The sequence below is a fragment of the Engystomops pustulosus genome, chromosome 1, assembly GCF_040894005.1.
Source record: "Engystomops pustulosus chromosome 1, aEngPut4.maternal, whole genome shotgun sequence".
In the NCBI taxonomy this organism is placed as follows: Eukaryota; Metazoa; Chordata; class Amphibia; order Anura; family Leptodactylidae; genus Engystomops; species Engystomops pustulosus.
The window spans coordinates 4,895,200-5,039,378 of record NC_092411.1 but is presented as its reverse complement, the minus strand read 5'-3'; the positions used below and the strand labels follow the sequence as shown (position 1 = coordinate 5,039,378).

General features: G+C 44.9%; 3 protein-coding genes and 3 non-coding genes across 17 annotated transcripts in view; 1 reads left to right on the top strand and 5 right to left on the bottom strand.

Annotated features, from left to right (window-relative positions):
• The window catches only part of UBE2R2 (ubiquitin conjugating enzyme E2 R2), a 15,269-nt gene extending 9,699 nt beyond the window's left edge, over positions 1 to 5,570 (top strand). Inside the window, exons 2-5 of the mRNA XM_072132831.1 lie at positions 3,357 to 3,443; positions 3,942 to 4,039; positions 4,772 to 4,906; positions 4,990 to 5,570. Coding sequence (XP_071988932.1) covers positions 3,357 to 3,443; positions 3,942 to 4,039; positions 4,772 to 4,906; positions 4,990 to 5,209 — 540 coding nt within the window. The 3' untranslated portion in view covers positions 5,210 to 5,570. The remainder of the gene's footprint in view (positions 1 to 3,356; positions 3,444 to 3,941; positions 4,040 to 4,771; positions 4,907 to 4,989) is intronic.
• Positions 5,571 to 27,147: 21,577 nt separating this feature from the next.
• Positions 27,148 to 61,352, bottom strand: UBAP2 (ubiquitin associated protein 2). 12 transcript variants are annotated; one of them, XM_072132819.1, is made up of 28 exons: positions 61,250 to 61,352; positions 48,799 to 48,932; positions 48,359 to 48,436; positions 47,567 to 47,677; positions 47,264 to 47,417; positions 47,106 to 47,183; positions 46,945 to 47,002; positions 46,754 to 46,860; positions 46,474 to 46,526; positions 45,284 to 45,351; positions 45,014 to 45,200; positions 44,525 to 44,729; positions 42,538 to 42,866; positions 40,982 to 41,151; positions 39,683 to 39,899; positions 38,076 to 38,115; positions 36,124 to 36,316; positions 35,882 to 35,948; positions 34,534 to 34,729; positions 34,085 to 34,176; positions 33,801 to 33,851; positions 32,835 to 32,913; positions 32,211 to 32,425; positions 32,025 to 32,124; positions 31,828 to 31,950; positions 31,450 to 31,517; positions 30,866 to 31,057; positions 27,148 to 27,994 (listed from the first exon to the last, which is right to left on the bottom strand). In XM_072132819.1, the coding sequence occupies exons 2-28, from the start codon at positions 48,889 to 48,891 to the stop codon at positions 27,899 to 27,901; spliced, it is 3,420 nt and encodes a 1,139-aa protein (XP_071988920.1). In that variant the 5' UTR covers positions 48,892 to 48,932; positions 61,250 to 61,352; the 3' UTR covers positions 27,148 to 27,898. The 12 variants fall into 12 exon arrangements, with proteins under 12 accessions (XP_071988920.1, XP_071988926.1, XP_071988919.1 ...); XM_072132825.1 differs by having other exon boundaries at positions 48,805 to 48,932; XM_072132818.1 differs by lacking the exon at positions 61,250 to 61,352 and adding an exon at positions 61,086 to 61,213.
• Positions 42,361 to 42,444, bottom strand: LOC140088047 (small nucleolar RNA SNORD121A). Its single transcript, XR_011850055.1, has one exon. It is a non-coding gene; the product is annotated as a small nucleolar RNA SNORD121A (small nucleolar RNA).
• LOC140088036 (small nucleolar RNA SNORD121A) lies at positions 44,025 to 44,107 on the bottom strand. Its single transcript, XR_011850054.1, has one exon. It is a non-coding gene; the product is annotated as a small nucleolar RNA SNORD121A (small nucleolar RNA).
• Positions 45,951 to 46,033, bottom strand: LOC140088058 (small nucleolar RNA SNORD121A). Its single transcript, XR_011850056.1, has one exon. It is a non-coding gene; the product is annotated as a small nucleolar RNA SNORD121A (small nucleolar RNA).
• Positions 61,353 to 70,054: 8,702 nt separating the features above from the next.
• On the bottom strand, positions 70,055 to 87,961 carry DCAF12 (DDB1 and CUL4 associated factor 12). The gene is made up of 9 exons (XM_072132817.1): positions 87,743 to 87,961; positions 82,904 to 83,158; positions 81,425 to 81,631; positions 80,618 to 80,678; positions 78,556 to 78,734; positions 75,765 to 75,830; positions 73,626 to 73,788; positions 71,357 to 71,529; positions 70,055 to 71,147 (listed from the first exon to the last, which is right to left on the bottom strand). The coding sequence occupies exons 1-9, from the start codon at positions 87,797 to 87,799 to the stop codon at positions 70,989 to 70,991; spliced, it is 1,320 nt and encodes a 439-aa protein (XP_071988918.1). The 5' UTR covers positions 87,800 to 87,961; the 3' UTR covers positions 70,055 to 70,988.
• Between the last annotated feature and the right edge of the window lie 56,218 nt (positions 87,962 to 144,179).

Genomic DNA, 144,179 nt, shown 5'->3' with positions numbered 1-144,179 from the left:
ATATCTGTGCCTTCATCACTTCATCGCAAAGACAAGGAGGCAGTGATATCTGTGCCTATATCAACTACAGGCAGAGACAAGGAGGCAGTGATATCTGTGCCTTCATCACTTCATCGCAAAGACAAGGAGGCAGTGATATCTGTGCCTATATCAACTACAGGCAGAGGCAAGGAGGCAGTGATATCTGTGCCTTTCTCAATTACAGGCAGAGAGGAGGAGGCAGTGATATCTGTGACTTCATCGCAAAGACAAGGAGGCAGTGATATCTGTGCCTATATCAACTACAGGCAAAGACAAGGAGGCAGTGATATCTGTGCCTATATCAACTACAGGCAGAGGCAAGGAGGCAGTGATATCTGTGCCTTCATCACTTCATCGCAAAGACAAGGAGGCAGTGATATCTGTGCCTATATCAACTACAGGCAGAGACAAGGAGGCAGTGATATCTGTGCCTATATCAACTACAGGCAGAGACAAGGAGGCAGTGATATCTGTGCCTTCATCACTTCATCGCAAAGACAAGGAGGCAGTGATATCTGTGCCTATATCAACTACAGGCAGAGGCAAGGAGGCAGTGATATCTGTGCCTTTCTCAATTACAGGCAGAGGCAAGGAGGCAGTGATATCTGTGCCTATATCAACTACAGGCAGAGGCAAGGAGGCAGTGATATCTGTGCCTATATCAACTACAGGCAGAGGCAAGGAGGCAGTGATATCTGTGCCTATATCAACTACAGGCAGAGGCAAGGAGGCAGTGATATCTGTGCCTATATCAACTACAGGCAGAGGCAAGGAGGCAGTGATATCTGTGCCTATATCAACTACAGGCAGAGGCAAGGAGGCAGTGATATCTGTGCCTATATCAACTACAGGCAGAGACAAGGAGGCAGTGATATCTGTGCCTTCATCACTTCATCGCAAAGACAAGGAGGCAGTGATATCTGTGCCTATATCAACTACAGGCAGAGGCAAGGAGGCAGTGATATCTGTGCCTATATCAACTACAGGCAGAGGCAAGGAGGCAGTGATATCTGTGCCTATATCAACTACAGGCAGAGGCAAGGAGGCAGTGATATCTGTGCCTATATCAACTACAGGCAGAGACAAGGAGGCAGTGATATCTGTGCCTATATCAACTACAGGCAGAGACAAGGAGGCAGTGATATCTGTGCCTATATCAACTACAGGCAGAGACAAGGAGGCAGTGATATCTGTGCCTTCATCACTTCATCGCAAAGACAAGGAGGCAGTGATATCTGTGCCTTCATCACTTCATCGCAAAGACAAGGAGGCAGTGATATCTGTGCCTTTATCAATTACGGGCAGAGACGAGGAGGCTGTAATATCTGTGCCGTCGTCACTTACGGGCAGAGAGGTGGTACTATCTGTACCTATTTGTACAGGGGGAGACGGACGTACTATCTGTGTCTGTATTGTTTATGGGAAGCGAAGAGGAGGTAGTAATAACCTGGAGAAGGTAGTAATATCTGTAGCAGTGCTTGTACAGTGGAGCTAACGCCCCTAATGCTATGGTTTACAGGCAGTATCATATGTTTGTGCCATTTACATATAAACAAGGAGGCAGTAGTATCTGTGCCTAGATAAATCTCTCTGAAAGAGACACTACACCTGCATCATTTATAGGAAGAGATGAGGAGACGGCAATATCTGTTCTTAAATCTTTAACGTGGAGAGTTGGCATTAGACAAGGAGGCAGTAATATCTGTGCCAGCATTTACAGGGAGAAAGGAAGGGAAGGCAAGTCCTATCTGTGCCAACGTGATTATACAGTCATTTGTTTGCTTAAGAGCAAGTGATGCAGTACTATCTGTGCCCATGTAATGGTCTCCATCCTGTAGTTCTCCATCAGTGCGGACATGCTGAGAGTTGTAGTGTGCGGGTTCAGTCTCTGGGCTGTAAGAGGCGGAGTCATTGGAAGAAAAGTTTTTAGACTTTTGAAACGTATTGGTGGTTGTGATCCCTCTGTGCTGTAGCTTCAGGCTATTACACTGTGCAGGAGAGGGAAGTGCTGAGGAGAGACAGTGTAACGGCCTGTGGAGTTGCAGCACGGAGGAGTTCTCAATGTCCATGAGAGCCCTTCAGGCTCATTAGCATAATTATAAAAGTTGATTTTAGAAAGGCCACAGATAACAGATATAAGATGCCACAGTCCCGGTGCCTGGATCCTTGAGTAACGTCCCTGCTTTATCAGGATGGAGTCTGGATTTACTTTTAAGGATGTCTGAACACATTGCAGGGCACACCCCAGACACGGGTCGTGGCACACGTGGTGTGTGATTCCCCCCCATTACATGTGGCGCAGCCTATTGGTTGCACTATTTCCTGCATTGGGGGCTTCTATAGATGTGTATGGGGTCTCTACTGTACATACAGGGGTATTCTATGAAGGACATGGAGGATGTGCACCTATGGGTATCTGTGCACGTTGTGAGATGGCGGCTGCACTTACCACAGGGGCAGTTCCCCAGCTCTGACACGTGCACACCAGGCGGCAGTGTCCTATGATGATATATTCGCTGTATTACGTGTGCCGGCACCCTGAGGGGCTGCAGCGGAGCACCCTAATATAGGTGCACTATAGTACCCGCTGCCATATTGGCTTCTCCTTGCACCCTAGGGCTGTACAGTGAGTGAAGCTCGGCTCTGCAGGCCAGGTATGACACGCGGTGACCTGAGAGCTCCGGTGTACATTACTGAATGGGGAACTGGAGACGAGCACAGACGTCACCTGTCGTCCTGTGATAAACGCTCGGGGTCGTCCGCTTCTCCTGCTCCTCTGTGGCCGTGCAGCGCGTGGAGCTTTCTATGGCGCAGTTCACACCTGCTCCCGGGCTTCTCGTTACACCGGGTTGTATGTATGTAGCAGAATTGGTCTTCGCTCCGCTACATACTTTGCTCTCGATTTACAGGGTTTTGATTATCAGGGAAATGGGTCAATTTGTTCCATAAACTTTTGGATTGTTTTGTATTTCTCCCCTCTGTGTCCTGGAGTAATGTGGGAGCCCCCGGGGCCCCTGCCTGTTGTGTGGCCTCGGCTCCGGCCTCGGTCCTGAGTGGCCATGTGCTGACAGGGCTGCGAGCAATAAATAGCCTGGCAGGACGCCCGTCGCCATCAGCCGGTATCTGCCTGGAGTCCACTCGTGGCCCGACCCGCTCCGTCCCAGGATTAACCCCTCCGGTGCTCTGCATAGAAGGTCTTCCCTGAGTAAGAGGAGTATTAATACTCGGGCAGGAGGGGTCTGGATGGCGGGGATGGTGATGGGATTGTTAGTGGCTGATGATGTGACTGTGTCTTATTACTTGTGGTCTCACCCTCCTCGTATGTTCTCTTCCAGGCGCACATCAAATTCCCCATAGATTATCCGTATTCTCCGCCCACTTTCCGTTTCCTGACAAAGATGTGGCACCCCAATATATACGAGGTAAGAACATGACGGATAATACAGAACTTGTGTGGTCCCCTGGCCGGTACTGATACCGACAGCTTCAGGATAGATCAAGAATATCAGATTGTTGGGGGTCCGACACCTGGAAATGGCCCTGATCCGCTCCAGCAGGCGGCCTCGTATACCAGTCCCTTCTCTATATGTATAACCTATATATGGGCTACTGATTATTAGTCCGTATACGATCAGAGGGTCAAAGTGATGGATCTGTAAAAACAACCAGAAAGAGATCGAGAACCCTAAGAATCCGGCCTCTGAGTAGATCATGTCCGGCCCAGTTCTTGGTTCCCGCTGACAGATTTGGGTCAGATCAGCTGCTTCCAGGGAAATGTAGAATCACATGACGACCCTTCACATGGTGGGATGGGATGGTGGGATTCCCTGGTCGCTCTGTAACGACCCTTCGCATGGTGGGATGGGATGGTGGGATTCCCCGGTCGCTCTGTAACGACCCCCTTCCTTCTGTGTTCTTAGAATGGTGACGTCTGCATCTCGATCCTGCACCCGCCTGTAGACGACCCACAGAGCGGAGAGCTGCCTTCAGAGCGGTGGAACCCCACCCAGAACGTCAGGTAGGTGGGAAGGCGGAGTAATGGGTGTAAGCTGCCTCCATTGGCTTAATCCACTTTTATGCATTGGAGACCCGAGAGTTGAGTATTGGTCACCACAGGAGGTCTCCCGGCCTTGAGTCACTCCCAGTATTTTTTTATTTAGTGGGCTTTTTCATTGATGACCCTTTACCTTAAAGGTCATCTACCACCAGGATGAAGGACTGTATGCAAATTAGCCTGAGGGGCTCCAGGCTCCATTATCACCTATGGCTTATTTGCATACAGTCCTTCATCCTGGTGGTAGATGACCTTTGGGCTGGGGTTGCAACCCCAGCCCAAAGTGGCTTTTTTGAGATGGGTAGAACCCGAATGCCGAAACCTGCAGCATTGCGGGTCGGGTCCTTTCAACCCTACTTGTAATCGACGGTTTAATCCACCCCAAAATATGAGACGATTGTGCGTAGATTTTGGAGATTTTAGATCCGTACCATGTAGAGCGGAGATCTATGGCAAACGATCTGCAGATAATATCCGCTTCCATGTGGAATTGTTTGGGACAGTCGGAGCAGGAACTTCCTATAATTCCCAGAGATGCGGATGATCCGCTGCATTTCCTGATCCATTCTAGAGAATTTGATCTGCTGCGGCACAATCTGCTGCGGCACAATCTGCACCCTATCCGGTGGCTTTTTATTGCAGATCTCCATGTAGAACATCTAAGTGCTGCCATGTCACCTCTTGTCTCCTCCGTAGGACGATCCTGCTGAGTGTCATCTCCCTCCTCAACGAACCCAACACCTTCTCTCCGGCCAACGTAGACGCGTCCGTAATGTTCAGGAAATGGAGGGACAGTAAAGGAAAAGACAAGGAATACGCCGAAATCATCAGGTGAGCCCCCGCCCGTCCTGTAGGGAGGATGTCCCCTGTGTAATGAGGTGTCACCGGCCTCTTCTCATCCGTTGTCTCCTCAGGAAACAAGTGTCGGCGACCAAAGCCGAAGCGGAGAAAGACGGAGTGAAAGTTCCCACCACCCTGGCGGAATATTGCATCAAAACCAAAGTGCCTTCTAGTGACAACAGCTCAGACTTGCTATACGACGACTTGTACGACGACGACATAGATGACGACGAGGAGGAGGAGGAGGACGCCGACTGTTATGACGACGACGACTCCGGGAACGAGGAGTCGTGACGCTCGCCACCGCGCGTGCTCTTGGCTCTCTCTCTCTCCTTTCTCACGGCCTGACCCTATGACCTTCCTGCGCTCCGACCCTCGGCCTCTCCCCGACCTCCTCCCTTGCTGACTTCGGGCCACAAATGGAGAGGTGTTGCCCCGGCGGGCGTCCTGCCGGCCTCCACTGATATAAGGATATAAAGAGACCAGTCTTCTGGCGGATAGCGCGGTTGCACACTTGGAATTTTTTTTTGTTGTTGTTTTTCTTTCCTTGCTCCATTTCTACGGACCTTTTACAAGCAGAATACAAGGGATGTGGGGAAAACGTGGCACCTCACGGAATCTCTCAAGTTCTCGTTGCCGACCTGCAAACGTCTGGGGGGGGGGGGGGGGCGGAGGCAAAAAATAATTTTTTTTTTGTTTTACTTTTTAATCACTTCCTTTTCCTGTTTATATTTGAAACAAAAAAAAAATAGGCAAAAAAGAAAAAAAAATTTACAAAAAAAATGTCAAACTGACGGCTCAACTTTGGTTTGGTTCACGTTGCGACCTGCGTGGATGTTCTTCAGCCGGAGAAATGTCGCTGTTCTGCTAATTCCCCTTGTCCGGAGGGTCTCTGGTTTTTGTCTTTTTTTGGGGGGGGATTTTTTTTTTTTGTTTTCGGAAATATTTAGTAGCTTTTTACCCTCCTCCCACACAACAGACTGGAGTCACCGCTTCAGGTTCATGCCAAGGGTCTCGCTCCAGTGTTTTCCATGTTCTGTTTACCTCAGCCAGACCATCACCCCCCCCCCCCCCTCCAAAAACCTCAAGAAAAATCTGTGATAAGGCTGCATTTCCAACATGGCGTCTCTGCGGAGCCAGGGGCGCGCTCACTACTACTAGTACTGCTGCTGCTGCTGTTTGTGCTGATGGCTTTTGTGATGTCATTAAAGGTTTGAAAAAAAAAAAAATTCTATAGAAAAATCTATATAAACTGTATATATGAAGCTATAAGAGGAGCGGAGGAGAGAACGGAAGATGCGTTGGGGGTTTGCGGCACAGTTTCCGGCACCGTCTTGTTGCTCCATCCTTTAGGCCACCCAGGAGATGTCTGTGTCAGAGGTCACGGCTTTGCAAATTTTTGTTTTTATTTTATTTGACTTTTTTTTTTAGAATGATCTCTTTTTTTTCCCTCCAATATATCGGATTTGTTTTTTCCCCCCCTTTGTATCACGGACACTCATGTCATCCCAGCAGTGGCGGGGCTCTCGTGGTATGTCTGTATGTGGGTGTCTATCACTGTTGTTAAGCAGAAGAGGACAAATAAAGTCAAAAGAAAAAAAATGAAAAAAACAATCGGTGCCTGATGCTGTTTTGGGGGGGTTGGTTCTGCGCTGCAAGAGTCGGCAGACGTATGGACGCATTGTTATACGGTGATTTCTGCACGGGTGAACAATGGGTAAACTGGTCTATGGTCGGCTGTGGTTGGTCCTGGTGAATCCTGGATCATGTACTAGCCACATTCATGGCCCAACCATAGTGTAGGGGCTGGTACTCTGAACAACGTAGTGATATGATACACTGTCACAGGGCAGGGAAGCAGGGACTCCTTGTATCTTATCTCTGATGCTCGGAGTCCCCGGTGCTTTGGTTGGTCCTGGTGAATCCTGGATCATGTACTGGCCACATTCATGGCCCAACCATAGTGTAGGGTATGGTACTCTGAACTGCATAGTGATGTGATACACGCAGTCCCAACTCTCAGGGCAGGGGAGCAGGGACTCCTTGTATCTTCTCTGATGCTCGGATTTCCCAGCGCTATGGTTAGTCCATGAATCCTGGATCATGTACTGGCCACATTCATTTGCCAACCATAGTGTCGGGGCTGGTATCCTGAAGAACATAATGTGATACACTGTCACAGGGCAGGGAAGCAGGGACTCCTTGTATCTAATCTCTATGATGCTCAGAGTCCCGGGCTCTATGGTTAGTCTGTGAATCCTGGATCATGTACTGGCCAGATTCTTGGACCAACCATAGTGTCGGGGCTGGTATCCTGAAGAACATAATGATATGATACATGGAGTCCCAACTGTCATAGGGCAGGAAAGCAGGGACTCCTTGTATCTTATCTCTGATGCTCGGAGTCCTGTCCCCGGTGATATGGTTGGTCCGTGAAATCTGTCCGGTGTGTTCTTCTGGCCTAATTCTTATGGGGAGCCCCGACTCCCTCCCTCCTGTCTCATCAGAGGAAACCTGACGACTTCTCCCTCTGACTACTTCTGTCCATGTATAAATGGGTCGGGTGAAATGACTGGAATATGTGGGGCCACATTCGATGTTGTGGGGTTAAGGATGTACTGGATCTTCTGATATAGTATGTAAAACGTAACAGTCTTGGGCCCAGTTCTTGCTGCTGTTTTGAATTTTTTTTTTTGTTTGTTTTGTTTAAAAGGGGTTTTCCCATCTGGACAATCACATTAAATTCATTTGCCCTATGTAAACATTTCTTCAATTGGATGTTATTAAAAAAATGTTCCTGTGTGAAGATAATTTCTTATTAAATGTAGCCATTTGTCCCTTAGAAACGAGATAGCTTCCTTGGATACGACCACCTCACATTTTGGCAGCGGTGGCCAGACATGGTGTATTGAGTCCTGCCGGACCTCCTGGATTCTGCAATCATTATCACAGGACGGTCGTGGGTCCTGCAGTAATTCCTTGGACATTTCATATACAAAAACTTTTTTTTCACTCCAGCAGAGGTGGTCGTATCCAAGGACACAGCCTTGTTTCTAAGGGACCTTATGATTACATTTATGAGAAATTATCTTGTGTAGTGTGTGTGTGTGTGTATGTATGTATATATATATATATATATATATATATCAGATTAATTAAAGAGGACCTGTCACCCCATTTATCGGCACTAGGAGATGTTACTAAAGTGCGCAGCTCCTAGTGCTTGAACAAATGCTGCAGTGTTAGAGTGATAGCGTTAGCGGAAACCTCCGGTAACGCTATCTAACACTGCGGCGAGGTACAGTGTAATTGTTTGACAGCTTTGCATATTCGTGAGGGGGCGGGGTTGGGGCGTGGCTAGGGGCGGTGACTGTCGCCTAGCGTGCGGCAGTCACTGCCGGCCTATGGAGCGAGCGGGGCAGTCCGGGGAAGAGGCAGCGCCTCGGACCGCCCCCTCATGAATACGCCGGACAGCTTTGTGAGCGGTCTGATGATTACATTGTACCCCGCCGCAGTGTTTGTACCATCACTGTAACACTGCGGCGTTTGATCAAGCACTAAAGTAAGCAGCTCCTAGTGCCGAAAATTTTATGTGACAGGTCCTCTTTAAACTGAATGTGATTGTCCAGATGAGAGGAGAAGACCCCTTTAATGTATCCGTCAGAAGCTGCTCCATAAAGGTTGGATACATTGTTACAATGTTTACGTTGAAGTCAATGGGAGACGGAGAATTTAAATAATCCGTTATTACATCCGGTGTGTAAGACCGAGCGCCATACACCAGGGATTTCCAACCTTCTTTGAGCCGCGGCACACTTATTATACTCCGAAAATCCTGGGGCGCACCACCAACCAAAATAGCACAAAATGTCACGAAAACAGTCATATTATACATATAGCTAATAATATAAGGTGAAGTGCAACATGTCACAAAAAAAAAAAAAATCTGAAAATCCCCTCGGTACGTGATCGCGTTCCTGAAGGTGAAAATAAGCCTTAAGGGTTAAATGTAGTGTGAACGGAGCCCTGGATCTCGCCACGTGGCACCCGCAGCGCTGATCACCTACGTTGGGGGTTTATGTGGAATTAGAAAACTACGGAGGGTCCCACGTGTGCCTATTATTCCTTTACTTCCCCCTCTTGCGCTATTCTCCAGATCTTCTCCTTCGTGTGGCGGTCGCCTGCCGCGGTTTTCCGAGAGGGACTGGTATCTGGTGCATAAATACGAGAACATGGACTAACGCAGTTCCATAAAAAGTTTAGCCCTATTTTTTATAGTAAGTAAAAAAAAAAAGTTGATTTCTTTAAAGAGAACCCGTCAGCCGTATAAAAGGCGCTGGGGACACTGAAATAAGCGGCTCCTAGTGCTACAGCACGTGCCGCAGGGTTACACCGAAACCTCCGATAATGCCAGCAGACACTGCCGCGATGTACAATAGAAACGCCGGATCGTGCTGGAAGTGGTCCGATATATTCATTAGGGGTGGTGACCGCAGTATGAAGCTCGGCAGCCACTGCCGGACTATGGAGTGGGCGGGGCAGTCTGGGGAAGAGGCAGCGCCTCGGACCGCCCACTCATGAAAACGCCCCCCCCCCCCCCAAGGCCTCAAAACCAGCTCTACAGAGGAGACTGCAGGAAAGCCAGGCAGGACCTCCTGAGGCTCAATGATGGTTTCTACATGTGTCGTTAACTCGTAGAAGCTTAGAGGAGATGCAGGGGGAGGAGCATAAAACGTAAAGGGGTTGGACAACCTGTTACCCGAAAAGCCTTTACTGTCTGCTGGATATTTCCTGAATGTTCCTCAAGTGATTCCGCAGTCCTGATACTTCTGTGCTGTGTGCAGACTCTCTGTGATTCTTTGTGTCTGAGCTCTGCTGAATAGGAGGAGCTGTAGCAGGAGATTAAGACTCATCCTGATCCCACTTCCTGTCTCTGTCAGTGAGTACAGGCAGGAGAGAGACACAATGGGAGACGCCATGAGGAAACCCTGGGGGGGAAGCATGGCGACCCCTGCACTCTGCATGACCCCAGGAGAGGAATTGGCCCTTCCGGAAGCTTCTTTCTAGACTAGAAAATTGATCCGGGTGACGACCTCATGAAGCTAAAGGAGGCGACTGAAACCTCCAAAATAATTCTATTTTTTGTACTTTTTAGTTTTTGGGTCTTGAATATGAATGTACAATGTGGGGGGGGGGGGGGTTATGGGAGGAAAAGTCCGGACTTTTATGTTTCCTTCCATCTCAGACGTCGTGTTGGTCCAGATGTGACGTTAGTCCTGAGAGAATCGGATGCAGGACCCGTCACCCGCGTCGGGGCTTTGGTTAAGGTCTCCTGAGGCCGCGTTCACACGCTGCGTTATTAGGGGCGGTCCGAAGGTTTCCCCCGTGGTCACATGTTGGTGTCACATTGCATTTCCATGGCGTCCGTTATCATGTGATCAGGATTGGAGGCTCTGACTGCATCTCAGGACACAATGGGGCTCATTTACTTACCAGGTTCTGTCGCGATCCCGCGGCGCATTGTCCGATGCTGATTCGGGTCCAGCCGGGATTCACTAAGGTCGTGCGACCAATGTCCACCAGGTGTCGCTGCTGCGCTGAAGTCCGCTGGAGTTCACGGAAGTTCACCATCCGTTGCTCGGTGCAGGTAAGCGCGTGTCCAGCGACACTTTTTTTTTTATTATTTAATACCGCAGTTTTTCCAAATCCGTCAGGTTTTCATTCGGGCACACCGTCCGATTTCCGTCGCATGCATGCCGGCGCCGATGCGCCACAATCCGATCGTGTGCGCCAAAATCCTGGTGGTCTGGAGCAATGGAGGGGCTTAGTTACAGCATCCCTGGTGGTCTAGAGCAGTGGAGGGGCTTAGTTACAGCGCCCCTGGTGGTCTAGAGCAGTGGAGGGGCTTAGTTACAGCTCCCCTGATGGTCTAGAGCAGTGGAGGGGCTTAGTTACAGCGCCCCTGGTGGTCTAGAGCAGTGGAGGGGCTTAGTTACAGAGCCCCTGGTGGTCTGGAGCAGTGGAGGGGCTTAGTTACAGCTCCCCTGATGGTCTAGAGCAGTGGAGGGGCTTAGTTACAGCGCCCCTGGTGGTCTAGAGCAGTGGAGGGGCTTAGTTACAGCGCCCCTGGTGGTCTAGAGCAGTGGAGGGGCTTAGATACAGCGCCCCTGGTGGTCCAGGGCAGTGGAGGGGCTTAGTTACATTGCTCCTGGTGATCTGGAGCAGTGGAGGGGCTTAGTTACAACGCCCCTGGTGGTCTAGAGCAGTGGAGGGGCTTAGTTACAGCGCTCCTGGTGGTCTAGAGCAGTGGAGGGGCTTAGTTACAGCATCCCTGGTGGTCTGGAGCAGTGGAGGGGCGTAGATACAGTGCCCCTGGTGGTCTAGGGCAGTGGAGGGGCTTAGTTACAGTGCCCCTGGTGATCTAGGGCAGTGGAGGGGCTTAGTTACATTGCTCCTGGTGGTCTGGAGCAGTGGAGGGGCTTAGTTACAACGCCCCTGGTGGTCTGGAGCAGTGGAGGGGCTTAGTTACAGCGCCCCTGGTGATCTAGGGCAGTGGAGGGGCTTAGTTACATAGCTCCTGGTGGTCTGGAGCAGTGGAGGGGCTTAGATACAGTGCCCCTGGTGGTCTAGGGCAGTGGAGGGGCTTAGTTACAGCACTCCTGGTGGTCTGGAGCAGTGGAGGGGCTTAGATACAGCGCCCCTGGTGGTCTAGGGCAGTGGAGGGGCTTAGTTACAGCGCCCCTGGTGATCTAGGGCAGTAGAGGGGCTTAGTTACATTGCTCTTGGTGGTCTGGAGCGGTGGAGGGGCTTAGATACAGCGCCCCTGGTGGTCCAGGGCAGTGGAGGGGCTTAGTTACATAGCTCCTGGTGGTCTAGAGCAGTGGAGGGGCTTAGTTACAGCTCCCCTGGTGGTCCAGAGCAGTGGAGGGGCTTAGTTAAAGCACCCCTGGTGGTCCAGGGCAGTGGAGGGGCTTAGTTACAGCATCCCTGGTGGTCTGGAGCAGTGGAGGGGCTTAGTTACAGCGCTCCTGGTGGTCTGGAGCAGTGGAGGGGCTTAGATACAGTGCCCCTGGTGGTCTAGGGCAGTGGAGGGGCTTAGTTACAGCGCCCCTGGTGGTCTGGAGCAGTGGAGGGGCTTAGTTACAGCGCCCCTGGTGGTCTGGAGCAGTGGAGGGGCTTAGTTACAGCGCCCCTGGTGGTCTGGAGCAGTGGAGGGGCTCAGTTACAGCGCCCCTGGTGGTCTAGAGCAGTGGAGGGCTTAGTTACAGCACCCCTGGTGGTCTAGAGCAGTGGAGGGGCTTAGTTACAGCGCCCCTGGTGGTCTAGAGCAGTGGAGGGGCTTAGTTACAGCGCCCCTGGTGGTCCAGAGCAGTGGAGGGGCTTAGTTACAGCGCCCCTGGTGGTCTAGAGCTGTGGAGGGGCTTAGTTACAACGCCCCTGGTGGTCTGGAGCAGTGGAGGGGCTTAGTTACAGCGCCCCTGGTGGTCTAGAGCAGTGGAGGGGCATAGTTACAGCTCCCCTGGTGGTCTGGAGCAGTGGAGGGGCTTAGTTACAGCACCCCTGGTGGTCCAGAGCAGTGGAGGGGCTTAGTTACAACGCCCCTGGTGGTCTGGAGCAGTGGAGGGGCTTAGTTACAGCACCCCTGGTGATCTAGAGCAGTGGAGGGCTTAGATACAGCGCCCCTGGTGGTCTGGAGCAGTGGAGGGGCTTAGTTACAGCGCCCCTGGTGGTCTAGAGCAGTGGAGGGCTTAGTTACAGCGCCCCTGGTGGTCTAGAGCAGTGGAGGGGCTTAGTTACAGCACCCCTGGTGGTCTAGGGCAGTGGAGGGGCTTAGTTTCAGCACCCCTGGTGGTCTAGAGCAGTGGAGGGGCTTAGATACAGCATCCCTGGTGGTCTAGGGCAGTGGAGGGGCTTAGATACAGCATCCCTGGTGGTCTAGGGCAGTGGATTGGCTTAGATACAGCATCCCTGGTGGTCTGGAGCAGCGGAGGGGCTTAGTTACAGCATCCCTGGTGGTCTAGAGCAGTGGAGGGGCTTAGTTACAGCATCCCTGGTGGTCTAGAGCAGTGGAGGGGCTTAGTTACAGCACCCCTGGTGGTCTAGAGCAGTGGAGGGGCTTAGTTACAGCACCCCTGGTGGTCTAGGGCAGTGGAGGGGCTTAGTTACAGCATCCCTGGTGGTCTAGGGCAGTGGAGGGGCTTAGATACAGCATCCCTGGTGGTCTGGAGCAGTGGAGGGGCTTAGTTACAGCACTTCTGGTGGTCTGGAGCAGTGGAGGGGCTTAGATAAAGTGCCCCTGGTGGTCTAGGGCAGTGGAGGGGCTTAGTTACAGCGCCCCTGGTGGTCTGGAGCAGTGGAGGGGCTTAGTTACAGCACTCCTGGTGGTCTGGAGCAGTGGAGGGGCTTAGATAAAGTGCCCCTGGTGGTCTAGGGCAGTGGAGGGGCTTAGTTACAGCGCCCCTGGTGGTCTGGAGCAGTGGAGGGGCTTAGTTACAGCGCCCCTGGTGGTCCAGAGCAGTGGAGGGGCTTAGTTACAGCGCCCCTGGTGGTCCAGAGCAGTGGAGGGGCTTAGTTACAGCTCCCCTGATGGTCTGGAGCAGTGGAGGGGCTTAGTTACAGCGCCCCTGGTGGTCCAGAGCAGTGGAGGGGCTTAGTTACAGCTCCCCTGGTGGTCTAGAGCAGTGGAGGGGCTTAGTTACAACGCCCCTGGTGGTCTGGAGCAGTGGAGGGGCTTAGTTACAGCGCCCCTGGTGGTCTAGAGCAGTGGAGGGGCTTAGTTACAGCTCCCCTGGTGGTCTGGAGCAGTGGAGGGGCTTAGTTACAGCGCCCCTGGTGGTCTGGAGCAGTGGAGGGGCTCAGTTACAGCGCCCCTGGTGGTCTAGAGCAGTGGAGGGCTTAGTTACAGCACCCCTGGTGGTCTAGAGCAGTGGAGGGGCTTAGTTACAGCGCCCCTGGTGGTCTAGAGCAGTGGAGGGGCTTAGTTACAGCGCCCCTGGTGGTCCAGAGCAGTGGAGGGGCTTAGTTACAGCGCCCCTGGTGGTCTAGAGCTGTGGAGGGGCTTAGTTACAACGCCCCTGGTGGTCTGGAGCAGTGGAGGGGCTTAGTTACAGCGCCCCTGGTGGTCTAGAGCAGTGGAGGGGCATAGTTACAGCTCCCCTGGTGGTCTGGAGCAGTGGAGGGGCTTAGTTACAGCACCCCTGGTGGTCCAGAGCAGTGGAGGGGCTTAGTTACAACGCCCCTGGTGGTCTGGAGCAGTGGAGGGGCTTAGTTACAGCACCCCTGGTGATCTAGAGCAGTGGAGGGCTTAGATACAGCGCCCCTGGTGGTCTGGAGCAGTGGAGGGGCTTAGTTACAGCGCCCCTGGTGGTCTAGAGCAGTGGAGGGCTTAGTTACAGCGCCCCTGGTGGTCTAGAGCAGTGGAGGGGCTTAGTTACAGCACCCCTGGTGGTCTAGGGCAGTGGAGGGGCTTAGTTTCAGCACCCCTGGTGGTCTAGAGCAGTGGAGGGGCTTAGATACAGCATCCCTGGTGGTCTAGGGCAGTGGAGGGGCTTAGATACAGCATCCCTGGTGGTCTAGGGCAGTGGATTGGCTTAGATACAGCATCCCTGGTGGTCTGGAGCAGCGGAGGGGCTTAGTTACAGCATCCCTGGTGGTCTAGAGCAGTGGAGGGGCTTAGTTACAGCATCCCTGGTGGTCTAGAGCAGTGGAGGGGCTTAGTTACAGCACCCCTGGTGGTCTAGAGCAGTGGAGGGGCTTAGTTACAGCACCCCTGGTGGTCTAGGGCAGTGGAGGGGCTTAGTTACAGCATCCCTGGTGGTCTAGGGCAGTGGAGGGGCTTAGATACAGCATCCCTGGTGGTCTGGAGCAGTGGAGGGGCTTAGTTACAGCACTTCTGGTGGTCTGGAGCAGTGGAGGGGCTTAGATAAAGTGCCCCTGGTGGTCTAGGGCAGTGGAGGGGCTTAGTTACAGCGCCCCTGGTGGTCTGGAGCAGTGGAGGGGCTTAGTTACAGCACTTCTGGTGGTCTGGAGCAGTGGAGGGGCTTAGTTACAGCACTCCTGGTGGTCTGGAGCAGTGGAGGGGCTTAGATAAAGTGCCCCTGGTGGTCTAGGGCAGTGGAGGGGCTTAGTTACAGCGCCCCTGGTGGTCTGGAGCAGTGGAGGGGCTTAGTTACAGCGCCCCTGGTGGTCCAGAGCAGTGGAGGGGCTTAGTTACAGCGCCCCTGGTGGTCCAGAGCAGTGGAGGGGCTTAGTTACAGCTCCCCTGATGGTCTGGAGCAGTGGAGGGGCTTAGTTACAGCGCCCCTGGTGGTCCAGAGCAGTGGAGGGGCTTAGTTACAGCTCCCCTGGTGGTCTAGAGCAGTGGAGGGGCTTAGTTACAACGCCCCTGGTGGTCTGGAGCAGTGGAGGGGCTTAGTTACAGCGCCCCTGGTGGTCTAGAGCAGTGGAGGGGCTTAGTTACAGCTCCCCTGGTGGTCTGGAGCAGTGGAGGGGCTTAGTTACAGCGCCCCTGGTGGTCCGGAGCAGTGGAGGGGCTTAGTTATAGCACCCCTGGTGATCTAGAGCAGTGGAGGGCTTAGATACAGCGCCCCTGGTGGTCTGGAGCAGTGGAGGGGCTTAGTTACAGCGCCCCTGGTGGTCTAGAGCAGTGGAGGGCTTAGTTACAGCACCCCTGGTGGTCTAGAGCAGTGGAGGGGCTTAGTTACAGCACCCCTGGTGGTCTAGGGCAGTGGAGGGGCTTAGATACAGCATCCCTGGTGATCTAGAGCAGTGGAGGGGCTTAGATACAGCATCCCTGGTGGTCTGGAGCAGTGGAGGGGCTTAGTTACAGCATCCCTGGTGGTCTAGGGCAGTGGAGGGGCTTAGATACAGCATCCCTGGTGGTCTAGGGCAGTGGAGGGGCTTAGTTACAGCATCCCTGGTGGTCTAGGGCAGTGGAGGGGCTTAGATACAGCATCCCTGGTGATCTAGAGCAGTGGAGGGGCTTAGATACAGCATCCCTGGTGATCTAGAGCAGTGGAGGGGCTTAGATACAGCATCCCTGGTGGTCTGGAGCAGTGGAGGGCTTAGTTACAGCACCCCTGGTGGTCTAGGGCAGTGGAGGGGCTTAGATACAGCATCCCTGGTGGTCTAGGGCAGTGGAGGGGCTTAGTTACAGCACCCCTGGGGGTCTAGGGCAGTGGAGGGGCTTAGATACAGCATCCCTGGTGATCTAGAGCAGTGGAGGGGCTTAGATACAGCATCCCTGGTGGTCTAGGGCAGTGGAGGGGCTTAGTTACAGCGCCCCTGGTGGTCTGGAGCAGTGGAGGGGCTTAGTTACAGCACCCCTGGTGATCTAGAGCAATGGGGGGGCTTAGTTACAGCGCCCCTGGTGGTCTAGAGCGGTGGACAGGTTGAAGTGTGATTCCCTTAGTGGTTTTGGTGAAGAACCTGATGTCCCGGCCCGGTGGATGGGGTATAGGGTTGTAGGGTACAGGACTCCAGTGCTCGGCTGCTTCCATTTCCATTACATCCATTATTATTATTCTCTCTCTGCCCCACATTTACCATTAATCCCCTTTTCGTCACAAAGTCTTCCTCACTGTGACCCCGCTCCTATGTAATGTCCATGGAATCCTTGGGTTCTGATCCAGTTTCCTGGCACGAGGAGAACCTCATGGATTCCCTGACTGGATACTCGGTTTTGCCTCCTGCAGCCACCACTAGGTGTCACTCACACTCTCCCTATGTGTGATATACATCTGTTATTCTGAGCTCAAGTAACAGAAATGGAATGTAGTGATGGGAGGTCCGGCTCTTCCTAGTGAGCTGGATGATTAAGAGGAGCCGGCTCTTCCTAGTGAGCTGGATGATTAAGAGGAGCCGGCTCTTGCTAGTGAGCTGGAGCATTAAGAGGCGCCGGCTCTTCCTAGTGAGCTGGATGATTAAGAGGAGCCGGCTCTTCCTAGTGAGCTGGATCATTAAGAGGAGCCGGCTCTTCCTAGTGAGCTGGATGATTAAGAGGAGCCGGCTCTTGCTAGTAAGGTGGATCATGAAGAGGCGCCGGCTCTTCCTAGTGAGCTGGATGATTAAGAGGAGCCGGCTCTTCCTAGTGAGCTGGATCATTAAGAGGAGCCGGCTCTTCCTAGTGAGCTGGATCATTAAGAGGAGCCGGCTCTTCCTAGTGAGCTGGATGATTAAGAGGAGCCGGCTCTTCCTAGTGAGCTGGATGATTAAGAGGAGCCGGCTCTTCCTAGTGAGCTGAATGATTAAGAGGAGCCGGCTCTTCCTATTGAGCTGGATCATTAAGAGGCGCTGGCTCTTCCTAGTGAGCTGGATCATTAAGAGGAGCCGGCTCTTCCTAGTGAGCTGGATCATTAAGAGGAGCCGGCTCTTCCTAGTGAGCTGGATCATTAAGAGGAGCCGGCTCTTCCTAGTAAGCTCCCAGTGTCGCCCGTCACAGATCTGGACACATCGGAGATCAGAATACACAGAAATGTACAATGTGTCTGTAATATAAGTGTATAAAAGCCAATAATCAGATACCTACAGACATATATATATATACATATAGACACACACATATACAGTATATACCATATACATACACAGTATATAGCAACTAATCTACACTAAACCCGTTACCATGGAATCTATAGATGAAACATTCTGCTACATATAGAACATATACATGATATACAATCAGGGGGGTTGTCACCCCAGCAATATCAGCTCGTACCATCCCACCGCAGGGGTGTCCTAGGAAGCGACACGGTGCGGAGGTCCTGCCGGTTCTGTCCGGCTGATGTGGGAACTGGACCTTCATTGACCTTCCTGTAACATTTATACTGATTCACTTGAAGTGAAGAAATACATCAGCCATCGGAATTACGGGACGTGATTATATTCTCGTTACATCTGGCGTCTAACTCGGGTTCGGGCTCTCACATTGGCGCCGGCGCTCGGCTTCAGTGACGCATCTGTTGCGTTTTGTCTGCAAAAAAACCTGAAACTTTAAATTTGTTTTGAAAACATAAAATCGTTTTTTTCAGCCTCATCAGTGATAAAAAGCAGATGTGGCATCCGTTTTTTCAGTCGCCTTCTGTGATCCGTATCCGTGAAAAAAAAAAATTTCCCACGGAAAACAGATCATTTAAAATACAAGTCAATGTGAAATTATTGTAGCTGCATTTCCTTCAGGGCGGCTTCAAACGTGGGTGATTTCCCAGACTGCACTTCTTTCACAGGCTGGGAGTCCTAGCATCACATCGAAATATGATAGAAGGACTCCCCCTGCGGCACCTGTAACATTAATGATGACTAAGGCTCAAGACAACCTCAGCCCTTCTGGTCCCGTAGTCCATTGTTTAGTGTCTGTGACTGAGCCCTAAATTTGGAAGGAATAGGACCTGCTATGACTATTCTGGGAACGGGAAGTCGTCCTAAACACGGATCCTTGCGCATGAGCCAGCAGAAGAGATAAACGGCCACGTGAGGGTAGCCTTAAACGCAACCCACCCACCAAATCTTATACTCAGACGGACCTTCACCCATGAAATCCTTGAGCCATTTTAGGACCTTTGAAGGTCCTCCAAAGATCTTGAAACTGCAGACTGAAAGCAGCAGAAGCAACGCATGGTGTGGGGTACACCCTAGGAAGGTTCCCCTAGACTGGGGGCTGATGCTATTAGATGTGAAAGGGTTAATACTTTGGATGCTATTGCACTGTAATAGGGTTGGTGATCTGTGCCCCCTCCCTGTTACCTCCTGATGTCCTCCCCTCCTATATGGCTGATGACTTCATGTTCTCTTCCTCTTTTAGGCGACACTCAAGCGGTCCCTCCCTCCCTTTGTTATTGAGATGTTGTGTCATTTTGTAATGTTTTTCCTTTGTATTTTATAGTTACTTTCCAGTCCCAGCAGGCGGAATGCTGGGAGGTGGGAGATGGTGGGGGCTCGGATGGCCGACTTGCTAGCTGGGAGTCCAGGCCTTCAGCTTCCAGAGCTCGGATGTGTGATTCTATCCCAAATGACTGATTTTTGGATATTACGGGTCAATATATATAAAAAATAAAGCTGTGACCTAATTTTTCACCCAGCGAGAAGCTGGGTTATTACATGAGGTTATTACATGAGGTTATTACATGAGGTTATTACATGAGGTTATTACATGAGGTTGTTACATGAGGTTGTTACATGAGGTTATTACATGAGGTTGTTACATGAGGTTGTTACATGAGGTTATTACATGAGGTTGTTACATGAGGTTATTACATGAGGTTATTACATGAGGTTATTACATGAGGTTGTTACATGAGGTTGTTACATGAGGTTATTACATGAGGTTATTACATGAGGTTATTACATGAGGTTATTACATGAGGTTATTACATGAGGTTATTACATGAGGTTGTTACATGAGGTTATTACATGAGGTTATTACATGAGGTTGTTACATGAGGTTGTTACATGAGGTTGTTACATGATGTTATTACATGAGGTTGTTACATGAGGTTATTACATGAGGTTATTACATGAGGTTGTTACATGAGGTTGTTACATGAGGTTATTACATGAGGTTGTTACATGAGGTTGTTACATGAGGTTATTACATGAGGTTGTTACATGAGGTTATTACATGAGGTTGTTACATGATGTTATTACATGAGGTTGTTACATGAGGTTGTTACATGAGGTTGTTACATGAGGTTATTACATGAGGTTGTTACATGAGGTTATTACATGAGGTTATTACATGAGGTTGTTACATGAGGTTGTTACATGAGGTTATTACATGAGGTTGTTACATGAGGTTATTACATGAGGTTGTTACATGAGGTTGTTACATGAGGTTGTTACATGAGGTTGTTACATGAGGTTATTACATGAGGTTGTTACATGAGGTTGTTACATGAGGTTATTACATGAGGTTATTACATGAGGTTGTTACATGAGGTTATTACATGAGGTTATTACATGAGGTTGTTACATGAGGTTGTTACATGAGGTTGTTACATGAGGTTATTACATGAGGTTGTTACATGAGGCTATTACATGAGGTTGTTACATGAGGTTATTACATGAGGTTGTTACATGAGGTTGTTACATGAGGTTATTACATGAGGTTGTTACATGAGGTTATTACATGAGGTTGTTACATGAGGTTGTTACATGAGGTTGTTACATGAGGTTATTACATGAGGTTGTTACATGAGGTTGTTACATGAGGTTATTACATGAGGTTATTACATGAGGTTGTTACATGAGGTTGTTACATGAGGTTATTACATGAGGTTGTTACATGAGGTTGTTACATGAGGTTGTTACATGAGGTTGTTACATGAGGTTGTTACATGAGGTTGTTACATGAGGTTATTACATGAGGTTGTTACATGAGGTTGTTACATGAGGTTATTACATGAGGTTGTTACATGAGGTTGTTACATGAGGTTATTACATGAGGTTGTTACATGAGGTTGTTACATGAGGTTATTACATGAGGTTGTTACATGAGGTTGTTACATGAGGTTGTTACATGAGGTTGTTACATGAGGTTATTACATGAGGTTGTTACATGAGGTTGTTACATGAGGTTATTACATGAGGTTGTTACATGAGGTTGTTACATGAGGTTATTACATGAGGTTGTTACATGAGGTTGTTACATGAGGTTATTACATGAGGTTGTTACATGAGGTTGTTACATGAGGTTATTACATGAGGTTGTTACATGAGGTTGTTACATGAGGTTGTTACATGAGGTTGTTACATGAGGTTGTTACATGAGGTTGTTACATGAGGTTATTACATGAGGTTGTTACATGAGGTTGTTACATGAGGTTATTACATGAGGTTATTACATGAGGTTGTTACATGAGGTTATTACATGAGGTTATTACATGAGGTTATTACATGAGGTTATTACATGAGGCTATTACATGAGGTTATTACATGAGGTTATTACATGAGGTTATTACATGAGGTTGTTACATGAGGTTATTACATGAGGTTATTACATGAGGTGTTGTGTTGCCCTCCAGTCGCCAATCTCCCAAGAAGCTGCTTCCAGTACCAGATGTAGGAGATGATGAGTCCAGACTTGTAGGGGCCCTAATATTTCTATATCCCGGGGCCCAAGGAAGCCGTTCAGGAGCCAGAAGAGCCGGCTCTTCTTAGTGAGCGGACCCTAATGAGCCAGATCACTAAAAAGAGCCGGAATTACCATCACTAGAACACGCAACACCTGAATGGACCGGTACTGAATGAGCCAATAACATTGCTCCATCTAGTGGCAAAGTCACAGCCAATGCCACAAAGTCCACTCCTGTCCATGACATAGATGTCGCCAATGAGTAGAGCACAAAGTATCCGGTCCTTCCACCATTTGTATCCGCGTGTCCATGGAGGCGAAGCTCCCTCTCTATAGATACTAATGATGCGTTTATATACTTTTATGTAACTGATAGAATATTACATGTCAACCCACCCCCCCGGAGGTGACACTAGAGCGACCCCTGACCCCTGCTTCACACAGAAGAAGGAGACCGCCAACCCGACCGCTCTCCTGTCCACCATAGGCTCATCTCATACAACTCTCTGCCTTAGGCTGCGTTCACACACGGAGTTGACATTGCTTTCTGAAACCCAATACAACGGCTGAGCAGAGGAGGTTTGTGTTGATTTAACAATATGTTAACAAAATATAAATGTTAACAATGCCACGTGTGAACGCAGCCTTACACCACAACTTCTACGCAGCATTATCCTCCGTAGACCCAGTTCTTTCTCCCTTAGGAATCTCCGGAGGCAACTTCATTTCTTGCAGTAATAGGTAAGTTTTTTCTATCTGTGGACATCTTGTCCAAAAAATCCTCCTCCTCCGGAAAGGTCGCCTCTCCCCTGGTCACCGCGATGGAGGGGAGACGCCGTCTTCTGGACTTCTCATGTCCTGATTGTGTTGTCCAGATATATGATCCGGTCCCTTTACGTCACATCTCCCTCTCCGATAGAACCAGTGACCTCCAGGGGCGTAACTTCAGGGGTCGCACCCGGGCCCAAGACGTTTAGGGGGCCCTTATGGTGTCACTTTCCCATATGAGAAGACTAGTACTATAACCCATACATTATAGTCAGGGGCCCGGCACAGACTTTGCACTGGGGCCCCTCAGCTTCTAGTTGCGCCACTGGTGACCTCCCTCTTCCTTCCAGAGGCTTTTGCCCAAATTCATCCTCTTCTGGATCTCAAATCCCTGAAGTTTGGCTTCGCGTTCACATTCTCAGTTTGGTCTTTGCTTCCATGGAACAGGAAGAGTTTGTTACCTTGGTGGATATTAAAGGTGGTTGGACAAATCGGAATATATCCATTGGGGCAGATTTACTTACCCGGTCCGTTCGCGATCCAGCGGCGCGTTCTCTGCGCTGGATTCGGGTCCGGCCGGGATTCACTAAGGTAGTTCCCCCGCCGTCCACCAGGTGGCGCTGCTGCGCTGAAGTTCCCTGGAGGCCCGCTGGAATGCCCTGAAATTCACCGGCCTATACCTGGTGAAGGTAAGTGTAATTTTCGCGACACATTTTTTGTCTTAAATGCAGCGGTTTTTCCGAATCCGTTGTGTTTTCGTTCGGCCACGCCCCCCCGATTTCCGTCGCGTGCATGCCAGCGCCGATGCGCCACAATCCGATCGCGTGCGCCAAATTCCCGGGGCAATTCAGGTACAATCGGCGCAAATCAGAAATATTCGGGTAACACGTCGGGAAAACGCGAATCGGGCCCTTAGTAAATGACCCCCATTGTCTTCCATCAAGTGTGGACAACTGTACGGAAGATTGACCCAGTAGAGATGTCTACAGATTTCTACTGAAGCCCCAGCTCCAGCCATATCTCTCCAAATTTGTAGCTCTGACACTGCAGGCCCGGTAGCAATCGCTACGGCTGTTACCCCGGTACTTACGCCCCTTATTAGTACCATAATTTACCAAGGAACCTCGAAATCCATTTTTTATTTGTGTGAGGAACATAAATGTTCTCCTCTGCAATTCTTTCCTTTCTTCAGCGGCGCCTGGGGTTCTGGACTCGGCCTGAGGTCCCTCTTACACCTATTCCACAACCAGTTGGCCTCCAGGTCAGATGGATCTCTTCTTGTCTTTCCCCGTTTCTCATTCTTATTCCTTCATCCATCTTATCTCCTGGAAAGTTGTTTATCTGGTGCCGATGATGTTGGTGGCTCCTCATGACAAGGCAATGCTGGCCACATCTAGTCTCCTTCTACCTCAATGTGTAGATTTTTCTCTCCCTGTTGCCTCCTCCTCTGCTATTACAGAAGAATTTTGTAAAACGACAACAGCCCTTGGTATTCTGTGATGCATATATATATATATATATACCCTCCCCGTGCTGCTATCTGTATATACAAGGCTTCCTCTTTCTCAATGCTCTAGACTGTCCTTATGGTGTCTCCCACTGTGTCTCCATCCTCACTGACAGACACAGAAAGAGGGAAGGGAGCAGGATGAGTCATAATCTCCTGCTGCAGCTCCTTCTATTCCGCCGAGCTCCGACATGTAAACAAAGAATAGCAGAGATTCTGCACACAGCACAAATGTAAGTAACAGGACGCCTGAATCCCTTGATGAACATTCCGGGAATATACACAATATTTGCAACTTATGAAAAATGAGTGGCCAACCCACTTTATACACGGCTGAGCTTTTGTTCTTGAGGTTTATAAACTTTTCCCCCCTTTTTCTACGTCCATACAGGAGGTGGGCGAAGGTTTCCAAGTCAAGAAACAGCAGGAGTAAAATGAGAGACGAGACGCATGCGCCATTGATCCGGGGGAATGTCCTGGGATGTGACTTTTTCGGGGGGGGGGGGGGGGGGGCCTATTGCCAGAGAGTGAGTCCGGTTTCGAATGTTTGGCCCTCTCATGGGCCGTAGGTCTCAGGGCTTCGATCACACTGCTGTCTGATCCATTTCTTGTCTGTATGATCTCCATTATGCTTTCACTTAACACCCGTTAGCAGGATTTTTTTTTTTGCTTACCCATAATCCTCTATTGTCTTCCTGGATAAGGAGAAGCTGATGATCTACCAGCACCATCAACCAGGGACATTACTCATAGATCAGGCACCATGACTGTGGTATCTTCTTATATCATGATCTCTGTCGTTCTAATATCAACTTTTATAATTATGCTAATTAGTCTGAAGGGCTCTGAGGGGTATTACCAGAGCCTCTCTGTGCTGCAGCTTCACAGGAGGTTACATTGCTTCATCCTCAGCCTGCTGTAATCTCACACAGTGGGAAGTGCTACAGCACAGTGTAACAGTTGTTGCATGGAGGGGCTCTGGTAATACCCCGAAAGCCCTTCTGGCTCATTTGCATAATTTTTTTTTTTTAAGGATTGTTAACAAATATATAAGATCAACAGACTCGCTGCCAGGAGTAAGTATCTCTGGTTGATCTAGATTTTCTTCAACTCTTCATAATCATTGGAAAGTCTTAATTCTGAATTATCCTAGTAAAATATTCTCTAGGTATGTAGTTAAAAAAAAAAAAAAATAAATAAATCAACCTTTAGTCTCTTGTCTATTTGCTTTGAAATGACTTGAGACATGGGACACTGCTCACTGCAGGAGAAAGGAGCAGAGACATGGGACACTGCTCACTGCAGGAGAAAGGAGCAGAAACATGGGACACTGCTCACTGCAGGAGAAAGGAGCAGAAACATGGGACACTGCTCACTGCAGGAGAAAGGAGCAGAAACATGGGACACTGCTCACTGCAGGAGAAAGGAGCAGAAACATGGGACACTGCTCACTGCAGGAGAAAGGAGCAGAAACATGGGACACTGCTCACTGCAGGAGAAAGGAGCAGAAACATGGGACACTGCTCACTGCAGGAGAAAGGAGCAGAAACATGGGACACTGCTCACTGCAGGAGAAAGGAGCAGAAACATGGGACACTGCTCACTGCAGGAGAAAGGAGCAGAAACATGGGACACTGCTCACTGCAGGAGAAAGGAGCAGAAACATGGGACACTGCTCACTGCAGGAGAAAGGAGCAGAAACATGGGACACTGCTCACTGCAGGAGAAAGGAGCAGAAACATGGGACACTGCTCACTGCAGGAGAAAGGAGCAGAAACATGGGACACTGCTCACTGCAGGAGAAAGGAGCAGAAACATGGGACACTGCTCACTGCAGGAGAAAGGAGCAGAAACATGGGACACTGCTCACTGCAGGAGAAAGGAGCAGAAACATGGGACACTGCTCACTGCAGGAGAAAGGAGCAGAAACATGGGACACTGCTCACTGCAGGAGAAAGGAGCAGAAACATGGGACACTGCTCACTGCAGGAGAAAGGAGCAGAAACATGGGACACTGCTCACTGCAGGAGAAAGGAGCAGAAACATGGGACACTGCTCACTGCAGGAGAAAGGAGCAGAAACATGGGACACTGCTCACTGCAGGAGAAAGGAGCAGAAACATGGGACACTGCTCACTGCAGGAGAAAGGAGCAGAAACATGGGACACTGCTCACTGCAGGAGAAAGGAGCAGAAACATGGAACACTGCTCACTGCAGGAGAAAGGAGCAGAAACATGGGACACTGCTCACTGCAGGAGAAAGGAGCAGAAACATGGGACAGGAGTTTTTCCTTAGAGGGAAGGTCCGGTCAATCCCTGGTGCGGGGCCTGGAGGGAGGAGCAGGACTCATTTTGATTGTATTTCTAGCTCCCTGTGAGAACCTGGAGTCCAGAGGGATGGATTTACTCCCAGACTCCTCCATAGGGGTCATGGGGCTTCCTATAAAATTGACCCCCACCCATTGGGTGATCTCGAGGGGTCTCGCCCAATGCTGATATCTGTACAGAGCGGTGGCACCAGGTCACCGGACGTTGCGCTTTTCACCTACCCCCATCCGATCGGCCATTACCGTCCACCCGCCCAAGAACAGGAGGGCAGAGGTGCAAGACACAGCATAGACTTTATTTAAGAAACTGATGTACAGTCCAAATCTCTAATAACAAGTCGTCTAGACAGTAAACTGCGGCTCCGCTCTTAACAGAAGAAAAATGGTTTTTTAAAAAAAAAAAACTTTTACAAACGGTTTTTGTATTTTTGCCGCCATCTTGGCTCCTCCTCTTTGTTTCATCATGTAATTTTTTGGGAGACTTTGGGTATTCAGAATAAATAATTAAAATTCCTATCAGGACGAGGAACAGGGGGCTTGGGGGAGGGGACGATGGCGAGACACAGGGGGCTGGGGACGATGGCTAGACACAGGGGGCTGGGGGGGGAGGGGGCGATGGCGAGACACAGGGGGCTGGGGGGGGGGGGGGCTGGGGGCGATGGCGAGACACAGGGGGCTGGGGGGGGGGGGCTGGGGGCGATGGCGAGACACAGGGGGCTGGGGGGGGGCTGGGGGCGATGGCGAGACACAGGGGGCTGGGGGGGGGAGGGGGCTGGGGGCGATGGCGAGACACAGGGGGCTGGGGGGGTAGGGGGCTGGGGGCGATGGCGAGACACAGGGGGCTGGGGGGGGTAGGGGGCTGGGGGCGAGACACAGGGGGCTGGGGGTAGGGGGCGATGGCGAGACACAGGGGGCTGGGACGATGAGACACGGGGCTGGGGGGAGGGAGCGATGGCGAGACACAGGGGGCTGGGGGGAGGGAGCGATGGCGAGACACAGGGGGCTGGGGGGAGGGAGCGATGGCGAGACACAGGGGGCTGGGGGGAGGGAGCGATGGCGAGACACAGGGGGCTGGGGGGAGGGAGCGATGGCGAGACACAGGGGGCTGGGGTGGAGGAAGAAGGGGGCGTGACGAGACACAGGGGGCTGGGGGGGGAGGGGGCGATGGCGAGACACAGGGGGCTGGGGTGGAGGAAGAAGGGGGCGTGACGAGACACAGGGGGCTGGGGGGGGAGGGGGCGATGGCGAGACACAGGGGGCTGGGGGGAGGGGGCAATGCGAGACACAGGGGGCTGGGACGATGAGACACAGGGGGCTGGGGGGAGGGAGCGATGGCGAGACACAGGGGGCTGGAGAGAGGGGGCGATGGCGAGACACAGGGGGCTGGGGTGGAGGAAGAAGGGGGCGTGACGAGACACAGGGGGCTGGGGGGGGGCGATGACGAGACACTCGGGGCTGGGGGAGGGGACGTAAAGTTGGGGCGTCGCCTCTTTGATAAACAAAACAGAGTGCAAAGTTCATGCAGAGGTCAGCACTAAAACATTAAGAGACTTACAAGAAAGAACTGCAGACGATGCTCAGGTTTTATTAAAATAAAAAATAAACTGATGTCATGAGAGTGACGACGACGACGAACAGAACTGCATGGAATCCACCATTCTTTAATATAAACATTCGACTTCCAAATTATTATTATTATTATTATTATTTTTTTAGTTGATGAAAGATGAATAATAAAAAATAAAAACTTTTAGGGGGGGGGGGGGTGTGTGAAACGCAACCAAATGACGCAGAATCTTAGCGATTCATCCGTTTCCGTCAGTAACACTTTATCAGACTTAAATAGGGGGGGGGGGGGCTTATCAGCAATTATTTTTTTCCCTCTTTTAAAAATGGCACTTTTTTTTTTTTCTTACAAACCAATGAGCTTAAAACAAAAAAAAAAAAATATAGAATATATTATATATGTTTTGCACAGATGCAGGTGGTAATTTGAATGCCCCCTTAAAAAAAAAAAAAAAAAAAAGGGAAGAAACAAAAACAAACAAAAAAAAAAACGACTGCAAAATGCAGAAAACCACATTTAGGCTCTATTACATTTACAAATACATACATAAATATATTACATACACCAGCAAACCAAAAATAAAGCGGGTAAGTGGCGCACTACAGACGTGTTCGCGGAGCGCTCCCGCCGCACAGGTTCTTTTGGCTGATCACAGTTGTCTTTTTCTGTAAAGTTTTCCGATTCATGGTGGGTGGGGGGGTCCAGGAATGCGCAGCAGCTCCTCTTCCTCCGGGCTGCGGGGAGACGCGTCAGTTTGTCCAGTACGGGGAACTGGTGTAGGCCGTCTTGTTTGCCTGAGTCTTCTGCTGCATGGAGTTTGGTTGGCTGCGCTGACCGGATCCACCCTAACAAGAAAAAAAACCACAATATTTAAGCGACAGATCCGTGCACAACAACGAAATGAGAGAACCCGGATTTAAGACGATCAGACGACACTAAACGTCCGGGTCTCCAGGAGGAATCTGCAGCTGGTTTGATGCCTTTGCCCCTCGGAGAAACATTTCCCCTCCTGATCTCCATCTAAGCCGCTCCCCGAGCCAAACCTGTTCCAGGACTGTACAGACCCGGAGCACCGACACAGAACCAGAACAATGATGGACCTGCAGGTCCGCTCAGATTGACCTTAGTCCCAGTCACCAGCTATGTCCGATGCTTTGGATATATACAATTGCGGGCACCCTATAAAATGCAGTCACATTGCCAATGCATGCGCTCCCCGACTTCCAGAACGACCTTCTCTGCCCCTGTGACCTCTGGTGAAGCTCCCCGGATGCCCGACTTTAGGGCTCATGCACACGTCCAGGTTTTCCCCTTTCAGTATTGGACGGTCCTGTATTTACGGACCACAAGACACTGGTATACAGCCGTATGTGATCTGTATCCACAAATACGGCTCTGATGCTCTGCTAATCCCTGCAGACTATGAACCTCCTACCTGCAGGGAACCATCTACAAATACGGGTCACAAATGACTCACAACTTGTGTCCCATAATCTTTAAACGTTTCCATAGACTTCTAAGGGGCTGAACAGATACGGAAACGAATAGGACAGGCCTATATTTTGCACGGACAGTACTATACAGTCTATGGGGCTATATATGCGGCTTACACGCAGACCAGACACCAGGACCTGTGCATGAGGCCGGGCTGCAATCATCAGCTGTCAGACGTCTCTAATGAAGCACAAAATTTAAAAAAAAAAAATCCAATTGTCACAGGGACAATTTTTTATTTTTTTGTTCGGAGTTACAATGATAAAGTACTCCTGTTCCTACTTACATACAAATGTAAAGGGTTGTTCCCATTTCAGCAAATTAATGTTATTGTTTGTATTACAAAAAGTTATACAACTTTCCAATACACTTTCTGTATCCATTTCTAACGCTTTCTAGACCTCTGCTTGCTGTCATTCTTTAGAAAGCTTCTATATGTTTACTTTCAGTGGACATGGACCATGGTCACACAGGTGTACAACTCGTTATATCCCCCGTCATGTGATGTCACACAGGTGCACGACTCCGTATATCCCCCGTCATGTGATGTCACACAGGTGCACGACTCCGTATATCCCCCGTCATGTGATGTCACACAGGTGCACGACTCCGTATATCCCCCGTCACGTGATGTCACACAGGTGCACGGCTCGTTATATCCCTGGTCATGTGATGTCACACAGGTGCGCGACTCGTTATATCCCTGGTCATGTGATGTCACACAGGTGCGCGACTCGTTATATCCCCCGTCATGTGATGCCATACAGGTGCACGACTCGTTATATCCCCCGTCATGTGATGTCACACAGGTGCACGGCTCGTTATATCCCCCGTCATGTGATGTCACACAGGTGCACGACTCGTTATATCCCCCGTCATGTGATGTCACACAGGTGCACGGCTCGTTATATCCCCCGTCACGTGATGTCACACAGGTGCACGACTCGTTATATCCCCCGTCACGTGATGTCACACAGGTGCACGGCTCGTTATATCCCCCGTCATGTGATGTCACACAGGTGCACGACTCGTTATATCCCCCGTCATGTGATGTCACACAGGTGCACGACTCGTTATATCCCCGTCATGTGATGTCACACAGGTGCACGGCTCGTTATATCCCCCGTCACGTGATGTCACACAGGTGCACGACTCGTTATATCCCCCGTCACGTGATGTCACACAGGTGCACGACTCGTTATATCCCTGGTCATGTGATGTCACACAGGTGCACGACTCGTTAGATCCCTGGTCATGTGATGTCACACAGGTGCGCGACTCGTTATATCCCCCGTCATGTGATGTCACACAGGTGCACGGCTCGTTATATCCCCCGTCATGTGATGTCACACAGGTGCACGACTCGTTATATCCCCCGTCATGTGATGTCACACAGGTGCACGACTCGTTATATCCCCGTCATGTGATGTCACACAGGTGCACGGCTCGTTATATCCCCCGTCACGTGATGTCACACAGGTGCACGACTCGTTATATCCCCCGTCACGTGATGTCACACAGGTGCACGGCTCGTTATATCCCTGGTCATGTGATGTCACACAGGTGCACGACTCGTTGTATCCCCCGTCATGTGATGTCACACAGGTGCATGGCTCGTTATATCCCCCGTCATGTGATGTCACACAGGTGCACGGCTCGTTATATCCCCCGTCACGTGATGTCACACAGGTGCACGGCTCGTTATATCCCTGGTCATGTGATGTCACACAGGTGCATGGCTCATTATATCCCTGGTCATGTGATGTCACACAGGTGCACGGCTCATTATAAAACACAGCTCTGATTACCATCTGTGATACAACAAGCTGTGCGCCTGTGTGACATCACATGACGGGGGATAAAACGAGCCGTGCACCTGTGTGACCATGGTCAGATTTCTGTCTACTGATAGTAAACATAGAAGCTTTCTACAGAATGACAGCAAGCAGAGATCCAGAAACAAGCAAGGAATTGATACAGAAAGTATATTGGAAAATTGTAGAACTTTTGATCATAAAAACAATTAACATTAATTTACTGAAATGGGAAATCCCTTTAAGAACAAACCTAAAGAACCCACCCTGTACGTCACCAGGGGGCGGTGTGTAACCTAAATTGGTATATTCTTCAGCACATAGAGGTCAGCAGCGTGACAATGAGCGGCGCCGCTTTCTCATCGGGTTCTCGCAGGACGCTATAGGCCCTGGTGGGAGACGGCTCACCTGTCCATCCTGCTGCAGGTGGTGATGGAGCAGCTGGGAGTGAGGCTGTTGATGAGCAGGTAGGATATGCAGGAAAGGAGCTGGAGCATAACCTGCAGCCGCCCCCGGGTTCAGGGGCCCAGTTGATCCAAGAGCAGAAGGGAGACTGAATGGAGGTGGCGTGGCCGCGTGGAATCCTTGCTTGTCAAACGTCTGCTGGACACAACGGAGAATACGTTACACTTACTCAACAACAAACTTTACGGAAATCACTAGTCAAGTTATATATAAGGCGTAACACCGGGACTATGGGAGCTGCACTCCTCATTTTCCAGCATCTCTCACCTATGTAATGTGAGAACTAACTGCTGTGACTTACTGCTTCCCCCTCCCTCTCCATAGACTTCAGCTGACACCTCATTGAGCTTCTATCAGAGGGAATTCAGCAGCATATTAGAAGGGAATAAGAGAGGGGGGGATGACAAGAGCCGAAGCCGAAACTCTTTGCTCTCAATTCAATTATTCATGTGCAAAGTTTGCTGGGTCGCTACGGAGCGGTTCAGTTGTGACTAACCGGCAGTTGCAGTCAATTGGTCTTCACTCACCTGAGTCTTGTTATAGACGGAGCCGCTGATATCGGGCACCCCGGTGTTACTGGAGCTCACAGACACACCTGCAGAGGGTGGGTGCAAAAAAACTGTTTTAATGTCTCACAGTTTCAGGTATCCGGTACATGGTAAGGGGAGCTCTGCCGTATAACTGTACCCAATAATGTGATTGTTCATACCATACTATGTCATGGACTAGATGTGCAAATACCTGAGGCTGCAGGACTAGGTAGAGCAGAGGGCGTCATATTGAGCTTCAGCTAAAACTAAGCCCCACAACCAAACACTGCGCCCAGTGCTGCAGACTCAACCATTGCCGCTCACAGATCCTGCCCCTCTCCCAAAGCCTTAATATGTGTCTATAACATGACTAACCTTTGCCAGGACCGGTCCCCGCTGACTTGCTTTGTGCTTGCCCCGATCCACTGTAAGCTCCTTTGCTGTAATCTGCGGCCGTTGTTCCCTGGGCCAGGTCATCATAACCTGCAGGAAAATGGACTAATCACATACACATGATGTGGAGGGCTCAGTAAGAACCACAAGCCAAGGTCGGATGACCGATAGATGGTTACCTGCACTGTAGCTGTGCTGTCCGTACCCTCCGGCCTGTTGGAAAGGCGTAGACGCCGTGTTCAGATTCACCCCGTGCTGCTTGGCTGATGCAGGAGGTACCTAAAGGCAAAAATACACAAACCTATAACATTGGTTCCTTTACCCATAACGCACTGTCCTTGCCTGTTCACAAAACCCATACTTACAAACATGGTGGGTCCGTACTGGAAAGCGCTTGGCACTCCAGGTACTCCGGCATAATACGGTAATCCTGTGTAACTGTAGCCAGGCGGGAGCGCGGGGTTCAGGAATGGCTGCTGAGCCGTGTGGTGCGTCTGCGCCTGATTCTGCTGAGGTTGGGCTAACGTTGTGGCGGGAGCTGGAGAAGCCGAGTCGGCGCGGCCAAACTTTGCTACATCACCTGCGACGAAAAAACAGAACATAATGGCGTCAGGTGAAGCGGCGAATGATAAGTGTGTGAGGAGGGCTAATTATGTAGTAATTGAGGCTGTGCAGCATTGTGACCAGGAAGAAGGTTAATCCCTTATCTGCGAGGATGACTTAGGACGACCCAACATACAAACTGTGGCTAAAACTTACCACAGCCGTGCATTCCACGAGAGAACGCACAGGTGAGGGGGGTTTTAGGTCATGTAGATGCTGCACAGCGAACCAAAGAAGTGTAGAAAGCTAAATGATATCATATTACCTATGGGCAGGCATCAAGAGGGGGGTCTACCATGACCTAGATGGTACTAACACATAACCTACGTCTCTTCCCTACATCCCATACAGTGATAAATGACAGCATACCCGAGCATACAACTTACCTGAGTATGGGTTGCTTGCTAGTCCTCCGTCTCTACCAGTAAGGGTTGCTGGGGCAGGGAATGTGATTCCGTAGTAGTCCTATGGAAAGTAAAATACATATGTTAATATATATTAAGAATATTTAACCCCTTAACGCTGAAGCCACTTTTCACCTTCCTGACACGGCCCATTTTTTCAAATCTGCCCTGTGTCACTACAAGTGGCTATAACTTCGGAACGCTTTACCATATCCAAGGGATTTTAAAATTGTTTTCTCGTGACACATTGTACTTCAGGTTATTTGAAAAATTTTGGCGGTATGTTTTGCATTTATTTATGAGAAAATCAGATATTTGGGGGAGAAATCTCCGATCGCGGGTGTTAGAGGCAGGTGTCGGCTATAATATATAGCCGACACCCGCAGCTTCTGGCACCGGCTCCGTTCAGGAGCCGGCGCCAGAAGCATGACGCAATAGTACTGCATTTTGCGGGAACGCACCTCCCGCGATGCAGTACTATTACGTCAAATGTCGGGAAGGGGTTAAAGGCCTAGCGGAACCTTGTATGACGAGTCACTTGGTCTGCGAGAGCATCTTACGTGTTACAAGTTGTAACCTGGTTAACAACCAAAAAAAAAAATCAAGCATTACCTGACCCTCCCTCTATTTTACTGTATCCCCCGCTCCCATTTAAGAGGTAGAAGAAATGATCTAGATATGCCTAAATATTTATGAATCATCTGCGTTTCAATTATTTCCTATGGAAAAACCTGCTTTGATATATGAGAAATTTGGATTACAACCCAGGACACAATATGCCCAATATAACAATATAATTCCACTGTATATTCACTCTATATGTTCTGCTGGAGCAAACAGATAACATACTGCACGGTGGCATAAAACACGACACTCAGGACAAGTCTTAAGGATCAATATTATCCAACAGGAGACACGGACAACACTAGGGGGCAGCGCACCACTCACCATCGGCAATCTGGATTGGAGCATTTGGAGATCATCGTATCCATAGATCTGCTTAAAAGTAACAAGACAAGGATTATAACCAGGAGACATATTACGCAAGTAGCTTGAAACAAATTATCCATTTATGCTCATATTTACCCCAAATAATCAGGCCTAGTACTAATTCATTCAGACAGTTGTATAAAACACACACACACACACACACACAATATGCAAACCACAACCACAAGACACGACCCGACTACACAGATCACAAGGGTAAACTAATCCAAGTCTGGGCTTACTGGGTATGCAGGCAGGAGACCTCCGGGTCCTACTATGTACTGATTGTGTAATAACGGGGGGACACCCTGCGGCAGGTTGGGGGGCGCTTTTCCTGAAGAAAAAAAGAAAAAGGGAAAAAAATGTGACTTTATAATTCAATATCTGACCGATAATCTGTATTTAATGGAAACGTTACACAATCAGCCCCTGGATGAAATAAGCTCATTTACCACTACTGGTGACACGTGCACACTCAGCCAGCCGAGCCAAGGGTGCATGTGCTCTGATCAGGAAACAGGTCTGCAATCCACACAAGTATCTGGACTACTGTGAATAACTCAATCCTGAGACAATGAACAGGAAGACGCGGACCTTAGACAGGTCTGCGTTATTAATAAGCTACTCTAAGCAATATAACACGTATAACATGGGAACAGCGATCAGCGTGCTCCTGGCTATAACCCCTTACCTGAAGAGACGAGCGGAGCGGTTCTGGTGCTGGGGGCCGGCACGCTGACGCTGGGGACGCTCAGGCCCAGGCTGTTGGTAGTGTTCATGCTGCTGCTCAGGCTGACTACAGAAGAGGTGGTGCTGGTCGCCGATGTGGGGGCTGTAGAGAAGGTTGTGCTGGGCTGGAGGGACACCGTGTTCTCCACACTCGTGTGCTACACATGGAAAATATAATACAAATCATTCATATCACAACAATGGGGGGCGCTCCATGTGCTTAGGGGCTTCTACCAGTAGGATCCATGTGTGAACTCATGTTTGCCCCGGACTAGCAGAGGGGCCCAAGTGGCTGCACCCCGCAACCCTATATTTACCCTGTGGATGAATGCAGCTCATATGAGCCAAATATAACCCCTTCCTCCCAGGGCCCTTTTTTTTTTTGGCGTCATTATTTATTTGCTCTCCTTATTTATAATTGGTTTTATACCTTGATCGGTCTGGACTTTTGGGATGTGGCAATATCTAACATGTTTGATTTTTTGGGAGTCCATTTTTAAATTGGTTCTGGTGAAAGAGGGCGATTTGATTTGTTTTTACTATTTCAGCCCCTTGTTTTCAGGATATTTTAACCCTGTCTGATGACAAGCCCTGGAGTCTGCTATTAGCCTGAAGTCCATATAAGACGCCAGATAGTTGTCGTACGCATCACTCCACATCGGTATGTTGGGTGCACAAGTGAGTTACCAAACCGTTTCAATAGCCAATATCAAGAAACCTGGCGCTCATTAATGAAGTCAATTGTAGATTCCCTTTCATTAGGCAGAAATTATTGCAATACAAAACAACATTTACAACGTTTTGGCCTGTTAGATCAGACCAGTCATGTGCTTGTTCATCAACGGTGATAGACATGGCCTTACGCATACCTCCCTGCTCATCCTATCTACACGTGCATTTAGCAATCCATGCCTGATGCACGTTATTTGGATTGCAATACTTTCTGCCTAATAATAAAAAAAAAAAAAAAAAGAATCTACAATTCGCATCATTAACGAAAGGCAAGTGTCTTGATATCCGCTATTGAAACGGTTTGGTAACATCTTTGGACTGTCATGGGGACAGATCGCTGCTCCCCGATGAGGTCACGGGAGGCATTTAAAGGGTTAACAGCCACCACTGGAGCCAGTTACAACATGCAGCAAACACCCCTGCTATATGGAGAGGGTTCACCCCTTGCCGCCCATCCATGTACTGTTACAGAGGTTTGTGGCTCGGGTTAAATAATTTACCCCGTGGATGAGTGATAAACGCAGCTCACGAGACAAGACATTTAATACCAGACAGAACAAATAAGAATAAAAACTTACCGAGTGGGAAACCGCTGAGGACAATACAGACGCTGCAGGAAGGCTGTTCTGGTGCCCGGACAAAGTGCTAGGAGGGAGGACAAGTACAGACACCACATTAGACTGACAGATCCCCGCGGTGACAAGTCGCATTAGTGACCAGACAGACTCAGTAAGAACGATCTCCACGAAATATCAGATATGTGCTTGTTACCATCACGGTCTGCCGCTTGTGCTGTAGGACGCGCTTGGTGGTTGCATACCTGTTGAGTTGGGATAAGGAGCTGCTCGAGAGGTCGCTGGGCTGCGGTAAGCTGGAGAGCGACACAGCGGACGTGTGCTGCTGAGACGCTGCTGGAAGGAGAGACGAGGCGGTGGAGGCCGGACTGGACAGGGACCCCACCGAGGACAGGTTCTGAGAGGTCTCAGGCTTCACAGATGGTACAGAGGAAGTTGCTGTAACAAAACAAACATGAGGACAATGTAAATCACTGACTGTGTTACAGACACAAAAAGCCTCCCATACTGATAAAACTATATGATTCCCCTAATAAAATATACAAGAGAGGCCACAACGCAAAGCAGAGAGACAACCATATGTTTATGGATGGGTACATGAGAGTGACCCCTTCATTGGAATCATCGCTTCTTCAGAGGTTAATGAGATTTTTGATCTTTCTACATCATAGAAGACTGTAAGGAGGGATAGCTGCAGGCTAAAGTATATGACCATCCAACAGAGGATGGGGTACAAAGGAGATGCTAAGGGACTGCACATCCGGGCGTGATCCTATAGCTTTCCTCTTTGCGTTTTGCACAGGAGTTACTTTTGCTGATCAGAAAGTCTCAGAATTTCCACCAACAAAGGGAAGAAAAAAAAAAAATAGAAGGTCTTCGCAGCTGATCTTGTATAAACATGTTCTGAATACTCTTACATGGCCGGCGTCCCTGCATCCACCGCAATAGCAGATAAAGCGCTCACGTGACCGTGATATGGACTCGTGCCAGGCGTCTGCTATAGCAACCGCTCCGCGTGTGTAAACATGATACTGATATGACGACGGGGGAGAAGGGAGCAGAGACATAATGCAAAGCAGACGCTATATACTAAAGACATGCACTGGCTGGGGATGGGTTTCCTGCTCAGCCCATTTGACTTTCCTCTACATTTGTCTATGCAGATGTACAAGGGTCCATCATCTCCGGCCTGTAACAAGCCCTGATCATGGAGTAATCGCTAGCAGCCATTGGTGGTAATGTCTGAAGCGACTGATGAACAGTCACATGTTGTGTCCATAGTCTATTGCCCTTATTGATGTCCCTTGCAATCTTTAGAACGGAGTAGATCCAAATTTCTATAGCCAAGCACCTTTTTTTTTGTGTAGTGTAAGTTCAACCCTCTGCTATATCAATAGTGATTCTTGTGATCAGTGGGGGGTCCCAGCGGTCAGAGCCCACAGATCAGGTTGTATATAAGCACTTCGCTCACATACAGATCAGCCTGCAGCACCACCTCCCCTCAGCCATAGCTTGGAGAGTACAGAGTAACATCTAGTGCTTTCAGTCTGTAATACTATGAATTCTGAAACCGCTTCAACTACAGGATGATAAATCATCAGAACAAACAAAGCCAGAAAACAAATAAGCAAAAGATTTAGGACTTGTTCCATTGATGCCTGGGGCTGGTTCATGGTTTATGCATTAAGGGGACACTGCGTAACAAGGTCTCCAGATATAACAAACACTTGCTTATAGTCTCAGTTCTGGAACCAGGACAGAGTATCGGGGCGAAGCGAATTAGACATGAAGAGCTTGGCAGTGGGTGCGATGCCATGTGCCAGCTGTGTGCCCAATATGATTACAACAGCGAGAGGGTTTGCTGAGGATTAAGAGATGATGACGTCAATCTGGGACCAGCACAAGACTCGGCAAGTTGTTCTCGGCAAGTATTCCGAATAGTCCACTAGTGCCCTGGCAGCTGGGGCTCACTGCGAGGCCAGTGTCCTGCATCAGTACCAAAAGCCAAACTGGACCCTGGAACAAAACGTTCAAGTCTTTCCATCATCATCAACGCTCCTGGTTTGGACTTACAAATACTGATGCAAAACACTAACCCGGATACTGGCGTTGGCTCAAGCTTCATATTAGCCATAAGGGGGGAGCAAACGGGAACCTGCTAAAGGTTTATAGAAGTATTTTGTAGAAGGGCACTTACTGTTCAAAGAAACTTGTGCCCGGATTCCATTGTGTCCGTTCTGGAAGAGAGAAAGAACAATACACTCAATATAAAAAAAGGCCAAAAGCAAAATCTGCAAGAATCATAAAGTGATTTTATAGACGAGATTATCTATGACCTGGAAGTGGAGCTTCAGTGCCCCGATACACACAGCAGCCAGTAATCTGCCTCCAGTCCCCAGTGCCTGGGAGTCCCCATTACCGATGGTCATTAGTATCAAAACCCCTTTAATTGTGGTGTGTGGGGGATGAGCAGATGAATCAGGGTTTGTCAAATACTACAAAACTTGTAATACCAGACATGGAGATGACACAATCTTAGAAATCTGCCATGTTTTATGAATACTAAGGAACCCCTTAAAGGGAACCCAGCACTTATACTTCCCTAGCAGAACTTCAGTGTTATGCGGGGCTATGCACACACATACCACTCAGACTTTTGTTATTATTGACCACCTTCTCCTTCCATGAAATAGTTTTTTAGAAATATGCAAATTGGGCTGAAGTGCTTTGGCAGGGCACCTCAGAGCTCCAGTTCCACTTCTTGCTGTTCCTGTGAGTGACGCAGCTGAAGGGGGGAGGATTTTAGTAGGTGTTTGGCGGTGTAAGTTTAAACGGGGAACCTTCTGATTGCTCTGAGACACTTTGCTAACACCCCCAAAGCAACTCAGAATAATTTTCAAATTTCTAAAGTGAACTTTTGTTAAGAATGGAGGATCTGAAAAAGAAAAGGCATGGGTGGCATAGCTGTAAGGGAACCTGTCAGAAGAAACTGACCTAATAAACCACTACCAGTATGTCATCAAGCAGCTGAACACCTTTAGTTCAAGTCTATTGGATGGCTCAGCACGGTGACATTGTCTAGTAAATCAACTTTAAATTGACATGTAATTTGGTTACATCTCACTTGAAAGTTGATTTCCTGAGTGATGTCGCCACACTGGATCATGAAACAAGCCACAATCTGGAAGGTGTTAATCTGCTTCACAACATACTGGTAATGGTTAATTAGGTCAATTTCTCTTGACAGGTTCCCTTTAAGTAACACAGACCGTTCAGGTAGGTCATTTGTGGCCATGTTTTCCCTTTAAGTAGAATGGGAGCCATGCACCGGGGTCATGCCACCTAGAAGCAGATAGAATTGGCAACAATAAATTGTTGTATGAATTGTATTTTAAGAGGAGGCAAAAACAAAATGAGGAATCTGTTAATGTGACTTAAGGTTTGTACAAAGATACACATACAGACCCAGTAAAAGATAGAGGTGATAGATGGGTGCTTCTAGTACAAGTTTTGTGCCTGGTCCTTAGTCATGTGCAGTGCCATGAGCAGACGGCTCTGTGCACTCTCTAAGTGACCCTGCGGTGTTATTCCAGCTCAATCTCATTTGATATAAGCTGCAGTAGAACACCAGGACCATAGAGTCAACTCTTCTATGATCAGCTGATCAGTTCAAGTCTGGGTGTCAGGCTGACCCTGATCTGGGTGTCGTCATGACCTATGCCTTGGTCCTAGGGATTGTGTGTTGCAAGGTTTAACAGAGAATCTCCCGAAATATATAAAGTGCAGAATTATTAAGCAGCTTACAGTGACGGGCACCACCTCAGAGGCCGACATGGAGCTTTGGTATCCTATTCTGTTGTGCACAGACGTCTGGTCGTAAGAAGAGGAGGAAGAGGAGGAGATGGTGACTGGACTGGTGCTCTGCGTAGAGTTGCTGTGGCTGGAAGTGGTGATTACTGGCGAGGTGTAGCTCGGCTCCTGCACAGAACTTGATATTGGCAGAGAGGGATTCATAGAGTCACTAGAAAGTGTGAAAGGAAATGTTAAAGAGTAATACAAACAGTGACTATATGCAGTAGCAGAGTGATCCTTCAATACAAGAGCATTAGCCTTAGTACACAGTCTTGTTTATCAGGCACCTCAGGATCCTAAACTATCATACGTGACAGTAAAAATGAGGATATTAACACATCACTCTGCCTCAGGGCAAATTATATTGTGGAAACCTCAGCAGAAGTTTCCAGGATTCTCTCAGTGTAAGGGTTCATGTACACGTGGTATGCCCGCCGTGCAGGCTTATCACTGTGTGCTGGAGAGGAGGTGACCCCCAACTCCCTCCATAAAGAACAGCGGTGCAAGGCCGCACACTTGGGAAAGGAATGAGCACGCCAACGCCGTGGCACTATACCGCCGCTGAGCCGCCATCTGTGGGGACGTATATGCGGCCGCAAATACGCCCCCCCCCCCCAGACGGCCGTGTGAATGAACCCCAAGACAAACATGTTCATCTCTGGGAACATGTTGGTCCGATCCCACAGACTGAACAGAACGGGAGTCCTTCCATCATACAGTAAGATAAAGGTAACGACTCCCTTTCTGCAATTCGGCCGACAGACGTGGAATCCTTGCTTTGTATTTCTGTACGACGGAAGGACCCCCCTCCAGTGCAATCTGTGGTATCAGACAGATCCACATACAGGTCCGTTTTCAATGACTGAACACATTTGTGTGCAGCCGGCCTAGGACTTCGTAAAACACCTACTTTGTAGCTATAAGCCTGCAAGCTTTCTATTACCCATGTAACACAAGGTGATAAAGAGACCATCTCCCCCATTCAGGCTGTGAAAACAGAGGACCCTCGTTCACCAGCAACTACATTCATTTCTATGCAAGCAAGTCGCACAGTGAATAGGATTTCTGGTATCAGCCCTCTATGGGTCTTTTGGATCGTCCTACTCACTGTAGAGCAGCTCATGGGGTCTTGTGGTTTCCCATTCTGAAGATCGCTCAGGGTCCCAGCATTCAGACCCCAAGAATTCAGATAAAAGGTCGCCTATAAGAGCCCCGTTTAAGTTTTGATAAAGCCGTAGACTCCTTCCTCACCTTATGCTCTTTGAAAACAGGTTGCTTGCCGTCTGACTTGCATTATCAGGACTTGTGTTAGAGCCAAACTCGGGCAATGAGGGCTCCGATCCGAACTCCAGGGCACCAAACTGAACATTTAATCCCGTGACGTCGGCTGATCCTGGCATCTCCACTGCAGACGAGGGAATCTGAGGGGAAAAGACGCACGTTAATCCCGAGGGCAACAGAGGGTCAGCAGAATGTGTAGACTGAGCCAAGAAATGCAGGAATCAAGATCAGCAGCTCATAGTAGATCTCCTCCTAAAATATAAACTCTCTGCCATTTTATTTCACAGCAGACAAAAAAATACCTGATCACATGCCCAAAACCTACAAGCTACAGCCAAAGCACAAACCCGATGACAACCTCCTAGGACACCCACTTTACTCATGATGGGGCCACAGATTACAGCAGCGACCAGATCTTCAGTCTGGGGTGACCTCTTTACCTCCTACACCTTATATATGTGTAGGATGTGTAGGAGGTAAAGATGAGCAGGATGGAGCCACTCACCCAGGCTGATCCAGCACCACCTCCCAATTGAAGGGGCAATGTAGAACTGATCACCTGTTCTAAGGGATGGATGATACATCACGGGCCTATGAAGCAGAGCTTGCTGGAGCACCACTTCAGACATTTAAAGTGGTTACACCCTTTCCTAAAAAAGGTTAAAAGGCATGTCAGCGATTAGGTTTGGACCTTATTTAAAGGGAATCTCCCACCAAAATCCATCCTGATAAACCAGGGACATTACTCATAGATTCGGACACCGTGACTGCGGCATCTTCTTATATTTGTTATCCATGGCCTCCTTCCTTCTAATATCAGCTTTTATAATTATGCCAATGAGTTAGTGGCTTTTACTAGGGCCTGTACTTGCTACAGCTTCACAAGCTGTTATACTTATCCGTCCAATGTGGGAGAGGGAAGGGGGAGACAGTGTAACAGCCTGTGCAGCTACAGCACAGGTGGGTGTTACCAGAGCCTTTCCAGCTCTTAAGCATAATTATAAAAGTTGATTTCAGAAGGAAGAACGCCATGGAAAACAAACATAAGAAGATTCCCACAGTCCAGGTGCCTGGACCTATGGGTAAGTGTGTTTGGATTATCAGGATGGATTTTGATGGTAGATTTCCTTTAAAACCGCAGAGCATCCCTATAAAGATCACGTTCCTTCCACCTTATCTCACTGCCCATTAAATACTACAGCTCCCCAATGGAGCGCCCATCAAACCGGAAGCCGAGACAATAAAACGTGGTCCACACTGAGGGACAAAAGGTATACCCCAAAGGCTATAACACACCATGTTAAAAGCCACAAAGTACATAACATAGGATATTACGATAGGATGTAGCCAACCAGATCACTCAGAATTGTTGCTTTCCACACACTGAATTCAGATATGTGCTTGGTAAGATAAACCATCATTGTGATCCGATTAGAACAGAACCATATAATATCGGAGGCTGACCTGGAGGTACCATTAAATTAAAATGAAAGGAAAAAAATAAAATCCATAAACCATGCACTGACCAATGAAGTGTAGCTTGTAGAATAAAAAGGACTGCTCTTCAGGATGCTGACCTTTGAAGTGGGGGGTATCCTCCGTTTTGGGGGCTTTATGTGTTTCTGCTGTTGGGTCTGTTGTACGGACATGGCCTGGGAGTCCAGGGACAGGTTTGGGAGCTGCATCATTTTGCTGACGTTGGTGGAGCTGTCCACTGGAGACGTCTCCCGCAGCTTGACCTGTGAGGAGAAGGTCTCCAGACCAGGAGGGGGCGCCGTGACCGGCTGTATCTGATGCTGCTGCCGCTGTGCGAGCTGACTCAGCACGGGCGAGGGCTCCGGCTGCGATTTAAAGTCTAGACAAAAAAAAGAAGAAGAAGAGTTTTAATGAGGAAACCACAATTACTGATGCATTGTATTTAAAGTGCTCTGCAGCCCATAAAGCAACATGTCTGGGTGCAGCGGAGCTGACGAACAGAGGACACAGAAGCCAAAGTTCACGTCAGCTCATCTCTAGTCATAAGCTCCATCACTGCTCAGATGACTGATGTGGCTGCGGCCCCTCCGGAGACACTTCCGCTCTACATCCAGTAACACAATGCACATAAGGGAAAGTGCTCCATCATATTAACTTATGGCTGTGAATGGATGACGCATGCCTATGGTGATTTGCTCATTCTTCCTTCTGGTCTTACAGGACCTGGGGCTGCAACCAGTTGGGAAGTGAATGCGTTTTTAACCATAAGCCGCCACTTGCCAAATTTTTGAAAGCAAATTTTTAAAAAGGAAATCTACCATCAAAATCCATCCTGATAAACCAGGGACATTACTCATAGGTCCAGGCCCCGTAAATGTGGTAATCTGCTTATATTTGTTACCCATTGCCTGCTTCGTTCTAATTTCAACTTTTATAATTATGATAAGGAGGCAGATGGAATCCTGGGGGTGTTACCAGATGCCTGCCATGCTGCAGCTTCATAGGCTGTTACACTGTGGAGCAGCACTTCCCCCTCCCACTGTGTGAGATTACAGCAGGCAGAGGGAGGGGGAATTGGGGGAACAGTCTGTGAAGCTACAGTCATGGAGTGGCTCTGGTAACCCTTCTGGCTCATTATCATAATAAAAGTTAATTTTAGAAGGAAGTAGGCCATGGATAACAAATGTAAGAAGATATCACAGTCCCAATGCCTGGATCTATGATTTATGTCCTTGGTTTATTAGGCTTGATTGGGATGGCAGATTTCGTTGTGAAATGACCCAAACAGAAGAAATCCAGTCTTCTGTAAGGATCAACTTTCCAAAAATCAGATGCAACTTTAGCTACTGCCAAGTAGAAGAAAAACAGATTCAAAGTGCAAGAGGTTATCTCTGGGCCTCCTGTATATCACATGTATTGTAGCGGATGAACACGGCAAAAAGGTTTAATGTAAAAAAAGAAATAGCCAGGGGTTCGGGGTCCTTGTGTCCGCTGTCCATCAATAAGACTTAGAACGTCCCTATAATAACATGCAGTCCATCGGATCACTCAGAATTGTTGCTCTCCACACAATGAGGTCAGATATGTGCTTGGAAAGTAAAACATCATTGTGACCCGATTAGAACACAACATCAAATGATTAAACTTGATGGGCAAGCTGCGCTGACAAGAACATGGATTATGGGCGAGAATTACGTCTGGAGACTCCAGAACATGACTACGAGTTTTGTGCTTTTATCATAGTCCGGCTGCAGGTAATGACAGAAGATTGGGCCAAGATGATCCAACATGATGTCCACCTTACTCATTATTAGTGTTCTGCAAACAGACATCCATTACTTGCATAGATAGACCTCTCCATGTCCTGGACAGATCAACAAAACTCTCCAACTGGGACTAGTAGCCATACTGGAAAGGAAAGGGGTCGTCTAATCATTTCTATACAGTTTGTGATAACGTCACGAGGTCTAAAGTGCAAGAAAGCTGCAGGGTGCTGAAACCTCAAGAGTAATAAAGTGACTACAAAGTTGTTCTTACCGAATTGAGAGAGGACTGATGGCTGCGGCACAGGCTTTATGTCCCATGTGGAAGAGGGGGTTGTGGTACTGCCGCTCTGCTGAGAGTTGGGGGTTGTAAATTGACCTAGACCGGGGTTCTTCAGCTGCTCCAGTATCTGAGACCCAGCAGAATTTGTCAGCTTTGAAGATCCAATCTCACCAAACCCAGATCCAAGGACAGAGGACTACAATAAGGTAAGAATAAGTTACACATACAGGTAATGAGTCAAGTTGCGGCGGGCGCCTACGAGGGAAAGCGGCGAGCGCCAAAGAGGGAAAGCGGCGAGCGCCAAAGAGGGAAAGCGGCGAGCGCCAAAGAGGGAAAGCGGCGAGCGCCAAAGAGGGAAAGCGGCGAGCGCCAAAGAGGGAAAGCGGCGAGCGCCAAAGAGGGAAAGCGGCGAGCGCCAAAGAGGGAAAGCGGCGAGCGCCAAAGAGGGAAGCAGGAGTGCTTAAGTGGAAAGTGACGTACCAGACTTGGTGGAGTGAAGCTGTTGATGGCATTGGAACTGCTGGGCGCAGGTGTAATTTGGGTGCTGTGCTGAGAATTTGTGAACACCAGCGCCTGCCCGAAATTCTGCTGCTGAGAGGACTCAAACCCGGCAGAACCAGGCTCATTGTTCTGCTGCGGTTTCTGGAGCAGGGCTACTAGATCGATGCTGAAAAGACAAAGTAAATCAGATCAATCTCTACAAAAAAACAACTGCAAAACAAGGATTGGCGGCTCCACCCTGCGGCGTACCTCTGCCCAGCTGTAATATGGTTTTCTGTGGGAACAGAAGATGCAGTGAAGACCTTGGTTTCTGAAAGCTGCAGGAAAGCAGAAAAGTTTAAAAAAAATTATTAAAAACACATTCAATTACAATGATATATCTACAGATTTTTTTTTATCCTGAGTTTCTCCTTTTATCATAGACCAAAGCTGCAGTAAAGGTGTTGCCCCATGGTTGAAAAACATTGCTCTTTTGTTCCAAAAATAGCACCACACTTGACCCAGGATTGTGCCGGTGTTTGCAGCTCGGCTGTATGGAAATTAATCGAGCTTGGATGCAATACCACGCACTACTCAAAGGCAGAGGAGCAGCGGTTTTGGGAATAAAGCAGCCATGGTTTTCAAAACCTGAACAATCCCTTTAATTCTGATAGCAATCAATGGAGTCTGTAAACTTCTCATACAACTTTAATTTAGCGACTCTCATGCTCGTTGCACTTCACGTTTTCCTTGCATCAGAAAACTGTATAGTGTGACTTGTGTAAAGAGGACACTTCTTGGAAAGAAAAAAATAGTGGCAGTACGTGTGTTAAGGCAAACGCGCACTTAAGGACGGGTGGTCTGTGTGCTATTGTGTCCGCTGTCCAATGTTATAAAATAAATAAGACCTAGAATGACCCTGTGATAACATGTAGCCGACCAGATCAATCAGTATTGTTGCTCTCCACACAAGCAATTCAGATATGTGCTTGGAAAGTAAAACATCATTGTGATCTGGGGATTACACTACAGCAAATAGCGAAAACCTAGAAAACCTGACAAGAGCATAGATTAGAGGCGAGATACGTCCTACTGGAGGAATCGCCAAATTTACAAGTAGTGTCCTCCCATAGAAGTCTGGTGGCAGGACATAACATAAGATGGTGGCCAGATAATCAAAAGTGCAATACAGAGCCCTTTAGAAGGTCTTCCGGTGCCAGTTGTGTGCACAGACTTCATATACAGGGAATTTCTGTTGAGATTTCAGCTCTGGAGCTTGCAGAAGTGTGAATGCAGCTGTGGACTGTACCCACAGAATGAGAATTGAACAGTCAATTACTTTAGGTACAGCTACAACCAATCTATAAGTAGCGCTACAAAACATTACAAAATAAACCCAGCCTAAGAAGCCAATGCGGGCCATGAATAAGACAAACAGCGGCAGAGGCGGGAGCACTTACATCTTCATTCCAGTCTTCGGCTGTCCACTCCTCGATAGAATTTCTCCATGCTCCTGGTAAAAAGCAATAAAAAGGAAAATCCTAAGTAACTTATGGTAAACTCCAGACATGGATTCAAGTTTCAGATTGAAGAAAACGTGTCTCTGCTTATTTGATGTCCCCAAAAGTCACAGGGTAGCAGATAAGTGTCAGAATGTTGCTGCCTCCACTCCCAGTTCTCTAATTTAAACGTGCAGCAACAAGATGTTTAAAGAAATCCCCGACATGAAACAACCCTCACCAGGCGCGGCTTCATCTCCATCAGTCTGACCGGCCTCCCACACCTCTGGTTTCACTCCAAAGCCATCGTTAGCGCTGGGCTCCGTGTAGTCTGCAGGATTGAACGTGCTGTAACGGAACAGATCACTTGTCAGTTATGTAACACTAGTAACATCAGCCAAGCAAGCCACAGGGTGCACATCGATGACCTACCCCATGCCCTGTGCGGAGAACCTTCCTGCGCCTCTACCTCGTCCGCGTCCTCCAAATCCTGCAAGTAAAATGGGATCATGTGTCTGTGCCTTCAGAAGCAATGATCAAAGATTGCAAATGAAAAACAAAAAGATGCAAAAGGAAAGGGAAAGGCCAAATACCTCTCCCGCGCCCACGTCTTCCGCGATCAGCAGGTCTGTCGCCTGGGCCGCTGTCCACTCCATTTTCTTCTGCTCTAACTGCATAAAAAAATAACACTAATTAAACCACAGATACAGATCTACCAGCAAATCCAGAATGATAGTAGCCAGCCACATACACTCTCTACCACGGCTTCCTCCCCTGCCACGTCTGTTAGATGTCCCACGGCCACGGCTCGTTTCTCGGTCTCCTCTCTTCTCCCGATTTTCTTTGTTTTCAGAGCTCTCTTTTCCAATGCTCTTCTTTTTGCCTCCAACAGTCTCCCAGGATGTCTGCAAAGAAAATTCAACACAGGTCAAAAAAAATCATCCCAGACCAAAGTGAAACCTTGTGTAGGTGCAAACCTACACCAACCTAGGTGCAGGCCACAGAAACCCAAGTATAATAATCCATAGCAGTCCTAGTATTACAAGCGTCTCACCGTATCAGAGTTTCCTTCTAGCAGTATATTGATGGCCCTGTTCACATCTCCGTTGCAGTCGTGAAGCGCCACTATACACTCGTCCTGGTTCTTTCCTGTCACTTCCATTAACTGCAGAAGCAAAGAGTTAACAACTTATACATCTGTTATTTGAAGGTCTTCTACCGCAAATAGGGAAAGAATCAGGAATTGGAAGATCTTCCATTTGAATGGAGCGTCTGTCGCGCTTGTGCAATGCTGCTCCGTGCAAATCTTACTATATCTGACAATCAATTATGATTGGGAGCCAAAAAGTTGCATATCATGGACCCGCACTTTCTTCTATGAAAGCGGCCCCCTGTGATGTTTACATGCAGGTGAGGGTCCAGACCAATATATAATCCTATAACTTTCTAGGACAGTGACTGGGAAGGTAATCTATAGGCCTGGCAGTACCAACAGTGGGCACCAATACAAGGCACCAGGTGCCGGACAGCTGCGCGTGTCTATGCTCCACTGACATACCATGCACGGCCAGTTGGTGTTGAAGAGCTGACGATCAACTCCATCACAAGTGTCAGTAAGTTGTACATCCACAGCACATGGTTTCAGACTATAAGAACCAAAATTCAGAAGGGACAACTTACGCAGCCCCCATAAATCAGGCCCTGCAGCTGTCCACCACGCAGCCGCCCAGCCTGACACATGCAAATCGCCACCTGACGCCCCAGTCCCGAGTGTTCAGCAGTAAAGCAGCCCACAAAACAAACTCTCACTTTCCTGAAATAGACCGGAGCCGCCGGTCAAACTTACTTGCTTCACTTTATCCTCAAAATCTGCGTCATTTTTGTCGTAGATCATCTGTGCAAGGCGGATTTGCTCAGCTGTTGCCTAGAAAACAATAAGACGGGTAAATGAGATTAGCGCCCCTCTCCAAGCATGGCCGACGCTCTAAATAACTCAGCTGTCACAGTGCAAAGTCAACTCACTACACGTTATAGAGCTAAAGATAGAAAACTGTACAATGTGAGGGGGCTCGGCCCCTCGGGGGTACAATCTGTGGGTGTACTATCCGTGCACAACAACAGATGATCGAGATGGAAAGTTCTGAACCGTATCGATACTAATCATATAGATTTGTGAAATATCGTCAATTCGATATCCAAAAATGTCATCAATTTTGATCTGCAAAATGCTACAAAAAACTTGGGGCAGCCATTGCCGGCGCCTCCACGTGCCGGGGGCACACTTACCTGTACCTGTTTCTGTGGTTGTGTCTGTGGAGTTGTAATCTGTGGTTTTTCCCGAGTGCCCCGGGTGCGTTCATTTCCCACCGAAGTCATCATATACAGTATATACAAAACAATGTATGTACAAAATAGAAAATCTGCAAGAGAAAGAAAAAAACATGATATTAGCCCCGAGAATCATTAACGCTAAAATCCAGACCCAAATCGTCCACACAACAATCTGTTCGTCTCAAGGTCTGCCAAACAAAATAAGTTCTCCGGACCTGTCAGTTTTGGCGTTACATCTCGTTCCTTCTATTATGTTTTGTGTTACTCCACTCTCTCCCCTTGAAATCTCGTACAGGCCATGACAAAACAAGAGTGCACTTGAGATTTGGGAGGAGGGGGGCCTTGAGATTAGGGGGTGGGGTTGGGTCCCGGCAGTCAGAACCTGAATGATCTACAAGTTATCCACTATGTATTAGTGATCGCTTCCAGTTATTGGGCACAACCATATTGGGGGCCGTGATCTGGATGTAATAATTGTGGCCAGATCACGGCCTCCACTGAGGTTAGACGCACACACGATGCACTCCACAAAATACAGAGCCCTGTATCATTGGCCGGACTTACTGTGCAGCCGCGCGGCTTCACCCTGGGTGCCTGCGGATACACAGTGCCAAAGGATTTCTACATCAAAATGCACAAAAGGCCCCAGTGTGTATAATATAAAAGGTGGCAGCACTGAATATCACGCCCTCCTATCGGCACAGAGACGAGCTTGGTATAGAAAGGAGGTATAATAGAAGTGATGGCCGTAGCACCAGTGGTGGCCACTGACTAGTTACAGAGCGCGGCACAATAAAACCAGTATGAAATCCATATAATGCAGATCACCATAGAGCAGCCACAGCGCTCATTCACCACAAGCCTACAGAGACGAGGATCCAACATCAAACCCCCCCCCCCCCCCCCGCCATTCCAATTACTAATCCCATCCAAGAAAAAAAAAAAAAAATCAGGTGAGCCGACACACTGTAACGCAAAGATCAGATTTCAGTCAACTGTTCCAGGAGTGGAAACTGTGATGGGAGGGAGATCATAGAGAGAACACAGCACTACAGAGAGCGCTGTACTCACGCCTCCATTACTCAGGGCATGTCCAGATACAACCTGGATGCCGGCCACAGTCTGACCTGGGTCAGTATCAGCGGCCACAGTCTGACCTGGGTCAGTATCAGCGGCCACAGTCTGACCTGGGTCAGTATCAGCGGCCACAGTCTGACCTGGGTCAGTATCAGCGGCCACAGTCTGACCTGGGTCAGTATCAGCGGCCATAGTCTGACCTGGGTCAGTATCAGCGGCCACAGTCTGACCTGGGTCAGTATCAGCGGCCATAGTCTGACCTGGGTCAGTATCAGCGGCCATAGTCTGACCTGGGTCAGTATCAGCGGCCATAGTCTGACCTGGGTCAGTATCAGCGGCCATAGTCTGACCTGGGTCAGTATCAGCGGCCATAGTCTGACCTGGGTCAGTATCAGCGGCCACAGTCTGACCTGGGTCAGTATCAGCGGCCACAGTCTGACCTGGGTCAGTATCAGCGGCCACAGTCTGACCTGGGTCAGTATCAGCGGCCATAGTCTGACCTGGGTCAGTATCAGCGGCCATAGTCTGACCTGGGTCAGTATCAGCGGCCATAGTCTGACCTGGGTCAGTATCAGCGGCCACAGTCTGACCTGGGTCAGTATCAGCGGCCACAGTCTGACCTGGGTCAGTATCAGCGGCCACAGTCTGACCTGGGTCAGTATCAGCGGCCATAGTCTGACCTGGGTCAGTATCAGCGGCCACAGTCTGACCTGGGTCAGTATCAGCGGCCACAGTCTGACCTGGGTCAGTATCAGCGGCCACAGTCTGACCTGGGTCAGTATCAGCGGCCACAGTCTGACCTGGGTCAGTATCAGCGGCCATAGTCTGACCTGGGTCAGTATCAGCGGCCATAGTCTGACCTGGGTCAGTATCAGCGGCCATAGTCTGACCTGGGTCAGTATCAGCGGCCATAGTCTGACCTGGGTCAGTATCAGCGGCCATAGTCTGACCTGGGTCAGTATCAGCGGCCACAGTCTGACCTGGGTCAGTATCAGCGGCCATAGTCTGACCTGGGTCAGTATCAGCGGCCATAGTCTGACCTGGGTCAGTATCAGCGGCCATAGTCTGACCTGGGTCAGTATCAGCGGCCATAGTCTGACCTGGGTCAGTATCAGCGGCCATAGTCTGACCTGGGTCAGTATCAGCGGCCACAGTCTGACCTGGGTCAGTATCAGCGGCCACAGTCTGACCTGGGTCAGTATCAGCGGCCACAGTCTGACCTGGGTCAGTATCAGCGGCCATAGTCTGACCTGGGTCAGTATCAGCGGCCATAGTCTGACCTGGGTCAGTATCAGCGGCCATAGTCTGACCCGGGTCAGTATCAGCGGCCATAGTCTGACCCGGGTCAGTATCAGCGGCCATAGTCTGACCCGGGTCAGTATCAGCGGCCACAGTCTGACCCGGGTCAGTATCAGCGGCCACAGTCTGACCTGGGTCAGTATCAGCGGCCACAGTCTGACCTGGGTCAGTATCAGCGGCCACAGTCTGACCTGGGGGCCTGAAGACTATTAATACTCTACTGGAAAAATCTAAGTGTTTCTTCTGGGGGGGGGGGGGGGCACCCTATATCTAGGGTGAGCATAGTAACGTCCTCATGCTGTTCTATCCCTGGTAATGGCAGAGTGCTGTACATAGTGTTAAATCCATAATAACGAGATATTCCCAAAGGATGATAAACGTCTGATAGAGGCGAGTCCCTCGTGTTGTCTTTGGTTATTTTTGGCACAGCTACAGAAGACAACAAGAGATGCTACAATATAATCCTCAGTGACAGGAGGGTACAAGGGTCTGCGGTGTATCCACAACCTCGGAGAATATCCCTTTAATAACAAAGCTCACGCCCGGCCGTTGCTGTATCTGCAGCGTCCAGGAAACAGAATGTGCAGATAAGGTCGGCTCCATTGTGCAGCGCCGCATATCTACTGGAGCAGTCACTGGTATCCAGCGCGGTTCAGATTTCAGGGCTCTGAGACTCGACCCTCCCCCCACACACTCCTGGAAGTATTTTAAGTCCATGGAGAGAACAGAGGCCCGGAAGGCCCCTCCACGTCCGCTACAGGCAAGAAAGTGGATGACAAAACTTTACCGGCAAAACTGGAAACTTCACCTTCTCCTAGAAAACTTGCATGAATCCGTGATACACCCCAGGGGGAAGGGAGGGGGGTCTGGAATAACAAGGGGCTAGATTTTGGGCTTTTGCTACAGTTCTGGTTTTGTACAGGTGCAACATTAAAGAGACCTGCATCAGTCAGGGCTGCAGATTTAACCCGTCACATTTGAAGTCTCTGATCATTATTGTAACATACAAGAAGACGACACATTCCACATCCTCCGACACATGACTGGAGGCCGTCCAGCTCCTCCGGCCTCAGCACAAGCAGGAAATTATGTGCCCGGATCAGACGCAGGCGACGTCCCAAAATAACTCGTACAATGGCCTCTTACAACCAGCACAAGCAGACGCAGATCCAACGCAAACATGGCCGCCTATTCCGGCTGTGGTTATGATACGATCCCAATGACGAACTACATATTGTGGATGTAAATAATGCAAATCACTTGGAGCTTCTTACCGAGCTCAACGTCAGGATCAGGGCGACATTTTATCGCCTATCGTCACAGCCGATAAAAAAAAATAATGTATCTGGAGTCGCACTTATAAAATACACCTGGTCTTACGTGCAAAAAAATTCAGCTTAAAGGAAACCTACCACTTCTGAAGGTAGGTATGAGATACAAACACCGGGCACCAGCTCAGGGTGAGCTGGTGCCGGTGCTTAGTCTCGTTAGTGTTAAAACCGCGGTATCGCGGTTTTAACACTTTTGAAACTTTCTAGCAGAAACTGCTTCGGCGCTTCGTGCACACGATCGTGCGCGCGCCTACACTGGAAACGCCGCAGGCGTTGCGCGCGCACGGTCGCGCGCAGCGCCGAAGCAGTTTCTGCTAGAAAGTTTCAAAAGTGTTAAAACCGCGATACCGCGGTTTTAACACTAACGAGACTAAGCACCGGCACCAGCTCACCCTGAGCTGGTGCCCGGTGTTTGTATCTCATACCTACCTTCAGAAGTGGTAGGTTTCCTTTAAGACCAAACCTACAGAACCTCTTGTATGTAACCCGGGGGGCGCCTGTTACATTTGATCCTTGAGGATTCCCGTACAGGACGGTTTTGTTTTTTAAGCCCAATCACGAGCAGCATTTGTTAACGCATTGTAAAAGCAATTCAGCTGAGCATACAATACATACATATATATATATATGCCTAAATACAACTCTACAGACAGACAACACTGCAGACATTAGAAGCCAAAAGTCATGGCACCCGGGAGTAGAAAGCACATCCTAGCGTGTAAGACGCATGTGGTGCGCACAGGCCCCGTCACCCATTACTCAGGACTTCCCTTTTTTTGGCCTAGTTCACTAATAACGTCAGTAAGGGGGGAGTAAAAATATACCTCAGCGCACACAGGCCTGGAGCTCCCCAAATAGGCAGGGATTAACCCTGCCCCCTTCCGTGGAAGGACGAAACCTGAGCGTGGGTTTCATAAGTGACTGTTCACATGTGTTTAAACGGAAAAAGTCCGTCCCCTGGCTGCTGCAGCCGCTCGGCTCTGGTTTCCCCTCTAAAAGGCAGCAGCTGTTACCCCACCCAGGCTGACCTCAATCCCAGGCGGCGACCCCCGGCCGTGCAGAGAGAGCTACAAATTTGAGCACAATGCACGGCATATGTGCAGGTGAACGCTTATCAGTAACTGGGGGGACAGATTCCTGGGATGCGGGGGGCCCACACGCACTTTTGGTTCCCTGGAATTCCCTTTGGCTGCATCACACATAAGCCGCCCTGCAACGTGAGCTCAGTCCTTACAACTTCCATTGTGTCCTGCGTTACACCAGGAGGCACACGGCGCGCAGGGGGGGGGAGACCAGGCACATTTTGGGCATTTGCTAAATATTTAAGGAAATCTTAAACATGTGTAACCACGGTGAACGGTTTGGTCTGACAAACTCTCTCCGTGTTCGTGAAGGATTTACAAGACTCAACCTAGAAGCGGGACATGCCGGGCACAGTACTGCGGTCCTAGGCCCAATCTGGTAAATCCCGATAGAGTGCGAAGCGCGTGGACAACATATTTTAAAGGGGAGATAAAAGTCAACCACACAGCCTTTTACATTAACCACTATCCGCTGCCAGGCGCGCCCCTCCATACCTGGCAATTCCTGGGGGTGCGTTAGGAATTGTGATTATTTCAGGGCTTGTCCACTAGAAAATACAATTCAGGCCCTGATAAATGTCCCTCATTGTGTGAAGGGAGCCTTAAAGGGGTTTTCCCACGAAGAAAGGGATAGAGCCTAACTTGCTGAACAGTGGCGGTCTCCGTGCTTACACCCCCACAGCTCACGAAAACTAGGGGTCCGATGGGCTCCCACGAACCTCCGTTAGACCCCTTGTCGCGCCATCAGACTAATGAAGCAGACAGCAACCGTTCTGCTCCATTAAGCTTTACGGAGCTGACAAAAATTGTCTGACATCCCCCTCGTTTTTGCGATCTGTGGGGGGGGGGGGGGGGGTCTCAGCACTGATCAGCAAGTGCTGATAGGGCCCAATTTTTGTTTGTGGGAAAACCCCTTTAATGTCGGAGGCGCAGTAGCAAGTTTGATCAGAGAAAAACGTTGCGTTCTCTGGCAGGATTTCCTGGAGTCACCCTCTTACCACCGAGCCTCTCCGTTCAGTAACGCGGCTGAACTCGCTTGTAGGCAAACCAGAACGAGATACGGCAGTCTATCTAAATGTGATTGGGGTCTACAGCCGAGCTCATGGTTTATGGTTTTAAACTAGAACCTCTTTTAGGTTTTTTTTTTCCTGTCTTCCTTGGACCATTTGCTCAGCGAGGCCCAATCCCAAGAAATATCCGCACATACACAGCTTCTCGGATACATCCAGGTACAACTTGTTCATCCTGTGTTCGCCACATTGTACAATGTATGTTCCCTAAAGCTTGAATTCTGCGACCCCAAGATATCAGAAGATCCGGGGCCCAAAACGCTAGTTTACGTGACCACCACTTCTTTCTCATAAAACAGAAATAAGGGCACGGAGCAGTCAGTCCCAAAATAGTGAACACAATGGAACACATATACACACACACCAACTCTATACACAGCGGACCCCGCTCTGAGGAGCTCTGGGAGTCCAAGAGTTGGTGGAAAACCCATCGAACAACTTGATAGACCCATGAGTAGACCTGCTCTACACATGCCCGGACATTCATCATGACTGCAAGAACAGGACTACCAGGGTGCACGTCACTTCATTGCTGGGAACCAGAATCCCGGCAATCAATGGGGGCTGCAGCTATCCATTCACAAATAGCAGTGAGGAGCGATCATACGTGCACCCCGCTACTGCTCCATTCATAGTCAACGGGGGCCAAAGAGGACGGACCACCAGTACAGCGCTCACCTCCTGTCATCAGACCAGCAATCAATGCAAGAAGCAGAACTGAGCCCGATCCAAATCCCTCGTCAGTGCCAGAATGCAGGCTGGGAAAGCCAATTCTAGTGACAGTCCCAACAGTGGGTCCCAACGTAGGACTGATCATTGGGACAGACTGTTGGAGCGGTCATTATGCAAGCCTGCGTGATGCTCATACTGATAAGTGCACTTAAAGCTTATGCCAGTAACTGATGCAGAGTGATAATTGTGGAAATATAACCTGGAAATGGTACGGCAGGAAACCACAGAGGTGCAACATAAGAGCGGCAAAGGACACGAGGCGACGGGATCCACGGCTGTTATCCCATAGATGTAAATGGAGTTGTGTGCCAGCTGCATATAGCACCATTAGAAGAGTGAAGAAATGAGGCGATACCTTTTTGAGGATAACTGAGTATATTTGATGATGAGCTTTCGAGACTACTAGTTATCTTCGTCAGGCATGATGTTATGCAGGAAACAGAAAATTCACAGCATTTTACACACTAAACAGTGTTCATCAAAGGATATTAAAAAAAACCTAAAACAACAGATTGATAAATACAGGAACATCTTATTTACAACAGGACGGCAGTAAAAACATTAAAAACCTGTGAGGCGAGACACAAGAGCCCTGGCTCTTACCTGCTTGTGGCCTCCAGGTCAGAGGTCGGAGGTCATGAAGCTGCATGAATGGTAAGACACTTTGTAAGGTGTTGAATCTCCTCATTATATAGCACCATTACACATTCATGTACTACCTGCACCGCCTTGGGGAGCCTTAGGCTGCATTCACACATTCCGTTTGCCTTGCGCTTTGAAACTTAATGCTCGGCCTGTGCGTTTCCATTGAATCTCATGCAATAGATAATGACCACCCGATGTACACAATGAAAAACATTCTGTGATCGATACCAATCCCATGTGTTTCAATAGAAAAGCATAAGCAATCAGCCTGAGCCCCGCCTCCAAACATTTGCATTCTAAACGCAACGCAAAAGGAATGTGTGAATGCAGACGAATAAGACAAGTGTCTTATTGTGATGTTGCCCTTTACGTTTTCCTTTAACTAGAAGATTGTGAGTATGTAAGTAACCACTAAGGGTGCGGTCACACGTTGCAGTTAAAACTGCATCGCAATTAGTTTTCGGTTGGTTTAAGGTGATATTACTCATTTTAACAAGTGAAAGACGTCAAATCAACAGGTGAATGACATTTGTTGAACAGCTTTCGCCTTCAAAATCAAATTCACCCGTTCAGTTCATGTCTTTCACCTGTGAAATCGACAAAACTGCACCCAAAACCACCTCAAAGCTGATTGTGATGCAGTTTTAACTGCAACGTGTGACTGCACCCTCACTGCTGCAGCGAGAGGGGTCCAGCTGATTCATGCTCAGAAAATCACCTTAACCCCCATAGTGACAGCTCAGTGTGAAAGCTACAAGGCGCCCATTGCATGAAGAGGAAGCCAAATAGCTACTACAATGATGAAAGGCAAACATGGGGGGACCAAACCCACTATACTGGGGGTAACTTACTGCTTACAAAGCTTCACTGAAATGCTGGCCCACAATTAATAGTTATTCTGCAACCTACAGAATAGAGAAGATGCTGACAGACAGGGGGACCCATTCTCCCCACTGCTCCCCATTCATTAGGGGGAGGGGGTCTCAAAGTTGGTGATTAGTGTCGGCTCTAGCTGTCTGACATCCACCATCACTTTCTTAACTTGTGGTTTGGGGCTAAGCTTTGCTTTTGAGCCAAACCAATTAACAGGGTTTTCTAGCACCAGGAGTTTTTGGATGTAAGCCAGGGGAGGGGAACTAGTTAAAAATAACAACACATAATATATTCATCTCTTTCCCTCACCGATAACTAGGGATGAGTGGACTGGACCCAATGTTTGCATTGTTTTGGTGGCCCATCAGCCAATCGGGCAAATTTACTCCCTTGGGAACGTCTATGATTGGCCAGGAGGGAGCCCCCTTCCAGTCACACCCATATTTAGTAGTAGGGGGGTGTCAATTTGCCACATTGTCTGATTGGCCACAAATCTAGCAATATGTCCGGGTTGCGCTCATCTCTACCTGTGTATAAAACCAGAAGCGGGCGGTTATGGGGGGCACCGGGCAGAGTGGAGAGGACAATGGTCCCATGTATTTAAAGAGAACCTACCACCACGAATCTACCTATAAAGGTAGATCGGGTGGTAGGTGGATGTAAGGGACGTGAGGAGAGCTCTTTTTAGAGCTAATCTTCACGTCCCCGCTAACTTTTGGGAAACTTTATTAACCTAATATGTAAATTTCGTTATGCGGCTACTGGGGCGTGGCTAGCTGGGCACGAGGCTACACAGCGCGGCTACTCCACGCCCCAGTAGCCCCATTACTCCTCCTACCCTGTTGTGTCCGGCGCGCAGCTCCTCGTAGCTGCGCGCCCTCGTCCGATATGATGGCGTTCTGTGCATGCGCAGTAGCCGGCTTTTCAGACGAGGGCGCGCAGCTACGAGGAGCTGCGCGCCGGACACAACAGGGTAGGAGGAGTAATGTGGCTACTGGGGCGTGGAGTAGCCGCGCTGTGTAGCCTCGTGCCCGGCTACTCCTCGCCCCAGTAGCCGCATAACTAAATTTACATATTAGGTTAATAAAGTTTCCCAAAAGTCAGCGGGGACGTGAGGATTAGCTCTAAAAAGAGCTCTCCTCACGTCCCTTACATCCACCTACCACCCGATCTACCTTTATAGGTAGAATCGTGGTGGTAGGTTCCCTTTAAGTATTTGCACCAGTTTTTTGTCTGACTTTGCACTGAAAAGAACATTGTATTTATAAAGTGTCTGCATCTAAAGGGGCATCCAGCGCAGAGTCGCGCACCACATTTATTACTGCAACTATATTAAAGAAAAAGTTGTTGCCCACTTCCCGAGAAGTGAACGGGGCACTAGTTTGATGAATCTGTCGCAGACTGCACAAAGTACAGACTGCACTAAATTTGATAAATGTGGCCCTGTGTGGTTTATTTGTATTCCATCCCCTCTCTCCCATGGCCCGACATCCAAGAAAAACCGTGATCCCAAACTACCCCTTTAAAGCAGCTTTGTGTTTTATCAGACAACGGTTTTACCACGGTCATGAAGCTTGGTAAGAACACAGGTGGGTCTTCTGTCCCGAGGGCCCAGCCACCTGCCAATACATGTACAAGAGACCCCACCCCTCCTCGGTAACTAATTATACTGTGCAAATTATAAAAAACAGTAGGGACAGGTTCTCACATTACAGAAAAATTCACTTATAAGACATCTACTACCAGGATGAAGGATTGTAAACCAAGCACAACTGACATACTGGTGTGCGCCCCCTCTAGCAGGATCTGTACTTATTTAAGCTTCTTATGCACTTGGTGTAAAGAAAAGCAGGCTTTAAAAATTATGCAAATGAGCGCGAGGGGCTTCAAGCTCCATTACACCCTATGGAGTCTGAATCCTCAGGCTCATTTGCATAATGTTTAAAAGCCTTTTTCATAAAAAAAAAACTTTGCATAAGAAGCTAAAAGAAGAGCAGATCCTGCTAGAGAGTTCAGGTCAGTGTACTTAGTTTACAACCCTTCATCCTGGTGGTAGATGTCCTTTACAGCCCAATACGGAATACAGGGAATAACTTTTTAATCTGTGACATTAGTGCACAAGAACCTCTTGAACTTAGGTGTCCCCAGTGCGTTATTAAGGGGGAGCGGTACTGCGATCCACAGAAACACTTGGCTAGTGGCCACTATAACGTCCATACTTTTTTTTTTTTTTTACCATTTTTTGTTCTGGTATTTGCTGCTTTGATTACACTAAGGATTTTCTACATTTAAACCTGCATGTACAGTACAAAGGGGATTTCCTTGTATTATCCGAGGAACAAATCGTTATTAGTTAATGGGTAGGGGAGCACACTGCTGCACCGCACAGAGCAGGAGGCGGACGGCTAGGTTCTGCGACACATCCTGTTATTAATAGAGAAATAGCGCAGCAGCCGCTTCTATTCTACTGATATTAATAATGGATTTGGGCAACGGCAGGTCCATTAAAGTCCGAAAGGTGAATAGTTACACTGTGCTACGAAGACTAACAGAAAGCCCAGGGGTGCACTGGGCCTCTGGTTGTAGCTTATCCTCCAGACAGCAGACCTGTAGTATCCCCACTGATAATCTAAAAGTTTCACATCCTATTTAAAGGGAGACCCTGCAATTCTGCATTGTTCCGTTCCCACATTTTACAGGGCAAGTTTTTGGTCCGAGTTGTAATTTTACAAGAACGTGTATTTCAGGGGAATTCTACTGAAGCGTTTATAGCCAACCCACAGGTTATAATGGATTATCCCAGAGGAGCCAAGGCTTTGGGTTCACTTCTGCTCGTCCCTACTCTATGGAAGATCTAAATATGGCCGCGGCAGTCGGCTCAGCTGTTTTTTTCCCTGTCCCATAGACTTTAATGTAGGAGTCGGCAAATTCTAACCCAGATGGGGATTAGGGAACTCGAATGTACTCAGTATTTGCCACAAATATTTTAGATTTAAGTTTCCTTAAATAGTAGAAGGTATACGCTCCACTTCACAATTTATTTAGGGGCACAGAGAATTTTAGTTTTTTGGTTAACAATACTTTAAGTCTATAAATACCAACTACCTGCCCCCCCTATGGGTCCCCACTGTCCCTCTATGTGTCCATTGCTATGTCCCATCTGTAGTTACAGCTCATTATGTTCAATATCTTCAGTCCAAGCCCTTGTATGTGCCTCTGGCGCACCACATACCATGACCAACACAAAGTTTTGATCTAGACATGGACAATCCCTTTAACTGTTCTGTGTGAACATACCCTCAGCATTCAGATATTTTGTGCAGCGTGGAGGAGCTTTTACCGATCGTGTTCAGACCTAATCGCTTGTAAACGGGAACGAGCAACGCGTGATTTGTCCGTAAACAATGCCAAACGCACAACGCTTGTTCCTGAACACGAAAGTTTAGCTCTACACATGGCTACAATCAGGAGATCCGCCCCACTGCCCCAGAATTACGATCCCAAACACAATTCAGACACTGCCTTACAGCACCGAGCCTCAAAATAACAGTGGGCCCCTATAGAAAGGCTAAGAATTAACCCTGCGTCTCACATGGGGCCCCGCTGCCAGCACATGACTACTCCAGGGGCCACACATCCAGTACATGGTCATCAGGTGCCCCTCTATTGCTCCGGTGAGTGATAAAAGGGCCTTATAGAAGAACAAGACAAGGTGATGGGGCCCCTGAGGGATGTGGCCCCCGTGTGGAGGTCACAGGGCTCCTGTGTAGCAGGGATGTGGCCCCTGAGGGGTGATCACAGGCTCCTGTGTAGCAGGGATGTGGCCCCTGTGTGCTGCAGGCCGCATTGTTGTCGTGCAGGATTGCGGCACAATGCGGGGCTCCCCCTCCCTCCTCCGGCCTCATCCCTTTGTCCAGTGACCGGGGGCTGAGCCGCCATCACTAGGCCGCAGGGCGCCCACCCCAGTGCGGGCCTCATGCTCCGCGCCCCCCGCGCCCGGTGTGACCCCTCCGCCGGGGCAGCAGCGGGAGAGCGCGGAGCCGGTGACCCCGGTGCCCGGTACACAGCCCGCCCGCCCCGTACACGACGCCCCCGGTTACTTGCCGTCCTCCTCCGGCGCCGCCGCCTCTTACCTGCAGCACAATGCGCCTCACAAAGCAGCAGCAGCAACGGGCGCCGTCACCTGACTCCTCCCCCTGCGTCACCAGCCTGCGACCGCATCTTCCCGGGCGTGACGTCACTCGCGTGCGACAACGGCGCCGGGGAAAACACCTCCCACCCCCCACCAAATACTCACCGAGACGGTCTCCCCGGGTCCTCTGATCACCGACAGAAACCGCGGCAGCGCTCCGCCCCTTTACTTACCGCGTCTGTGCGTGGTTACTGGGAAAGGGGGAGGCGCGTCCTGATGACGTCAGCGTCTGCGCGGTGCCGGTTGCTAGGGGTGACTGCCTCCTCCCTTTGTGTCCCCTGCACAGCACAATAGCGTGCTCCTAAGCCTGCAGAGAGCGGGGACTACAACTCCCAGCAGTGCCCGGCCTCTCCACAGCCAGAGGAGGAGGGAAATTACAATAAAATTATTAATATAAAAACTTGGAGTCAGTTATCTAAAGATATTCCCAGTGCCCCTGCTTAATGATGGAAGATGTTTATGGTAGATTTCCTTTGATAAAGTACTTACCTCTCCCTGCTGCTGGGCACCTCCTGAAGCCAGCGGGCAAGATGACGTCATCACATAAGGCCTGAGGCACAGTGATAGTGCAGGGAGCTGACCTCTATCACTGTGCCTCAGGGGTGATGTGATGATGATAAAGCAGAGAGAGGTCAGCTCCCTGCACTATCACTGTGCCTCAGGCCTGATGTGATGATAAGGCAGAGGGAGGTCAGCTCCCTGCACTATCACTGTGCCTCAGGTGAGATGTGATGATGATAAGGCAGAGAGAGGTCAGCTCCCTGCACTATCACTGTGCCTCAGGCCTGATGTGATGATGATAAGGCAGAGAGAGGTCAGCTCCCTGCACTATCACTGTGCCTCAGGCCTGATGTGATGATGATAAGGCAGAGAGAGGTCAGCTCCCTGCACTATCATTGTGCCTCAGGCCTGATGTGATGATGATAAGGCAGAGAGAGGTCAGCTCCCTGCACTATCACTGTGCCTCAGGTGTGATGTGATGATGATAAGGCAGAGAGAGGTCAGCTCCCTGCACTATCACTGTGCCTCAGGCCTGATGTGATGATGATAAGGCAGAGAGAGGTCAGCTCCCTGCACTATCACTGTGCCTCAGGCCTGATGTGATGATTAAAAGGCAGAAAGAGGTCAGCTCCCTGCACTATCACTGTGCCTCAGGCCTGATGTGATGATGATAAGGCAGAGGGAGGTCAGCTCCCTGCACTATCACTGTGCCTCAGGTGAGAGGTGATGATTATAAGGCAGAGAGAGGTCAGCTCCTTGCACTATCACTGTGCCTCAGGTGTGATGTGATGATGATAAGGCAGAGAGAGGTCACCTCCCTGCACTATTACTGTGCCTCAGGTGTGATGATGATAAGGCAGAGAGAGGTCAGCTCCCTGCACTATCACTATGCCTCAGGCCTGATGTGATGATGATAAGGCAGAGGGAAGTCAGCTCCCTGCACTATCACTGTGCCTCAGACGTGATGTGATGATGATATGGCAGAGAGAGGTCAGCACTATCACTGTACCTCAGGCCTGATGTGATGATGATAAGGCAGGGAGAGGTCAGCTTCCTGCACTATCACTGTGCCTCAGGTGTGATGTGATGATGAGGTAGAGAGAGGTCAGCTCCCTGCACTATCACTGTGCCTCAGGCCTGATGTGATGATGATAAGGCAGAAAGAGGTCAGCTCCCTGCACTATCATTGTGCCTCAGGCCTGATGTGATGATGATAAGGCAGAGAGAGGTCAGCTCCCTGCACTATCACTGTGCCTCAGGTGTGATGTGATGATGATAAGGCAGAGAGAGGTCAGCTCCCTGCACTATCACTGTGCCTCAGGCCTGATGTGATGATGATAAGGCAGAGAGAGGTCAGCTCCCTGCACTATCACTGTGCCTCAGGCCTGATGTGATGATTAAAAGGCAGAGAGAGGTCAGCTCCCTGCACTATCACTGTGCCTCAGGCCTGATGTGATGATGATAAGGCAGAGGGAGGTCAGCTCCCTGCACTATCACTGTGCCTCAGGTGAGAGGTGATGATTATAAGGCAGAGAGAGGTCAGCTCCTTGCACTATCACTGTGCCTCAGGTGTGATGTGATGATGATAAGGCAGAGAGAGGTCACCTCCCTGCACTATTACTGTGCCTCAGGTGTGATGATGATAAGGCAGAGAGAGGTCAGCTCCCTGCACTATCACTATGCCTCAGGCCTGATGTGATGATGATAAGGCAGAGGGAAGTCAGCTCCCTGCACTATCACTGTGCCTCAGACGTGATGTGATGATGATATGGCAGAGAGAGGTCAGCACTATCACTGTGCCTCAGGCCTGATGTGATGATGATAAGGCAGGGAGAGGTCAGCTTCCTGCACTATCACTGTGCCTCAGGCGTGATGTGATGATGAGGCAGAGAGAGGTCAGCTCCATGTCTTATTATCATCACATCATGCCTGAGGCACAGTGATAGTGCAGGGAGCTGACCTCTCTCTGCCTTATCATCATCCATCTCACCTGAGGCACAGTGATAGTGCAGGGAGCTGACCTCTCTCTGCCTTATCATCACATCACACCTGAGGCACAGTGATAGTGCAGGGAGCTGACCTCTCTCTGCCTTATCATCATCATCACACCTGAGGCACAGTGATAGTGGAGGATGAAGGAAGGGACACAGGAGGTATAAGAGCTTGTACTCTGGTCACAAGAGCTTACAGTCCATGAGGATGATGGGGGGGGGGCACAAGAGGTATAACGGTTCTGTTATTCTTTATAAGGGAACTGCATAACAATAATGTAGTAATAAAAAATGCTGCATCAATCACCATCTTCTACAGAAAGTCCAAGGTCACTGCAGAGAAGCCTGGAGCTTGGCATAGTGTCTACCGGATAACAGATGGGAGGGGAACACATGATGGGTTGGAATAGTGGGTAAAAAGTTGAAGTTCCATACAATTGGGGTGTGATAGGCTTTCCTAAACAGATGGGTTTTTAAAGCACTGTTGCAGCTTTGGAGGTTGGATATTATTCTGATAGAGCAGATAGTCCGGGGTAGAGCATTGTAGAGAATTGGTGCAGCTCGGGAGAAGTCCTGGAGACGTGATTGGGATAGTAGTCCCTACTTCCCCACTAAACAAAATGTGTTGATATTGTAATCTTTAGGCCTCTGAAAAAAAAAACTGCATGCTACCCGCACCGTACCGTTTTCTTACAAGTAGCATTTCAATGGACAATCAGGCCAAAAATATGATGTAAAAATAACATAGAGCATGTCCTATTTTCTCCATTCCGACCGCCCTATAGAAGTCTATGATGTAGAAGGCTTTAAAGGGCCGGTGCACTTCTTCATCCATCTCAGAGCTTTATGTGTGTGGATTGGAGCTCTATGTATGAAAGTATTATGGCTCATAGCCGGAGGCGATCCTACATGATGTTTTTTCACTTTGTAATTTATGCCGACATCTCAATAATTGATCTTCAGTCATGCACTAAATAAAGATAAGTGTGACGTAATAGAACTGGTCGACACTGTAATAAATTATAATGTTCTATTAACACAAATGGGTTATATACCGTAATATGACTGAGAAGTATAGACCACGGTCATGCAAAAGGTCTGCAATTTGTCTGAAAGCACAATAAAAACACATCCAAAATGCGTGGTGCGAACGTGGCCTAAACTTAAAGGGGTTTTCTCCACGAAGAAAAGATAGGCCCTAACTTGCTGATCAGTGGGGGTCTCAGTGCTGAGTGCACATCGCGAAAACGAAGGGTCCCCTTGTCGCTCTGTTAGATTAAAGGAGCAGGAGGCCGTGCATGATGGTTTGCTCCATTAATCTCTATGGAGCTGATGGAAATTGCTGAGTGCGGCGCTTGGTGATCTCCGTCAGCTCCATAGGGATTAATGGAGCAGAACAGTCATGCTCAGCCGTCTGCTCCGTTAGTCTGAAGAGCGACGAAGGTAACGACTGTTTTTTTGCGATCTGCGGGGGTCTCAGCACTGAGACCCCCACTGATCAGAAAGTTAGGCCCTATCCTTGTGAGAAAACCCCTTTAAAGCCCTTCTCTACAAGTGCGATTGTTCCGACAAACTGGATCCATGCGTGTGCAGGATTTCCCAGACTGAACCTATAACTATAACACTGATGCATAAACATTGAGGCTGTTCTGATTTGGAAACTCATTCCAACCAGAAATGTGGAGGGACTTGACCAGATTGCATAAGCGTTTCCACTGAACCACATACAATTAGTAACAATTCAGATGGGATTTTTTATATGTATAAATCTCACCCAACTGTCACTTTTACATTTAATATCTCCAGTTCCTTGGCATCTAGAAATACAATCCTAGATTCATATGAAAACCTGAGATTCTAGGTGCCAGTGATCCAAAGTTAAAGCCCTCCCCAGCTTCTTAGAATGAAGAGGAAGGAAGAGGAACTTCTGACAGCTCACTGATAAAGTAAATATTGACTGTAGATACATTTTGGAAAGGGATTACATGAACTAATGTGCATGTTATTAATCCTCTCCTACCCAAACAAACAAACAAACAATCAATTAGAGAGCACACTTGTATATATTGTCGGCGGCTACTTATTAGCAATGTGAAACAGAACTTGTCTAAAAAAAAAAAAAAAGTGCATGTAACACAAACAACACACAAAACTAAGACAAGGAAAAGCCTCTCCATAGAAAGCTGAGCGTGTAGGTGGCCCTGCTAAGTCACAGTCCGGTTCGACACTATGGCACTGGGTGACTGGGACCGTGATACAGCCACAAATTGTGCGGCCATATCACGGGCCCTCATACAGTCGTGTGCATGAGGCCTGAGGCTGTATGATGTGTGCGCTGTCATCAGCAAAGAACTGCACATACTAGATCTGCCACCCGATTCATCGGAGATACAACAGACCCCGTTTTCATGATATTTGGGGGGGGGGGGGTAGCACTGGAACCACCGCTGATCAGTAGGTTATTAAAACTTGCAGTGACTGGACAACCCCTTTAGGCACCTAAGTGCTGTTATGAGTCCGGGGAAGGAGGGAATGTATTATTGATTCTTTCTTCCTATTTCATTAGATCTTAATTCAGGATCTTTGTTATTTTGACAGTAAATCATAGGGGGGGGGGGGGGGTTTCTTTCTCTGATAACGCACCAAGACCCCAAGTTATTGGATCACGTGAAGTCTCCGGTGAATTGTCAGATCGCTTGTCTCCAAGGCAACATTAAAAGAGAGCGCATCCATGTACGCAGCCTTCCTGCCGCACAGGCTCAGAGGACGGCCCTGCCTGAGCTGATATATAATAGTCTAGGTGGGGCGTTTATGCCGGTTTTATTCACTTACACCACCTCCACCCCATGCTGCCTGTCATATTGTCTATGTCCTGCTCCAGGATCCTGCCACCAGTCAGACATGCAGAATCAAGGAGAAGTAAAGTACGGGATGTGACAGCTAGGAAAAGCTCAAAGATATAAGGATTCAGGGTATAGAGAGGTTTAAAGGGAGGCACCATAGACCCTACAATCGAGTCCTACTTAACCCTAGTGGCCTCAACCCAGGACCACAGCCAAGATCAACAAAAATTCCCAACATGCCATGTTTCACCTGAACAGAGGATCATCAGGAGCAGCAATGGTGACCTACACACCCTGCAACTTGTCTCAGAATACAAGGGTAGGTATGGAGAATCCAGAGCGGTTTCTTGTTTTTTTGCTGCCTGAGGCAAAAATTGAAAATGCTGCCCTCCCCCCCACCAATGATACCACCCCCAACACTAGAAGTCAGTCAATACCACAGACATTAGTGACATCTTGTACCTTACAGGTGATCAACTGCCCATTCAGGAAGAGGACTTCTTTATGATTTCTCCCGTCCATGGTTTATCTCTGCTTAATTCACAGTCAAATGTCTTCAGCTCTATGCAGCCCAACTCCACACTGTGCCCCTAAAAATACCACAGTCACTTACAGTATAATGAATTGTGTTCCTAATATATATTATCCTCAGTGGCGTAACTAGGAGAGACAGGGCCCCCTAACAGGCTACTGCATGGGGACCCACTTCCCACTTAAAAAATATACATATTAGTATACTCACACATGCAAGTTACAATCACATATAAATACACTCATGTGCATATACACACACATACAGTGCCATATGAAACATACTCACATACAGTGTATACAGACACCATATATACATCACAGTATATGTTATATACGTATTATGCTGGACAATGTCAGGACAATATAGATATAATGGTGCACATCCTCCATTCTTTATTGTGTCCGGTCGGATGACGGGGCCCCGTGACACTGCGGGCCCCATAGCAGCTGCTATGGCTGCTACCGCTGTAGTTACACCCCTGATTCAACACAACTGAATACACTATCCCCACATAAAACATACTTTATCTAGTCCCCCGAATACATTATAGTATCTACATCACCCATAATTTATTATATATACCACATATATGAACTACAGCTATAATTTACATACATACCTGATTTATTTATAAAGTTACCCTATTTATAACAGGCCCCATATACACCGCTTCCCTGAGTATACACAGCCTCCTCTCCCCCCTGTATACACCGGCACCCCCCAGTATATAAAAACCTCCCTCCAGTATACACAGCCTTTCACTAGTATACAAAGCCACCCCCAGTAATATATACAGCCATGACACCCACAAAAATAATAAACCTAGTACCAGACCCGGCGCTCCCCCGCAGCTCCTCGTCATCTTCTCCTACCGGTGCTAGCAGTCATGCCCTCTGTAGTATCTTGTCCTATAGAGCAGTGCAGCACAGTCAGCGCTGATGTCATTTTTTTTTTTTTTTTCTTTGCAATCCACTGCCCCCCACAATCTGCCGCCTGAGGCGGGGGCTGCAATCCGCCTCATGGCAAATATTGCCCGCCAGAATCACCCATCCGCTGTCCAAAACATTCAAAATCAATAGACTGGCAGCGGACATAGAATTTTTTTTGCAATGAGTGGATGAGATATTTATAAATGTCCTTTAAAAACGTATCCGTTTTGTTTCCTTTCCTTATTGAATCTGTTTCATTCACATCTGCAACAAAAAACTTATAGTTACACGGCAGAACACCCGATTCCTGAGCATCAGTGATGACCGCACATCAGGTGATTTGCCGACTCATAGATTTCTATTGTTGTCCGTGATCTGGAAACATGATAAAAATAGTTGGGCTATGAATTGTTTTCAACAGACCAATGATCCATTGAATATTATTGAACTGAGGAAAAAAAACACATTTAAATAAAGGGTCAGTATGCGATCATGGAGTGAACGCCAAGCGGGTGGGTAGGAGCGGTCGCACGTGTCCCATCCCAGCCTCCGCTCTATAGAAGTAGGACATGGACCGGTGGCTGATCGTCGCTCTGTCGTGGTCAGGAAGTCTCTACCATCCCTCTGGGATTATTAGTTATCATGATACCGGTCAGGGATAATAATCACCTGCAGATAGTAGATCCATTCTTCCACCAAGGACAAATAGCCGATTCTTATCCTGCCAGGATCTTGTTTACTAAATAAAATACTAAATAAAATTCATGTCTCTCGTTAAATCATTCGACACAGTGGAGAATGGTTGCTTAGCAACAAGTATATAAAAAATAGACTTGTGAGATTTCTTCTCCCTTCTTCAGTCTTATTGTTATGGTCACAAAGCTTCTCTTATCCTTGAGGGACACAATAAACCCCTTCGTCCATGTCATGAGAACAATGCGATTCATGCACATCCTGGACGTCTGCCCTAAAATGAATCGTGGTCGTCTTACGATATTTGTCATCAGTTACTGCGATGTAGATAAGTCATCAATGGTCTGCACACAGCGGCTTGTGCCGTATACAAATCTTATGCTCCATTATCCTTTGCTTTTTGTAGTAGTCATTAATTTTAATCAAGTTGGACTCCTTTTCCGTTTTTTTTTTTTTTTTTTACTCCCACTTTCCAAAGGATATTTTCTTATTGCATCTTTTGAATGGCCCCTTTCTATGCAATCCAATCCAGATCCAGGCACAGGGACTGTACCAATCCCCTTATACTTTTAACCACTGTCTCCTCCTCTATAAAAAAAAAAAAAAAAAAAAAAAAAAATCAACTTTTATAATTATGCTAATGGGTACTTTGGGTGTTACTAGAACCCCTCTGTGCTGCAGATTCACAAGCTTTTATACCGTTTCCAGCTACACTGAGCATGTCCCCCTCCCTGGACAGAGTAACAGTCTGTGTATCCACAGCATGGAGGGGCTCTGGGGACCTCCACAGGAGTCCTTCTGGATCATTAGCATAAAGGTTGATTTTTGAAGGCAGGAGACCATAGATAACTAATATAAGAAGATTTTTTCACAGTCACCGCACCCGATTTATCATGATGGATTTCTGATGGTAGATTTCCTTTAATAATTTTTTAATGGGTTTTCCATAAACCACCAGGAGGTGAAGTACGGATGCCAGGGTGGGGCATTTAACTTCTCTGCTTCCTGTCCCTAGAGGGCAAGGGGTCATCCTCCAGGGGTGGCCGTCATTGGGGACGCAAGGGAAAGAAAACCTGAATTCTTACCTGGCTCTTCTGTTGTTGTGGTACTTCCCATTTTGAGCCCTGCACCCGCCAGAGGAACCTGGCGACTCCAGAAAATGGCAGCGAGGCCGGTCACTGGATGAAACGTTTCCCATGAGCCCCTGGAACTTCAGACCGTAAACCAGAAGGATCGGAGCAACGCAGGAACCGAAAGTCAGAGCCGGGTAAGTACGTATTGTCCTATTTTTTTTTACTATGACCGGCTGGGCTTTTTTTTTCATATTCATGGAGAACCGCTTTAATATTTCATTGAATATGTCAATAATATCCATAAATAATCTACATGTGTAATAATATAAAGTAACGAGCAGGCGGTTGAGTTTCTGTTACAATTTATTGTCCGATTCTCTTAATATACAGTTTTGTTAGAATCTTTTACACTTAAAAAAAGGAATGATAAAACAAGTCCCACCATCGGGACCTAATGAATAAAGCCTTTTTTTTTTTGTATCAATTATGTTAATGATGTAGGTATTCACTCCAAGTCATTTAAAACGCTTTGTACTTGACACAAAAAAAATACCCTTCACGCGCGCACACACACGCGCACGGACACGCACACCCACACACGCACGGACACGCACTAGATTTCCCCAGATTTTCACAGAAAACCCGGAACTGTCCACCAAAATATTACATGTACTGTATCTGTCCGAGCCGATGACAGTCCCACAAAAAACAAGACCGCACAATACAGGTGGCCCTGGATGTGACCTTCTGCTGGAATATGCATAAAAATATCCATGATTTCAGGAGGAGGTGGAGACAAACCAACCACGTTCCAGATTTAGAAAAAAAAAAAAAAATGTTCTGCAAAAAAACTAAAAAAAAAAAAAAAAAAAAAAAAAGGAAAAACCCCATAAACAGAAAAAGCACATGGATCAGGTTCTCAGACGACACCACACAATGATCACTTCTAACCTCGATTGTTTTCCCAGGGGGAAAGCTCAGATTATTTTGTGATTTGTGGAGCCACAGGTGAGATGCTGTAGCTTAAAAAAAAAAGGGTGGGGTGGGGAATACTTCTTATAAGAAGCAATAGTGTAAAAGCTCAAAATTATTACTTGACCACATCAACGCAGAAGGCTCCAAATTTCACTAAAATAAAACAAAAAAAAAACAAAAAAAGGAAAAACCAGCAGACATAATTTAGAGGTTTATGGGGACGGGGTTCTTTCGATGCATTGCACATTAGAAGAGAAAGGGTTAAGGACAGGCTCTGCACCCCCCCTCTTCGAGGGCGTCTCTCCTAGCTCCACAGTCCGGCGTAGTTTCCGTGGAGACCCGTTGGCAAAGGACCACCAGCCACGAAGAGCTTAGTTCCGGACGAGTCGTAGCAGTGGGTGTAAACAGCGTTAGGGCAGCAGTCGATATCCGAGAAGTAGTTCCTCCACATATCGTTGTGGTTCTGAGAAGATAGAAAAAAACCCAAAATTATGTAGTGTTACCCATTCAGTTCTTTAAAGCTTCTTACAGATAATTTGGTGAAGCTACGGAATATGGTGGCGATGTATAAATAAAGATTATTATTATTATGCGCATTCCCCTGAGGATCCATACAGAAGATACAGATTCCCGGCTCTGGATATGGATTGGGTCCCCTCCTCGTACACTCACCAGCCAGCCTTTCCCGGTTGTCAGTTTCAGGATTTCTCCCTTGGAATTTGCACCATTTAAATAACTAGTGGAATCATCCAGAAACCTCTGCGCCCGGATGTCATAGAACAAGAGGGATCCCTGGCCGGTCCCTACGGTGATGATATGCTCGTAGAAGCTCACAGAGCGGATACCTGCGCACAAAAACACACAACACATCACCGACACAAAGGAGCAGATCCAGCAAAGGGTCAAATAAGTTCAAGAGTCCTCTAGTCTTTAGGCTGCATTTACACGGACGTATGCCCACAAGGGTATGGCTGGGCAGGTATACATCCGGCGCTACGGGGAGGAGGAGGGGTGACACCTCTTCTCTCCATAGCAATGCATCGGGTATGGGCTGTAACATGGGAAAATATAGGACATGTCCCATCTTATTCCCCGTGTACAGAGCGGTATAGTGCGGCACATGTGCATAACCGTATCGCTCTGTGTGGGCATAATGGGGGACGTAATGTCCGGCCGTACATATGTCCCCCATAAGGTGGTGTGAATGTAGCCTTGCTGTTCCCATTTATTGGCCTAGTAAAACGTGCCAACATTTTGTTACTTTTTGCACAATGTTGGTGGCAGCTTTCATGGATGTTACAAAGATCGGTAAGAAATGTGGAGAAGCAGCAGGGGCTACGGGTCTGTGCGCAGGAGGGTCACCAGCCCCGGCTCCCATCTATCTGCCAACTAAACGGGTTCACACATCCGCACCATGAGGTTATAAGGAGGGGTCACACTTCTGACTACCTGGCTATTTTTAAAGGGTTTTGCCCATGAAAGAAAGTTCTCAAATCTGTATCCCCCTAGTGATGTTTACATAACAAAGATATTTGTTAACCCCTTACTTTACAATGTTACTCAGTGTTATTGCTGTTTTAGCTCCTATCAACCACTGATGGTCAGTGTAAGACTCCAGAGTGTGAGCGGAAACTCTCTAAACAGACACGTCCTCTGTGCTATGAGATGCTGTGTGCTGACAATGTGCTTACATCATCAGGGTCCAGGGTTTATCTACACTTGTACACAATTACATTCTCGGATACCAAATTTATACAGGTTTTATTGCGTTTTAATACATTTTCGAAAATTAAACGAATGTGTACAAAATAGGAAAAAAAAAAAGTTGCCATCTTCTGACGCTAATAACTTTTTAATACTTTGGCATACAGAGCTGCGGGAAGGGGTAATTTTTTGCGAAATGAGCCGACGTTTTCTTTGATACAATTTAGAGGTCTGTGCGACATTTTGATCACTTTTCATCACATTTTTAATGTCATGTAAAAAGGTGTAAAAGTCACATTTCGGACATTTTGGCGCAATTTCCCGTCACGGAGGTCACTGCCGGTTATAACCGTTTTTATATTTTGATAGATCGGGCATTTTGGGACTCGGAGATACCTAATGTGTTTGTGATTTTTACGGTTTATTATATTTTATATCAGTTCTAGGGAAAGGGGGGGGGGTGATTTGAATTTTAAATATTTTATTAATTTATTTTAATTAATTTTAATTAATTTTTTTTCCTTTTTTATCACAATTTCTTAGGCCCTCTAGGGTACATTAACCCTAGATACAACTGTATTGCAATAGAAACAAATGCAATATAAAATATGGAGTTTTTGCATGTGATTCATTACAATGAGCCACTGGCTCATTGTAACGAAACTTCTGAAACCATTCAGCCTCGGGTCTGACGAATACCCGAGGCTGTCATGGCAACCATTCACCGCCCCCCCCCCCCACCATGGCAGGTAACATTTGAGTGCCGCTGGCGACTTTGCCACCTGCAAAGAAGAGGTTAACACCCGAGATAGGTGCAAGCACCGACCGTGGGTGATAGCGATGGGTCTTTGCTGCGATATGTAGCAAAGCCCATCTCTGTATGAAGTGGGCTCTGCCCGTGAGCCCTCTTCATACACCCTTCACAGCTCTGCGGCAAATATATCCGTCACAGAGCGTGAAGGGGTTAAAAATCTGGATCTTGTGGGCATAGCCCTTTAAGGGAAATCTACCATGATAAACCAGGGGTTCTTATACATCCAGGCACTGTGAAGGCGAAGAGCGCAGTGTAACAGCCTGTGAATCTACAGCATGGGGGTTCTGGTAACACTTACCATTACCATAATTTTCGAAGTTGATTTTAGAATGATTTCACTGATGGTGGGTGCCTTTTAATAAGAACACAGAAATACCTCTTTCTTCTATATTTGACCCGGCGGGCTGCTACCCATAGACTCACCACTGCCTTGCTCCCTGCAGTACACGGACCTGGTGTTCTCTGGCGGCTGCCGTGGATCAAGGAAAGACACATGAGCCTGTGATCCCACAGCATAGACGGACCACTCCAGACCGTAGGCGAGACAGACGTTCTCTCTGCAGTAGGGTAACTTGGTTGACAGCAGCTGTGAGTCAGCAGAGAATGGGAAAATCAGACATAAAATCATGACTTATGATTCTTTCTTTACAGCAGCGGCACGTACAAGGCAGAAACACAGCGCTATGGGGTAAGGATCCCACCCTGGATCAGAAAGGTTCACTCATCACGTCTGTAAGTGCAGGGCTTTAACATAACGTGACTATTGAAACTCTCATATGTCTGGACTCCAAACCCTGAAAGGGAACCTACCACCACAAATCTACCTATAAAGGTAGATCGGGTGGTAGGTGGATCAAAAGGGCTATCCTCACGTCCCCACACTTTTTTGATAAATTTACTTATGCGGCTACTGGGGCGTGGAGTAGCCGCATCTGAGGTTACACGAGGCGGCTACTCCACGCCCCGGTAGCCACTTTACCCCTCCTACTCACCCATCTTCGGCGCGCAGCTACGCGTAGCTGCGCGCCCTCATCCGGCGATCCTGCCGTCCGCGCATGCGCAGAAAAGCAGGCCCGCGCCTGCGCGGTCACTGCTCCGAAACAGGCGCGGGCCTGCTCTTCTGCTCATGCGCAGACGGCAGGATCGCCGGATGAGGGCGCGCAGCTACGCGGAGCTGCGCGCCGAAGATGGGTGAGTAGGAGGGGAAAAGAGGCTACCGGGGCGTGGAGTAGCCGCCTCGTGTAACCTCAGATGCGGCTACTCCACGCCCCAGTAGCCGCATAAGTAAATTTGAATATATATCTAATAAAAGTTATCAAAAAAAAGTGTGGGGACGTGAGGATTAGCCCTTAAAAGGGCTATCCTCACGTCCCATTGGTCCACCTACCACCCGATCTACCTTTATAGGTAGATTCGTGGTGGTAGGTTCCCTTTAAAGATAAAGTTTTTCCTAGTTTGCTCAGAGGAGAAGGCCACTGGCTAGTAAAGGGTTTATCCGGTTTTATTAAAGTTTAAACTATGGGCTCCAGGGGGTCCAAAAAGTTATACTTACCCCTCTCTGGCACTCTGGAACAGAGACAGGTTCTCTGTTGGTATAGGAGGCTCAGCGTCCGTACTACAGCCCAATACAGGCCGCAGCCAGAGGTTGTAGCGCGTGGGCGCTATTGTCGTGATGTCACCTCTGTAATAGACCGTGGCCAGTGGTGACGGGTGGTGCCGAGCTTTACCAGAGAGAGGCAAGTATTACTTGTTATTTTTAGTCCCCCTGGAACCCATAGTATAAAAATGAATAAAACCAGACAGCTCCAGTGCACAGAAATGTGTAGCCCCACCCATGGTGCACCCATATATTCTCAATAGAGCTGATGTTGTAGGGCGCTTCACCTACAAAGCTGAATCTTATGTAAAGTCCTACATAACATATAAACATATAATGTAAGGGAGCTCACAGCACACAAGTGCCAATGGGCTTCTTATAATGCTGAGGGCACATCTGAAACCGAATTCTACTAAAAACTCTTTCACCCTTGCCTCGCCCTTGGTACTACAGCAATGTGAGAAAACATTACCGTATTTTTCGGACTATAAGGCGCACCATAAATAAATGTCTGCTAAAACGTATAGGTTCATATATAAAGCGCTCTGGACTATAAGGCGCACCTGATTATGAGGATGAATGAGCAGCAGGTGGCAGACCTGTGCACAGTTCAAGGTAGATGTTGTCTGTAAGTACAGTTCATATATAAGGCGCACCAGGTTACAAGGCGCACCAGGTTACAAGGCGCACCAGGTTACAAGGCGCACCAGGTTACAAGGCGCACCAGGTTACAAGGCGCACCAGGTTACAAGGCGCACCAGGTTACAAGGCGCACCAGGTTACAAGGCGCACCTGATTACAAGGCGCACCTGATTACAAGGCGCACCTGATTACAAGGCGCACCTGATTACAAGGCGCACCTGATTACAAGGCGCACCTTTGATTTCTGAGAAAATAAAAGGATTTTTTGTGCGCCTTATAGTCCGAAAAATACAGTACTCCTTGACCACCTCCCCCTTCCATACCTTGGCTAATGTGTATTCTGCTGTCCACAAGTGGAAGTATCCATCCAGGGACACGGCTCCCAGCTCCTGCACATAATCACATGTCACATGTTACTACACAAAACATTAACGGGGTTTCATCATTTTCCTTAAAGGGATTGTCCAGGAATTCATATCAACTTCTTAATTAAACAGCAGCGGCTCTGTGTGGTGGCTGGGACCCTTAAAGGGGGTTTGCCCCAATTTTAGAAGCGGATGGGGGATAACAAGCTGATCGTGAGCTCCTTGGACACGATAGATTTATTTTTGCATTTCCCAGTCTTGACAGTAATATGAGCAAAAATAGAATCAAAATAGGAAGGAATAACATGAGAAAAGGATACAGGAATGATAATTAGTGAAAGTAGTGAAATTGATATCTCCATGGATTCTCCTGCACTGGCTTCATGTGGGTCAGTGACATGATGATGGGGGTGGGGGGTTTTGGCCTGGGTGCAGTAGTCTTCTCTGCCACATTTTACTACACACCTGAGGTAGGTAGCTTTTTGGTCAGGCTCTACTCCACCTGCAAGTCTCCCCACACTACAGGATACCTAAGGGGACATGGCTCAACCAATCACTGACAGAGGTGAGTCACTGCTACAACCAGCTCAGCAACTTGTGATGTTGTGTTTCTTGCTGTAGCCCCCAGCTCAAAGCACAAAGCAGTGCGAGGACACAACCTCCGGCTACAATTATGGAATATGAAGCTTCTTTCCCCCCCCCACAGTACAGCTGCTACTAACATCCACTAAGGTATGTTCCATCGGATCTACAGGTCCGCTACATAACACGGTCTGCAGCCTTGTAGTCAAAACTGCTGAAGATTCCCTTTAACATACCGTATTTTTCGGCCTATAAGGCGCACTGGAGTATAAGGCGCACCTCTAATAAATGCCTGCTAAGACATCTAAGTTCATATATAAGGCGCACTGGAGTATGAGGGGCAGGATCAAATGCAGTACCTAAAAATGACCAGCAGGTGGCAGACCTGTGCACAGTTCAGGCCACCTACACTTCCCGGGAAACTTGTCTTCAGCGTGTCAGAGAGCTCCGATCTCAGAGGTATGGGCTGCTGGGGGTTAATGCAGGGTGATGCAACAGGGGTTAAGCGGTCTCCCTCTGCCCCTTCTCCTTCCCTCCTCAGCCAGGGTGTTATTCCTGTGGGGTTCCCTGTGGCTCCTGTTACAGGGCTGTCAGGTATGGGGGATTGGTTACTGATGATGATGATGATTGCCTCGTGGTCGGCACTATGGCAGCTCCGGTCTCTCCGTGCTAGGGGAGGGCAGGATGGGCACAATGTTAGTTGTGGTGCCAGGGCACTTCAGGAGCTAGGGACCCTGTATACTGTGTGGGAATGGAGCTATTAAACACTGGTAAATGTACAGTACATCTTGTCTGTAGTACATTTCTGTATAAGTTCATATATAAGGCGCACTGGCCGATATAGGCCGAAAAATACGGTACATGTTAGATTGGGTGTCTGTTGGGCATAATCAATTACCTACTCCAAAGTATTTATGATACAGAGACTATTTATGGTAAAGAGAAGCGGTCATCAGGAATGTGATTAATAGTCTGTGCTACGCCAATTTTAGAAATGCCTTTGTCAGCATTCTGAATCATTTCAGTACTTTATAAAAGTTTATTTCACATTACCTGGCTCCCTGCCAGCAGCGTGTGGAGAGTCCTTGCAGCTGCAGCCTGTGTCTCTCCTCCACACCATCCCCTCCCTCCCCTGCCTGTTAAATGCAGGGGAGGGAGCTGAATGAGTGGACGAGAGGACAGCCCCCGCCCCAGCATAGGCTACTGGAACCTGTCATAAGCTACAAATGACATTCCTGGTGACAGGTTCACTTTAAGTTTGCCCCTTTTTTTTGTGCCAGGTAATAATCATTATGATGTGGAAATATGTAGAGGTTCTTCTCTTGCAAGTCCTCCAAGGTCATAGGTTGTGTTGGCGGTGATGGGGGACAAGGAAAGTTGGAGACTGCATTAATGCATATGTCAACCATCAGACTCCATCCTGATAAACCAGGGACACTACTCATAGATCCAGGCACCGGGACTGTGGTATCTGCTTATATTTGTTATCCATGGTCGCCTTACTTCTAAAATCATCTAGTAATTATGCTAATCAGCCATAACGGCTCTGGGGGCATTACCAGAGCCCCTCCATGCTGCGGCTTCACAGGCTGTTACACTTTCTTACTCTATAAAAATCAACCTTTACAATAGTGCAAATGAGCCAGAAGAGCTCTAGGGGTGTTACCAGACCCCCTTCATGCTGCAGCTTCACAGGCTGTTACACTTTGCCGGAACATTTCCTCTCCGAGTGTGTGCGATTACAGAGGGATTGGGGAGTACTGAGGGAGCAGGGGGAGGTATAAAAACCTGTGAAGCTATAGCAGAGAGGGGCTCTGGTAACACACCCCAGAGCCCTTCAGGATTATTAGCATAACTTTAAAGTTGATTTTAGAAGGAAGGAGGCCATGGATAAGAAATATAAGATGATCACCACCAGTCCCTGTGTCTGGATCTGAGAGTAATGTCCCTGGTTTATCCATTCTTGATATTGATGATAGATTTTCCTTAAAGAATTCATATAATAATTAATAGTAAGGATGAAAGGTTTCCCTGTTCTCTGCCTCTATAAGGAAGTCTGAACCATAAGGTCTAATGACCATTAGTCCCTCAGATCATGAAGGTAACGGAATAGGACGAGTCCCTACAAAGGGCATTGGAAGGAGAGATGAGACATGGCAGACATTACCTTCTTCCTGCTATTGAATGCCAGGGCCCGGACCTTGCAGTTTGAGGAGTTGCTGCTCTCTTTAGGGATATCTTTCAATGCTTTGTGGTATATATGAGCATAGACCGGCACCCGGGAGTGGCATTTATTCAGCACCTCGTCATTGATCTCCCACAGGGCCATCGAGCCGTCACGGGAGCCTGGAACAAAACACAATTCAGACCGACATGGAAGTTTGTAGTCTATATCCACGTGTTACAGTGTAACTATAAATCATTCCCATTCTGCAAACATCTATTAGGCTGAGTTCACACCACTTTTTTGTATAGGCTAAGAGTATATGTGGGGAAAGCACCAGACATGTGCGCTTAGCGTACACATTGACAAATCGGGGCAGATGGAGGCTTCAACTATCCCACTATACACCCTGTGCGTCAGAAAACCGCAGGATGGAAAGACGTAGGGAGCCGGGTGGGGCGTTTACATGGGTCCTCCCTGGATTGTCCATTATCCTCTTACTTTATGGTTTTGGGTGAGTGTTGATATACAAGCAGTCCCCGGGTTAGGTTTGTTCTTAAGTTGAATTTGTATGCAAGTCAGAACTGTACATTTTATAATTGTAACCTCAGACAATTATTTTTTTTTTGTCTTCGTGACAATTGGATTTTGAAAATGTTGGGCCGTCATAAGAACCAGGATTAACAATAAATCATTATTGCAGACGGCTTTAATAACTAATATAGATGTTTATTGCAGTCTAAAGCTAAATTACAGTAAATTACCAACATCAAGAAGTCCGTTTGTAACTAGGGGTCGTATGTAAGTCAGGTGTTCTTAAGTAGGGGACAGCCTGTACTCAAGCCGGAAGGTACCTCCGGTCTTTCTGTATTCAATAGACCATTACACTGTCTGCAGCATGGTTTATAACATTTGGGTTTGATTCCTATACAGAGTTATAATTGGTTTTGAATACCTTGGGGGGGGGGGGGGGTATCCTGTGTTTGCCCCTCTCCTCTATTGGATTGCCCTAACTATATATTCTATGAATTATTTTCATGAACTATATATTTGTACATAATAAAATTGGATATTTTTTGATAAAGTGACAGAGGGCGTTTTTTTTTGTTGCTTTAGACTGTCAGTAAAACACTGACAGATACAATACATTGCAGCACAGAAGTACAACAGTATAGTAGTAGTTGGACACAGGGAGCTAAGGCTTCTCCACACCCCAGTGGACTCTGCAGTTACCTTACATATTGCTTAAATAAAGTTTTTAACAAGTTAGGTTCCAGGATTATTAAATGACAGATTAGGGCAGAGACAGGAGAAATCTACCATCACATCTACTTCTCGCGGTAGATTTCCTTTAAACATACCAGTTTAAAGGGAGTCGTCGGCAGTTTAGACCATACAAAGCTGCAGACAGTTCTATGTGTTGGCCCTAGAAATCTGTGTAACCATGTGTGTGTGTGTGGTTAGTAGCAGCAGAACTGTGCAGAATGGATTTACTGTATAGTTCAGGTTTGTAGCTGGACTTGGAGCACTGGGGAAGTGTTCTTTCACCACTGTGTTCTTTGATCTCAGCTTTCAAACTGTTCTCTAGCCCCTCGGTTCTGCTGCAACATCTTACTAGTCACAATCCAGCTGCTACTAACAACTTACACATAGAGGTCTCTAGGGACAACACCCAACACTGGTGGCAACTTTGTAAAATCTGATGGTAGACTCTAAGAACAAATCTACTTTTTGCTGAGAACTTTAAGCGGCTCTCTAGCATTAACCCCTATCCTGTTTGGTGTGGGTCTCAAGGATAGGACCCCTACAGGGCACGAGTACGCTGGTCCGTGGCACTCCAGATGAATAGAGAGTCAACTGCACATGTGCACAGCCCTCATTTGTTACCAGCTGCTCCATTTTTTATTTGTGTAATGGAGGTACACAAGACCCCCATTCTCATGATCGGCAGGCGTCCCATCACGGAGACCCCCACCGATCAGCAAGGTAGCCCCTATCCTCTGGCTGTGGGCTAATTGATTGTAGCTGGACAACCCCTTTAACACTTGTCCTTCTTGCAACTTACCTGACACGACCAAGGTGTCACTAATCCACGCAATAGAGAAGATCCAGTCATTGTGACCCTCCTATAAGAAAGAAAACATAGTCAGGGCAACTCAGGCAAGATGCTCTAAAGTCAGACGTACACGGTTAGACCAGATGGGCATCTAGTGCACCAGACTCATCAGTGACTGACCCTGAATGGTAAATCTTATGTAGTTTAGGACTAGGGTATACATTCTCTCTCATCTCTGCCCAGAACTGCCGCTACACGTATGTTTAGATCGACCAGAAACAAGCCACCGCCCGGGGCTGTTTCGATACAATCTAGGAGTATCCTCCGGACTTCTCTTGGACCTGGGAAGCTGGGATAAGACCCAAGCAGTCCTTGGATAATCAAACACATGGGCATTTGGACAGATGAGATAGTTTTGGCCCACAGGCCATATGTTTGTCATGTGCTGTATAATACAACATGCTCCCTCTAGTGGTGGTTGCGGGAAGCTAAAATTTTGGCATTGACCGTTTAATTCTGCTCTCAATATTCCCTTAACATATTTTACAATGTTTCTTGTGCCTCTGTGAATCTCTCTAAAGTTTCTTGTGGTCACTTTTTGATACTTTTCAAAAAGATATATATTTGCAGCTATCTGACAAATATATATTTAGTTGAAAAGTATCAAAAAGTGACCACAGGAAACTTTAGAGAGATCCACAGAGGCACAAGAAACATTGTAAAATATATTAAGGAAATATTGAGCGCAGAATTATAGATCTACTTACAACATTTTATTCTATAGCTTGCACCAAAGTAAAATAAAGCACAGCTCACATCTCCCACACAGACCGGATCCAGGGTGGGCAGGCGATACACCGCCAGGCTGTTGGGGTTATCCCCTCCGGTGGCCAGCAATGTCCGGGACGGGTTGATCTCGATGGCGTGGATTCCACAGCTCTGCGGAGTCGTATTCACAGGCTCACGATCTTTCAAGATGGGGATCTTTGTAATCTGTCCAGTCTGTACATCCACCACAAATAACTGAAGAGGTGGGAAAAAAAAAATTACACACAAATGTAGAAGGTGATAGGCAGTAGGTTATTATTAATCAAAAAGTTATCAGTGCAATATTAATATATTTTATATTAATCCCTTCCAGCTATTGGAAGTTACTGTATCTGTGCATTGTATGAAAAAGTTACCGCCCTCTGGGCTAATTAAAGGACACCTGTCAGCTTAAACAACAAACCTAACCTAAAGATACCCTGTAAATGCTCTCCCTATCGCATTTCCATCAATGCTAAACGTCACATAAACGGCTGTAGTGAAACTAATTACTGCACCTTAATCCTGTGACAAACAGGATGATAAGCTACAGACAGGGAAGTGGCACAGCCGTCCAGGGTATTCCTGAGGGGCTGTCTGGGCATTACCCTCTCTCCTACTGGTTCCTTTGCCGCTGCCAGTGATACGGCCTCCAACGCACAAGCGTGGCACAAGTTGCTCCCCTTAACCCCTATAGATCCAGAAGTCACGTGACCGCCAAGTCTATAGAGCTGGTTCTACTCCTCATCGCAGACCCGATAGACAACCCCCATTTACATAGGGACTGCTCTGACCACTGACCTCTGGTGAAGCTCTCTGGATGCTTTATCTTTATATATTTATTTTACTATATAATATATTTCATTTATTTTACTCCCAGGCTGCAATGACCAGCTGTAAGGTGTCTGTAATGAAGCTTTATTGATCATCCTTGGTCCCATAAGAGAATTTTGTATATTCAATTGTCTCTGGGACAAAACATAACTTTGTCTGGAGCTACAATTATAAAATACACCAGTTCTGACTTGCATACAAATTCAACTTAAATACAAACCTAAAGAACCTATCTTGTATGCAACACAGGGACTGCCTGTACTCCTTTGCCCATTTTTGAGGATTATTGTTAGCAGGAGAAGCATGCAGTATCCAGAAACTCCAAACACACAGGCCAAGGCCATGTTGGATTAAAATTGCAAGCCATTTATTTATTTGGGGGGTATTTTTAACCTTTCCTTTTTGGTGGTCAGGGTTACAGCTGGATACTGCTGGTGGCCCAGTGCGCAGGAAGGAGAGAAGCATGTGGTTTTATAAGCATGACACTTTTTTGACGGGACAAATTGGCCCATAATGAGAACTCTGCAGGGGGGGGGGGGGGGGGGGGGGGGAGTTCTCTGTGCAAGATTAGAGAGCATGCTCCTCTAAATATAGAGGCAGTAACATAGGGCGCCCGTCAGTTGTAAGAAGTTGAGAGCCATGACACAATCTTACCGTGTTGCATTTAGTTCCACAAACAACTTGGCGATGGTTCAGCCATTGCGATGCAAACACTTTATTTAGGGTCCCAAGTTGAAACTCCTTCTCCTTTAAGATGCCAGGAAGTGTTTGAGCAGCGCAGCCACGTAATAGGCAGTGGTAACTGGGATCATCCTGCGCCTTCAGCTCCCTCGTCTTCAGATAATACACCATAGACCTCTTCTCTGGAGGAAGCCGCCTCCGCTTCTGAGTGGCATGGTCCCAATCGGCCTAAAAAGTGGCAGATAACAGCAGGTTAAGCACAATGTAATTTAATAATGGGGAGCAGTTGGCACACTAGTTGTGGGTAGCTTCACTGCGAAATGTCAGCGCAGGCACTACCGGCTGTGTGCTACACATGACTACAGCGCGTGCGCTACAGCTCCCAAGAGCTCTGCGGGAGAGCGCCCTACGTGATGGTCACAGGAGCGACCGAGCCTCATTTGGATAATTTTAAAATAGTTTTTTCAGCAAAATCGCGATTTTCTCTGCCTGAGTCCTGACTCTACATAACAGGAATTTAAATGCACGTTTGTTTGTTCTCTGCGTTTCTAATTGCCATGGTATATGAGCTATAGGTGTAAGAAATGTGCCCCCTCCTGTCAAGTGAAGGATGGAGACAGAGCCGACCTTTTCAGAAATACATGCCCCTATTACATCAGTACATTTTATCGCTTATTAAAAAAAAAAAACTTTACTGGGAAAAATGACAAATAGAACTAATTTTTTACCTTCGGCATTTGTCTCCAATTCAATAAACATATAATAAAGGCTACATTCAAATGAAAGTGTGCCGTAGCCTGGGCGAGCACACTGGAGAGGAGGAGGGACCTGTCCTATATTTCTCCGTGCATGCTCAGTGCACACGTTCCTGTAAATGAGCCCTAAAAAGCAATTGTGAGGGTGCGGTCACACGTCGCGTTTAATGCATGCGTTTAAAAAACGCATTGGAATAGCTGAAGAGTGATTTGCCTAATTAAACAGCTCTTAACACTTGTGTTTACAAAACCGCGATGCGTTAACAACCGCATGCGTTAACCGCGATGTTAACGCACACGTTAACACTTGCTTTTTTTTAAGCGCAAGCGTTAACAGCTGTTTAATTAGGCAGATCTCCCTTTAGCTGTAGCAATGCGTTTTTAAACGCATGCAGTAAACGCGACGTGTGACCGCACCCTCAGGAAGATTTGGGATACTAAACCACGCACACATCTGGTGTAGGTCCCCTGTACCCGCTATTAAAATAAAAAACGTTTATATTTACCTCTTATGGTGCTCCCTTCCCTCCCGTGAAGCCGGTGTACTACACCTCTGCTACACTGCGCATGCACGGTTGTTACAGGGCCTGCACAACAAACCCGGCGTGTAGTGCTCCTGCTTCCTTAGAGCACTGCACAGAAGCGGGGAGCACCGTGGGGTCCATGTGACATCTACACAGATTAACACAATATTAAAACTGTGGGGGAAAAGTATCAGGATATAAAACTGGCGAATACTGGAATAATGGCAAAGCCTCCGTTACCCTTCACGCCAACTCCATGCCACGTGGACGTGGAGGGGTGTATAGGGGGTACGAATCCTCTGGCAGAGTAGGTCGCCACAGGGTGGTCTTTACCAGTCTGTTCACTCGCTACAACCAGTGACCATCCAAGTCTAAATGGTTGCTGGTAATAAACTCTACACCAGACAAGGCCTGGAACATCAGGAGGCAAAGTTTTCTCATATGTCGGCATATGATGAGTCTCCCCCTTGTGCAGGAGCACTTTCCCCTGATAGATATATATATATATGAATTAAGAGGTTTGTTCAGGGCGCAATGTTTCTAAGTGCTGCCCTAATCATCAGGACAGTATTGGGGCAGCCACATAACCAAATCAATGGCCTATTGTGCACCACAATGGGTATATCCCGTGGGTATAATTGAAAGTCATTTATAACTGTATTTGGTTATATAATAGGTGTCAAAGTACCGTCCACTTCATGCCAAGTATCAAGGTTTCCCAGAAGGACTTTGCCCTATATCACTGCGTCTGCCAGCTTATCGTCTTCCCATAGTGCATCCTGGTGCCATCTCTTTAACCAGGTACATGACATCCACATCATGTGCAAGAACAGACGATGGATCAGACCAGGTCACCTTCTTCCATCCCACCCCCGGTCTCATGTCATGCTCTCACCCCTCACAGAACAGATCCATGTGTGTAATCCAATGCCGAACCGTGTATCATCCATTATTGCAGATCCGAAAAAAAAAAAAAAAACAGCACATGATGATACTAGCTCATCCCCAACCTCCTTAAGGGTCATGATTGTGTTACTTATAAACTGATCTGCTAATACAGAATGCACACGAATAACACCTGGGTGTCATCCATATTTTTTGCATTCCCATAGACCTCTATGGAAAGGCTAAAGCCGTAAGCACGAGCAGGACTAGAACCTGTAGAATTTTCTACATCCTCCGTAGAAATGAATGCGCATCTCATGACGCTGAGCCGTGGACGGACACATTAGTAGACACATTCACTTCTGTCTTGTCTGACTGATATTCCGAAGACTGTCGCTTTATCAGGCGCTGGGACATGGCAACGGGTGGGCTTACTGGGCCGGACCCTGCAAGAGCAGAGCCTCCGTGCCCCTGTAAACAAACAGGGGCATGTCCCAGAAAGAGCACCGGTCAAAGTGAGGACAAGTTTTTTTTTCATGCAGCCCACCCACAGCCACCATTTTTTTTTTTTACGTTGTTCTTATCTTTGTTCTATGGGTCACCACGGTTACGTAGCTTTTTTTTACGGTTGACTTCTTTTGCAGAACACAGAACTCATTTGGTGAGAAATTTACTTGTTTTGCATTATCATGTCCTAACATTTTTATTTTTTTGTATACGAATTTGTTTTAGGGCTTTTTTTTTTTTTTTTTGCAGGACAAGCTGTACTTTATTAGTATGTTACTTTTTGATCAATTTTCATAAGGGTGGATATGAAAATATAATGTGTGTGTTTTTTAAAAAAAAACAAACAAAACAAAAACAGTGTTTACCGTACGGGTTCACTAACAGTTTTATTTTATTGTAGGGGATGTTACGGACATGGCGACACCCAATATGTAGTGTTTTCACTTTTTGAATGTGAAATTTGATTTTCAATCTGATGGGGCATTTCATTTAAAAAAAAAAAAAATTAAAAAAATTAAACTTGCACAGACTGACAGGAGCACTGTTAGATTTTGCAGGCATCTACTATAGCAGTGATGGCTAACCTATGGCACTGGTGCCAGAGGTGGCACTCAGAGCCCTTTCTGTGGGCACTCAGGCCATCACCAGAGAGGACTCTAGGTATCTTCCTGCAGTCCCAGACAGCCCAGGACTTGCTGTGCACAGAGCTATTTTAAAGTGACAGCTCTACCAGGGACTATTTTCTGCTTTATTGGTGCCTCAGGTGCTGGTATCAATGAAAACTGTGACAGAGAAGGGAGTATAAATCACAAATTAAATTTCTGTGTTGGCACTTTGCGATAAATAAGCGGGTCTTTGTTGTAGTTTGGGCACTCGGTCTCTAAAAGGTTCGCCATCACTGTACTATAGGATGGATGGCGACCAGCCTGGTAAGTAGCCGCTATTGCCCTATAGATGCTGCAGTCAACTTGACCGTAGCATCTATAGGGTTAAACAGCCAGGGTCGCAGCTGTCACACAGTCGGTCTCTCGCAGCAATTGCAGAGGCTCCACATCCGAGCCCGGGCAATCGTGAAGATGTACATGTATGTCCTAAAGTGATGTGGGGTTAAATATGTCAAACCTACATTTTAGAAGAACTTCACCATCAAGATCAATACTTATAGACACTTACTCATAGATCCCGGCACCGTGACAATGATAATAATCTTATATTTCTGATGTATGACCTCCTCCCTTCTAAATTCAACTTCTAAAATTATGCTAATGAGCCAAAGGGCTCCGGGGATGTGACCAGAGTTCCGCTGCGTGTAGCTTCACAAGCTGTTACACTGTTACCCCTCAGATTTGGTGAAGACTCCCAGAGCCCTTCCCGTAGTTGATTTTTAAGGAGACAAGGATAAGAAATATAACATTACTACAGTCACGGTGCCTGGTGCTGCTGGTTTATCATGATGGATTTTCATGGTAGATTTCCTTATGGGGTGCCGTTATCACCTGTTTTATCCAACTTTTTAGACTTTTTTTTCCTTCTCCTCTCCACGTACCAACTATTGGACAACGGGAAGAACCCAATGAGCCGACTAAAGAAGAAGTTTTCTTGTGTTGGTTTACCAGGTCCTTAGCCATTCCTAGTCTAGTTTGCAGCGCCGTGTGCGTCCTGTGAAGCTGCACGCGTTGTGCGCACGTAACCCTGTGCTGGACTGGACCAGGTCCGCCTGCTCTGGCCCACACCTATGACCCCGGGAGGTCCATCCTTACACGACTTTAGCACCGTATAAAGAGCCGGCAGAAGATCGCTGTCATCCTAAGGCCACGTTCACACACAGCGTTTGGAAACGCAATATAAAAGGTCCAGCCCCGATCTCACATTGCGTTACCTACACGATTACTAGACGCAATGTTACCTCAATGGCTGATCTGAGGGGTCATGGCAACCCAACATTTCAGGTGTGAACACGGCCTTACCCTGGCCATTCCTCACACATCACCTGCTGCTGCCCATAGTGTCAGCTCTGTCCTGGCAGCTGTCAGGGCTGAGGCCTCCAAGACACCCCAATTACTGAGCTGTACCCCAACTCCTAGCGCCCCCTTCCTGTCACTCCGTGAATTACACGGCGCCGCCGCCGGCCTGTCACCTACCTGCTCCCCGGCGCCCGCCGCCGCTTTCCTCTTCCTGCTAACTGCTCTCCGGGTCATGCTCTCGCCCGCAGAGCCCCCGCGCCCGCATGGAGAGGGCCCGGACGCCCGGATATCTCATATAACGGGAGGAGGAACCGAGCGCAGCACAGAGGACGTCCAGCAAATCCCAGCGACCACCGCGGTGACCTCTCACCCCCAACAGCGTAGTGACGTCACCGCACGCCGCTCACTAAAACCACGCCCCCCCGTCGCCAGGCAGCGGAGAGCGAGCGGCGGCGGCGGCGGTCGGGGGCGCGGTGCGCGCGCCCGTGCGTGAGGAGGAGAAGAGTCTGAGGAGATTGTGAGTCCCCCCTTCCGTCTACGCCTCGTGAAGACGGGTCCAGATTCAGGAAAAATCTAGAAAAAAAAAAAAAACTGGATGCAGAATAAAACCTTTAACTATATTTCTAGGTGGGTAACCAGGGCTCAGGAATATGGAAACTGAGGAGAAACTGGAAGCGGCACAAAATCTATCAGGCGCAGTTCACACTACCGTCTACCGTCAGCTTTTTCCTTAAAATAGAAGCATTGAAAAAGTCATTAAACAACTGACACCACCCACAGCTCCGGGCACCGAAGTATACAAAAAAGTTATTGGCGCCAAAATTAAAAAAAAAAAATGTGTACAGGAGGTTTTAATTTTTGTAAATGTATGAAAACATAATAAAACCTGTATAAATCAGGTATCCCCATGATCGCACCGACCCAAAGAATAAATCAGACCTGTCATTTGGGGCGTAAAATCCAAGCCCACAAGAAAACGGATGCAAATGTGTTTTTTCACCAATTTCACTGCATTTGGAATTTGGCATTTTTTCCCTGCATCCCAGTACCCCGTTCAAACCCTGTTTAACCCTTTCAGGACCTGGCCCTTTTGTGTTTTTTCATTTTAATTTTTTACTCCCCATGATCAAAAATCCATAACTTTTTTATTTTTCCATGTACAGAGCTGTGTGACGGCTTATTTTCTGCGTAACAAATTGCACTTCATAGAGATGGTATTGAATATTCCCTGCCGTGTACTAGGAAGCGGGAAAAAAATTCCAAATGCAGTGAAATTGGTAAAAAAACGCATTTGTGCCGTCTTCTTGTGGGCTTGGATCTTACGGATTTCACTGAGCGCCCCAAATTACATGTCTACTTTATTCTTTGGGTCGGTGTGATTACAGGGATACCAAATTTATATAGGTTTTATAATGTTTTCATACATTTAAAAAAATTAAAACCTCCTGTACAAAATTTTTTGGGGGGGATTTTGCCATCTTCTGGCACTAATAACTTTTTTATACATTGGTGTACTGAGCTGTGGGTGGCGTCATTTTTTGCAGATTTTGATGACGTTTACAATGTTATCAATTAGGACTGTTCGACCTTGTGATCACTTTTTATAGAATTTTTTTTATTTTTTTAAATGACAAAAAAGTGCCATTTTTGACTTTGGACGCGATTTTCCGTTACGGGATTAAACGCAGTGAAAAACCGTTATCATATTTTGATAGATCGGGCATTTTCGGACGTGGCGATACCTAATGTGTTTATGATTTTTACTGTTTATTTATTTTTATATCAGTTCTAGGGAAAGGGGGGTGATTTGAGTTTTTAGGGTTTTTTATTATAATTTTTTTTTAGGGTACTTTAACCCTAGGTTGTCTGATCGATCCTACCATATACTGCCATACTACAGTACCGGTGTTACCGGTAAGCCTTTGCTGCAATATGCAGCAAAGACTTACCGGCTATGGAGAGAGCTCAGCGCGTGAGCCCTCTCCATGCACCCGCGGCCGTGAACGGGTTAATATAATTTTTTGTGTTTATAAAATCACATTTTTTTTAACCCTTTTTGTTGTGTTTTATACAGGTGTAGAGGTACTAAATATGTGTGATTTTACATTTTTTTTTTGTATTTTAAAGGGGAAGCCAATTTTGTGTTTGTATTAATGTTATTTTAATGGGGTTTTTTTAACTTTTTTTTTTTTTTTTACTACTTTGCCCCACAAGGGGGCACTAACAGGGTATCAGTTGATCTCTTTTATAATGCACTTCACATCTAGTGTAGTTTAGTGCTTTGTACTGTCAGTTATTGACATGCTTTCTGTTGGGCCATACCTCTGCCATAGCCTAACAGAATGGAACTACAGGCAGCCAACAGGGTTCCTAAGAGCACCCCTGGGCTGCCAGTGACGACACCCAGGGAATGAACTTTTCCGATCGCAGGTGTCAGTGCAGGGGCTGTAACCAGTAAGACTTGATGTTCTGCAATCTTGTTCTGATGCGGTCTCATAGAAAGACATTGTAGCAGAAGAAGTACCTTAACCCCTTCCCGACATTTGACGTACTATTACTGCATGGCGGGAGGTGCGTTCCCGCAAAATGCAGTAATAGTACGTCATGCTTCTGGCGCCGGCTGCAGAACGGAGCCTGCACCAGAAGCTGCGGGTGTCGGCTATATATTATAGCCGACACCCGCCTCTAACACCCGCGATCGGAGAGACCCGGCGTGTCAGGGGCATTTGACTGTAATTGGACCCCCCGCGGCGCTTACCGGGGGGTGTAAGTGCCTCCGATCGCAGCCCCGGGACTGCCAGTGCCCGGGGCTGTGCAATCTCCTTCTGGGGAGCCGGGTCCTGCGCAGCATGCTCAGTGTGTCACATAATACAGTGTAATACATCTGTATTACACTGTATTAGGTGAAGAATAGCTTGAACAAGTGATCAGTGGATCACTTGTTCAAGCTAACCTGTAAAAGTAAAGAGAAAAAGTTAAAAACACAAAATAAACACACCTTTTAATAAAAAGAATTAATTAAATAAAGTTAAAGTCCCCTAAATACAAACATTCCCTATACACATCTAATAAAGTAAAAAAAAACAGAAAATCACCAAAACCCCCCACATATTTGGTAACAATCTTTACAATAAGTCAGAAACATTATTGGACCCGTATGGGGAACGCCGTAAAAACAAAACCTGAAAAACTCGCCAAAAAATATAAATTTTCATAAAATCCCTAAACAAAAATGTTCCAAAAAGTGATAAAAAAAAAAGTTATGTGCACCAAAATAGTACCACTGAAAAGGACAACTCAACACGTAAAAAATAAGCCCTAAATCAGCTTTGTCAACCCAAAAATATTTTAGTTACGTCTCCGAAAAAGATGGCGATGCAAAAACAAATGAGATTTTCTTTATATTCGTTTTTTCCTGTAAAATATATTAAAAAAACTATATAAATGAGGTATCATCGTAATCGTAGTGATCTATAGAATAAAAATATTATAGTATGTTTAGTGTACGGTGTACGACCCCCAAAATATACAAAAAAAAGAAACCCAAAATTGACACTTTTTTTTTCCTCCATACATTAAAGAGTTAATAAAACCTCATCAAAAAGCTACAGACCCACTAAAAGGAAGTATTTGTAAAGTGAATCTCATTTCGCAAAAAATTAAGCCCTTATATGTCCAAATTGCCAAAAAAAATAAAGATTGTATAGCCATTATAAAGTGACAATGCATAATCTGCTCTGAATGGCGCAGCTCCCCCCTCGATGCCCTGGCGTGTGCCCATACAGCAGTCACCACCACATATGGGGGATTGTTATACACGGGAGAGATTGGGTATCAAATTTTGTGGAGCGTTTTGGTATTTTATCCACTGAGAATTTGTACATTTTATGAAAAACACATTCATTTAGCCCAAAAAAATTTAATTTCAAAATTGCATCCGATTTTGTTTTAACCCCTGTAAAACAATTAAAGGGTTAACAAACTTCATAAAAGTTGTTTCACGTACGTTGAGGGGTGTAGTTTCTATAATGGGGTAATTTATGGGGTTTTACTTTTATTTAGGCCTCTCAAAGTGACTTTGGGCAGGTCCCTCAATAGCAGGATTTAGCTTTTTTAATGAAAATGTGAAAAATCGCACCTAACGTTCAAAGCCCCAGAACATCCTACAAAAATAAGAGTGTGCATAAAAAACCACTGAGACATAAAGTAGACATTTGGTGAATGTTAGTTATTACGTTTTTTGCAGTTATGACTATGTGTGGAAAAAGTAGAACATTTTGAATTTTGAAAATTGCTAATTTTTCCAAATTTTCACCAAATATCTGATTTTCTCATAAATAAATGCAAAACATACCGCCAAAATTTTTTAACTAACATGAAGTACGATGTGTCACGAGAAAGCAATTTCAAAATCACTTGGATATGTTAAAGCGTTCCGAAGTTATAGCCACTTATAGTGACACAGGGCAGATTTGAAAAAATGGGCCGTGTCACGAAGGTGAAAAGTGGCTTCAGCGTTAAGGGGTTAAATGGCAGCTGTAGAACCCCAGACTGTGGTTGTTAATGTATTGAAGGAAATTTATCAAAAACCATCATGATAAACCAAGGTAACTTACTCATAGATCCAGGCACCGTGACTGTGCTAATATTCTTACATATCCTGTGTGAGATTACAGCAGGGGGAAGTGCACAGTGTAACAGCCTCTGAAGCTACAACACAGAGGGGCTTTAATTACACCCTCAGAGCCTTTCTGACCCATAAGCATACTTTGAGGTAATTTTAGAAGGAAGGAGGCCATGGATAACAAATAAAATAAGATTACCATAGTTACAGTGCCTGGATCTATGAGCAAGCGCCCCTGGTTTATCATGCTTTATTTTGATGGCAGATTTACTTTAACCCCTTAAAGACTTGGCACTTTTTTGTTTTTTTTATTTCCATTTTTCACTCCACACCTTCAAAAATCTATAACTTTTTTATTTTTACACTTAAAGAGCTCTGTGATGACTTGTTTTCTGCATTGCACTTCATAGTGATAGTATTGAATATTCAATGTCGTGTACTGGGAAGCTGGAAAAAAATTCGAAATACAGTGAAAATGGTGAAAAAAAGCATTTGCGCCGTTTTCTTGTGGGCTTGGATTTTACGGCTTTCACTGTGCGCCCCAAATGACATGTCTACTTTATTCTTTGGGTGGGTGCAATTAAGGGGATATGACATTTGTATAGGTTTTATAATGTTTTCATACATTTCCAAAAATTAAAACCTCCTGTACCAATTTTTTTTATTTTGACATCTCCTGCCGCTAATAACTTTTTCATACTTTGGTGTAGGAGCTGTGGGTGGAGTCATTTTTTGCGACTTTTGATGACGTTTTCACTGCTACCATTTTAAGAACTGTATGACCGTTTGATCTTTATTAAATTTTTTTACGTTTTTCAAAATGGCAAAAAAGTGGCATTTTTGACTTTGGGCGCTATTTTCTGTTACAGTGTTAAACGCAGTGAAAAACCGTTTTTATATTTTGAAAGATTGGGCAATTTTGGAAGCAGTGATACTTAATGTGTTTATGAATTTTACTGTTTATTTATATTAATATCAGTTCTAGGGAAAGGGGGGGTTAAAGGGGTTGTCCGAGAGTTATGAAAAAAAAATATATAGGTGGCCGGAGGGGGCGGCTTAAAAAAAATAAAGCAGTGCTGGATTCAGCTTCCGGCCAGACCTGACAACCTTCCAGCCCCCATACACAATGCTGTGAATAGGGACGGATAGGCGTGGCCGGCCACGGCCGGCCGGAAGCTTTATCCAGCACTGCTCCGGCGGCCATGTTTGTTTACATGGCGCCCGGACCGAAGCAAAAGCAGCGCGGGACACCGGAAGGTAAGAAGATCTTTATTTTTAGCACATTGTAATGAAGGGGCTCAAACGAGACAGCCTCGGGTCTTCGGAAGACCGGAGGCTGTCATAGCAACAGATGGCTGCTCCCCGATGACGTCACAGGGAGCGACGATCTTCGGCGAGCGCCACCATCTTTTTGAAGCCGGCGGCAGCGATATTCGGTTCTAGCACCGTCCCGGGTATTAACGGTAAAATGCAGCAAAGACTTACCGGCTGTGTAGAGGGTTCAGCCTGTGAGCCCTCTCCATTTATCCGCACACGATGCATGCCGTACTATTACGATGTGCGTCGTTAAGGGGTTAAGATTCCATGCAATGAACTGGGAAGCAGAGAAAATGTGGGTAGATTGTTTTTTTTATAGGGTTTTTTTTATGCCCCCCCCCCTTGGGTACTTGAACCCTAGAGGGGTTGATGGCCCATACTATTAACTGCCACTGTCAAAAGCACTGTGCGTAGTGACCTTTAGTAATAGTGTACCATCAAGATTACAGCTAACCTAGACCTGTATGGAAGGGGTTGTGCCAGGGAACTCTACTTCATCCCCATGCATAACAAATGTAAATCAAAAAAACAAGAAAGAAGGAGGAATAAAATAAAAACTGAGATTACGTTTTGTAAAGGGGAAAATATATACTTTATTAGTTACAATGTGAATTATAAAAACATGTATAATGAATAAAAAGGATGGCTACAGGAGAGACAGAAGTTCACATAGACCAGGACATATGATGTGCAGGAGGTAGGTGATAAGTGGTAAGGGGCATGCTGATGACAAGCTCAATAGTGAGTTACAGCATTGTGTGTGCCCAAACGGCTGACAGCAGTAACATTACAATACCATGGGCAAGTGACTGGTGCAATCCATGGACCTGTACAATATAAATAGCTGTGAGCCGAGAGCCTGTGCTCATAGTTACCTGGTCTTAACTGCCCTGGCAGACTTTTACAGATTGTGCTGAATGACAATGAGTTGAATGTTTCTTAGAGTCTATGGACTACAATGGATTACAACCCCGCAGTGACGCCATTGGGCAGGCCAGTAGTGGAAGTTTTTTTCCCGTTATGCCATCTAACCTTATAAGATTATTATTTTTATTGATTGGGCATTTTGGTACAAGGGGACAGCTAACAATCTGTATTCTTATATTTTATTTACCGTATATACTCGAGTATAAGCCGACCCAAGTATAAGCCGAGGCCCCTAATTTTACCACAAAAACCTGGTAAAACCTATATATTTTTTACTCGAGTATAAGCCGAGTTTGGGTTTCAGCACATTTTTTTGTGCTGAAAAACTAGGCTTATACTCGAGTATTTAAGGTATATATATTCTTGGGAAAGTGGGGGGGGTAACTTGAATTTTACAGGCTGCAATAGAAAATGGCAAAGGACAGGCATTGTAGCCTCTCTGATGTGCCCGGTTGTCATAACTGATCACCAATATCTTCATGATGGCGTCATGAGCCATCGCTGTTTGGGATCCCCAGTTGGCTTTGAACGCGCCACCTAAAAGGTTAGGAGGTCGTCTTATAAGCCTGCGAGCACAAAAATTCCAAATGCTTGATAATTGACAAAAAACACTGTTGTGACATTTACTTTTTGGGCTTCCTTATTAACGGCTTTTACTGTATGGTCCAGATGAGACAACACCTTAACACATTGTCAGTGCCAGTGCCTGGCGAGTTAGGGTTTTTCAGCACATTTTTTTGTGCCGAAAAACTTATACTCGAGTATATATGGTATTTCATCGCACAAAAAAAATGCAATAAAAAGCGATTAAAAAAACATATCCACTCCAAAATGATACTGGTGGACAGTACTACATGTCCCACAAAAACAAACCATCAACCAGCTCCGTAGAAAAAAAATAATTAAAAATGTTGTTATGTCACTTAGAAGACGCCGATGCAAAGATGATAGATTTTTTTTCCCCACATTAGGGTTTTATTGTGAGAAATTTAGTAAAACCTAAGAAAAAGTATCTAAATATGGTATCCACTGCATTTTCTACTCCTCCATGTCCAAAAAATGTTAATATGTTTTCAACAAAAGGGGATACCAGCCCCGAAATGGTTTTGCTGGAAAATGCATCTTATCACGCAAAAAAAAAAATTGGCCCCAGTTTATGGCCTACAAAAGGGCAGCAATTTTCCTTCTGCACCCTACAACTAGTAATGTCCACATGTGGGGTGTCTTTGTACTCAGGAGAAATTGCATTACAAATTTAAAGATGGGTTTTCTTTTTTTTTCTATCTTTTGGAAATGTGTAAATTTTAGGGCTAAATAAACGTATGACCAACAAAGTTAGACTATTCTAAATTTACAAGGGTACATTCATACAGCATGTAATGTGTCGCAGCACAGACATCAACACAATATACAGTAAATTAAGATATGAAAAAGCATAAGTCAAAATTATATACATTTATACAGTATTTACAATGATGCATACAATGTATACTATGTCACAGCACAAAAAGTCAAAGTTACATACATTTTCACATGCATGCAGCATATACTGTGTCACAGCACAAACAACATATACATGAAGTTTAAATTCACACTTAGCATTAACACCACACAGAAGTATAATCCTCAATTACGGCATGAGGATACTACACTGAGCGGTGTGCATTACAATTATGGCGACGACCAAGTGTAAATTTGGTAAAGGGTGTGGGGTGAAAGGGGAGAGGGTAGGGGGTAACACTTGCCCAAATCTTTATTGAAATACAGACACACAAGGGGGAAAAATTAGGAAGGAGAACCTGCCAAAAGTCCACTTCCTAGTTTGGGTGATTTGCATAATATATGCATATCCCACAATCCCCTGCAAAAGTCCAAATCAAGTGAAAAGTGAATGTTTTACGGTGTTTGCCAGATAAACACAGCCTGTTTTTTTTCCGTAATACGCCTAATCTAAGCAAAGTCCAGAGTCTTCCGCAAAAGTCCTGAACTTGCACAAAGTGTAGGTTTTCCGGTGGAAGCCGGAATGTGCTAATGTTGCCGGGTGTTCGTGACGTGGGGTGCAACTGTACGGGTTAATTTATACAACAGAAAACAAATATGCCCCTGCGTTCTATGGCACAGCCAAAGCCAAACAACTCTCTAACCAAAAATATCAGAAATGCCAGTATTTGTATAAAAGGTATATCTTTTATTAATGTTACACACAAGTCAAATACAGACATGTACATCCCACAATGGATAAATCAAGAGATACATTTACATAGGGGAAACAACTAGTCCCAGATGGAAAATGGGACATCCACAGAGTACTTATGGCCCCTCCTTTATACAGGCTGTTCTACGGTCAAACACCTGCCCGTTACAAAAGGTATTCCAATACGTTCAACAATGGGACACATAAAGGTGAGGTGACAATGATAAAGTGAAACCAGCAATTAAAGTAGACCGGAGGTACCTTCCGGTATTACGGGTTCAAAAATCCCCCTATCCTCCCAAAGTGCATCCTTGATTTCTTTCAGCATCACAAATACTTGTGTGCTGTCTGTAGGATGTAAAACTAATACCATTTAAGATTGCACCGACCCCTCTAATGAATAAAAATAAAACATGGGTATGAATATACCAATATCGTTCCATATATAAATACCAGCAGCACATACGTGTCTGCCCATGAACCCCTATGACCCTTAAAAACATGATGACCCTAAGGTGAATTACAAATGTGCAAAATGATCTAAGGTGTAAAAATATTTAGTAAGGTGCATGGTGTGCAACATAACAAAATTAGCCTAAATATTGGTAGAAAAGTGCATAGACCCTAAATATCCTATACTAGTGTCCCCCTGTATTGGGGATATAAGGAAAGTGCAGGTTTCACTTTATCATTGTCACCTCACCTTTATGTGTCCCATTGTTGGATGTATTGGAATACCTTTTGTAATGGGCAGGTGTTTGACCATAGAACAGCCAGTATAAGTACTCTGTGGATGTCCCATTTTCCATCTGGGACTAGTTGTTTCCCCTATGTAAATGTATCTCTTGATTTCCCCATCGTGGGATATACATGTCTGTATTTGACTTGTGTGTACAGATTAATTTAGCCTACTGAAACTTGCGCTCACCTTTCACTCAGGACACAAATTGAGCATAAATAACACCTCATACAGCTCCAGCATCCCCCAGACGCGCTGCCACCACTTATTGCATTTATACCACTCTACATCAACTCTTCCTTCTCAAGCAATCACCTTGTCACACCACTAGACATGCACCCCCAGCACTTTAGCAGTAACACAGCTAACCACACTTCACAAGGCTATGAGTTCGCAGAGCATACAGGGACCAAAAATTAAAGTGAAAAGCTTTAATTACAAAAAGTTGTTCAGTGCATAAAAAAGATGTTAAAAACAAAAGAATTACAAAATAAAATGACAACCATCCCAAATGTCCTTTGGGCTCTGAACAGACCAGTCTTCAGTTCAGAGGTTATCAGGCTGTAAAAGCTCCAGGATGTCATAAAAGCTGCCTGGACGCTTCAATAGATGCCAATTGTCATATATCTCAACAAAGTTTGTAATTACCTTATACAAATCTTATACATTCAAGATATCTCCTTGACACTGGGATTCTCCCTGAGGGAGGCGATGAGCTTCTAGGGAAGCAACCCAGCTCACAGCAGGGTATCCAAATCAAGTTGGCTATAGCCTCACCTGTGCTTGCTTCCTGTGGTTGTACAATCCAGCAGGCTGTTGAGGACACATCTATAGCAATCCAATGTGATCAAGGCCATCTTGTGTTAAGTGAGGAGTCTCCTTGTATACCAGATGGCATGAGTGCCCTGGAGCAGTCCATAAAGTTTTCTGTGGTATGATATGGAGCTCCTGGGCACAGAGTCCTGATGATGTTCCCGGTGTCCAACAGTCTCTGAACAAAGGGCACTCTCAGAACAGGTGCAGAGGGGTCTCCTCCTTCCTGGGGCAGTAGAGAGTGTTGGTCAGTCTTCAGGTGTACATGAAGGCTCTGAGGGGCAGCCCCCCTTGAAAAGCCATCCATGATATGTAATTGTGCCTGTTGAGCAGTGTGCTCCAAGACACATTGGCCCAAACAGTCCTGGCCGTGTCCTGTGTGACTCCTGGAACACATTTCAACAAAACTTTGGCTTGGATCATCCCACTTGAACGCCATAGATACACCATCACTGGCCCGTAGCTTTATTGAAATACAGAGGCACAAGGGGAAAATAGGAAAGGGAACCTGCCAAGAGTCCACTTCCTAGTTTGTTCAATTTGCATAATATATGCGAAACTCACAGTCCTCTGTAAAAGTCCAAAATGGTTGCAAACTTAGATATTTTCCAGTGGGAGCCAGGCAGTGCTGTTGCTGGGATTCTCCCCGAGGAAGATGTTGAGCTTCGGGGGTGGCGAGCCAGCTCACAGCAGGGGGTTCAGCAAGTCAGGCATAGCTTGACCTGCTTTTACTAGTTCCTTGTAGAGAAGTGGTGGTGTCATCACTGCAAAGAGAGAAGGGCTCCCACCATCGAGCTTCCCATTTTCTTAGTCTCACAGTTTATCTGCCATTGCATAATCCCGCAGAATACTGAGAACCAGTCTGTAACAATCCATTGTTGTACTTTCCCAAAAGAGGAGTCTTCTAGCGTACCAGATGGCATCCTTAATGGCATGAGTGTCCTGGAACAGACCGTAAAGTCCTGGAAATGCTGTTCTAGGTTGTCCAACAGGCTCTGAGCAAAGGGCCACTCCCAGAACAGGTGCAGAGGGGTCTCCTCATTCCAGTGGCACCTGGGGCAGTAGAGAGCTCAGTCTTTGGGCGAACATGAAGGCCCTGAGCGGCAGCCCCCCTTGAATGGCCATCCACCATATGTCCTTGTGCCTGTTGAGCAGCCTGCCCCAAGACACATTGGCCCAAACAGTCCTGGCCAGGTCCTGGGTGACTCCAGGAACACATTCCAACAGATCTTTGGCTCGGATGAGCTTGTGCACCGTCTTCGGCTTCCACAGATCAGGTTTGAATCCCTCCAGTTGGTAATCCCTCACAAAGCAGACGGCCTGGGCATAGTACCAAGGCGAGTGCCAGTTGTCTGGGACACCCTTGTCACCCTTGCTTGGCTCCTTGAACATGACTGCTTGCTTGACTCTGTCCATCTTTGAGCCCCAAACAAAATAGAAAACAGTCCTGGTAACCTCCTTGAAGATGGGGGTCAGGGGTGGCCACGCCTGTGCCGCGTACTGGAGTGCAGAAAGCACCTCGTTACGCAGCACAAAAGTAATCCTTTCTACAGTGAGTTGTCTGTCTCTCCACAGCACAACTCTGGGATTGAATTTGGTGAAGCACTCTTGCCAGGTCTGCGTCTTCCTTCCCCAAAGCAGAGAAATGAGGTCCCCCAGCACTACATAGAGTGCAGCCAGAAATCCATCACTGGCCAGAATCCTGCTGGGCCTGAGAGCAGCTCGGCCGCTGTCAGGGGGACCTCCAAGGCTTAAGCACCTGTAGAGTCCAAAACGTTGGCAATATTTGGAAGGAATCTCTTGGTGGTGTTTGTCATCCTTGGCAGCTTCAAGTGGTAGAGGACGCTGTAGACTTTCCAAAAAAAGAAAATATCCACTTTGACAAAAATGATGATTTGTCACAACACCCTTCCTTCCTTCCTTCCTTCCTTCCTTCCTTCCTTCCTTCCTTCCTTCCTTCCTTCCTTCCTTCCTTCCTTCCTTCCTTCCTTCCTTCCTTCCTTCCTTCCTTCCTTCCTTCCTTCCTTCCTTCCTTCCTTCCTTCCTTCCTTCCTTCCTTCCTTCCTTCCTTCCTTCCTTCCTTCCTTCCTTCCTTCCTTCCTTCCTTCCTTCCTTCCTTCCTTCCTTCCTTCCTTCCTTCCTTCCTTCCTTCCTTCCTTCCTTCCTTCCTTCCTTCCTTCCTTCCTTCCTTCCTTCCTTCCTTCCTTCCTTCCTTCCTTCCTTCCTTCCTTCCTTCCTTCCTTCCTTCCTTCCTTCCTTCCCTCCCTCCCTCCCTCTGATTTTGAGAGACACTTGTTCTTGTTAACAGCAGATAGATGGAGGTCTTCCCCAAGCCGATAATTAGGCAAAGAAAAGCAATCGGGAAATTGGGATTCTACATTTTTGCCAGTACAATTACACTTCTATCAGAAGTGTTTTTATCACTTTTAACTCATCTAAATGTTTCAGCATTTAACAACTTGTTTCATCTTCACCAATGGTCTTCGAGAAACATTCAGAGACTGTCCTTTGTCAAGCACATGTATTTCTTTTCTCTTAACAAAATATGGTTATTTGAAAAAACTAATTTCCAAGGATGAGGGCAAATATTCCGAGGTCTTGTGTGGAGGTGATGAAAGGGAGAGAAAAATCGGCATTATCTTCTGATAACAGTAAACAGAGAACATTTGAGTCCTTTTTTGCAATGGATACTGACGGTTACTAAACCAAAGCCAACTGATTTTGAGAGACACTTGTTCTTGCTAACAGCAGATAGATGGAGGTCTTCCCCAAGCCGATAATCAGGCAAAGAAAAGCAATCGAGAAATTGTGATTCTACATTTTTGCCACTACAATGATACTTGAAAAACAAAAAATCTTCTACCTCCTGTGACGTAACTTCTTTGGTCTATAAAATAAACAGAAGTGCCGGAAGTTGATGTGGTAAAAGTTGGAGAGAGAGTAGTCTGAATTGAGTTAGGAAATTGTTCCTCTCAGTTATTGAACTGATATTTGCCAGCCATGAGTTGCTTCCAAACTTGGCAACTTTGAATCCATAGCAGCACCATATTCTGAGTGTTTGCTACTTCTTGTACTTTTGAGTTGTCAGGTGACCAATGTTGATGGGAACTCACTTGCTAAGTTCAAGCAATGCTTTGTGGAAGCAGCATGTGGCTCTTGCCTCAGACCTTCCCCAAGGCTAGCTGAAGAGCAACAGTGTGCTCTGTAAGGTGCCTCAGCCCTGAGCTTCTCTCCACACATCACACAAGCGTTTTCAGTGGCTATTTAAGTGTCATCATGGAAGGATGTATTTAACTTAAGGTGACAACTTTTCTCGAGCAGGAAATGGAGCACAAGCATAATTTGTTTTATTTATCATAATATTCTTCTGCCTCGAAAGTGGTAATTATTTAATTTGAAAAAAGTATTATTGCTGCTTTTTGTGTCCATATTAAACAGTTTTGCAAATCAGATTGTAAGAATCTAAATCTCTCTTGATTTCAGATTACGCTTCTATCAGAAGTGTTTTTATCTTTTTTAACTCATCTAAATGTTTCAGCATTTTACCACTTGTTTCATCTTCACCAATGGTCTTCGAGAAACATTCAGAGACTGTCCTTTGTCAAGCACATGTATTTCTTTTCTCTTAACAAAATATGGTTATTTGAAAAAACTAATTTCCAAGGAGGAGGGCAAATATTCCGAGGTCTTGTGTGGAAGTGATGAAAGTGAGAGAAAAATCGGCATTATCTTCTGATAACAGTAAATAGAGAACATTTGAGTCCTTTTTTGCAATGGATACTGACAGTTACTAAACCAAAGCCAACTGATTTTGAGAGACACTTGTTCTTGTTAACAGCAGATAGATGGAGGTCTTCCCCAAGCCGATAATTAGGCAAAGAAAAGCAATCGGGAAATTGGGATTCTACATTTTTGCCAGTACAATTACACTTCTTTCAGTAGTGTTTTTATCACTTTTAACTGATCTAAATGTTTCAGCATCTAACAACTTGTTTCATCTTCACCAATGGTCTTCGAGAAACATTCAAAGACTGTCCTTTGTCAAGCACATGTATTTCTTTTCTCTTAACAAAATATGGTTATTTGAAAAAACTAATTTCCAAGGAGGAGGGCAAATATTCCGAGGTCTTGTGTGGAGGTGATGAAAGGGAGAGAAAAATCGGCATTATCTTTTGATAACAGTAAATAGATAACATTTGAGTCCTTTTTTGCAATGGATACTGACGGTTACTAAACCAAAGCCAACTGATTTTGAGAGACACTTGTTCTTGCTAACAGCAGATAGATGGAGGTCTTCCCCAAGCCGATAATCAGGCAAAGAAAAGCAATCGAGAAATTGTGATTCTACATTTTTGCCACTACAATGATACTTGAAAAACAAAAAATCTTCTACCTCCTGTGACGTAACTTCTTTGGTCTATAAAATAAACAGAAGTGCCGGAAGTTGATGTGGTAAAAGTTGGAGAGAGAGTAGTCTGAATTGAGTTAGGAAATGGTTCCTCTCAGTTATTGAACTGATATTTGCCAGCCATGAGTTGCTTCCAAACTTGGCAACTTTGTATCCATAGCAGCACCATATTCTGAGTGTTTGCTACTTCTTGTACTTTTGAGTTGTCAGGTGACCAATGTTGATGGGAACTCACTTGCTTGGTTCAAGCAATGCTTTGTGGAAGCAGCATGCGGCTCTTGTCTCAGACCTTCCCCAAGGCTAGCTGAAGAGCAACAATGTGCTCTATAGGGTGCCTCAGCACTGAGCTTCTCTCCACACAACACACAAGCGTTTTCAGTGGCTATGCAATGTAGAAAGCAAGGATGGCACTCACCAAATAGTAGTTGTGGATATCTTCTTTTTTATTTCATCAAGTATATATACTCACAAAAAATAAGTGCGGGGGAGGGAGTGGGAGCTGGACGCCCAAAGGAGGGCAACGGCCGTTTCGCGCTGTGCTGCGCTTCTTCCGGCCCTGAAGGTGAAGTGATTAAAAGCCGTAGGGTTTTTAAATGCTGGTGGATCACTTGGACACTCCCACAGGGGGAGTATCCGACGCTCTTTGGAGAAGGCAGAAGAGAAAGAAGGTCGCCTGGAGGCAATAGGGGACAACGAAAACCTGGTCGTGAACCTTACGGACCAAGAATTAGATAAGGACTGTGTTTCGGCATTACAAAGAGGACTGAGTTTCTGTATCACTGAACAATTTAATAAAGTAGATTTTGAGGTGGACCTGTTTAAGGGATTGAGAAAGATGAACCTGAAAAAATTCTTTACAGCGCAAGGGAGATTAAAGGGCGACCAGAAGGAGGAGAAGCATGCAGAGGTCCCATTGGAGATAGGCCCTCTCGGGTTCTTCGTAACAGGCGAATTATCCGACATTGAGAAAGAATGTATACTCTTTCTAGCCAGTGAGGAATAGAAAAAAACATCAGGAGTAAAAGAACCCTTTAGAGGGGGTGTAAAATCTAGGTTTAATCCACCAGTCCAACAGGGTAGTTCTCTTGATCTTTTTCGCAGGCAGGTTATGAAAGATGTGGAATCCCTAATATACAAACAGGAGGGTTTAAATCTAACTAAAAAAGAAATTTTAGCCATGGAGAAATTAAAGAACAACGAAGGGGCGTGGTCTGGACTCTGGACAGGATGGCCGCACATTAACAGAGCTCCGCAGCCCCGGTGCTTAATTCCGCTATAAGGAGGGGAACTATCCTGGCCCCAAAAGCAAAAAAGACCCCCAGAAGGGGAACGAAGCCCTCGAGATCCCGAGACGCTGGTCGGACAGGCAAAACGCCGCTCACCCGCTTCTTCCTTCGATCCGCGGGCCCACGTGCAGCCGGGAGACCTGACGACCTAAAAGGTGACTCACCGCAGCTTCCTGAGGCGTCCACTATGGCCCCCATACCAGCAGCGGGGAGACGGGGATCCGCGGCGACTACCGCTGCGCCGCCTTCATATGCGGGCTGCAAAGACTCTGCCGGCCCGTCACAGGCCGCGCCAAGCCGCCATCTTAGCCCCCAGTCTAAAGGGCAGCGTGGCTCCCCTGTAGCGCAGCAGCGCCAAAACACGGCGGCGCAGCAGCGCCAAACCACAGCGGAGCAGCAGCGCCACAATAAAGTGGCCCCACCACAGGACACTGACCAGGGAGCCTCACAGCACAATACCGGAGAGGTGAAGCCCTCCCAGTCAAATACTGCCACCGCACCCCAGATACAGCCCCAGGAGAATGAAACGGGCCCTGGCCAGGAAGATAATGGAGGATATGGGAGACACCCTAGGGGTCCCCCCCTACGATCCCCTCAACGGACACTGCCAAGAGAATTCATCCCGGGTACCCCGTATGTCCCCAGGTCAGGAGAGCAAGAAGAGGAGCTGGGTGCTACCCCCACCCTCACCCGATATGCAGCTCCTTCCCCAGAGTGGGCGTCATCGCCGGAGCCATATAGTATGGACATTAGGACAGACAAGAGGCCATCAGCTCCGGAACCGTACTGGCACGCTCATCTCCAGAATTTGCCGACTAAAGAGGACTTTAAATCGCTGATCGCTGAAGTTAAAGAAGCGTTCAAGTCTGAAATTTCAGAGGTACGACGCGATATTCAGTGTATGACGCAGAAAATTGATGAGCTGGAAACTGCGCAGGCAGACTCAAGGCGTCAGATCACACATACGCAACATACTTTGCACTCCCAATCTGTTACACTACAAGATATGGCCAGGCACCTGGAAGATCTCGATAACAGAGGAAGACGTAATAATATTAGGGTGAGGGGTCTACCAGAGGTGGAGGGCAAGGAGGATGTTCGCGCTACACTACAAGCACTTTTTTCAGCGCTACTAGGAGAGCCGGAGATACAGGTGAAGCTTGACAGAGCTCATAGAGCCTTGAGGCCTAAAACACTGGGAGGAAACCCACGGGATGTCATCTGTTGTGTGAACGACTTTGAATTAAAGGAACGCATCATGTTTGCCGCGAGGAAAAATAAGAACTTCAACTTCAAGGGAGATGTCATACAGCTTTACCAGGATCTCTCTGGAATCACCCTTCAGAAGAGGCGGATCCTGCGACCATTGCTGGATATTCTGCATGAGAACGGCATATTTTACCGCTGGAACTTCCCTTTTGCCCTGTCGGCCACCAAAGATGGAATTACGGCCACGCTTACTGTGATTGAGGAACTTCAGGAATTCTGCGACATTTGGAACATTCCGATTCCACGACTGGACGATTGGGGGGCTCTCCCCCACCAGCTACGCCAACAGCAGTTTAAGAGTCAGCCGCAACAAAAGAGACGAAGACCACGAACCAGCGCTCCATCCCAGGACTCTTATGATTAGAGGAGAGCGCCTGCTGGGCATATATCCTTTACAGTTTAATGGGGGTCCTATGCTTGCTTATGTTTGCTTATGTTCGGGATACTCTTTCCCTCCTTAACGTCTTTTAGATAGTAATTTGCATAAAGGCATTGGGGTTACTTCCCGGATTCTCTAGATAGTTAGTGATATACCAAAGTATTCAAGTTAGTATAGTACTGTACTTGCAGGAAAAATTTCTTTCTCTCCTTTCCAGGGTTACAATACCACGTTTTCCCCACTAGGTGGGTCTTTACTGGATCCTGCTTCCTAATTCCAGATTGGGATTTATATAGGAGGTGGTGAATCCAGACCAGCCGACTATACTCCCCTACTTCAGGGGCAGCTCGGCTGAGTAGGCCTGCACCAGGATCAGGAGATTTCTCCTTTCCCTGGTTATAGACTCGGGAATTTATTCTTGTTTTCTTGTTATTTTCTTACTTGGGTTTTTTATTCGTTTTCATTGTCTGTCTTGTAGTGTGCAAGTTTTGTCCTTCCCCTTTGTCACATTCCTTACCCTTTATTCCTAGTGTTTCTGACATCTTGGGTGTGCACACACCAGCACCCCTCCCCACTCACATACTGAAGCCTGATTGTAGAAGCTACATATAGTCCCTCTCATCCCCTCCCTCCCTAGGTCCAGGCGCATACCACGCAGGAGCGCGCAACGGGTCTGGCACAGGAGTATCCGCTAATCAGCTAACCATGGTCCGGCTCCTGACGCTTAATGTAAAAGGGCTCAACTCAGCTCGTAAGCGAAGACTCACGCTTAACGAGCTAAAGAGAAGTAGAGCAGATGTGGTGTTTCTACAGGAGACGCATTATGATGCGACAGGGAATTTTAACTTTGCTAAGCATCTTTACCCGGTCTCTTATACGGCGTCCACAGAGAACAAAAAAGCGGGAGTGGCGATTCTGTTCTCAACTTCGTGCCCCATAGTGCCTGAGACGGTGACTTCGGATCCCATGGGCCGCTTTATCATCATTCAGGGTAAATTGTTCGGCTCGCCCGTACTTTTATGCAACATATATGCTCCCAATACATCCCAGGTCCGCTTCATTACTAAAGTCCTGAATAAGTTAGCTAAACTTCCACCAGCACCCCTACTGGTAGGAGGGGACTTTAATGTCATTTTTTCAGAAAATATGGACCACCTGGCATTTGATCCCAACCCCACCACTAGATCGCAGAACACCATCTCAGTGGCATTCCGTAGAGTCATTAGGAGGTTTGCCCTGTATGACTTGTGGATTGTGGGCAACCCGGGTGACCGCTCATTTACCTTTTACTCCGCCCCGCACGGCACCCATACCCGTATAGATTATTGGTTTGGAGATATACAATTCTTGCGAATGATGCACACTGCAGAGGTGGGGGACATATCGTGGTCAGACCATGTGCCATTCCTCCTGCAGCTTAGAGAGGGCCTCACTACAACGAGAGTATGTCACTGGCGCCTGAACGAATCCCTCCTTAAAAAGCCCCTGATCAAGGAAGAGTTAAATGGGGCGTTGCGGGAGTATTTTCAGTTTAACGAGGACTCAATTCCCTCCATTCCTGTGATGTGGGAAGCTCATAAAGCGGTCTTCCGAGGCCACTGCATTGAACAGGGAACCAGATTGAAAAGGAATAGGGTCCATCTGGAGAAAGAGCTAAGGAAAGAAATTGATAAGCAGGAGGCAGCTTTGTTAGCCAAACCAACCAGGAGAAGACTCCAACAGCTAGGGAACAGTTGCGAGAGGTTCAGACCCAGGAAGTAGAGAAACTGCTGGTGTTTACTAAGCAACGGTACTATGTACAGGCAAATAAACACCACTCACTCCTGGCGAAGCAACTGAGGGAGAGGAGGGATCACCAAACTTCCCATATTATACGCGATTCTGGGGGCAACTTCTTGCATGACCCGAGGGCGATTGCCTCTCGTTTTCAAGAATTTTACGCCAAATTGTACTCTTTACCAAACACCCTGCCCTTGGATGAGGACCTTAGAAAAACGTTGCTAGTAGATTTTGCTCCCGGGTCTCCCCTCGGAGGCTATTGAGACACTTAGCTCAGAATTAACATCGGAGGAGATAGAGGAAGTGATCAAAGGAATGCCCAACGGGAAATCCCCGGGTCCGGATGGGCTCCCATATCTCTATTATCAGACCTTCTCCCCTGTGTTGTTGCCGCATATGATTTAATGCGTTCTTACAAGGTGAGCCTATGCCTACAACTTTTACTCATTCCTACATCACCCTTATCCCTAAGCCCGGGAAAGATGCAATTGACTGTGCTAATTATAGGCCAATTGCACTTCTGAACGCTGATTTGAAAATATTCACAAAATTGCTGGCCAATCGCCTGATCCAGTGGATCCCCCAGGTAATTTATAAAGACCAAGTGGGCTTTGTGCCAGGGCGTCAGGGTGGCGACAACACGAGGAGAACAATTGATCTTATTGATGTAGTCAACAAACAAAACGACCAGGCCCTGATCCTCAGTTTAGACGCAGAAAAGGCGTTCGATCGCCTCAGCTGGCCCTTCATGTTTCAAGTGCTAGAACACATTGGAATAAGAGGTCCCTTTCTCCAGGCTTTGAGGGGGTTGTATTCAAATCCTACAGCTGAAATTAAGCTTCCACATGCATCCTCCCCACCTCTGCAGATAAGGAATGGTACACGTCAGGGTTGCCCACTTTCTCCTCTCCTGTTCATACTCTGCATTGAACCCTTGGCCTCCATCATCCGACAAGACCCTAATATTCATGGTATTATGGTCAGAGATAGGGAATTCAAATTGTCTCTATTTGCGGACGACATCCTGCTCACTTTAACTCAACCCCTAATCTCTCTGCCCAACCTACAAGCACGGTTACAGCAGTACGGTCGTCTATCTGGTTATAAAGTGAATACCTCAAAGACAGAGCCCTTACCCCTTAATCTTACCCAACCATTGGTTGATCAATTGAAGGCGACGTTCCGATATAATTGGAAAACTGATGCTATTAAATACCTGGGGATACTCCTGACCCCCTCGTACAACACACTCTATGGGCAGAACTTCCCTGATAGCTTCCGAGAAATAAGGACTCTGCTGGATAACTGGAATAGTCTCCCTCTTTCTCTTTTTGGCAGGATAGCAGCGGTCAAAATGACTATCTTGCCCAAGCTGCTTTATCTTTTTGAAACCCTGCCGGTGCCGGTTCCGTTGGGTGCTCTGAGGTCCCTGCAAGCATCAATTTTACATTTTATCTGGGCCAAAAAGAGGCACAGAGTCTCCAAGTCTGTTCTAATTTCTCACAAATCCAAGGGTGGACTATCGGTGCCGGATATTACCAGATACTACTGGGCAACACATTTGCGATGAATCCCAGCGTGGTCTACCTTGCTGGCATTCTCCAAATGGATGGAGATTGAGAAACTATGGTTGGCTCCTTTCCACCCCAACTCTTACCTCTGGCCTGAGGAGGCGCCTACATTGCCTGACCCCCAATTGGGTCCCATCTCATTCACGATTAAATTGTGGAGGGCCTGTGTTACCAGGTTTCCGCTGGTATCCCAGTGCTCTCCTATGCAATCTTTCTTACACACCCCTCTTATGCAACAGGCTGGAGTTGGGCAGGAAATTAAACCATGGCATGAGAAGGGATTGTTTAGATTCGCAGACATAGTAGACTACCGAGATAGGAAGATTTTGCCGTTTCCTGCCTTGCAAGATAAATTCCATCTCCCACATACAGCCAACTTCCACTATATTCGTATTAGGCACTTCCTGCAGTCCCTAAGCAATACTGAGATGGTTTCGGTGCCCACCGCTTTTGAGCACATCTGCAAAACCGCTACCCACACCTCTGGTCTTATATCAGATATCTATATGATACTATTACACCCAAGATCAGATGACCCTATAGCACATCCATACATGGCCAAATGGGAAAGCATATCACAAGATACGTGGCAGATGATCTGGAATAGAGCAGCTAAAACCTCTTTATGTGCTACACATAAGGAGAATCAGTACAAGCTGATGTTGCAGTGGTACCATACCCCATCCTTATTACACAGATTATTCCCAGACACGCCGGACACCTGCTGGCGATGTGGCTCGCCTGGGGGAACTCTTCAGCACATCTTCTGGACGTGCCCATTGGTGCAGCCTTTCTGGCAGGAGGTGGTAGCGGTGGACATTCCACTCTCCCCATTGTATTACTTGCTAAACGTCTCTCCTCAGCCCATGGCCAAGACGGCCACAAAATTGAGCTTGCACATACTCACAGCTGCAAGATGCCTGATAGCGCAATTTTGGAAAAGGCAGGCCCCCCTCCCGAATGGACCTACTCGCTAGGGTAAGGGAGACTCGCAGTATGGAACACTTGACCGCCTCCTTGAACAATCGTATCCCATTATTCGACAAAACCTGGGAACGTTGGGATCGCTACTGGATAGAAGAGCGGGCAGGAGGAGGAGAGTGAGGTGGTCACCCCTATCGTTTCTACCCGAGTGTTAATTGTTGTCATGGTGAGTTCGTCTGAATGTCTTCTGTTGGTTCCCCCCCCCCCCCCCCCAACCCTTCTAGACCAACTGAGCATGAAGTTCAAGCGTTCCTTGGTATTTGGTTTACTATCAGGAAAACATTGCACTGTTAAACTTTGTACCCCAGTATGTAAATGGGAAATTTGAGCTGTCAAAATCCTTGGGGACAACACTTGTTTTCTCGTTTGTACTATTATTGGAAAATCTCAATGTGAAATACATGCAAATTATTTGTTATATTGTTTTGAAAATGATAATAAAAATACAATTATATAAAAAAAAAAAAGAACAACGAAGGGGTTGTGGTTAGACCAGCAGACAAGGGGGGGAACATAGTGGTTATGACAAGTGATTATTATAAAAATGAAGCGCTTAGATTATTGGGGGATTCCAGAACCTATAAAAGGTTGTCTAAAGATCCTACACAAGCTTATTGTGAACAACTGAGAATGTTTTTAAGATCACAGGTCATAGGAGGAGTCCTGTCCAAAAAAATGTCCGAAAGGCTGCTACCCCAGTTCCCTAAAAAACCAGACTGGTATTTCTTACCAAAAATACATAACGATATTAGTAACCCGCCAGGTCGACCAATAGTCGCAGGTATAGGCTCGGTTACCGAGCCGCTATCGCAGTATATTGATTGGCTACTTAGGCCAGTTCTTAAGGATATCCCCTCCTATCTTAGGGACACAAAGGATTTCTTATCTGCATTAAGCGAACAACGATGGCAGGAAGGCTCTTACTTGGCATCAATCGATGTTGAGAGCCTTTACACGCGTATACCGCATAAAGATGGAGTTTCAGCAGTGAGTGAAATCATCAGCAAAGCCCAAAAAAGTGAAAGTTACAGGAACTTTGTCTGTCAGGCTCTCATCTATATATTATCACATAATGCATTTCGATTTGATGGCACCTGGTATATACAAATAGACGGAACTGCCATGGGGACTCCGGTCTCCTGTATGTATGCAAATATTTTTCTTGCGGTTTTTGAGAGTATATACATCTATAGTGAAGACAACCCCTATGTGCGCTTTATTCAGATGTATAGGAGATTTGTGGACGACGTGTTCATGATTTGGACTGGTACGGAAGAGGGTTTCCACGAAATGGTGCAGTACCTCAACCAGACCAACAAAATGAACATGTCGTTCACGTGCACCATAAACAAACAGAAACTAGAGTTCCTCGACGTATTGGTCGAAGTAAAAAATAACGAAATATGCACCTCGGTCCACAGGAAAAAAACAGCCACCAATGCCCTCCTACATTTTGAAAGCTACCACCCTAGGCACGTAAAAGAAGCCGTCCCCTATGGACAATTCCTAAGGGTAAAACGGGTCAATAATACCTTGGAAGGCTTTGAAACACAAGCCAGGGAGTTAAAAGAGAGACTTCTTAAGACGGGGTATCCAGAAAGAATACTCAACCAGGCATATGAAAGAGTTAAGAGTAAAGACCAAAAAGAGCTCTTGAGGAACAGTGATAAGCAGAAGGAAAGATTCACCTTCTCCTTTGACTTCACTCCCTTAGCCGACACCATAAAAAAAGCCATGAGAGACAACTGGCACTTGATAGAGAATGATAGAGATCTCGCTGAGCAAGCTGTTGGAGGACCCCTTATTAGCTTTAGGAGAGGTAAATCGATTAGGTCTGAATTAGTTCATAGTGCCTTTAACTCAGGGAAGAAGAAAAGGAATTGGCTTGAAGAACACCCACTTGTTGGGAACTTCAAATGTGGTCATTGCAAGTGCTGTCCGTATAACTCAAATAGTAAGGTAGTGTCATTTGGTGGTCTGGAAGTTAAGGTAAAAAGTTTTATTAATTGCAAAACAAGTTACGTCGTGTACATCCTGATCTGCGATTGCCAGGGATTCTACATTGGCAAAACCATAAGAAATCTATACCTGAGAGTCAGAGAGCACTTAGGGTCCACAAAGTCAGGAGTCGGGGCCCCGAGACTGATTCAACACATTAGAGAAGAGCATGGGGGCAATGTGGACTCTATTAGGTTCGCAGGCATAGAGGTGGTCCCACCCCCGAAAAAAGGAGGGGACAGACAGAGATTGTTACTGCAAGCAGAGAGCAGATGGATACTTAGATCGAATGCTATGGGGCCCATTGGTCTTAACGACAAAATAGATATGGGGGTGTTCTTATGAAAACCCACAGATGGTATATCCATTGACCTGCCAAAGTGTAAACACGAGCTAGATGTGAGCTAGCGAATATAAAATGTATGTGCAATATTTAAGTATTTGGTGTCTTACACTGTGTAATATGTGTAACGTGATTTATATAGGTGTCGCTCACCTTTTTGTTTTTAAAATATGCCGTTCTAGATACAGGTTTAGATACACTATATGATATAATAGGAGAATTAAGGCAAGGTACATGGCACAACCTACTCTTTTGTATTTGCGGGCTACATGCCTCTTTATAGTGCACAGCGTGGTCTATTCCCTAGCCACGGACAGTGTCAGAAAAACCCTCGATCACCTTGGTGTAGTGACGCCGTGCCTTGTTGTTGAGGCAACGAGTCACATGACCGGAAAGAAAAGGGGATGAGACAAATTGTCCGCGCACGTGACAAACCCCACGTGGGGAATACCGGAAGGGGCGGGGCCTCGGTCCGGTTTCAGGACGAATAGGCTAGCGCCCGCCGGAACCTACAATTGGCGGTGGGGATACGTCACACCCGGCAGGTGAGATGACCCAATGCACAAGAGGTAAGCCCAGCTGTTTCTTTTTCCAATTGTGTGTTTCTCATCCCTCGATTGGTTACAGAGTTCAGGGTGCCATCAGCCTACTCCAAAGAGCGTCGGATACTCCCCCTGTGGGAGTGTCCAAGTGATCCACCAGCATTTAAAAACCCTACGGCTTTTAATCACTTCACCTTCAGGGCCGGAAGAAGCGCAGCACAGCGCGAAACGGCCGTTGCCCTCCTTTGGGCGTCCAGCTCCCACTCCCTCCCCCGCACTTATTTTTTGTGAGTATATATACTTGATGAAATAAAAAAGAAGATATCCACAACTACTATTTGGTGAGTGCCATCCTTGCTTTCTACATTGCATTTTCATTGTTTGGACTTTCTGTTCGTGTTTTGAGGATCTGAGCACCACTGAGGATACATACCTCCACATATATGGAACCCATGCACTCCCAAGTATGACAACCTACCCCTCTATCTTGTGGATAGGAGTAGTGCCATCTTTCTTTACTTACTGAGAACGTTTTCAGTGGCTATTTAAGTGTCATCATGGAAGGACGTTTTTAACTTAAGGTGACAACTTTTCTTGAGCAGGAAATGGAGCACGAGCATAATTTGTTTTATTTATCATAATATTCTTCTGCCTCGAAAGTGGTATTTATTTAATTTGAAAAAAGTATTATTGCTGCTTTTTGTGTCCATATTAAACAGTTTTGCAAATCAGATTGTAAGAATCTAAATCTCTCTTGATTTCAGATTACGCTTCTATCAGAAGTGTTTTTATCTTTTTTAACTCATCTAAATGTTTCAGCATTTTACCACTTGTTTCATTTTCACCAATGGTCTTCGAGAAACATTCAGAGACTGTCCTTTGTCAAGCACATGTATTTCTTTCCTCTTAACAGAATATGGTTATTTGAAAAAAAACTGTTTTCCAAGGAGGAGGGCAAATATTCCGAGGTCTTGTGTGGAGGTGATGAAAGTGAGAGAAAAATCGGCATTATCTTCTGATAACAGTAAATAGAGAACATTTGAGTCCTTTTTTGCAATGGATACTGACGGTTACTAAACCAAAGCCAACTGATTTTGAGAGACACTTGTTCTTGCTAACAGCAGATAGATGGAGGTCTTCCCCAAGCCGATAATCAGGCAAACAAAGAAAAGCAATCGAGAAATTGTGATTCTACATTTTTGCCACTACAATGATACTTGAAAAACAGAAAATCTTCTACCTCCTGTGACGTAACTTCTTTGGTCTATAAAATAAACAGAAGTGCCGGAAGTTGATGTGGTAAAAGTTGGAGAGAGAGTAGTCTGAATTGAGTTAGGAAATTGTTCCTCTCAGTTATTGGACTGATAGTTGCCAGCCATGAGTTGCTTCCAAACTTGGCAACTTTGTATCCATAGCAGCACCATATTCTGAGTGTTTGCTACTTCTTGTACTTTTGAGTTGTCAGGTGACCAATGTTGATGGGAACTCACTTGCTTAGTTCAAGCAATGCTTTATGGAAGCAGCATGTGGCTCTTGTCTCAGACCTTCCCCAAGGCTAGCTGAAGAGCAACAGTGTGCTCTGTAAGGTGCCTCAGCCCTGAGCTTCTCTCCACACAACACACAAGCGTTTTCAGTGGCTATTTAAGTGTCATCATGGAAGGATGTATTTAACTTAAGGTGACAACTTTTCTCGAGCAGGAAATGGAGCACAAGCATAATTTGTTTTATTTATCATAATATTCTTCTGCCTTCAAAGTGGTATTTATTTAATTTGAAAAAAGTATTGTTGCTGCTTTTTGTGTCCATATTAAACAGTCTTGCAAATCAGATTGTAAGAATCTAAATCTCTCTTGATTTCAGATTACGCTTCTATCAGAAGTGTTTTTATCTTTTTTAACTCATCTAAATGTTTCAGCATTTTACCACTTGTTTCATTTTCACCAATGGTCTTCGGGAAACATTCAGAGACTGTCCTTTGTCAAGCACATGTATTTCTTTTCTCTTAACAAAATATGGTTATTTGAAAAAAACTGTTTTCCAAGGAGGAGGGCAAATATTCCGAGGTCTTGTGTGGAGGTGATGAAAGTGAGAGAAAAATCGGCATTATCTTTTGATAACAGTAAATAGAGAACATTTGAGTCCTTTTTTGCAATGGATACTGACAGTTACTAAACCAAAGCCAACTGATTTTGAGAGACACTTGTTCTTGCTAACAGCAGATAGATGGAGGTCTTCCCCAAGCCGATAATTAGGCAAAGAAAAGCAATCGGGAAATTGGGATTCTACATTTTTGCCAGTACAATTACACTTCTTTCAGTAGTGTTTTTATCACTTTTAACTGATCTAAGTGTTTCAGCATTTAACAACTTGTTTCATCTATACCAATGGTCTTCGAGAAACATTCAGAGACTGTCCTTTGTCAAGCACATGTATTTCTTTCCTCTTAACAGAATATGGATTTTTGAAAAAACTGTTTTCCAAGGATGAAGGCAAATATTCCGAGGTCTTGTGTGGAGGTGATGAAAGGGAGAGAAAAATCGGCATTATCTTTTGATAACAGTAAATAGAGAACATTTGAGTCCTTTTTTGCAATGGATACTGATGGTTACTAAACCAAAGCCAACTGATTTTGAGAGACACTTGTTCTTGCTAACAGCAGATAGATGGAGGTCTTCCCCAAGCCGATAATCAGGCAAACAAAGAAAAGCAATCGAGAAATTGTGATTCTACATTTTTGCCACTACAATGATACTTGAAAAACAGAAAATCTTCTACCTCCTGTGACGTAACTTCTTTGGTCTATAAAATAAACAGAAGTGCCGGAAGTTGATGTGGTAAAAGTTGGAGAGAGAGTAGTCTGAATTGAGTTAGGAAATTGTTCCTCTCAGTTATTGGACTGATAGTTGCCAGCCATGAGTTGCTTCCAAACTTGGCAACTTTGTATCCATAGCAGCACCATATTCTGAGTGTTTGCTACTTCTTGTACTTTTGAGTTGTCAGGTGACCAATGTTGATGGGAACTTGCTTGGTTCAAGCAATGCTTTGTGGAAGCAGCATGTGGCTCTTGTCTCAGACCTTCCCCAAGGCTAGCTGAAGAGCAACAGTGTGCTCTGTAAGGTGCCTCAGCCCTGAGCTTCTCTCCACACAACACACAAGCGTTTTCAGTGGCTATTTAAGTGTCATCATGGAAGGATGTATTTAACTTAAGGTGACAACTTTTCTCGAGCAGGAAATGGAGCACGAGCATAATTTGGTTTATTTATCATAATATTCTTCTGCCTCGAAAGTGGTATTTATTTAATTTGAAAAAAGTATTATTGCTGCTTTTTGTGTCCATATTAAACAGTTTTGCAAATCAGATTGTAAGAATCTAAATCTCTCTTAATTTCAGATTACGCTTCTATCAGAAGTGTTTTTATCTTTTTTAATTCATCTAAATGTTTCAGCATTTTACCACTTGTTTCATTTTCACCAATGGTCTTCGAGAAACATTCAGAGACTGTCCTTTGTCAAGCACATGTATTTCTTTTCTCTTAACAAAATATGGTTATTTGAAAAAAACTGTTTTCCAAGGAGGAGGGCAAATATTCCGAGGTCTTGTGTGGAGGTGATGAAAGTGAGAGAAAAATCGGCATTATCTTTTGATAACAGTAAATAGAGAACATTTGAGTCCTTTTTTGCAATGGATACTGACAGTTACTAAACCAAAGCCAACTGATTTTGAGAGACACTTGTTCTTGCTAACAGCAGATAGATTGAGGTCTTCCCCAAGCCGATAATTAGGCAAAGAAAAGCAATCGGGAAATTGGGATTCTACATTTTTGCCAGTACAATTACACTTCTTTCAGTAGTGTTTTTATCACTTTTAACTCATCTAAATGTTTCAGCATTTAACAACTTGTTTCATCTTCACCAATGGTCTTCGAGAAACATTCAAAGACTGTCCTTTGTCAAGCACATGTATTTCTTTTCTCTTAACAAAATATGGTTATTTGAAAAAACTAATTTCCAAGGAGGAGGGCAAATATTCCGAGGTCTTGTGTGGAAGTGATGAAAGTGAGAGAAAAATCGGCATTATCTTCTGATAACAGTAAATAGAGAACATTTGAGTCCTTTTTTGCAATGGATACTGACAGTTACTAAACCAAAGCCAACTGATTTTGAGAGACACTTGTTCTTGCTAACAGCAGATAGATGGAGGTCTTCCCCAAGCCGATAATTAGGCAAAGAAAAGCAATCGGGAAATTGGGATTCTACATTTTTGCCAGTACAATTACACTTCTTTCAGTAGTGTTTTTATCACTTTTAACTCATCTAAATGTTTCAGCATTTAACAACTTGTTTCATCTTCACCAATGGTCTTCGAGAAACATTCAGAGACTGTCCTTTGTCAAGCACATGTATTTCTTTTCTCTTAACAAAATATGGTTATTTGAAAAAACTAATTTCCAAGGAGGAGGGCAAATATTCCAAGGTCTTGTGTGGAAGTGATGAAAGTGAGAGAAAAATCGGCATTATCTTCTGATAACAGTAAATAGAGAGCATTTGAGTCCTTTTTTGCAATGGATACTGATGGTTACTAAACCAAAGCCAACTAATTTTGAGAGACACTTGTTCTTGCTAACAGCAGATAGATGGAGGTCTTCCCCAAGCCGATAATCAGGCAAACAAAGAAAAGCAATCGAGAAATTGTGATTCTACATTTTTGCCACTACAATGATACTTGAAAAACAGAAAATCTTCTACCTCCTGTGACGTAACTTCTTTGGTCTATAAAATAAACAGAAGTGCCGGAAGTTGATGTGGTAAAAGTTGGAGAGAGAGTAGTCTGAATTGAGTTAGGAAATTGTTCCTCTCAGTTATTGGACTGATATTTGCCAGCCATGAGTTGCTTCCAAACTTGGCAACTTAGTATCCATAGCAGCACCATATTCTGAGTGTTTGCTACTTCTTGTACTTTTGAGTTGTCAGGTGACCAATGTTGATGGGAACTCACTTGCTTGGTTCAAGCAATGCTTTGTGGAAGCAGCATGTGGCTCTTGTCTCAGACCTTCCCCAAGGATAGCAACAGTGTGCTCTGTAAGGTGCCTCAGCCCTGAGCTTCTCTCCACACAACACACAAGCGTTTTCAGTGGCTATTTAAGTGTCATCATGGAAGGATGTATTTAACTTAAGGTGACAACTTTTCTCGAGCAGGAAATGGAGCACAAGCATAATTAGTTTTATTTATCATAATATTCTTCTGCCTCGAAAGTGGTATTTATTTAATTTGAAAAAAGTATTATTGCTGCTTTTTGTGTCCATATTAAACAGTTTTGCAAATCAGATTGTAAGAATCTAAATCTCTCTTGATTTCAGATTACGCTTCTATCAGAAGTGTTTTTATCTTTTTTAACTCATCTAAATGTTTCAGCATTTTACCACTTGTTTCATTTTCACCAATGGTCTTCGAGAAACATTCAGAGACTGTCCTTTGTCAAGCACATGTATTTCTTTCCTCTTAACAAAATATGGTTATTTGAAAAAAACTGTTTTCCAAGGAGGAGGGCAAATATTCCGAGGTCTTGTGTGGAGGTGATGAAAGTGAGAGAAAAATCGGCATTATCTTTTGATAACAGTAAATAGAGAACATTTGAGTCCTTTTTTGCAATGGATACTGACAGTTACTAAACCAAAGCCAACTGATTTTGAGAGACACTTGTTCTTGCTAACAGCAGATAGATGGAGGTCTTCCCCAAGCCGATAATTAGGCAAAGAAAAGCAATCGGGAAATTGGGATTCTACATTTTTGCCAGTACAATTACACTTCTTTCAGTAGTGTTTTTATCACTTTTAACTCATCTAAATGTTTCAGCATTTAACAACTTGTTTCATCTTCACCAATGGTCTTCGAGAAACATTCAGAGACTGTCCTTTGTCAAGCACATGTATTTCTTTTCTCTTAACAAAATATGGTTATTTGAAAAAACTAATTTCCAAGGAGGAGGGCAAATATTCCAAGGTCTTGTGTGGAAGTGATGAAAGTGAGAGAAAAATCGGCATTATCTTCTGATAACAGTAAATAGAGAACATTTGAGTCCTTTTTTGCAATGGATACTGATGGTTACTAAACCAAAGCCAACTAATTTTGAGAGACACTTGTTCTTGCTAACAGCAGATAGATGGAGGTCTTCCCCAAGCCGATAATCAGGCAAACAAAGAAAAGCAATCGAGAAATTGTGATTCTACATTTTTGCCACTACAATGATACTTGAAAAACAGAAAATCTTCTACCTCCTGTGACGTAACTTCTTTGGTCTATAAAATAAACAGAAGTGCCGGAAGTTGATGTGGTAAAAGTTGGAGAGAGAGTAGTCTGAATTGAGTTAGGAAATTGTTCCTCTCAGTTATTGGACTGATATTTGCCAGCCATGAGTTGCTTCCAAACTTGGCAACTTTGTATCCATAGCAGCACCATATTCTGAGTGTTTGCTACTTCTTGTACTTTTGAGTTGTCAGGTGACCAATGTTGATGGGAACTCACTTGCTTGGTTCAAGCAATGCTTTGTGGAAGCAGCATGTGGCTCTTGTCTCAGACCTTCCCCAAGGATAGCTGAAGAGCAACAGTGTGCTCTGTAAGGTGCCTCAGCCCTGAGCTTCTCTCCACACAACACACAAGTGTTTTCAGTGGCTATTTAAGTGTCATCATGGAAGGATGTATTTAACTTAAGGTGACAACTTTTCTCGAGCAGGAAATGGAGCACAAGCATAATTAGTTTTATTTATCATAATATTCTTCTGCCTCGAAAGTGGTATTTATTAAATTTGAAAAAAGTATTATTGCTGCTTTTTGTGTCCATATTAAAGAGTTTTGCAAATCAGATTGTAAGAATCTAAATCTCTCTTGATTTCAGATTACGCTTCTATCAGAAGTGTTTTTATCTTTTTTAACTCATCTAAATGTTTCAGCATTTTACCACTTGTTTCATTTTCACCAATGGTCTTCGAGAAACATTCAGAGACTGTCCTTTGTCAAGCACATGTATTTCTTTCCTCTTAACAAAATATGGTTATTTGAAAAAAACTGTTTTCCAAGGAGGAGGGCAAATATTCCGAGGTCTTGTGTGGAGGTGATGAAAGTGAGAGAAAAATCGGCATTATCTTTTGATAACAGTAAATAGAGAACATTTGAGTCCTTTTTTGCAATGGATACTGACAGTTACTAAACCAAAGCCAACTGATTTTGAGAGACACTTGTTCTTGCTAACAGCAGATAGATGGAGGTCTTCCCCAAGCCGATAATTAGGCAAAGAAAAGCAATCGGGAAATTGGGATTCTACATTTTTGCCAGTACAATTACACTTCTTTCAGTAGTGTTTTTATCACTTTTAACTCATCTAAATGTTTCAGCATTTAACAACTTGTTTCATCTTCACCAATGGTCTTCGAGAAACATTCAGAGACTGTCCTTTGTCAAGCACATGTATTTCTTTTCTCTTAACAAAATATGGTTATTTGAAAAAACTAATTTCCAAGGAGGAGGGCAAATATTCCAAGGTCTTGTGTGGAAGTGATGAAAGTGAGAGAAAAATCGGCATTATCTTCTGATAACAGTAAATAGAGAACATTTGAGTCCTTTTTTGCAATGGATACTGATGGTTACTAAACCAAAGCCAACTAATTTTGAGAGACACTTGTTCTTGCTAACAGCAGATAGATGGAGGTCTTCCCCAAGCCGATAATCAGGCAAACAAAGAAAAGCAATCGAGAAATTGTGATTCTACATTTTTGCCACTACAATGATACTTGAAAAACAGAAAATCTTCTACCTCCTGTGACGTAACTTCTTTGGTCTATAAAATAAACAGAAGTGCCGGAAGTTGATGTGGTAAAAGTTGGAGAGAGAGTAGTCTGAATTGAGTTAGGAAATTGTTCCTCTCAGTTATTGGACTGATATTTGCCAGCCATGAGTTGCTTCCAAACTTGGCAACTTTGTATCCATAGCAGCACCATATTCTGAGTGTTTGCTACTTCTTGTACTTTTGAGTTGTCAGGTGACCAATGTTGATGGGAACTCACTTGCTTGGTTCAAGCAATGCTTTGTGGAAGCAGCATGTGGCTCTTGTCTCAGACCTTCCCCAAGGATAGCTGAAGAGCAACAGTGTGCTCTGTAAGGTGCCTCAGCCCTGAGCTTCTCTCCACACAACACACAAGCGTTTTCAGTGGCTATTTAAGTGTCATCATGGAAGGATGTATTTAACTTAAGGTGACAACTTTTCTCGAGCAGGAAATGGAGCACAAGCATAATTTGTTTTATTTATCATAATATTCTTCTGCCTCGAAAGTGGTATTTATTTAATTTGAAAAAAGTATTATTGCTGCTTTTTGTGTCCATATTAAACAGTTTTGCAAATCAGATTGTAAGAATCTAAATCTCTCTTGATTTCAGATTACGCTTCTATCAGAAGTGTTTTTATCTTTTTTAACTCATCTAAATGTTTCAGCATTTTACCACTTGTTTCATTTTCACCAATGGTCTTCGAGAAACATTCAGAGACTGTCCTTTGTCAAGCACATGTATTTCTTTCCTCTTAACAAAATATGGTTATTTGAAAAAAACTGTTTTCCAAGGAGGAGGGCAAATATTCCGAGGTCTTGTGTGGAGGTGATGAAAGTGAGAGAAAAATCGGCATTATCTTTTGATAACAGTAAATAGAGAACATTTGAGTCCTTTTTTGCAATGGATACTGACAGTTACTAAACCAAAGCCAACTGATTTTGAGAGACACTTGTTCTTGCTAACAGCAGATAGATGGAGGTCTTCCCCAAGCCGATAATTAGGCAAAGAAAAGCAATCGGGAAATTGGGATTCTACATTTTTGCCAGTACAATTACACTTCTTTCAGTAGTGTTTTTATCACTTTTAACTCATCTAAATGTTTCAGCATTTAACAACTTGTTTCATCTTCACCAATGGTCTTCGAGAAACATTCAGAGACTGTCCTTTGTCAAGCACATGTATTTCTTTTCTCTTAACAAAATATGGTTATTTGAAAAAACTAATTTCCAAGGAGGAGGGCAAATATTCCAAGGTCTTGTGTGGAAGTGATGAAAGTGAGAGAAAAATCGGCATTATCTTCTGATAACAGTAAATAGAGAACATTTGAGTCCTTTTTTGCAATGGATACTGATGGTTACTAAACCAAAGCCAACTAATTTTGAGAGACACTTGTTCTTGCTAACAGCAGATAGATGGAGGTCTTCCCCAAGCCGATAATCAGGCAAACAAAGAAAAGCAATCGAGAAATTGTGATTCTACATTTTTGCCACTACAATGATACTTGAAAAACAGAAAATCTTCTACCTCCTGTGACGTAACTTCTTTGGTCTATAAAATAAACAGAAGTGCCGGAAGTTGATGTGGTAAAAGTTGGAGAGAGAGTAGTCTGAATTGAGTTAGGAAATTGTTCCTCTCAGTTATTGGACTGATATTTGCCAGCCATGAGTTGCTTCCAAACTTGGCAACTTTGTATCCATAGCAGCACCATATTCTGAGTGTTTGCTACTTCTTGTACTTTTGAGTTGTCAGGTGACCAATGTTGATGGGAACTCACTTGCTTGGTTCAAGCAATGCTTTGTGGAAGCAGCATGTGGCTCTTGTCTCAGACCTTCCCCAAGGATAGCTGAAGAGCAACAGTGTGCTCTGTAAGGTGCCTCAGCCCTGAGCTTCTCTCCACACAACACACAAGTGTTTTCAGTGGCTATTTAAGTGTCATCATGGAAGGATGTATTTAACTTAAGGTGACAACTTTTCTCGAGCAGGAAATGGAGCACAAGCATAATTTGTTTTATTTATCATAATATTCTTCTGCCTCGAAAGTGGTATTTATTTAATTTGAAAAAAGTATTATTGCTGCTTTTTGTGTCCATATTAAACAGTTTTGCAAATCAGATTGTAAGAATCTAAATCTCTCTTGATTTCAGATTACGCTTCTATCAGAAGTGTTTTTATCTTTTTTAACTCATCTAAATGTTTCAGCATTTTACCACTTGTTTCATTTTCACCAATGGTCTTCGAGAAACATTCAGAGACTGTCCTTTGTCAAGCACATGTATTTCTTTCCTCTTAACAAAATATGGTTATTTGAAAAAAACTGTTTTCCAAGGAGGAGGGCAAATATTCCGAGGTCTTGTGTGGAGGTGATGAAAGTGAGAGAAAAATCGGCATTATCTTTTGATAACAGTAAATAGAGAACATTTGAGTCCTTTTTTGCAATGGATACTGACAGTTACTAAACCAAAGCAAACTGATTTTGAGAGACACTTGTTCTTGCTAACAGCAGATAGATGGAGGTCTTCCCCAAGCCGATAATTAGGCAAAGAAAAGCAATCGGGAAATTGGGATTCTACATTTTTGCCAGTACAATTACACTTCTTTCAGTAGTGTTTTTATCACTTTTAACTCATCTAAATGTTTCAGCATTTAACAACTTGTTTCATCTTCACCAATGGTCTTCGAGAAACATTCAGAGACTGTCCTTTGTCAAGCACATGTATTTCTTTTCTCTTAACAAAATATGGTTATTTGAAAAAACTAATTTCCAAGGAGGAGGGCAAATATTCCAAGGTCTTGTGTGGAAGTGATGAAAGTGAGAGAAAAATCGGCATTATCTTCTGATAACAGTAAATAGAGAACATTTGAGTCCTTTTTTGCAATGGATACTGATGGTTACTAAACCAAAGCCAACTAATTTTGAGAGACACTTGTTCTTGCTAACAGCAGATAGATGGAGGTCTTCCCCAAGCCGATAATCAGGCAAACAAAGAAAAGCAATCGAGAAATTGTGATTCTACATTTTTGCCACTACAATGATACTTGAAAAACAGAAAATCTTCTACCTCCTGTGACGTAACTTCTTTGGTCTATAAAATAAACAGAAGTGCCGGAAGTTGATGTGGTAAAAGTTGGAGAGAGAGTAGTCTGAATTGAGTTAGGAAATTGTTCCTCTCAGTTATTGGACTGATATTTGACAGCCATGAGTTGCTTCCAAACTTGGCAACTTTGTATCCATAGCAGCACAATATTCTGAGTGTTTGCTACTTCTTGTACTTTTGAGTTGTCAGGTGACCAATGTTGATGGGAACTCACTTGCTTGGTTCAAGCAATGCTTTGTGGAAGCAGCATGTGGCTCTTGTCTCAGACCTTCCCCAAGGATAGCTGAAGAGCAACAGTGTGCTCTGTAAGGTGTCTCAGCCCTGAGCTTCTCTCCACACAACACACAAGTGTTTTCAGTGGCTATTTAAGTGTCATCATGGAAGGATGTATTTAACTTAAGGTGACAACTTTTCTCGAGCAGGAAATGGAGCACAAGCATAATTTGTTTTATTTATCATAATATTCTTCTGCCTCGAAAGTGGTATTTATTTAATTTGAAAAAAGTATTATTGCTGCTTTTTGTGTCCATATTAAACAGTTTTGCAAATCAGATTGTAAGAATCTAAATCTCTCTTGATTTCAGATTACGCTTCTATCAGAAGTGTTTTTATCTTTTTTAACTCATCTAAATGTTTCAGCATTTTACCACTTGTTTCATTTTCACCAATGGTCTTCGAGAAACATTCAGAGACTGTCCTTTGTCAAGCACATGTATTTCTTTCCTCTTAACAAAATATGGTTATTTGAAAAAAACTGTTTTCCAAGGAGGAGGGCAAATATTCCGAGGTCTTGTGTGGAGGTGATGAAAGTGAGAGAAAAATCGGCATTATCTTTTGATAACAGTAAATAGAGAACATTTGAGTCCTTTTTTGCAATGGATACTGACAGTTACTAAACCAAAGCAAACTGATTTTGAGAGACACTTGTTCTTGCTAACAGCAGATAGATGGAGGTCTTCCCCAAGCCGATAATTAGGCAAAGAAAAGCAATCGGGAAATTGGGATTCTACATTTTTGCCAGTACAATTACACTTCTTTCAGTAGTGTTTTTATCACTTTTAACTCATCTAAATGTTTCAGCATTTAACAACTTGTTTCATCTTCACCAATGGTCTTCGAGAAACATTCAGAGACTGTCCTTTGTCAAGCACATGTATTTCTTTTCTCTTAACAAAATATGGTTATTTGAAAAAACTAATTTCCAAGGAGGAGGGCAAATATTCCAAGGTCTTGTGTGGAAGTGATGAAAGTGAGAGAAAAATCGGCATTATCTTCTGATAACAGTAAATAGAGAACATTTGAGTCCTTTTTTGCAATGGATACTGATGGTTACTAAACCAAAGCCAACTAATTTTGAGAGACACTTGTTCTTGCTAACAGCAGATAGATGGAGGTCTTCCCCAAGCCGATAATCAGGCAAACAAAGAAAAGCAATCGAGAAATTGTGATTCTACATTTTTGCCACTACAATGATACTTGAAAAACAGAAAATCTTCTACCTCCTGTGACGTAACTTCTTTGGTCTATAAAATAAACAGAAGTGCCGGAAGTTGATGTGGTAAAAGTTGGAGAGAGAGTAGTCTGAATTGAGTTAGGAAATTGTTCCTCTCAGTTATTGGACTGATATTTGCCAGCCATGAGTTGCTTCCAAACTTGGCAACTTTGTATCCATAGCAGCACCATATTCTGAGTGTTTGCTACTTCTTGTACTTTTGAGTTGTCAGGTGACCAATGTTGATGGGAACTCACTTGCTTGGTTCAAGCAATGCTTTGTGGAAGCAGCATGTGGCTCTTGTCTCAGACCTTCCCCAAGGATAGCTGAAGAGCAACAGTGTGCTCTGTAAGGTGCCTCAGCCCTGAGCTTCTCTCCACACAACACACAAGCGTTTTCAGTGGCTATTTAAGTGTCATCATGGAAGGATGTATTTAACTTAAGGTGACAACTTTTCTTGAGCAGGAAATGGAGCACGAGCATAATTTGTTTTATTTATCATAATATTCTTCTGCCTCAAAAGTGGTATTTATTTAATTTGAAAAAAGTATTATTGCTGCTTTTTGTGTCCATATTAAACAGTTTTGCAAATCAGATTGTAAGAATCTAAATCTCTCTTGATTTCAGATTACGCTTCTATCAGAAGTGTTTTTATCTTTTTTAACTCATCTAAATGTTTCAGCATTTTACCACTTGTTTCATTTTCACCAATGGTCTTCGAGAAACATTCAGAGACTGTCCTTTGTCAAGCACATGTATTTCTTTCCTCTTAACAAAATATGGTTATTTGAAAAAAACTGTTTTCCAAGGAGGAGGGCAAATATTCCGAGGTCTTGTGTGGAGGTGATGAAAGTGAGAGAAAAATCGGCATTATCTTTTGATAACAGTAAATAGAGAACATTTGAGTCCTTTTTTGCAATGGATACTGACAGTTACTAAACCAAAGCCAACTGATTTTGAGAGACACTTGTTCTTGCTAACAGCAGATAGATGGAGGTCTTCCCCAAGCCGATAATTAGGCAAAGAAAAGCAATCGGGAAATTGGGATTCTACATTTTTGCCAGTACAATTACACTTCTTTCAGTAGTGTTTTTATCACTTTTAACTGATCTAAGTGTTTCAGCATTTAACAACTTGTTTCATCTATACCAATGGTCTTCGAGAAACATTCAGAGACTGTCCTTTGTCAAGCACATGTATTTCTTTCCTCTTAACAGAATATGGATTTTTGAAAAAACTGTTTTCCAAGGATGAAGGCAAATATTCCGAGGTCTTGTGTGGAGGTGATGAAAGGGAGAGAAAAATCGGCATTATCTTTTGATAACAGTAAATAGAGAACATTTGAGTCCTTTTTTGCAATGGATACTGATGGTTACTAAACCAAAGCCAACTGATTTTGAGAGACACTTGTTCTTGCTAACAGCAGATAGATGGAGGTCTTCCCCAAGCCGATAATCAGGCAAACAAAGAAAAGCAATCGAGAAATTGTGATTCTACATTTTTGCCACTACAATGATACTTGAAAAACAGAAAATCTTCTACCTCCTGTGACGTAACTTCTTTGGTCTATAAAATAAACAGAAGTGCCGGAAGTTGATGTGGTAAAAGTTGGAGAGAGAGAGTAGTCTGAATTGAGTTAGGAAATTGTTCCTCTCAGTTATTGGACTGATAGTTGCCAGCCATGAGTTGCTTCCAAACTTGGCAACTTTGTATCCATAGCAGCACCATATTCTGAGTGTTTGCTACTTCTTGTACTTTTGAGTTGTCAGGTGACCAATGTTGATGGGAACTTGCTTGGTTCAAGCAATGCTTTGTGGAAGCAGCATGTGGCTCTTGTCTCAGACCTTCCCCAAGGCTAGCTGAAGAGCAACAGTGTGCTCTGTAAGGTGCCTCAGCCCTGAGCTTCTCTCCACACAACACACAAGCGTTTTCAGTGGCTATTTAAGTGTCATCATGGAAGGATGTATTTAACTTAAGGTGACAACTTTTCTCGAGCAGGAAATGGAGCACAAGCATAATTTGTTTTATTTATCATAATATTCTTCTGCCTCGAAAGTGGTATTTATTTAATTTGAAAAAAGTATTATTGCTGCTTTTTGTGTCCATATTAAACAGTTTTGCAAATCAGATTGTAAGAATCTAAATCTCTCTTGATTTCAGATTACGCTTCTATCAGAAGTGTTTTTATCTTTTTTAACTCATCTAAATGTTTCAGCATTTTACCACTTGTTTCATTTTCACCAATGGTCTTCGAGAAACATTCAGAGACTGTCCTTTGTCAAGCACATGTATTTCTTTCCTCTTAACAGAATATGGTTATTTGAAAAAAAACTGTTTTCCCAGGAGGAGGGCAAATATTCCGAGGTCTTGTGTGGAGGTGATGAAAGGGAGAGAAAAATCGGCATTATCTTTTGATAACAGTAAATAGAGAACATTTGAGTCCTTTTTTGCAATGGATACTGACAGTTACTAAACCAAAGCCAACTGATTTTGAGAGACACTTGTTCTTGCTAACAGCAGATAGATGGAGGTCTTCCCCAAGCCGATAATTAGGCAAAGAAAAGCAATCGGGAAATTGGGATTCTACATTTTTGCCAGTACAATTACACTTCTTTCAGTAGTGTTTTTATCACTTTTAACTCATCTAAATGTTTCAGCATTTAACAACTTGTTTCATCTTCACCAATGGTCTTCGAGAAACATTCAGAGACTGTCCTTTGTCAAGCACATGTATTTCTTTTCTCTTAACAAAATATGGTTATTTGAAAAAACTAATTTCCAAGGAGGAGGGCAAATATTCCAAGGTCTTGTGTGGAAGTGATGAAAGGGAGAGAAAAATCGGCATTATCTTCTGATAACAGTAAATAGAGAACATTTGAGTCCTTTTTTGCAATGGATACTGATGGTTACTAAACCAAAGCCAACTGATTTTGAGAGACACTTGTTCTTGCTAACAGCAGATAGATGGAGGTCTTCCCCAAGCCGATAATCAGGCAAACAAAGAAAAGCAATCGAGAAATTGTGATTCTACATTTTTGCCACTACAATGATACTTGAAAAACAGAAAATCTTCTACCTCCTGTGACGTAACTTCTTTGGTCTATAAAATAAACAGAAGTGCCGGAAGTTGATGTGGTAAAAGTTGGAGAGAGAGTAGTCTGAATTGAGTTAGGAAATTGTTCCTCTCAGTTATTGGACTGATAGTTGCCAGCCATGAGTTGCTTCCAAACTTGGCAACTTTGTATCCATAGCAGCACCATATTCTGAGTGTTTGCTACTTCTTGTACTTTTGAGTTGTCAGGTGACCAATGTTGATGGGAACTCACTTGCTTAGTTCAAGCAATGCTTTGTGGAAGCAGCATGTGGCTCTTGTCTCAGACCTTCCCCAAGGCTAGCTGAAGAGCAACAGTGTGCTCTGTAAGGTGCCTCAGCCCTGAGCTTCTCTCCACACAACACACAAGCGTTTTCAGTGGCTATTTAAGTGTCATCATGGAAGGATGTATTTAACTTAAGGTGACAACTTTTCTCGAGCAGGAAATGGAGCACGAGCATAATTTGGTTTATTTATCATAATATTCTTCTGCCTCGAAAGTGGTATTTATTAAATTTGAAAAAAGTATTATTGCTGCTTTTTGTGTCCATATTAAACAGTTTTGCAAATCAGATTGTAAGAATCTAAATCTCTCTTGATTTCAGATTACGCTTCTATCAGAAGTGTTTTTATCTTTTTTAACTCATCTAAATGTTTCAGCATTTTACCACTTGTTTCATTTTCACCAATGGTCTTCGAGAAACATTCAGAGACTGTCCTTTGTCAAGCACATGTATTTCTTTCCTCTTAACAAAATATGGTTATTTGAAAAAAACTGTTTTCCAAGGAGGAGGGCAAATATTCCGAGGTCTTGTGTGGAGGTGATGAAAGTGAGAGAAAAATCGGCATTATCTTTTGATAACAGTAAATAGAGAACATTTGAGTCCTTTTTTGCAATGGATACTGACAGTTACTAAACCAAAGCCAACTGATTTTGAGAGACACTTGTTCTTGCTAACAGCAGATAGATGGAGGTCTTCCCCAAGCCGATAATTAGGCAAAGAAAAGCAATCGGGAAATTGGGATTCTACATTTTTGCCAGTACAATTACACTTCTTTCAGTAGTGTTTTTATCACTTTTAACTCATCTAAATGTTTCAGCATTTAACAACTTGTTTCATCTTCACCAATGGTCTTCGAGAAACATTCAGAGACTGTCCTTTGTCAAGCACATGTATTTCTTTTCTCTTAACAAAATATGGTTATTTGAAAAAACTAATTTCCAAGGAGGAGGGCAAATATTCCAAGGTCTTGTGTGGAAGTGATGAAAGTGAGAGAAAAATCGGCATTATCTTCTGATAACAGTAAATAGAGAACATTTGAGTCCTTTTTTGCAATGGATACTGATGGTTACTAAACCAAAGCCAACTAATTTTGAGAGACACTTGTTCTTGCTAACAGCAGATAGATGGAGGTCTTCCCCAAGCCGATAATCAGGCAAACAAAGAAAAGCAATCGAGAAATTGTGATTCTACATTTTTGCCACTACAATGATACTTGAAAAACAGAAAATCTTCTACCTCCTGTGACGTAACTTCTTTGGTCTATAAAATAAACAGAAGTGCCGGAAGTTGATGTGGTAAAAGTTGGAGAGAGAGTAGTCTGAATTGAGTTAGGAAATTTTTCCTCTCAGTTATTGGACTGATATTTGCCAGCCATGAGTTGCTTCCAAACTTGGCAACTTTGTATCCATAGCAGCACCATATTCTGAGTGTTTGCTACTTCTTGTACTTTTGAGTTGTCAGGTGACCAATGTTGATGGGAACTCACTTGCTTGGTTCAAGCAATGCTTTGTGGAAGCAGCATGTGGCTCTTGTCTCAGACCTTCCCCAAGGATAGCTGAAGAGCAACAGTGTGCTCTGTAAGGTGCCTCAGCCCTGAGCTTCTCTCCACACAACACACAAGTGTTTTCAGTGGCTATTTAAGTGTCATCATGGAAGGATGTATTTAACTTAAGGTGACAACTTTTCTCGAGCAGGAAATGGAGCACAAGCATAATTTGTTTTATTTATCATAATATTCTTCTGCCTCGAAAGTGGTATTTATTTAATTTGAAAAAAGTATTATTGCTGCTTTTTGTGTCCATATTAAACAGTTTTGCAAATCAGATTGTAAGAATCTAAATCTCTCTTGATTTCAGATTACGCTTCTATCAGAAGTGTTTTTATCTTTTTTAACTCATCTAAATGTTTCAGCATTTTACCACTTGTTTCATTTTCACCAATGGTCTTCGAGAAACATTCAGAGACTGTCCTTTGTCAAGCACATGTATTTCTTTCCTCTTAACAAAATATGGTTATTTGAAAAAAACTGTTTTCCAAGGAGGAGGGCAAATATTCCGAGGTCTTGTGTGGAGGTGATGAAAGTGAGAGAAAAATCGGCATTATCTTTTGATAACAGTAAATAGAGAACATTTGAGTCCTTTTTTGCAATGGATACTGACAGTTACTAAACCAAAGCCAACTGATTTTGAGAGACACTTGTTCTTGCTAACAGCAGATAGATGGAGGTCTTCCCCAAGCCGATAATTAGGCAAAGAAAAGCAATCGGGAAATTGGGATTCTACATTTTTGCCAGTACAATTACACTTCTTTCAGTAGTGTTTTTATCACTTTTAACTCATCTAAATGTTTCAGCATTTAACAACTTGTTTCATCTTCACCAATGGTCTTCGAGAAACATTCAGAGACTGTCCTTTGTCAAGCACATGTATTTCTTTTCTCTTAACAAAATATGGTTATTTGAAAAAACTAATTTCCAAGGAGGAGGGCAAATATTCCAAGGTCTTGTGTGGAAGTGATGAAAGTGAGAGAAAAATCGGCATTATCTTCTGATAACAGTAAATAGAGAACATTTGAGTCCTTTTTTGCAATGGATACTGATGGTTACTAAACCAAAGCCAACTAATTTTGAGAGACACTTGTTCTTGCTAACAGCAGATAGATGGAGGTCTTCCCCAAGCCGATAATCAGGCAAACAAAGAAAAGCAATCGAGAAATTGTGATTCTACATTTTTGCCACTACAATGATACTTGAAAAACAGAAAATCTTCTACCTCCTGTGACGTAACTTCTTTGGTCTATAAAATAAACAGAAGTGCCGGAAGTTGATGTGGTAAAAGTTGGAGAGAGAGTAGTCTGAATTGAGTTAGGAAATTGTTCCTCTCAGTTATTGGACTGATAGTTGCCAGCCATGAGTTGCTTCCAAACTTGGCAACTTTGTATCCATAGCAGCACCATATTCTGAGTGTTTGCTACTTCTTGTACTTTTGAGTTGTCAGGTGACCAATGTTGATGGGAACTCACTTGCTTAGTTCAAGCAATGCTTTGTGGAAGCAGCATGTGGCTCTTGTCTCAGACCTTCCCCAAGGATAGCTGAAGAGCAACAGTGTGCTCTGTAAGGTGCCTCAGCCCTGAGCTTCTCTCCACACAACACACAAGCGTTTTCAGTGGCTATTTAAGTGTCATCATGGAAGGATGTATTTAACTTAAGGTGACAACTTTTCTCGAGCAGGAAATGGAGCACGAGCATAATTTGGTTTATTTATCATAATATTCTTCTGCCTCGAAAGTGGTATTTATTTAATTTGAAAAAAGTATTATTGCTGCTTTTTGTGTCCATATTAAACAGTTTTGCAAATCAGATTGTAAGAATCTAAATCTCTCTTAATTTCAGATTACGCTTCTATCAGAAGTGTTTTTATCTTTTTTAATTCATCTAAATGTTTCAGCATTTTACCACTTGTTTCATTTTCACCAATGGTCTTCGAGAAACATTCAGAGACTGTCCTTTGTCAAGCACATGTATTTCTTTTCTCTTAACAAAATATGGTTATTTGAAAAAAACTGTTTTCCAAGGAGGAGGGCAAATATTCCGAGGTCTTGTGTGGAGGTGATGAAAGTGAGAGAAAAATCGGCATTATCTTTTGATAACAGTAAATAGAGAACATTTGAGTCCTTTTTTGCAATGGATACTGACAGTTACTAAACCAAAGCCAACTGATTTTGAGAGACACTTGTTCTTGCTAACAGCAGATAGATTGAGGTCTTCCCCAAGCCGATAATTAGGCAAAGAAAAGCAATCGGGAAATTGGGATTCTACATTTTTGCCAGTACAATTACACTTCTTTCAGTAGTGTTTTTATCACTTTTAACTCATCTAAATGTTTCAGCATTTAACAACTTGTTTCATCTTCACCAATGGTCTTCGAGAAACATTCAAAGACTGTCCTTTGTCAAGCACATGTATTTCTTTTCTCTTAACAAAATATGGTTATTTGAAAAAACTAATTTCCAAGGAGGAGGGCAAATATTCCGAGGTCTTGTGTGGAAGTGATGAAAGTGAGAGAAAAATCGGCATTATCTTCTGATAACAGTAAATAGAGAACATTTGAGTCCTTTTTTGCAATGGATACTGACAGTTACTAAACCAAAGCCAACTGATTTTGAGAGACACTTGTTCTTGCTAACAGCAGATAGATGGAGGTCTTCCCCAAGCCGATAATTTGGCAAAGAAAAGCAATCGGGAAATTGGGATTCTACATTTTTGCCAGTACAATTACACTTCTTTCAGTAGTGTTTTTATCACTTTTAACTCATCTAAATGTTTCAGCATTTAACAACTTGTTTCATCTTCACCAATGGTCTTCGAGAAACATTCAGAGACTGTCCTTTGTCAAGCACATGTATTTCTTTTCTCTTAACAAAATATGGTTATTTGAAAAAACTAATTTCCAAGGAGGAGGGCAAATATTCCAAGGTCTTGTGTGGAAGTGATGAAAGTGAGAGAAAAATCGGCATTATCTTCTGATAACAGTAAATAGAGAGCATTTGAGTCCTTTTTTGCAATGGATACTGATGGTTACTAAACCAAAGCCAACTAATTTTGAGAGACACTTGTTCTTGCTAACAGCAGATAGATGGAGGTCTTCCCCAAGCCGATAATCAGGCAAACAAAGAAAAGCAATCGAGAAATTGTGATTCTACATTTTTGCCACTACAATGATACTTGAAAAACAGAAAATCTTCTACCTCCTGTGACGTAACTTCTTTGGTCTATAAAATAAACAGAAGTGCCGGAAGTTGATGTGGTAAAAGTTGGAGAGAGAGTAGTCTGAATTGAGTTAGGAAATTGTTCCTCTCAGTTATTGGACTGATATTTGCCAGCCATGAGTTGCTTCCAAACTTGGCAACTTTGTATCCATAGCAGCACCATATTCTGAGTGTTTGCTACTTCTTGTACTTTTGAGTTGTCAGGTGACCAATGTTGATGGGAACTCACTTGCTTGGTTCAAGCAATGCTTTGTGGAAGCAGCATGTGGCTCTTGTCTCAGACCTTCCCCAAGGATAGCTGAAGAGCAACAGTGTGCTCTGTAAGGTGCCTCAGCCCTGAGCTTCTCTCCACACAACACACAAGTGTTTTCAGTGGCTATTTAAGTGTCATCATGGAAGGATGTATTTAACTTAAGGTGACAACTTTTCTCGAGCAGGAAATGGAGCACAAGCATAATTTGTTTTATTTATCATAATATTCTTCTGCCTCGAAAGTGGTATTTATTAAATTTGAAAAAAGTATTATTGCTGCTTTTTGTGTCCATATTAAACAGTTTTGCAAATCAGATTGTAAGAATCTAAATCTCTCTTGATTTCAGATTACGCTTCTATCAGAAGTGTTTTTATCTTTTTTAACTCATCTAAATGTTTCAGCATTTTACCACTTGTTTCATTTTCACCAATGGTCTTCGAGAAACATTCAGAGACTGTCCTTTGTCAAGCACATGTATTTCTTTCCTCTTAACAAAATATGGTTATTTGAAAAAAACTGTTTTCCAAGGAGGAGGGCAAATATTCCGAGGTCTTGTGTGGAGGTGATGAAAGTGAGAGAAAAATCGGCATTATCTTTTGATAACAGTAAATAGAGAACATTTGAGTCCTTTTTTGCAATGGATACTGACAGTTACTAAACCAAAGCCAACTGATTTTGAGAGACACTTGTTCTTGCTAACAGCAGATAGATGGAGGTCTTCCCCAAGCCGATAATTAGGCAAAGAAAAGCAATCGGGAAATTGGGATTCTACATTTTTGCCAGTACAATTACACTTCTTTCAGTAGTGTTTTTATCACTTTTAACTCATCTAAATGTTTCAGCATTTAACAACTTGTTTCATCTTCACCAATGGTCTTCGAGAAACATTCAGAGACTGTCCTTTGTCAAGCACATGTATTTCTTTTCTCTTAACAAAATATGGTTATTTGAAAAAACTAATTTCCAAGGAGGAGGGCAAATATTCCAAGGTCTTGTGTGGAAGTGATGAAAGTGAGAGAAAAATCGGCATTATCTTCTGATAACAGTAAATAGAGAACATTTGAGTCCTTTTTTGCAATGGATACTGATGGTTACTAAACCAAAGCCAACTAATTTTGAGAGACACTTGTTCTTGCTAACAGCAGATAGATGGAGGTCTTCCCCAAGCCGATAATCAGGCAAACAAAGAAAAGCAATCGAGAAATTGTGATTCTACATTTTTGCCACTACAATGATACTTGAAAAACAGAAAATCTTCTACCTCCTGTGACGTAACTTCTTTGGTCTATAAAATAAACAGAAGTGCCGGAAGTTGATGTGGTAAAAGTTGGAGAGAGAGTAGTCTGAATTGAGTTAGGAAATTTTTCCTCTCAGTTATTGGACTGATATTTGCCAGCCATGAGTTGCTTCCAAACTTGGCAACTTTGTATCCATAGCAGCACCATATTCTGAGTGTTTGCTACTTCTTGTACTTTTGAGTTGTCAGGTGACCAATGTTGATGGGAACTCACTTGCTTGGTTCAAGCAATGCTTTGTGGAAGCAGCATGTGGCTCTTGTCTCAGACCTTCCCCAAGGATAGCTGAAGAGCAACAGTGTGCTCTGTAAGGTGCCTCAGCCCTGAGCTTCTCTCCACACAACACACAAGTGTTTTCAGTGGCTATTTAAGTGTCATCATGGAAGGATGTATTTAACTTAAGGTGACAACTTTTCTCGAGCAGGAAATGGAGCACAAGCATAATTTGTTTTATTTATCATAATATTCTTCTGCCTCGAAAGTGGTATTTATTTAATTTGAAAAAAGTATTATTGCTGCTTTTTGTGTCCATATTAAACAGTTTTGCAAATCAGATTGTAAGAATCTAAATCTCTCTTGATTTCAGATTACGCTTCTATCAGAAGTGTTTTTATCTTTTTTAACTCATCTAAATGTTTCAGCATTTTACCACTTGTTTCATTTTCACCAATGGTCTTCGAGAAACATTCAGAGACTGTCCTTTGTCAAGCACATGTATTTCTTTCCTCTTAACAAAATATGGTTATTTGAAAAAAACTGTTTTCCAAGGAGGAGGGCAAATATTCCGAGGTCTTGTGTGGAGGTGATGAAAGTGAGAGAAAAATCGGCATTATCTTTTGATAACAGTAAATAGAGAACATTTGAGTCCTTTTTTGCAATGGATACTGACAGTTACTAAACCAAAGCCAACTGATTTTGAGAGACACTTGTTCTTGCTAACAGCAGATAGATGGAGGTCTTCCCCAAGCCGATAATTAGGCAAAGAAAAGCAATCGGGAAATTGGGATTCTACATTTTTGCCAGTACAATTACACTTCTTTCAGTAGTGTTTTTATCACTTTTAACTCATCTAAATGTTTCAGCATTTAACAACTTGTTTCATCTTCACCAATGGTCTTCGAGAAACATTCAGAGACTGTCCTTTGTCAAGCACATGTATTTCTTTTCTCTTAACAAAATATGGTTATTTGAAAAAACTAATTTCCAAGGAGGAGGGCAAATATTCCAAGGTCTTGTGTGGAAGTGATGAAAGTGAGAGAAAAATCGGCATTATCTTCTGATAACAGTAAATAGAGAACATTTGAGTCCTTTTTTGCAATGGATACTGATGGTTACTAAACCAAAGCCAACTAATTTTGAGAGACACTTGTTCTTGCTAACAGCAGATAGATGGAGGTCTTCCCCAAGCCGATAATCAGGCAAACAAAGAAAAGCAATCGAGAAATTGTGATTCTACATTTTTGCCACTACAATGATACTTGAAAAACAGAAAATCTTCTACCTCCTGTGACGTAACTTCTTTGGTCTATAAAATAAACAGAAGTGCCGGAAGTTGATGTGGTAAAAGTTGGAGAGAGAGTAGTCTGAATTGAGTTAGGAAATTGTTCCTCTCAGTTATTGGACTGATATTTGCCAGCCATGAGTTGCTTCCAAACTTGGCAACTTTGTATCCATAGCAGCACAATATTCGGAGTGTTTGCTACTTCTTGTACTTTTGAGTTGTCAGGTGACCAATGTTGATGGGAACTCACTTGCTTGGTTCAAGCAATGCTTTGTGGAAGCAGCATGTGGCTCTTGTCTCAGACCTTCCCCAAGGATAGCTGAAGAGCAACAGTGTGCTCTGTAAGGTGTCTCAGCCCTGAGCTTCTCTCCACACAACACACAAGTGTTTTCAGTGGCTATTTAAGTGTCATCATGGAAGGATGTATTTAACTTAAGGTGACAACTTTTCTCGAGCAGGAAATGGAGCACAAGCATAATTTGTTTTATTTATCATAATATTCTTCTGCCTCGAAAGTGGTATTTATTTAATTTGAAAAAAGTATTATTGCTGCTTTTTGTGTCCATATTAAACAGTTTTGCAAATCAGATTGTAAGAATCTAAATCTCTCTTGATTTCAGATTACGCTTCTATCAGAAGTGTTTTTATCTTTTTTAACTCATCTAAATGTTTCAGCATTTTACCACTTGTTTCATTTTCACCAATGGTCTTCGAGAAACATTCAGAGACTGTCCTTTGTCAAGCACATGTATTTCTTTCCTCTTAACAAAATATGGTTATTTGAAAAAAACTGTTTTCCAAGGAGGAGGGCAAATATTCCGAGGTCTTGTGTGGAGGTGATGAAAGTGAGAGAAAAATCGGCATTATCTTTTGATAACAGTAAATAGAGAACATTTGAGTCCTTTTTTGCAATGGATACTGACAGTTACTAAACCAAAGCCAACTGATTTTGAGAGACACTTGTTCTTGCTAACAGCAGATAGATGGAGGTCTTCCCCAAGCCGATAATTAGGCAAAGAAAAGCAATCGGGAAATTGGGATTCTACATTTTTGCCAGTACAATTACACTTCTTTCAGTAGTGTTTTTATCACTTTTAACTCATCTAAATGTTTCAGCATTTAACAACTTGTTTCATCTTCACCAATGGTCTTCGAGAAACATTCAGAGACTGTCCTTTGTCAAGCACATGTATTTCTTTTCTCTTAACAAAATATGGTTATTTGAAAAAACTAATTTCCAAGGAGGAGGGCAAATATTCCAAGGTCTTGTGTGGAAGTGATGAAAGTGAGAGAAAAATCGGCATTATCTTCTGATAACAGTAAATAGAGAACATTTGAGTCCTTTTTTGCAATGGATACTGATGGTTACTAAACCAAAGCCAACTAATTTTGAGAGACACTTGTTCTTGCTAACAGCAGATAGATGGAGGTCTTCCCCAAGCCGATAATCAGGCAAACAAAGAAAAGCAATCGAGAAATTGTGATTCTACATTTTTGCCACTACAATGATACTTGAAAAACAGAAAATCTTCTACCTCCTGTGACGTAACTTCTTTGGTCTATAAAATAAACAGAAGTGCCGGAAGTTGATGTGGTAAAAGTTGGAGAGAGAGTAGTCTGAATTGAGTTAGGAAATTGTTCCTCTCAGTTATTGGACTGATATTTGCCAGCCATGAGTTGCTTCCAAACTTGGCAACTTTGTATCCATAGCAGCACCATATTCTGAGTGTTTGCTACTTCTTGTACTTTTGAGTTGTCAGGTGACCAATGTTGATGGGAACTCACTTGCTTGGTTCAAGCAATGCTTTGTGGAAGCAGCATGTGGCTCTTGTCTCAGACCTTCCCCAAGGATAGCTGAAGAGCAACAGTGTGCTCTGTAAGGTGCCTCAGCCCTGAGCTTCTCTCCACACAACACACAAGCGTTTTCAGTGGCTATTTAAGTGTCATCATGGAAGGATGTATTTAACTTAAGGTGACAACTTTTCTCGAGCAGGAAATGGAGCACAAGCATAATTTGTTTTATTTATCATAATATTCTTCTGCCTCGAAAGTGGTATTTATTTAATTTGAAAAAAGTATTATTGCTGCTTTTTGTGTCCATATTAAACAGTTTTGCAAATCAGATTGTAAGAATCTAAATCTCTCTTGATTTCAGATTACGCTTCTATCAGAAGTGTTTTTATCTTTTTTAACTCATCTAAATGTTTCAGCATTTTACCACTTGTTTCATTTTCACCAATGGTCTTCGAGAAACATTCAGAGACTGTCCTTTGTCAAGCACATGTATTTCTTTCCTCTTAACAAAATATGGTTATTTGAAAAAAACTGTTTTCCAAGGAGGAGGGCAAATATTCCGAGGTCTTGTGTGGAGGTGATGAAAGTGAGAGAAAAATCGGCATTATCTTTTGATAACAGTAAATAGAGAACATTTGAGTCCTTTTTTGCAATGGATACTGACAGTTACTAAACCAAAGCCAACTGATTTTGAGAGACACTTGTTCTTGCTAACAGCAGATAGATGGAGGTCTTCCCCAAGCCGATAATTAGGCAAAGAAAAGCAATCGGGAAATTGGGATTCTACATTTTTGCCAGTACAATTACACTTCTTTCAGTAGTGTTTTTATCACTTTTAACTCATCTAAATGTTTCAGCATTTAACAACTTGTTTCATCTTCACCAATGGTCTTCGAGAAACATTCAGAGACTGTCCTTTGTCAAGCACATGTATTTCTTTTCTCTTAACAAAATATGGTTATTTGAAAAAACTAATTTCCAAGGAGGAGGGCAAATATTCCAAGGTCTTGTGTGGAAGTGATGAAAGTGAGAGAAAAATCGGCATTATCTTCTGATAACAGTAAATAGAGAACATTTGAGTCCTTTTTTGCAATGGATACTGATGGTTACTAAACCAAAGCCAACTAATTTTGAGAGACACTTGTTCTTGCTAACAGCAGATAGATGGAGGTCTTCCCCAAGCCGATAATCAGGCAAACAAAGAAAAGCAATCGAGAAATTGTGATTCTACATTTTTGCCACTACAATGATACTTGAAAAACAGAAAATCTTCTACCTCCTGTGACGTAACTTCTTTGGTCTATAAAATAAACAGAAGTGCCGGAAGTTGATGTGGTAAAAGTTGGAGAGAGAGTAGTCTGAATTGAGTTAGGAAATTGTTCCTCTCAGTTATTGGACTGATATTTGCCAGCCATGAGTTGCTTCCAAACTTGGCAACTTTGTATCCATAGCAGCACCATATTCTGAGTGTTTGCTACTTCTTGTACTTTTGAGTTGTCAGGTGACCAATGTTGATGGGAACTCACTTGCTTGGTTCAAGCAATGCTTTGTGGAAGCAGCATGTGGCTCTTGTCTCAGACCTTCCCCAAGGATAGCTGAAGAGCAACAGTGTGCTCTGTAAGGTGCCTCAGCCCTGAGCTTCTCTCCACACAACACACAAGTGTTTTCAGTGGCTATTTAAGTGTCATCATGGAAGGATGTATTTAACTTAAGGTGACAACTTTTCTCGAGCAGGAAATGGAGCACAAGCATAATTTGTTTTATTTATCATAATATTCTTCTGCCTCGAAAGTGGTATTTATTTAATTTGAAAAAAGTATTATTGCTGCTTTTTGTGTCCATATTAAACAGTTTTGCAAATCAGATTGTAAGAATCTAAATCTCTCTTGATTTCAGATTACGCTTCTATCAGAAGTGTTTTTATCTTTTTTAACTCATCTAAATGTTTCAGCATTTTACCACTTGTTTCATTTTCACCAATGGTCTTCGAGAAACATTCAGAGACTGTCCTTTGTCAAGCACATGTATTTCTTTCCTCTTAACAAAATATGGTTATTTGAAAAAAACTGTTTTCCAAGGAGGAGGGCAAATATTCCGAGGTCTTGTGTGGAGGTGATGAAAGTGAGAGAAAAATCGGCATTATCTTTTGATAACAGTAAATAGAGAACATTTGAGTCCTTTTTTGCAATGGATACTGACAGTTACTAAACCAAAGCAAACTGATTTTGAGAGACACTTGTTCTTGCTAACAGCAGATAGATGGAGGTCTTCCCCAAGCCGATAATTAGGCAAAGAAAAGCAATCGGGAAATTGGGATTCTACATTTTTGCCAGTACAATTACACTTCTTTCAGTAGTGTTTTTATCACTTTTAACTCATCTAAATGTTTCAGCATTTAACAACTTGTTTCATCTTCACCAATGGTCTTCGAGAAACATTCAGAGACTGTCCTTTGTCAAGCACATGTATTTCTTTTCTCTTAACAAAATATGGTTATTTGAAAAAACTAATTTCCAAGGAGGAGGGCAAATATTCCAAGGTCTTGTGTGGAAGTGATGAAAGTGAGAGAAAAATCGGCATTATCTTCTGATAACAGTAAATAGAGAACATTTGAGTCCTTTTTTGCAATGGATACTGATGGTTACTAAACCAAAGCCAACTAATTTTGAGAGACACTTGTTCTTGCTAACAGCAGATAGATGGAGGTCTTCCCCAAGCCGATAATCAGGCAAACAAAGAAAAGCAATCGAGAAATTGTGATTCTACATTTTTGCCACTACAATGATACTTGAAAAACAGAAAATCTTCTACCTCCTGTGACGTAACTTCTTTGGTCTATAAAATAAACAGAAGTGCCGGAAGTTGATGTGGTAAAAGTTGGAGAGAGAGTAGTCTGAATTGAGTTAGGAAATTGTTCCTCTCAGTTATTGGACTGATATTTGACAGCCATGAGTTGCTTCCAAACTTGGCAACTTTGTATCCATAGCAGCACAATATTCTGAGTGTTTGCTACTTCTTGTACTTTTGAGTTGTCAGGTGACCAATGTTGATGGGAACTCACTTGCTTGGTTCAAGCAATGCTTTGTGGAAGCAGCATGTGGCTCTTGTCTCAGACCTTCCCCAAGGATAGCTGAAGAGCAACAGTGTGCTCTGTAAGGTGTCTCAGCCCTGAGCTTCTCTCCACACAACACACAAGTGTTTTCAGTGGCTATTTAAGTGTCATCATGGAAGGATGTATTTAACTTAAGGTGACAACTTTTCTCGAGCAGGAAATGGAGCACAAGCATAATTTGTTTTATTTATCATAATATTCTTCTGCCTCGAAAGTGGTATTTATTTAATTTGAAAAAAGTATTATTGCTGCTTTTTGTGTCCATATTAAACAGTTTTGCAAATCAGATTGTAAGAATCTAAATCTCTCTTGATTTCAGATTACGCTTCTATCAGAAGTGTTTTTATCTTTTTTAACTCATCTAAATGTTTCAGCATTTTACCACTTGTTTCATTTTCACCAATGGTCTTCGAGAAACATTCAGAGACTGTCCTTTGTCAAGCACATGTATTTCTTTCCTCTTAACAAAATATGGTTATTTGAAAAAAACTGTTTTCCAAGGAGGAGGGCAAATATTCCGAGGTCTTGTGTGGAGGTGATGAAAGTGAGAGAAAAATCGGCATTATCTTTTGATAACAGTAAATAGAGAACATTTGAGTCCTTTTTTGCAATGGATACTGACAGTTACTAAACCAAAGCAAACTGATTTTGAGAGACACTTGTTCTTGCTAACAGCAGATAGATGGAGGTCTTCCCCAAGCCGATAATTAGGCAAAGAAAAGCAATCGGGAAATTGGGATTCTACATTTTTGCCAGTACAATTACACTTCTTTCAGTAGTGTTTTTATCACTTTTAACTCATCTAAATGTTTCAGCATTTAACAACTTGTTTCATCTTCACCAATGGTCTTCGAGAAACATTCAGAGACTGTCCTTTGTCAAGCACATGTATTTCTTTTCTCTTAACAAAATATGGTTATTTGAAAAAACTAATTTCCAAGGAGGAGGGCAAATATTCCAAGGTCTTGTGTGGAAGTGATGAAAGTGAGAGAAAAATCGGCATTATCTTCTGATAACAGTAAATAGAGAACATTTGAGTCCTTTTTTGCAATGGATACTGATGGTTACTAAACCAAAGCCAACTAATTTTGAGAGACACTTGTTCTTGCTAACAGCAGATAGATGGAGGTCTTCCCCAAGCCGATAATCAGGCAAACAAAGAAAAGCAATCGAGAAATTGTGATTCTACATTTTTGCCACTACAATGATACTTGAAAAACAGAAAATCTTCTACCTCCTGTGACGTAACTTCTTTGGTCTATAAAATAAACAGAAGTGCCGGAAGTTGATGTGGTAAAAGTTGGAGAGAGAGTAGTCTGAATTGAGTTAGGAAATTGTTCCTCTCAGTTATTGGACTGATATTTGCCAGCCATGAGTTGCTTCCAAACTTGGCAACTTTGTATCCATAGCAGCACCATATTCTGAGTGTTTGCTACTTCTTGTACTTTTGAGTTGTCAGGTGACCAATGTTGATGGGAACTCACTTGCTTGGTTCAAGCAATGCTTTGTGGAAGCAGCATGTGGCTCTTGTCTCAGACCTTCCCCAAGGATAGCTGAAGAGCAACAGTGTGCTCTGTAAGGTGCCTCAGCCCTGAGCTTCTCTCCACACAACACACAAGCGTTTTCAGTGGCTATTTAAGTGTCATCATGGAAGGATGTATTAAACTTAAGGTGACAACTTTTCTCGAGCAGGAAATGGAGCACAAGCATAATTTGTTTTATTTATCATAATATTCTTCTGCCTCGAAAGTGGTATTTATTTAATTTGAAAAAAGTATTATTGCTGCTTTTTGTGTCCATATTAAACAGTTTTGCAAATCAGATTGTAAGAATCTAAATCTCTCTTGATTTCAGATTACGCTTCTATCAGAAGTGTTTTTATCTTTTTTAACTCATCTAAATGTTTCAGCATTTTACCACTTGTTTCATTTTCACCAATGGTCTTCGAGAAACATTCAGAGACTGTCCTTTGTCAAGCACATGTATTTCTTTCCTCTTAACAAAATATGGTTATTTGAAAAAAACTGTTTTCCAAGGAGGAGGGCAAATATTCCGAGGTCTTGTGTGGAGGTGATGAAAGTGAGAGAAAAATCGGCATTATCTTTTGATAACAGTAAATAGAGAACATTTGAGTGCTTTTTTGCAATGGATACTGACAGTTACTAAACCAAAGCCAACTGATTTTGAGAGACACTTGTTCTTGCTAACAGCAGATAGATGGAGGTCTTCCCCAAGCCGATAATTAGGCAAAGAAAAGCAATCGGGAAATTGGGATTCTACATTTTTGCCAGTACAATTACACTTCTTTCAGTAGTGTTTTTATCACTTTTAACTCATCTAAATGTTTCAGCATTTAACAACTTGTTTCATCTTCACCAATGGTCTTCGAGAAACATTCAGAGACTGTCCTTTGTCAAGCACATGTATTTCTTTTCTCTTAACAAAATATGGTTATTTGAAAAAACTAATTTCCAAGGAGGAGGGCAAATATTCCAAGGTCTTGTGTGGAAGTGATGAAAGTGAGAGAAAAATCGGCATTATCTTCTGATAACAGTAAATAGAGAACATTTGAGTCCTTTTTTGCAATGGATACTGATGGTTACTAAACCAAAGCCAACTAATTTTGAGAGACACTTGTTCTTGCTAACAGCAGATAGATGGAGGTCTTCCCCAAGCCGATAATCAGGCAAACAAAGAAAAGCAATCGAGAAATTGTGATTCTACATTTTTGCCACTACAATGATACTTGAAAAACAGAAAATCTTCTACCTCCTGTGACGTAACTTCTTTGGTCTATAAAATAAACAGAAGTGCCGGAAGTTGATGTGGTAAAAGTTGGAGAGAGAGTAGTCTGAATTGAGTTAGGAAATTGTTCCTCTCAGTTATTGGACTGATATTTGCCAGCCATGAGTTGCTTCCAAACTTGGCAACTTTGTAT

Coding starts and splice junctions, on each gene's coding strand:
- UBAP2 (XM_072132819.1), bottom strand. CDS start 48,891: ATGATGACTTCGGTGGGAAATGAACGCACCCGGGGCACTCGGGAAAAA. Junction 34,177..34,533: donor CGCTCCGCTCGTCTCTTCAG/GTAAGGGGTTAT, acceptor TTTTTTCTTCAG/GAAAAGCGCCCCCCAACCTG. Junction 32,426..32,834: donor AGCAAGCAACCCATACTCAG/GTAAGTTGTATG, acceptor TTTTCGTCGCAG/GTGATGTAGCAAAGTTTGGC.
- DCAF12 (XM_072132817.1), bottom strand. CDS start 87,799: ATGACCCGGAGAGCAGTTAGCAGGAAGAGGAAAGCGGCGGCGGGCGCC. Junction 80,679..81,424: donor ATCCGGTCTGTGTGGGAGAT/GTGAGCTGTGCT, acceptor TCTTTCTTATAG/GAGGGTCACAATGACTGGAT. Junction 71,148..71,356: donor CAACCGGGAAAGGCTGGCTG/GTGAGTGTACGA, acceptor CTATCTTCTCAG/AACCACAACGATATGTGGAG.